General features: G+C 43.2%; 2 protein-coding genes, 1 long non-coding RNA gene and 1 pseudogene across 4 annotated transcripts; 1 reads left to right on the forward strand and 3 right to left on the reverse strand.

Moving 5' to 3' along the window:
• Positions 1-5714: 5714 nt before the first annotated feature.
• LOC118375848 (dual specificity protein kinase CLK4-like) lies at positions 5715-16995 on the reverse strand. Of its 2 annotated transcripts, XM_035762474.2 has the most exons (12): positions 16847-16995; positions 16060-16217; positions 11713-11971; positions 10940-11039; positions 10465-10531; positions 10127-10243; positions 8717-8883; positions 7499-7593; positions 7194-7323; positions 6729-6811; positions 6405-6575; positions 5715-6265 (listed from the first exon to the last, which is right to left on the reverse strand). In XM_035762474.2, the coding sequence occupies exons 2-12, from the start codon at positions 16215-16217 to the stop codon at positions 6116-6118; spliced, it is 1497 nt and encodes a 498-aa protein (XP_035618367.1). In that variant the 5' UTR covers positions 16847-16995; the 3' UTR covers positions 5715-6115. The 2 variants fall into 2 exon arrangements, with proteins under 2 accessions (XP_035618367.1, XP_035618375.1); XM_035762482.2 differs by lacking the exons at positions 10940-11039; positions 16060-16217; positions 16847-16995 and having other exon boundaries at positions 11713-11862.
• Positions 16996-25515: 8520 nt separating this feature from the next.
• LOC118384012 (putative nuclease HARBI1) lies at positions 25516-34861 on the reverse strand (annotated as a pseudogene).
• Positions 34862-35663: 802 nt separating this feature from the next.
• On the forward strand, positions 35664-62837 carry LOC118375861 (uncharacterized). The gene is made up of 3 exons (XR_004823910.2): positions 35664-35803; positions 36762-36846; positions 62363-62837. It is a non-coding gene; the product is annotated as an uncharacterized LOC118375861 (long non-coding RNA).
• Positions 62838-63642: 805 nt separating this feature from the next.
• LOC118375872 (ras-GEF domain-containing family member 1C-like) lies at positions 63643-116063 on the reverse strand. The gene is made up of 14 exons (XM_035762501.2): positions 115392-116063; positions 83518-83756; positions 83265-83387; positions 82925-83062; positions 81817-82041; positions 79743-79817; positions 77639-77737; positions 74632-74734; positions 74450-74529; positions 73297-73392; positions 73038-73133; positions 72811-72934; positions 70655-70727; positions 63643-66129 (listed from the first exon to the last, which is right to left on the reverse strand). Exons 2-14 carry the CDS (start codon positions 83743-83745, stop codon positions 66069-66071), a joined length of 1521 nt encoding a protein of 506 aa, XP_035618394.1. The 5' UTR covers positions 83746-83756; positions 115392-116063; the 3' UTR covers positions 63643-66068.
• Between the last annotated feature and the right edge of the window lie 28116 nt (positions 116064-144179).

Genomic DNA, 144179 nt, shown 5'->3' on the forward strand with positions numbered 1-144179 from the left:
CTGACCTGTCTCCCGGACCTGCTGTTTCGACCCTTTCTCCCCCTCCCCCTCCCTCTCTACAGCACCTGCTGTCTCAAACTCTAAATGCTCAGCTTTGAAAAGCCATCTGACATTTTACTGATGAGGTGCTCACCCGTTGCACCCTCTACAACCACTGTGATTGCTATTTGACTCTGCTGGTCATCTATAAACACTTGAAAATATTGAAGAATGAGCCTGGTTCGTCTCTAGGTTTCTTCCTTTCTCACACTGCCCTACCCTGTGCTCTGACCTCTTTCTCCCCTCTCTCTCCAGATGAAATCTCGCGTCTTGTGACGGCCGGCCGCCCAACAACCTGCCCGCTTGACCCTATCCCCTCCTCTCTTCTCCAGACCATTTCCGGAGACCTTCTCCCTTACCTCACCTCGCTCATCAACTCATCCCTGACCGCTGGCTACGTCCCTTCCGTCTTCAAGAGAGCGAGAGTTGCACCCCTTCTGAAAAAACCTACACTCGATCCCTCCGATGTCAACAACTACAGACCAGTATCCCTTCTTTCTTTTCTCTCCAAAACTCTTGAACGTGCCGTCCTTGGCCAGCTCTCCCGCTATCTCTCTCAGAATGACCTTCTTGATCCAAATCAGTCAGGTTTCAAGACTAGTCATTCAACTGAGACTGCTCTTCTCTGTATCACGGAGGCGCTCCGCACTGCTAAAGCTAACTCTCTCTCCTCTGCTCTCATCCTTCTAGACCTATCGGCTGCCTTCGATACTGTGAACCATCAGATCCTCCTCTCCACCCTCTCCGAGTTGGGCATCTCCGGCGCGGCCCACGCTTGGATTGCGTCCTACCTGACAGGTCACTCCTACCAGGTGGCGTGGCGAGAATCTGTCTCCTCACCACGCGCTCTCACCACTGGTGTCCCCCAGGGCTCTGTTCTAGGCCCTCTCCTATTCTCGCTATACACCAAGTCACTTGGCTCTGTCATAACCTCACATGGTCTCTCCTATCATTGCTATGCAGACGACACACAATTAATCTTCTCCTTTCCCCCTTCTGATGACCAGGTGGCGAATCGCATCTCTGCATGTCTGGCAGACATATCAGTGTGGATGACGGATCACCACCTCAAGCTGAACCTCGGCAAGACGGAGCTGCTCTTCCTCCCGGGAAGGACTGCCCGTTCCATGATCTCGCCATCACGGTTGACAACTCCATTGTGTCCTCCTCCCAGAGCGCTAAGAACCTTGGCGTGATCCTGGACAACACCCTGTCGTTCTCAACTAACATCAAGGCGGTGGCCCGTTCCTGTAGGTTCATGCTCTACAACATCCGCAGAGTACGACCCTGCCTCACACAGGAAGCGGCGCAGGTCCTAATCCAGGCACTTGTCATCTCCCGTCTGGATTACTGCAACTTGCTGTTGGCTGGGCTCCCTGCCTGTGCCATTAAACCCCTACAACTCATCCAGAACGCCGCAGCCCGTCTGGTGTTCAACCTTCCCAAGTTCTCTCACGTCACCCCGCTCCTCCTCTCTCTCCACTGGCTTCCAGTTGAAGCTCGCATCCGCTACAAGACCATGGTGCTTGCCTACGGAGCTGTGAGGGGAACAGCACCTCAGTACCTCCAGGCTCTGATCAGGCCCTACACCCAAACAAGGGCACTGCGTTCATCCACCTCTGGCCTGCTCGCCTCCCTACCACTGAGGAAGTACAGTTCCCGCTCAGCCCAGTCAAAACTGTTCGCTGCTCTGGCCCCCCAATGGTTGAACAAACTCCCTCACGACGCCAGGACAGCGGAGTCAATCACCACCTTCCGGAGACACCTGAAACCCCACCTCTTTAAGGAATACCTAGGATAGGATAAAGTAATCCTTCTCACCCCCCCCCTTAAAAGATTTAGATGCACTATTGTAAAGTGGCTGTTCCACTGGATGTCATAAGGTGAATGCACCAATTTGTAAGTCGCTCTGGATAAGAGCGTCTGCTAAATGACTTAAATGTAATGTAAATGTACTGTGACACAGCCCGGGATCAAACCTGGGTCTGTAAATGTTCCTAGGTTCCTGCCGTTCTAGGGAGTATTTCCTGGCTTACCGTGCTTCTACATCTGCATTGCTTGCTCATTGAGGTTTTCGGGCTCTGAGTTCTGTATACGCACGTTTCGACCATGGAGCAGGTCTTACAGGTAGATACTTTTGGTGTGTGTGCCTCTTGCTTCATGGTGTTTATCCCAAAGGTCTGGCCGACACCACTTTCAAGATCTCTACGTGGCGGGATGTCACAGTCTGTGGAGGGGGTGATTTCAAGAACATCATCAAACAGGTACAGGATGATGCCTGGATATTGGTCTTCGTCGTATCCGAACTTACACCACAGCCCAAGCTGTCCTGGACTTCCCCACTCGATTTCCTTCAATGGCTGTGGCCTTCCTTCACTGTCTGGCTGTGGCCTTCCTTCACTGTCTGGCTGTGGCCTTCCTTCACTGTCTGGCTGTGGCCTTCTTTCACTGTCTGGCTGTGGCCTTCCTTCACTGTTTGGCTGTGGCCTTCCTTCACTGTCTGGCTGTGGCCTTCCTTCCCTGTTTGGCTGTGGCCTTCCTTCACTGTTTGGCTGTGGCCTTCCTTCACTGTCTGGCTGTGGCCTTCCTTCACTGTTTGGCTGTGGCCTTCCTTCACTGTCTGGCTGTGGACTTCCTTCACTGTCTGGCTGTGGCCTTCCTTCACTGTCTGGCTGTGGCCTTCCTTCACTGTCTGGCTGTGGCCTTCCTTCACTGTCTGGCTGTGGACTTCCTTCACTGTCTGGCTGTGGCCTTCCTTCACTGTCTGGCTGTGGACTTCCTTCACTGTCTGGCTGTGGCCTTCCTTCACTGTTTGGCTGTGGCCTTCCTTCACTGTCTGGCTGTGGCCTTCCTTCACTGTCTGGCTGTGGCCTTCCTTCACTGTTTGGCTGTGGCCTTCCTTCACTGTTTGGCTTGGCTGTGGCCTTCCTTCACTGTCTGGCTGTGGCCTTCCTTCACTGTCTGGCTGTGGCCTTCCTTCACTGTCTGGCTGTGGCCTTCCTTCACTGTTTGGCTGTGGCCTTCCTTCACTGTCTGGCTGTGGCCTTCCTTCACTATCTGGCTGTGGCCTTCCTTCACTGTCTGGCTGTGGCCTTCCTTCACTGTCTGGCTGTGGCCTTCCTTCACTGTCTGGCTGTGGCCTTCCTTCACTGTCTGGCTGTGGCCTTCCTTCACTGTTTGGCTGTGGCCTTCCTTCACTGTTTGGCTGTGGCCTTCCTTCACTGTCTGGCTGTGGCCTTCCTTCACTGTCTGGCTGTGGCCTTCCTTCACTGTCTGGCTGTGGCCTTCCTTCACTGTCTGGCTGTGGCCTTCCTTCACTGTCTGGCTGTGGCCTTTCTTCACTGTTTGGCTGTGGTGCATTACGGGGTATCGTGTGTAGATTGATGAGGATATTTTGGGGGGTTTAATCTATTTTAGAAAAAAGCTCTAATTTAACAAAATGGGGAAAAAGTCAAGGGTCTGAATAATTTCCGAAGGCACTGTATATACAGATTTTCAGGTAATTTACTAGATGTGATGATCTAAGCAGAAATGTATATTGACAAGATCAGAATGCTTTTTCCAGTGACGTCACTCTAATAATCAGGGCTGGTCCTTGCCTTTCTGCCACCCCTGCAAGAATAGAATAGTCCCAGTAAGCAAAATTACATTCCAGACGTTGAAGTTAGGTTCAATTTAGGTTCTGAATAAAAGATGAAAAGGTATTTTCTATATGTTTAAAATACATATGGACGTTGAAAAGGCCTCTTTTTCGGACTTTGAAAATATGTGGTTTTTGGATGTTGAAATCAGACTCATTTTTAATTCTGAATTAAAGTTGAAAAGAAGGTAATTTATAGACATCTATGCTTGGGCCAAATCCAGGCTGTTCCAGAATGGACAAAATCTAAAAGAAACAGATTGCACCAAAAAAAGATCCAAAAGACGTTGGTCCGTGCTTACTGAGGTGGAGCCTACAGTGTTGCCTGAAATTGTCAAAAATGTACAGATACAAACTTGAAACCACTGATCATGACAATAGGGTTCAACTCCTGGACAGTGTGATTGTCCATTCCATATTGTCCATTTTACTTTGATCTGTCCTGTTTTTAGGACATGTTGCTTGTTAACATGACATTTTGATTTTATTTGATTGAGCGCCATTTAAGCTAGGCTATTTGATCGGAGAAACAGTTTAGCTCAGAAAGTACTGCCCTCGTCAATCTGCCTTCATCGACGGCCGCCTAATCCTGCTAATAAACCTATTCATGACGACTACTGTATATATTCTTAACATGGACAACATTGCAGTCAATATATGCATGTGGTTATGAGAATGAAGATAAACAATAATAATGAACTTGAATAATTAGATAACTTCACAAAGTTAGAAACTCAACCATGTCAGTCGCACAACCTGGTTTTGTCTCAAAATGCCCACTGATGTCACTTCCAGTTGATGACATCGCATAAAGATAAAGGTTAAATTCACAATTTTTATGGGGGGGAGATTGGTTGGCGTAACTGGGTTGAGGGTAGACTGAGTTATGCAACTAAATATTGTGTTTTTAATCAATAATCCCACATTTATTTGGAAACATTTATTTATTTTATTAGTAATATCCGAAATACAAATTCAGTGAAGACCATGGATGTCAAGACACAATGATTGGTGTCAGTGGAAAACAAGATAGTTTCTGATATTAAAGATGACATTCATGTAACGCTTCTTAAACTTCATTGTAGGGGACATTTTAAAACCAGAACCTGGAACTGGAGCAGCGGTTCCCAACCTAAGGATCCTGAGTTTCCTGGGGGGTCCCAATGCCTTATTGATTTGAGGGATTTAGGGGTCATTTTGGGGAAAGGTTGAGAACCCCTGAACTAAACACAATACTGTGCACGGGGTTATCTTTGTTGTTGCACATAATCAATGGTGTCTGGAATTATTGAATCCCTTGATAAAGATGAGCAAAAAATACTGTATAAAATAATATTGTATGCAATTTTTTTGGGGGGGATTATATTATTTTATACTAATACAATTGCTCAGAGAGATCATGTTTAAGATGTAATAAAACAAATCTTTAAAAAAAGTCAAAATGATTGGATCATGTTTTCAATACTCCTGCACACTCCCCTTGCGAGGATAAAAAATATGAGATTGGAGAACACAGGTTTTCCAGTCCAGAGGCTGAGATGGCCATTGCAAAATGTTGATTTTGTGGTCAATTAACCATTTCTTTGTGGATGTTGTCTTGTTGAGATTGTTGCCTTGCTGGAAGATTCACTTGTGGCCAAGGTTCAGCCTCCTCGCAGAGGCAACCAGATTTTTAGCAAAAATGTATTGGTTCTTCATAAAGCAAAACAGCCCAATAAAGATCCACCACCATATTTTACAACAGGGATGAGATTTTCTGAAAAGGCATTGTTCTTTCAGAGGCCGAACCCACCATTGGTGTGCCTGACCAAAGAGCTCCATTTTCATGTCATCTGACCATAGAGCTCTTTGGCTACGCACACCAATGGTGGGTTTGGCCTTCAAAATTACAAATATGCAGAAAATACCTCATATGCATAAGATTTGAGCAAAAAGCTGAGTTTGGTTTCCTCGCAAGGAGAGGGTACTCGAGTACTGAAAACATGAGATGCAATTATTTTGACAGCCATTTTTGAAAATTCTGGACCCCACTAGATACTTTCATATTTCAGTTTTTATTGAGAAATGTACACAGTGATATTCCAAAAGTTACAAATCCAGTCAAATTGAAAAAAGGGACTTGAACAAAAATTGTACAACTCAATAATGCATCAGATTAATAAGTACAAACAGTTGCTACTGCAATACTACAAAACAATAAATTAACACTAACTAGCATGACAGCGATGGACTTTGTGACATCGGCTGATGTAAAAAGGGCTTTATAAATACATTTGATTGACTACGGAGCCATGTGGGCAGACTGATACAGTCATTGCTAAACAATCTCTCTCGGAGAGTCAGAAAGTATTGCCACGGCGATCATCAATCATCATGGTTGTCATGGCGATGGCCATTGCCCCAACGGTTGTCACAGTGACAGGTAGGGTTGGAAGGTCAGTTTTTGGTGGCCTTGAGTAGGCAGGTGAAGAAGGGGTGTCTGAGAGCCTGGTCCAGGGAGAGGCGTTTAGTCGGGTCATACTCCAGCATCTTCTGGACCAAGTCAAACAGCTGTTCGTGGTCAGCACTCTGGGCCGTCATGTATTGCTGAGAGAAGAAGACAGAGGAGATGGTTAGATTCATTGATATCAGCCAACACAGGACACACCAACACTGTGATTCAGAAGGCTTTATATAATTCACAATACAAAATAGGTTCGCCCATATTGCAAGAGGCCCTCCTCACCTTGAGTGGTTTGCAGTGTTTCCTCACATATCTGCCAGAAGAGCTGTGTGCGTCCCAGTCCAGCTTGTAACGATGGACGTACCGACGCTTCCTGGTTTTCTGCAGGAGGTGTACAGGTATGGTGCCAAGGACCCTCTCCATCATAGCCAGGTGTTCTTTACTGTCGTGGGTCTGGAGGAGAAAAGAGAGATGGAGATGAGGCTACATCCAGGACACACTGATCTACCCTTGCATAGAAAGAAGCCTGAACACCTTAAGACGAATGCATGATTTAGAAGGCATTCTAGTATAACGCTGTTGATGTGACAGCAGATAGTCACCCACCTGGAAGAGAGTTGACCCCAGGTAGTACTCGATGAGGATACAGCCCAGACTCCACACGTCACAGGCATGGTCCCAGCCCAAACCTACACACCGAGAGAGAAAAGCATTACGTCACTAACAGAGAAACAAAGGATGCAAGAGCCCCATGTGCCCTGGTTAACAGAAGTGCTATAGGGAATAGGGTGTCATTTGGGACATCTCTCAAGTCTGTAAGCACCTGTATCACATAGCATCAGTAAGTGCCTGGACTATTAATTGGTTGATAAGAGTAAATATTTATTGTACTTTCACTGTAAATATGTAACCCATTGCACTTTTCATATTCCATTTTTTGTGTATTACTCTGTGTTTTAACAAACTATGTACTTTGTCCTTCTGAACAAATTACCAAATGACTTTCCCCCTGGTGAGATAATAAAGTTGATCTAATCATGACTTGGCGTTGTGGCAAAGTTGGTATCTTACCCAGAATGACCTCTGGAGCGCGGTAGTGGCGTGTGGACACTACGGAGGTGTGGTGGTCGTGTTCATACGTGGCATTGCCAAAATCAACCACCTTCACATCCGGGTTCTTCAACGTCCTCTTGTCACGTCTCTGTAGGGCAGAGATGAGTCATGACAAATATTCATTTGAGTTAGTCAGACAGTACACAAAGTCAAGTCATGTAAGGCTTGACAACCAAATCAGTGAACCAAATCAGCAAACTTCAGTTCATTTAAGGTGAGTCCGTGTATTGTCAAATCGGAGAGCAGGTAGATAAGACTCGTACCATTTTGGCATTGTACTCGATGTCGTACTTCGAGTCCACAAACAGAATGTTCTCCGGCTTCAGGTCAGTGTGTGTCAGCTTGTTCTTATGCAGGACTAAAACAAACACAAGCAAAACACAATCAACACAGGCAGGAAAGTAGACAACAACTCGTTTCTATTACACCATATGCTTGGATACACTCGTATTAGGGATGTGCATCTTTTCCTTTCAAGACAATTCGATAAGCATCTAGATAAATGCAGCCTTTGTTTTTTGTCCTCTCCTCCTGGTTCTGAAATCACTATCACCCATAATGAACTTGTCATTTTTGCAGATTAAGTATTTGTAAGTCGCTCTGGATAAGAGCGTCTGCTAAATGACTTAAATGTAAATGTAAATGTTTGAGCTAGTAATCTATCAATATTTATCATTTACAAATGAGCTATGACAAGCCAATGAATATACAGCACAACTTTGGATTTACACCCCCATCTCAAAATCAAATGTAAAAAAAAATATTGTTGAAAGCAAAACAAACAAAACTATTGCTGATGGTGAACCTGAACAATCAAAATAAAATATATTTCAAGTCCCATTCAGCAGGTATAGCCAGATCAGTTGTCTCCGGTAGTTCACTTCTATTCTGGTAAAATATTTTTCAACAGTTGTCACTTTATCATTTTAATGCTGAAGGTGCAAGACCAGGAAAATGAGCGAAGCTGGGCACAGTGCGCAGTTTGACTAGGCTACATATATTGCCTGGGGTTGTTTGGCATGCAAAATGATTTGTAGATCAATGACTGTCAACATAGTCACATGCAGTTCGACACTGAAGGAGAGAACTTATCAGTTGTCACAAAATATTAGGTATTTTCGGAAGGTAGAAAAAATGTAATGTGATTGGTTACGGGTGATGCATAACATTTGAATTGATTTTCTGACTGATGCCTGCTACATTTGGATCAGTTTAGGGTCTGCAGACTGACATCCCTAACTCAAATAACAATCTCTGTCGTCACCACTATTTACAATGTCTGCCTCTCAAATGACACCCATATTCCCCACAAAATGCACTGCATAGAGAAAAATAGGGTGCAATTCAGGACACACACAATAATTCAGCTGTGACATTTAGCAGTGGTCTTATCCAGAGTGGATGGTGGTTACTACCACAGAAATCCTATTCACTGACTATTCCAATACGTTCTAAAATGTAATTTTATGGTAACTACTCACATCGTACGGCTCTGATGATCTGATAGGCCATGATTCTGATGTGTTCTACGGGGAAAGGCTGGAAGTTGTTCTGCTTAAGGAAGTCATAGGTACTGAGCCCCAGCAGCTCAAACGATATACACACGTGGCCATGGTGGTCGAACCAGTCCAGCATCCTCACACACGCACTGAGACAGAAAGAGGGAGGAGAGAGTGGGGAAGGACAGAGACAAAAGAGGGACTTGCATTTACATTTTTGTCATTTAGCAGTTTGCAGTTCCCATGCCTTCCACTAGATGTCAAGTCTTTAGAAACGGTCTTATAAATGAGGGAGTAAGACCAGTCTGAATGAGTGGACCCTGACGTGTCACAGAGCTATTCATGCGAAACCCGAGAGAGTGCATTTCTTGTTTACCTTTTATATTGATGACGTTATTGTCCGGTTGAAATATTATAGATCATTTAGGCTAAAAACAACCTGAGGATTGCATATAAACATCGTTTGACATGTTTCTATGAACTTTACGGATACAATTTGGATTTTTTTGTCTGCCTGTTTTGACTGCGTTTGAGCCTGTGGATTACTGAAGAAAACGCGAACAAAACAGAGGTTTTTGGATATAAAGACTATCGAACAAAAGGAACATTTATTGAGTAAATTAATGTCTTCTGAGTGCCACCATTTGAAGATCATCAAAGGTAAGGGATGAATTTTATCTCTATTTCTGAGTTTTGTAACGCTTCTGCTTGGCTGGTTACGGTTTGTAATAATTTGTCAACTGGGCTATGTTCTCAAATAATCGTAAGGTATGCTTTCGCCGTAAAGCATTTTTAAAAATCTGACACCGTGGTTGGATTCACAAGAAGTTCATCTTTAAACCTATGTAAAATATGTATTGTTTTCTGAATTTTTATAATGAGGTTCTGTATTTGGCGCTCTGCAATCTCACTGGATGTTGGCCAGATGGGACGCTAGCATCTCACATACCCTAGGTTAAGGCAGCTAGCTAGGTAAGATAATGTCTGATATTATTTTATTTTACCTTTATTTTACTAGGCAAGTCAGTTAAGAACAAATTCTTATTTTCAATGACGGCCTAGGAACAGTGGGTTAACTACCTGTTCAGGGGCAGAAGGACAGATTTTGTACCTTGTCAGCTCGGGGATTTGAACTGGCAACCTTTCGGTTACTAGTCCAACGCTCTAACCACTAAGCTACCCTGCCGCCCCAGGGTGACAAACACCGATATTTGATAATTAAAGTGAGATATTTTAGCGATAGTCCATAAGTAAAGTGTAAGCCTGGCAGATAGCCTACTACTGCTGTGTAGCCAACTGCTGCATGTGTGACTGCTTCTCATCTTCGTAATGCAGGGCCAACCTGATTTCTGCTAATGTATGTGGCTTGTTCTAACTGTGTGTGAGACTTACTATCTCCGGTCACAGTCCAGAGAGTTCATCTGCTCCAGCACCTCTACCTCAGCCATGGCCGCCTCACGGTAGCGGTCAATGTTTTTAATGATCTTCAGTGCCATGCGAGCACCACTTCTGGAATCACAGACAACACAAACATCCAACAGTTAAGTCTAGAGAAGGGAGAGGCTTTCAAACGAGAAAGTGAATAACAGATTGAGTTTGTGAGAACATACTGTACACATTCGAGGGGGTCATTCATCTCGGCTCGAGGGAGGTGCTCAAAAGTTAACGGAGAGAGCAGAAAGAGTAGCACAGTCACCGTGACATCCAGAAGTTTCCAGTGAGCGACTTACTTAGAGTGATCGATGCATTCCACGACTTTTCCAAAGGCTCCTTCTCCTAGAGTGGACACAATCTCATCTACAGGGATTAAAGAGTACTAGTTAGAACCAGAGGAGTGACGACTGGCATCCACTACCATGACACCTGATCTGCCACAAAATGGCTGCCGCTAGCACTGATTTGACCTAAGCTGCTTTGTTTGATATGGATTTAGCATTATACTGTCTGCAACTAGAACAGAACAGGGCTCCAAGCCAACAGCACATAAGACACAGTACACACATCACACTAATAATGATGTTATGTAGCAAGGTGTAATACTAATCAACATTTAACAATACAGTGATAAACACTACCCGCCCAAATACAATACATGCCTACAATAGAATGGGTATTTTGCAACAGTACGCCATATCAAAACCAAACTGTAACAACAAAAGAGATATAGATAGTTGACAGAGAAAAAAAGGGGAATATATTCTATACATCTCGCTCTCAGCATGTCTCCCCTGTGATAGACCAGGTGACCCTCGTCATCATCCACAACACTCCTGGATCTTTTCCTGCTCCTGCGATGATGGCTCCTCTGTTGTCCCATCACGACCATCACCACCATCATCAACCATCAACCACCATCATCATCGACCCAGAGAACATCAGGCCAGGCCACCACAACCGGAGGGAACGTGCCATTCATTCATTCAGCGGGGGGGAATCGGACGTGGGGGAAGAGATTCGGATGGATCGGCCCATTCAGAGTGGGTGGGTAGTAGCGAACCAGGCAGCGCCAGCGGACCACAGCGGGAGCAGCACATTCAAATTCAGCCCCACCAGAGAAAGGCATAGGGGGCGTCACCACATAGTGGGTGTTACAGAAGAGAAACACGGCAACAAGAATGTTCATGTGAGAGACTTTCTCAAAGTAAACGGTACAAAAAAAATGATAAGCTATCACAGTGTTGAATATGCTAATATGAATTTGTCTCCTTCAAGTTACAGTTCCTGGTTATCTTCTGACTGTGAATGATAAATATAAAGCTTCCCTTGACTATTCTTATTGAAGCCTCGTAAAGGTGTTTGCTCCTAGTCTGTTAAAGTTATGCCTAGATGATCGTCAGTGAATTTTGGTACTAACATAGGATCCATAAGTCTTTTTTACTGTGGGTGTCGTACATACGGCGAGAAATACACACACAGAATGCTAACACCATTAATAACCATATTGGGAAGGAAAATAAGAAAGTAGGATGTTCTCATACCGAGTAAGAGGAGCGTAAGTGAGAAGGGCTGCGTCTCCGCCCTCGGCGGCTACTGCGTCTGCTGCGGCCGCTCTTGCCGCTCCGACCAGATGATTTGCTGTAGTGGTGCCACTCCTTGTCCCTTTCGCGGTCTCCGTCTCTATCCCTGGAGGCGCCCCTGCTGTCCTCGTCGTAGCCCATCTCCAGGCTGGCTACTCTGGCCCCCTTGTCCTTAGACTCTAGCCTCTGCTGATTCAGGCTGTGGGTCTCCAGGTAATGCCTGAAAGGGAGAAACACAGCTTAGCGACTGACTCCTCCTCCTGCCTACTTAGCCACTGCTTGGTTCCAATGGCTTCACCGACACCCTATCCCAAGGGGCTTTATATGTATTAGTAACAAGCTGATTTACGACTACAGGGTGCTACATCATTATTACAGTGTTCTTGGTGTGAAAGCCTAGAGTCTGGCGTTCAAGCACATGGTAGATTCATAGTTCTAGGGGTAAACTGACGCAACAAACTAGACAGACAGAACAGATCATGACATGTAGGGCGGGAGGTAGCCTAGCGTTATTTACCGAAAGGTAGTTAGTTCGAATCCCCGAGCCGACATGGTGAAAAATGTGTGGTTCTGCCCTTGAGCAAGGCAGTTAACCATCCACAACAACAGCTCTCCGATTTAGGATTGAGTTAAAAGCGGAAGTCAAGTTTTGGTTGGACCTTGTGTGCAATTGACAAAATAAATGTTATCCTTTCATATCAAACCTTTCACATTTATCTATCATAAATATGAGAAGCCGGCTGAATGTATATAATTATGCACAAGCACCCCCCACTCCAATGTGCACACCGGAAAGCATAATAGGTGTCCACTACGACAGTTATTGATGTGGCTTAGTGATGAACCCGTAAAGCCCTTTCAGGAGAGGCTTTGAGGAATGTGGTCTGAAGCAGACCTTCAGAGCCATGATGGCACCCTGGTGGGTGTCAGGTCTCTTCCAGGAAAAGGTCTGCGTCGCTGGGGGACTTAATATTAGAGCTGCCCTGCCCTTTCCTCCTGCCCTGGAAACTTCCACCATGAACTTTGCTCACATAGCATACAGCTCAGGGATGGACACAGAAACTGGAAAGGTTTAACCTTCCAGCAATAAAAAAAAAGACATTGAAAATGTCCAATGACTTCCCATAAGAGTTAAAACTTTGAAAATATAAAGAGCAGGGTTCATACACATTTTGACAAATGGAATTCCATGACTAAGGAATTTTTCAGGATATTGGCAATGAGGCCCATTATCTACATCCCCAGAGTCAGAAACCATTTTTTTTTTTATATATACAGCTGAAGTCGGAAGTTCACATACACCTTAGCCAAATACATTTAAACTCAAGTTTTTCACAATTTCTGACATTTAATCCCATTAAAAATTCCCTGTTTTAGGGCAGTTAGAATCACCACTTTATTTTAAGAATGTGAAATGTCAGAATTATAGTAGAGAGAATGATTTATTTCAGCTTATATTTCATTCATCACATTCCCAGTGGGTCAGAAGTTAACAGACACTCAATTAGTATTTGGTAGTATTGCCTTTAAATTGTTTCACTTGGGTCAAACGTTACAGGCAGCCTTCCACAAGCTTCCCACAATAAGTTGGGTGAATTTTGGCCCATTCCTCCTGACAGAGATGGTGTAACTGAGTCAGGTTTGTAGGCCCCCTTCCTCGCACACTTTTTCAGTTCCACACACAACTGTTCTACAGGCTTGAGGTCAGGGCTTTGTGATGGCCACTGCAATATCTTGACTTTGTTGTCCTTAAGCCATTTTGCCTCAACTTTGGAAGTATGCTTGGGGTCATTGTCCATTTGGAAGACCCATTTGCGACCAAGCTTAAACTTCCTGACTGATGTCTTGAGATGTTGCTTCAATAGATCCACATAATTTTCGTGAAGTGCACCAGTCCCTCCTGCAGCAAAGTAACCCCACAACATGATGCTGCCACCCCGTGCTTCACGGTTGGGATGGTGTTCTTCGGCTTGCAAGCTTCCCCCTTTTACCTACACACATAACAATGGTGATCATGGCCAAACAGTTATTGTTTCATCAGACCAGAGAACATTTCTCCAAAATGTACGATCTTTGTCCCCATGTGCAGTCGCAAACCATAGTCTGGCTTTTTTTGGCGGTTGTGGAGCAGTGGCTTCTTCCTTGCTGAGTGGCCTTTCAGGTTATGTCGATATAGGACTCGTTTTTACTGTGGATAGATACTTTTATACCGGTTTCCTCCAGCGGTATGAGCGGTATGATTGCTGCGTGGTCCCATGGTGTTCATACTTGCGTACTATTGTTTTTACAGATAAACGTGGTACCTTCAGGTGTTTGGAAATTGCTCCCAAGGACGAACCAGGACTTGTGGAGGCCCGCAATTTCTTCTGTGGTCTTGGCTGATTTCATTTTCCCATGATGTCAAGCAAAGAGGCACTGAGATGGAAGGTAGGCCTTGAAATACATCCACAGGCACACTTCCAATTGACTCAAATTATGTCAATCAGAAGCTTCTAAAGCCACAACATAATTTTCTGGAATTTTCCAAGCTGTTTAAAGGCACAGTCAACTTTGTGTATGTAAACTTCTATTACAATGGAATTGTAATACAGTGAATTATAAGTGAAATAATCTGTCTGTAAACAATTGTTTGAAAATGACTTGTGACATGCACAAAGTAGATGTCCTAACCGACTTGCCAAAACCATAGTTTCTTAACAAGAAATTAGTGGAGTGGTTGAAAAATGAGTTTGAATGATTTCAACCTAAGTGTAAATAAACTTTTGACTTCAACTGTAGATATACACATACACAGCCGTTCAAAAGTTTGGAGTCACTTGGAAATGTCCTTGTTTTCCATGAAAACATACATGAAATGAGTTGCAAAATGAATAGGAAACATAGTCAAGACATTGACAAGGTTACAAATACTGATTTTTAATTCAAATAATAATTGTCCTTCAAACTTTGCTTTCATCAAAGAATCCTCCATTTACAGCAATTAAAGTCATGCAGACCTTCGGCATTCTAGTTGTCAATTTGTTGAGGTAATCTGAAGAGATTTCACCCCATGCTTCCTGAAGCACCTCCCACAAGTTGGATTGGCTTGATGGGCACTTCTTACGTACCATATGATCAAGCTGCTCCCACAACAGCTCAATAGAGTTGAGATTGGGTGACTGTGCTGAACACTCCATGATAGACAATACCAGCTGACTGCTTCTTCCCTAAATAGTTATCGCATAGTTTGGTGCTGTGCTTTTGGTCATTGTCTTATTGTAGGAGGAAATTGGCTCCAATTAAGCGCCGTCCACAGGGTATGGCATGGTGTTGCAAAATGGAGTGATGATCTTAATGAAGGCTCTTTTACCCTGTACAAATCTCCCACACTACCACCACCACCAGTGTTCTTTTGTCTATCTTTTAGAATAGACTGACGCGTTTCAGAAGAAAGGACTTAAATTCTGGCCATTTAGAGCCTGTAATCGAACTCACAAATGCTGATGCTCCAGATACTAAACTAGTTTAAATACTCTAAAGAAGAACAGCTACTTTAAAGCAAGGCATGCCTCATAATATAAAATAAAACATAAAGGGTTCAAACAATTATGTATGTTTTCAAAATGCATACTCCCTCCAGCTCACATTGTAAAGTGGTGGGTGATGCGCTGATAGCCTGTTGCCTGCACTTGAATGAATGGGAGGTGCGTCAATCAATTTTTTGAGAGAATATATATATATTTTTTTAATCGTACACCAAAACAATTAATACACAATGGCATTTAGAATTGTTGTGCAATGAATGGGCTTATAAAATCATCTATTACTCCAGCATTAAACAGCTGAGGAGCTGCAGGAGAATCCTGCTCAAAATCGTCTCTGTATGCAGTGCGCATGTTATAGTTGTGTTGGATGAACCAAATGAACCTATAGACGATAAGTATGATAGTCAAATGTATCAAGGTTACACCGAGAACATTAAAACGACTGATGATGAACAAGCAGTTGTCAATTTTTTTAGGTGTAACAGTTGGGATAATGGGTCAATTCCATTAACAACATTTCTCATTCCTGGATTGAGGTACATTTCCTGAGCCATATCGCTTGTCTCAATGTAACCTTGATTGCCTTCTGACCCCTGTGCAGGTCAGTTTAAACAAGCGTGATGGGATTTTTACAATTATTTAACCAGGCAAGTCGGTATGGTTGGTATTTCTAGTAAGTAAAAAGGAGAGATCTAGTTATGGGTTGCTTGAGGATAGGTGGAGCATCTGATAGTTCTGTTGGCGACTACAGTGAAGTGATGACAGATGGGGTCACAATATTTACCCTTCATTTGATTCGAGGTTAAGTCTTCGAGATTTGTTCTCCCTTTCACTGCTGTGCGAATCATCTTGCCTCTGTCGCTTTCGGCTCTCCACTCTCTCCTCCCAGCTGAACTCATTTAGCCAAACACCAGTGGAACGCATTCGCTTTGACTGCCGCATCTGCCACACAAGTGATGCATTTTCACATTAGATACATAACTAGCTAACGTTAAAGCTAGCAACATGGCTAGCTGCCAACAAACGTCGAAAATATTTCAAATCTAAATATAACTAACGTGAAATTAGCTAGCAAGCTAGATATTCGTATACATGTAATATAGTGAATTCAACCATACAATAGGAGACCTATGAAATTATAATTTTGCAAGCATTATCTAGGTAAGTTAGCAAGATAAACATGGTCAATCTATTCTCTTTGTTGCCACTGACTGGCGACTTCTTTGTTCTATATTGCTAATTAGCTAACGTCGTTAGCTTTCTAGCTAACGGTAACTAAAGTTAACTAATAACAAAAATAAGTTAAACGTAAAGTTAGCTGGCTAGACGTAGATAGATAACGTTAGCAACATCTGAGAAACACGCTGTAGTGTCAACACACACAAAAAACGATTGTCAATATTTATTTTCGGGTAAAAAAAAAAAAGTATGGATAGCCAGTTATAGTAACGCTTTAGCTAGCTAGCTTCCTGGTTCGACGACGAAACGTGGAGGCTAGCAAACGGCTTAACATTGAACGGATTATATATGGTTTACGTTCTTCTATGACACATGCAATAACCTGTCCTCACCTTATCTAACGATTGATGTATCCCAAAATACGAATTAATAGGTAAAAAATGTATTTTTCAGTAGCTACTTCTGTACACTGCACAAACTAAACTGCCTACAAAATGGCGAACTCTGCTGCTGGAACTTTCCATACGTAAGTAAATAATTGACGTCAAATGCTGTACTACGCCCAATGCTGGGAATTTTGGAGATTGTAGTTTTTTAAGAACGTTTCCCGTGGGCATTGAGGAAGAGGATGTAGGTTTCCCCTTTTCTTTGTGCAGCAGGCCTGAAATCCACACCATTCCTCACCCTCAGTTGGCCCATTCTGATGAAGGTGTCCCCCGCAGAAACGTAAACTTGTTTGTTTGTCCCGTAAATAAACTCAGACACTGACATCCATGGAGACACCCAGTGTTCGTATTTCTTTATTTCCCTTCCTGGATAGTCACCTGTTGAACTGTCATGGACTAAGTAATGAATGTTTTTGGATTATCAAGTCAAACAGCATTTCCTGATTCTCTCCCCCCCCTAGTATGGTGGGGTACGCTGACAAACTTTTACAGATGTGCAATCCAGAGCATTCTGATGGGCTGTACAGAAACTGCACCGCCCTCAACAGAAACTGCACCGCCCTCAACTGCATGGCTCTCCAGAGGGTGGTGTGGTCTGTGTAACTGATGTGAAACGGCGAGCTTAGTTAGCGGTGCGCGCTAAGTAGCGTTTCAATCGGTTACGTCACTTGCTCTGAGACCTTGAAGTAGTAGTTCCCCTTGCTCTGCAAGGGCCACGGCTTTTGTGGAGCGATGGGTAACGATGCTTCGAGGGTGACTGTTGTCGTTGTGCGCAAAAGGTATGGAGGGACTGTTTAAAATTATACTGTTACAATGCTGTTGACCCGGATTACTGGTTGCTGCGGAAAAAGGAGGGAGGTCAAAAGGGGGGTGAGTCTAACTGATGTGAAACTGCGAGCTTAGTTAGCGGTGCGCGCTAAGTAGCTTTTCAATCGGTTACGTCACTTGCTCTGAGACCTTGAAGTAGTAGTTCCCCTTGCAAGGGCCGAGATGGGTAACGATGCTTCAAGGGTGACTGTTGTCGTTGTGAGCAGAAGGTCCCTGGTTCGCGCCCGAGTATGGGCGAGGGGACTGTTTAAAATTATACTGTTACATCTGCACAACGCATCACCGGGGGCAAACTACCTGCCCTCCATGACATCTACAGCACCCAATGTCACAGGAAGGCCAAAAAGATCAAGTACAACAACCACTGCCTGTTCACACCGCTATCATCCAGAAGGTGAGGTCAGTACAGGTGCATTAAAGCTGGGACCGAGAGATTGAGAAACAGATTCTATCTCAATGCCATCAGACTGCTAAACAGCTATAACTAACTTAGAGAGGCTGCTGCCTACATTGAGACCCAATCACTGGACACTTTAATAAATGGATCACTAGTCACTTTAAATAATGCCACTTTAATAATGTTTACATATCTTACATTACTCAGATCACATGTATATACTGTATTTCATACCATCTACTGCACCTTGCCTATGCCGCTCGGCCATCACTCGTCCATATACTTATATGTGCATATTCTCATTCACCCCTTTAGATTTGTGTGTATTTGGTAGTTGTTGGGGAATTTGCTAGATTACGTGTTAGATATTACTGCACTGTTGGAACTAGAAGCACAAGCATTTCACTACACTCGCATCAACATCTGCTAACCATGTGTATGTGACCATTACAATTTGATTTGATTTAATTATTTCCTGTATGCATATCAAAAAACATGTTTATCTAGTCTAGTAGCTACTAAAATGGTCCCATCAAAACATGCCTCCCCTAGCCCTTGATCATGACTCTCAGATCCGTTACATTACAAAATAATCATTGGGCGAGGGCCTGCTGAGGGGAACAGAGGTCTAAGGCTCTGCATCGCAGGGCTTGAGGCGTCACTACAGACCCAGGTTTGATCCCGGGCTGTGTCACAGTACATTTACATTACATTTACAATTAGCCAGCGTCGTCCAGGTTAGGGAGGGTTTGGCCGGTGGAGCTTTACTTGGCTAATCATACCCTAGCGACTCCTTGTGGTGGGCCAGGCGCCTGCAGACTAATTTTTAAGGTCATCAGTTGAATAGTGTTTCCTCCAACACATTGGTGCAGCTGGCTTCTGGGTTAGCGGGCAGGTGTTAAGGTGTGGTCATGTTTCGGAGGATATATGACTTGACCTTTGCCTCTCCCGAACCCGTTGCGGAGTTGTACCGGTGAGACAAGATCGGTAATAAGATGGTGCCGACAGAGACGCCTCATCTTAGGAAACTATGCAGTATTTTGATTTTTTAATGTATTATTTCTTACATTGTTAACACAGAAAATCTTAACTGTTATTACATACAGCCACAGAAGAACTATTGGATATCAGAGCAGCGAACATTTACATTACATTTACATTTACATTTAAGTCATTTGGAGACGATCTTATCCAGAGGGACTTACAAATGGTGCATTCACCTTATGACATCCAGTGGAACAGCCACTTTACAATAGTGCATCTAAATCTTTTAAGGGGGTGAGAAGGATTACTTTATCGGATAAAGAGAGAGAGAACTTGGGAAGGTTGAACACCAGACGGGCTGCGGCGTTCTGGATGAGTTGTAGGGGTTTAATGGCACAGGCAGGGAGCCCAGCCAGCAGCGAGTTGCAGTAATCCAGACGGGAGATGACAAGTGCCTGGATTAGGACCTGCGCCGCTTCCTGTGTGAGGCAGGGTCGTACTCTGCGGATGTTGTAGAGCATGAACCTACAGGAACGGGCCACCGCCTTGATGTTAGTTGAGAACGACAGGGTGTTGTCCAGGATCACGCCAAGGTTCTTAGCGCTCTGGGAGGAGGACACAATGGAGTTGTCAACCGTGATGGCGAGATCATGGAACGGGCAGTCCTTCCCGGGAGGAAGAGCAGCTCCGTCTTGCCGAGGTTCAGCTTGAGGTGGTGATCCAGACATGCAGAGATGCGATTCGCCACCTGGTCATCAGAAGGGGAAAGGAGAAGATTAATTGTGTGTCGTCTGCATAGCAATGATAGGAGAGACCTGTGAGGTTATGACAGAGCCAAGTGACTTGGTGTATAGCGAGAATAGGAGAGGGCCTAGAACAGAGCCCTGGGGGACAACAGTGGTGAGAGCGCGTGGTGAGGAGACAGATTCTCGCCACGCCACCTGGTAGGAGCGACCTGTCAGGTAGGACGCAATCCAAGCGTGGGCCGCGCCGGAGATGCCCAACTCGGAGAGGGTGGAGAGGAGGATCTGATGGTTCACAGTATCGAAGGCAGCCGATAGGTCTAGAAGGATGAGAGCATGGGAGAGAGAGTTAGCTTTAGCAGTGCGGAGCGCCTCCGTATACAGAGAAGAGCAGTCTCAGTTGAATGACTAGTCTTGAAACCTGACTGATTTGGATCAAGAAGGTCATTCTGAGAGAGATAGCGGGAGAGCTGGCCAAGGACGGCACGTTCAAGAGTTTTGGAGAGAAAAGAAAGAAGGGATACTGGTCTGTAGTTGTTGACATCGGAGGGATCGAGTGTAGGTTTTTTCAGAAGGGGTGCAACTCTCGCTCTCTTGAAGACGGAAGGGACGTAGCCAGCGGTCAGGGATGAGTTGATGAGCGCGGTGAGGTAAGGTAAGGGAGAAGGTCTCCGGAAATGGTCTGGAGAAGAGAGGAGGGGATAGGGTCAAGCGGGCAGGTTGTTGGGCGGCCGGCCGTCACAAGACGCGAGATTTCATCTGGAGAGAGAGGGGAGAAAGAGGTCAGAGCACAGGGTAGGGCAGTGTGAGCAGAACCAGCGGTGTCGTTTGATTTAGCAAACGAGGATCGGATGTCGTCGACCATCTTTTCAAAATGGTTGACGAAGTCATCTGCAGAGAGGGAGGGGGATTCAGGAGGGAGGAGAAGGTGGCAAAGAGCTTCCTAGGGTTAGAGGCAGATGCTTGGAATTTAGAGTGGTAGAAAGTGGCTTTAGCAGCAGAGACAGAGGAGGAACATGTAGAGAGGAGGGAGTGAAAGGATGCCAGGTCCGCAGGGAGGCGAGTTTTCCTCCATTTCCACTCGGCTGCCCGGAGCCCTGTTCTGTGAGCTCGCAATGAGTCGTCGAGCCACGGAGCGGGAGGGGAGGACCGAGCCGGCCTGGAGGATAGGGGACATAGAGAGTCAAAGGATGCAGAAAGGGAGGAGAGGAGGGTTGAGGAGGCAGAATCAGGAGATAGGTTGGAGAAGGTTTGAGCAGAGGGAAGAGATGATAGGATGGAAGAGGAGAGAGTAGCGGGGGAGAGAGAGCGAAGGTTGGGACGGCGCGATACCATCCGAGTAGGGGCAGTGTGGGAAGTGTTGGATGAGAGCGAGAGGGAAAAGGATACAAGGTAGTGGTCGGAGACTTGGAGGGGAGTTGCAATGAGGTTAGTGGAAGAACAGCATCTAGTAAAGATGAGGTCGAGCGTATTGCCTGCCTTGTGAGTAGGGGGAAGGTGAGAGGGTGAGGTCAAAAGAGGAGAGGAGTGGAAAGAAGGAGGCAGAGAGGAATGAGTCAAAGGTAGACGTGGGGAGGTTAAAGTCGCCCAGAACTGTGAGAGGTGAGCCGTCCTCAGGAAAGGAGCTTATCAAGGCATCAAGCTCATTGATGAACTCTCCAAGGGAACCTGGAGGGCGATAAATGATAAGGATGTTAAGCTTGAAAGGGCTGGTAACTGTGACAGCATGGAATTCAAAGGAGGCGATAGACAGATGGGTAAGGGGAGAAAGAGAGAATGACCACTTGGGAGAGATGAGGATCCCGGTGCCACCACCCCGCTGACCAGAAGCTCTCGGGGTGTGCGAGAACACGTGGGCGGACGAAGAGAGAGCAGTAGGAGTAGCAGTGTTATCTGTGGTGATCCATGTTTCCGTCAGTGCCAAGAAGTCGAGGGACTGGAGGGAGGCATAGGCTGAGATGAACTCTGCCTTGTTGGCCGCAGATCGGCAGTTCCAGAGGCTACCGGAGACCTGGAACTCCACGTGGGTCGTGCACGCTGGGACCACCAGTTTAGGGTGGCCGCGGCCACGCGGTGTGGAGCGTTTGTATGGTCTGTGCAGAGAGGAGAGAACAGGGATAGACAGACACATAGTTGACAGGCTACAGAAGAGGCTACGCTAATGCAAGGAGATTGGAATGACAAGTGGACTACACGTCTCGAATGTTCAGAAAGTTAAGCTTACGTAGCAAGAATCTTATTGACTAAAATGATTAAAATGATACAGTACTGCTGAAGCAGGCTAGCTGGCAGTGGCTGCGTTGTTGACTTTGTAGGCTAGCTGGCAGTGGCTGCGTTGTTGACACTACACTAATCAAGTCGTTCCGTTGAGTGTAATAGTTTCTACAGTGCTGCTATTCGGGGGCTAGCTGGCTAGCTAGCAGTGTTGATTACGTTACGTTGCGTTAAAAGAACGACAATAGCTGGCTAGCTAACCTAGAAAATCGCTCTAGACTACACAATTATCTTTGATACAAAGATGGCTATGTAGCTAGCTATGTAGCTAGCTACGATCAAACAAATCAAACCGTTGTGCTGTAATGAAATGAAATGAAAATGTGATACTACCTGTGGAGCGAAGCGGAATGCGACCGGGTTGTTGAGTGCGGAAGTTCTATTCGGTAGATGTTGGCTAGCTGTTGGCTAGCTAGCAGTGTCTCCTACGTTAAGGACGACAAATAGCTGGCTAGCTAACCTCGGTAAATTAAGATAATCACTCTAAGACTACACACTCTAAACTACACAATTATCTTGGATACGAAGACAGCAAAGACAACTATGTAGCTAGCTAACACTACACTAATCAAGTCGTTCAGTTGAGTGTAATAGTTTCTACAGTGCTGCTATTCGGTAGCGACGTCAACTTACCAACATTAATCCAGGAATGCAGGTGCTTCTACACCTGCATTGCTTGCTGTTTGGGGTTTTAGGCTGGGTTTCTGTACAGCACTTTGAGATATCAGCTGATGTACGAAGGGCTATAAAAATAAATTTCATTTGATTTTGATTTGATTTGGGCACCCAGGGCATTTGATCTGATCCCAGAGGCCGACCCAAAACAACGTAGCCGCAGAAGAGGTAGATGGAGCGGCCTGCTGGTCAGACTTCGAAGGCATGCGCACCACCCACCGCTTCCGAGTATATTACGAGGCAATGTCCAGTCTCGAGATAACAAGGTAGACAAAATTAGGGCACAGGTTGCTTTCCAGAGAGACATCAGGGATTGTAACATACTCTTTCATCGAGACATGGCTCTCTCAGGATATGTTGTCGGAGTCGGTACAGCCACCTGGATTCTTTATGATTCGGGCCGACAGAAATAAACATCTCTCTGGGAAGAAGGGCTGAGGTGTATGCTTCATAATTAACGACTCATGGTGTAATCGTAACAACACACAGGAACTCAAGTCCTTTTGTTCACCTGACCTAGAATTCTTCACAATCAAATGTCGACCATATTATCTCCCAAGAGAATTCTCGTCGGTTATTGTCACTGCTGTGTATATCCCCCCTCAAGCCAATACCACAACGGCCTCAAGGAACTTCACTGGACTCTATGCAAACTGGAAACCATATATCCTGAGGCTGCACTGATTGTAGCTGGGGATTTTAACAAAGCAAATTTGAGAACAAGGCTACCTAAATTCTATCAGCATATTGATTGTAGCACTCGTGCGGGCAATACACTGTGACTATCGGAACTAGAAGAACAAGCATTTTGCTACACTCGCAATAACATCTGCTAACCATGTGTATGTGACCAATACAATTTTATTTTATTGTATTGAAATTGGGAGGAAAAGGGGGTAAAAAGATAAATAATCAGACTTTCATATTAGCGAGAAATTATTTTCTAAAAACCTAAAGGTTAAATTGATACATACCATGTTAGGGTTTGTGTTCCCACACAGCCATGTTCCCATTTTACAGCGCTTGTTTACGGAAAACAAATGAAAGATGAGATAACCTGTGCTAATTAGCTATCTAGCATGCTCCGAACACCTGTGTGTAAGTGTAACTCGGGAACTGTAGCGCAAGTGTAGTTTCGTTGGATGCAGGAACCCATAGCTGTATGGATCTGGGCAAAAATGCAACAGTAAGTGTAGCTTTTTTATTTGAAGGATTAGTTCTCGCTGGTGAAAGCCATATAAAGATGATTATTGACATTTCTCAACGTTAAAACATAGTGGCGGGATTGTAGTTCACATGAGCCAGTCGTGGGCAAAGCTAATGGCTGAAAATGGCTGTTTGGGTGCTCATGCCTTCCCTAGACCTGGGTGAATAACAAGTTCAATTTTATTAAATAGTTTGGGGCATGACCTCATCTCCTCGGAGCCAGATGATAATGACAGGTAGCCCTATGCTGGGCAGCTGGCATCGAAAACCCTCCGCTGTGAGAAAGGAGTTCCAATGATGGGCTTAAAGGTTATTATGCTGGTGGTAGGGAGGTGGATTGTGGGAGAACATGGGTAAATTGACATAAATACCTCAAGATTTACGCCATTGCTTGAGAGAGAGGAAGGTGATAATTTCAAGAGTGAGCCCATAGGTTGAACAACAACCATGAGGAAGGTGCTTTATTGTGCTTTTAGGCTATGAGGTAAGCAGATGAATGACATTCCGTGCGTGGCTCATAGGAAAGGAGAGAAGAAGCAAGATGCTATGCTGATGGCACGTCTGTATTCATTCCCACTCTGCCTGTACAACTGGAAACAAAGTGAATTATGTTCTGCTTACTTGAAGAAGGTAGCCCTTTCCTGTAGTCAAATGACCTTTGTGGCTTCATGAGTGGAACGTTATTAATATATTTTAATAATTACGATTATTTTAAAAAAAACTGCAGAAAATCCGATGTTTCTATGTCAAACAGTTTTGTTATATTTCAGTCTTCTGTGATTTTTTAAAGTTTATTTTACCTTTATTTAATTAGGCAAGTCAGTTAAGTACAAATTCTTATTTTCAAGGACGGCCTAGGAACAGTGGGTTAACTGCAATGTTTAAGGGGCAGAACGACACATTTTTACCTTGTCAGCTGAGGGATTTGGGGTGGCAGTGTAGCCTAGTGGTTAGAGCGTTGGACTAGTAACGAAAGGTTCCAAGTTCAAATCCCTTGAACCTCCTACTTCTCTCCAGTGTAGTTAGAAATATTAATAAATGCGTATGCAGAATATGAGTATATATTTAAGAAAAAAAGCAGTACATTGGCAGCAGCAAAAGAACGTGAGCTGGCGTGGCAGAAAATTGCTGACCGAGTCAATGCGTGAGTATTATCTGTAAAGAAAAATCTTGTGTGTTCAACATTTATATAATATATATATACATATATGTACAGGGACGTTACAGAGAGGGAAGTTACCTTAACATCTAGCAGTTGATGATAGTGTTGTGCCATAATAAAACTTTCACCTTTGCTCTAACACAGCAATTCTGGAAATTACAACGAGGAAGAGGGTCCATCCACCTCCACAGCACAACTTACCTCAGTTAGATGTTGTTCAGCATTGGCCCATGAAACTAAGTAGACCTGGCACAATGAAATTCAATGTATTTTTTTTGTGTTCCTATAGCTCCCTGTGAAACAGCTGTACAAGGTATACTTAGAGAAACACATTGAAGAATGTAATTTAGACATTGACCACATAAGGCTGCAGATGCAAAAGATAAAAATAGAAATACAACTGCTGGAACATCACTTAAAGGTGGGTGAGGTGCCCACAGGTAGAACATCACTTAAAGGTGGGTGAGGTGCCCACAGGTAGAACATCACTTAAAGGTGGGTGAGGTGCCCACAGGTAGAACATCACTTAAAGGTGGGTGAGGTGCCCACAGGTGGATGATTTTACTTGTTTGAACAACATAAACAATATGAACGACTGTACTGCATTTGTACTTGCAGTTAATAAAGAAGACTTCATAAAAAGAAAGGCATATTGTCTTTATTTGACACTGGGGAGGTGATAGGTCAATCAGAAATGATGGTAGCATATTGTGTCTGACTGTTCTTCCATCTCGTGCGTCAGCGGGGTGGTCAGGATTGTTATCAGGGTCGTTCACTGGTTGAGTAGGACATTGTTCTCCTCTAATTGTGGCATTGTTGTAGAGAATCACACATGCCACAATAATGTCACATGCCCTTTCTGGGGTGACCCTGAGCCTTCGAATGCACTGGAACCGGGCCTTGAGCATCTCAATGGTAATCTCTACCCTGGCTCGTGTCCTGCAGTGAGCCAAGTTATAACGTTGCTGCGGGCTGGGCACAGGATCAGGGTAAGGGGTCAGCAAATAGGGTTGCCAGGGGTACCCTCTGTCACCGAGCAGGTAACCATCGAACTCTATGCTAATATGAGGATTCAGTTTACATTTTCAGTTACAATAGGAGGAAACAAAATATTGATTATATATATATATATATATATATATATATATATATATATATATATATATATATATATATATATATGCCATTATATGCCATATATGCCATTTAGATTATAATAGGACATGCTTTCATTTCAATATACTGTAGAAGGAAACTGTCTCTGCTCTTGCTGGGTATAATGGGTGTGGGTGAGGGCTATACTGTAGAATGAAACGCTCTGCTCTTGCTAGGTATAATGGGTGTGGGTGAGGGCTATACTGTAGAATGAAACGCTCTGCTCTTGCTAGGTATAATGAGTGTGGGTGAGGGCTATACTGTAGAATGAAACGCTCTGCTCTTGCTAGGTATAATGAGTGTGGGTGAGGGCTATACTGTAGCTGTGGGTTAGAAATAGGGTGAAATCAACCATTATAAACAGAGAAAGACATACGTTGTGGTTATTAACTTAAACTAAAGAGAAGAATTGAAGATGCGAAAAAGTATCTGGAAGATACTTCTGTGATGGAAAACCAGGATTCGGTTATATACATACATATATATATATATATATTGCTTCCACGTTGCTGATGATGTGGGCTGCATCACATATGATCTTCACAGTGCAGAACAGTAATTTGCTGGAGTAGATGTTTTGTGAAGTATTTTCTTTTGGAATGATAAAGGCTACTATTTAGGCCTACCTGCACATTAATGCTGTGGAAAGACTTCCTTTTCACATAATCTCCTTCATTTTCTTGAGGAGCTGTGATAGGAAAATGAGTGCCATCTATGCAGCCTATCACACCTGGAAACTCAAAAATACTTCAAATTATCTGATTAGTGTGTCAAGTCTCAAAGCTTCATACTAAATAAATTATTGCTTAGACTGATACCTGCCATTCTGTGGAAGTCTTCCTTGATGAGTCTTGTGGGTCTGTGACTTGGGAACACCACAAAAGTATGCAGTAAACGTTTCAGTACAAGAGTCACATTTCTGACAGCCTGACAGACGTTTTGCCTTGGAAATATGCTCATTGTCACCGATGTTATATAGAAAACTCCCCTTGGCAAAAAAACGAAGTGCAACACAAAGAATTTGTTCCGAACTGAGAGCATGTCCACGATGTGCCATATGAACGATATGAGGGCTGAGAATATTGTTCAGATGAACGATATGAGAGCTGAGAATATTGTTCAGATGAACGATTGTGCAGAAAAACAGAAACGCTCAAACACATAATCACTTGGGAATGATAAAACATCCAAGCGGGGTCTGATCAACCTCTTCCCGACGGAGATTTCTGCTGAGTATTTGTGCTTCAATTTCAACTGGCTCTTCAAGAAAAGGACACACCGTGTCTGACACCCTCCATCAGTCTGCAGGCTTCAGCTAAAGAGGAGAAACTCCGGGTTAGTTGAAGAAAACCTGCCACTGGCCCGTGAATGAAAAACAGAGACAGAATGTTATAGTGTAACAGATGACGGTTGAAGAAAGATGAAAAGATAATGAGTAGCAGAGTGGGGTTGGGCATGAATATACAGTATATTTGCATAAAGAATGAGAAAGTATTGAGTTTAAGTGCAAGCTATTATGATAGTACCCCTGGAACCCAATTTAGAATGCTTTAAGGGGAAGTTCACCCAAAAACACTTCTGGGCTCATTATAACACTTACCTGGTCTTCCATCAGTACACCAGACTGTTTTTTTTATGTCCATTGCCTGAGTATTCAGATGTATGTAGGTAATAAGCTGATTCTTTCCCTGCCTTCTCCATTGAAACCCCATGCAACGTCAAAGTCCATCATAAATACCTCCCAAACAGGTATCCCATCCATGATCGCAATAGTCCTTGTAATGACTTTCTCTGCACAATTTTTCAGCTAACTTATTTCAGTAGGCACGTTTTTACAAATGGTTTCATATTGAAATTCAGAAAGAATATTAATGCCCGCCGTGAGTCAGTATCTGGGACTTCCGAGGTGGGCATGGTTGAAGGATGTCATCAATTTTCTGTTCTCACTCCCTCACAGTATTTGCTGCCCTCGTCAAAAGTAGTTAAAGAACGTCAGATCGAGAAAGAAAAGGAAATTGGAGACCTGCCTTATTTTCAGAATGGTACTGTTGTGCCATGTCGTTTTGAGCCAGAGTATACTGAAGCTGAGATGTTCCATTTGCGGGCTGACGGAGAGAAAAGAAAAACACGAGCAAGCAGATGTCGAGGAAACGCATGCTCTTCCCAGAACGCACAGTGACTGATGTGGCAGTTGCGGAAGATGCCTACTGTACCTCTATCAATAGACAGTGAATGTCCTGGCTGTCGAGAATGGGACCAGGAGGTAGAACATCAGACTGACGATGCAGTAGAAGATGGCACGTGTGTAACTAAACACTCCAATTTCTTGTCTCTCATCAATCCTGGTGTGCTGGAGACATGTTGCTTGCTGCTGCAAGTCTAGCTTTTATACCAATAATATCCTAATTAGCCTGTATACCCACACAAGAGGAAGAAAAAGCTACATTGGATTCCAGGAAGTTGAGGAGGCTCATTACATCTTATATGAATAACTTGTCTCTCTTACCCCTTTTTCTCCCCAATTTTGTGGTATCCAATTGGTAGTTACAGTCTTGTCTCATTGCTGCAACTGCCGTACGGACTCAGGAGAGGCGAAGGTCGAGAGCCATGCGTCCTCCGAAACACAACCCAACCAAGCCGCACTGCTTCTTGACACAATGCCCAAGTAACCCGGAAGACAGCCGCACCAATGCGTCAGAGGAAACACTGTGCACCTGGTGACCATGCCAGCATGCACTGCGCCTGGCCCGCCACAGGGGTTGCTAGTGAGTAATGGGACAAGGACATCCCTGCCGGGCAAACCCTACCCTAACCCAGAAGATGCTGGGCCGATTGCACACTGCCCCATGGGCCTCCCGGGTGGCAGCCTGCTGTGACAGAGCCTGAACTCTAGTGGCACAGCTAGCACTACGACCACTGCGCCACTCGGGAGGCCCATTTACGTTCGGACACCCGGACATCACCTCCAACACTCCCAAAAAAAACTCACTAATGCTTCCCTTTGTTGAGTCGTCATTCTGTAACGATGTACGCTGAGAGTCGGGAAGCATGTTCAGGGTGGAATACATTTAATTAATAAATGAACAAAACAATAACAATGAATGGAATCATCTCACAGTCCCTTTGACTTCTTGGCACTTTAATTAATGCCCTTTCAAGCTTAACATCCTTATCATTTATCGCCCTCCAGGTTCCCTCGGAACAAAAGCTCACCTCTCACAGTAACAATGAACTAGCGGCAATACGCTTGACCTCATCTTTACTAGGGACCACTACCTTGTATCCTTTTCCCTCTCGCTCTCATCCAACACTTCCCCACACTGCCCCTACTCGGATGGTATCGCGCCGTCCCAACCTTCGCTCTCTCTCCCCCGCTACATTCTGCCTCCTCAACCCTCCTCTCCTCCCTTACTCCCTATGTCCCCTATCCTCCAGGCCGGCTCGGTCCTCCCCTCCCGCGCTCCGTGGCTCGACCTCCGGGCAGCCGAGCGGAAATGGAGGAAAACTTCGCCTCCCTGCGGACCTGGCATCCTTTCACTCCCTCCTCTCTACATTTTCCTCCTCTGTCTCTGCTGCTAAAGCCACTTTCTACCATTCTAAATTCCAAGCATCCGCCTTAACCCTAGGAAGCTCTTTGCCACCTTCTCCTCCCCCTCCTGAATCCTCCCCCCCCTCCTCCTCTGCAGATGACTCGTCATTTTGAAAAGAAGGTCACTGGACCATTTCCGGAGACCTTCTCCCTTACCTCACCTCTCACAACTCATCCCTGACCGCTGGCCACGCCCTCCCGTTGAGAGCGAGAGTTGCACCCCTTCTGAAAAAACCTACACTCGATCCCTCCGATGTCAACAACTGACCAGTATCCCTTCTCTCTTTTCTCTCCAAAACTCTTGAAGCTGCTATCTCTCTCAGAGTGACCTTCTTGATAGGTTTCAAGACTAGTCATTCAACTAGACTGCTCTTCTCTGTATCAAGGCGCTAAATGAACAAAAGATCCTCCTCTCCACCCTCTCCGAGTTGGGCATCTCCGGCGCGGCCCACGCTTGGATTAAGTCCTACCTGACAGGTTGCCAGGTGGCGTGGCGAGAATCTGTCTCCTCACCACGCGCTCTCACCACTGGTGTCCCCCAGGGCTCTGTTCTAGGCCCTCTCTTATTCTCGCTAGGGCTCTAACAATGATAAAGCAACTGCTGTTGGCTGGGCTCCCTGCCTGTGCCAAAGCCCGTCTGGTGTCTATTCCCAAGTTCTCTCATCAGGGTGGCTTCCAGTTGACAAGACCATGGTGCAACAAGGCTCTGATGGCCAAAGTCACTGGCGCATAACCTCACATGGTCCTCCTAATCCAGGCACACAATTAATCATCTCCCTTCTGTGACCAGGTGGCGAATCGCATCTATGTCTGCAGGATCACCACCTCAAGCTGAACCTCAGCAAGACGGGCTCCCTTCCTCCCGGGGAAACCCAAACAACAATGTGACCACCTCAGTACCTCCAGGCTCTGAAGGCCCCTACACCCAAACAAGGGCACTGCGTTCATCCACCTCTGGCCTGCTCGCCTCCCTACCACTGAGGAAGTACAGTTCCAGCCCAGTCAAAACTGTTCGCTGCTCTGGCCCCCAATGGTGGAACAAACTCCCTCACGACGCCAGGACAGCGGAGTCAATCACCACCTTCCGGAGACACCTGAAACCCCACCTCTTCAAGGAATACCTAGGATATAAGTAAGGGTAAGTAATCCTTCTCACCCCCCTTCTCCCCCAACAAGATTTAGATGCAAGTGGCTGTTCCACTGGTTGTCATAAGGTGTATGCACCAATTTGTAAGTCGCTCTGGATAAGAGCGTCTGCTAAATGACTTAAATGTAAATGTAATGTAAATGAATAGCGCACCGAGATGAAACAGCAACAATGATGATTGGTTGAAGAAACCAAAGGGAGTGACATATAAAGTGCAGGTAATCAAGGAGGTGATGGAGTCCAGGTGAGTGTCATTATGTGTGTAATGCTGGTGTGCGCCATAACGAGCAGCCTGGTGACCTAGAGGCCAGAGAGGGAGCACACGTGACAATGCCTAAAGTGACGAGTTAAAGGCAATAGGTTTACTGAGCTCAAAGCATGGATGAAATATAAAAATGTTGAATCGCTGACGTATCAATTGATAAAATGCCTGATGTTGCAAATCACCACTTGTGAAATAAGTTACGATTATGCATGTAAGAAAACTTAATGTAAAATATGAGTGGCTAGCTTATAGAGTTTAGGAAACATGTCTGATTATTATGATACCAATCCATGATTGCTGGCAATGGAGTGTCGGCGAGGCCGTTCGACAAACTGCTCATGTTCACCTTAGTTTGAGTCCACGCCTATGCAGCCATATAGCTGTGAACAGCACAACAGCAATCGGCCTGCGTAGACCAGTGGACGGGAGTTAAATACACGCTGGTGTTATTTAAGTGATAATGCCTGAAAAGCCGGTGTTTGGAGGATATTGACACGGGTGTTGTTAGCCCTGAAACAAAGTCAAGGGCTGGCAAACCTTGCCAATATCTCCTCCAAACACCGGCTTCGAGGATAATATCACTTTTATACAATAGGTTATTTTTTTGAAGCTTCATTAAATAGTACCCGCATAACACCAGTCTCAACATCAACAGTGAATTAGGCGACTCCGGGATGCTGGCCTTCTAGGCAGAGTTGCAAAGAAAAATACATATCTCAGACTGGCCAATAAAAAGAAAAGATTAATGTGGGCAAAAGAACACAGACACTGGACAGAGTAACTCTCTCGGCCAGCATCCCAGAGTCACCTCTCCACTGTTGGCGTTGAGACTGGTGTTTTGCGGGTACTATTTAATGAAGCTGCCAGTTGAGGACTTGTGAGGCGTCTGTTTCTCAAACTAGACACTCTAATGTACTTGAACTCTTGCTCAGTTGTGCAGTGGGGCCTCCCGCTCCTCTTTCTATTCTGGTTAGAGCCAGTTTGCGCTGTTCTGTGAAGGGACAGCGCAGAACAGCGCTGTCCTGTTGTACGAGATCTTCAGTTTCTTGGCAATTTCTCGCATGGAACAGCTTTCATTTCTCAGAACAAGAATAGACTGACGAGTTTCAGAAGAAAGGCCATTTTGAGCCTGTAAATGCTGATGCTCCAGATACTCAACTAGTCTAAAGAAGGCCAGTTTTATTGCTTCTTTAATCAGAACAACAGTTTTCAGCTGTGCTAACATAATTGCAAAATGGTTTTCGAATGATCAAGTAGCCTTTTAAAATTATAAACTTGAAACAGCTAACACAACGTGCCGTTGGAACACAGGAGTGATGGTTGCTGATAATGGGCCACTGTACGCCTATGTAGATATTCCATAAGAAAAATCTGCAGTTTCCAGCTACAATAGTAATTTATAACATTAACCATGTCTACACTATATTTCTGATCAATTTGATGTTATTTTAATGGACAAAACACTTTTGTATATTCTTTGGGGAGGGGGGCTTGCCTGTTTTGCATGTTATTTTGGCACATATCAGCTGGCAAACAATGTAAAAATATATGTATATAATTTAGTAAAATAAGCCGCATACACACATGATCTCTTTTTTGTTTTCTTGAGTAAGGCAGCTCCAAAATGCAGGTGTTTCAGCTTAGCTCAGTGCTTTCTGTGATGGTGGAGCGAGCCAGCAAAAAATAGGAGCATTGCGCCGTGATTGGCTCAGTGTTCTGTCACTCATGGGGGCACTACGTCATCTCCAAGTTTACGTCCTTAGTAAGGGTAGACATCCATAATTTCAGCCCTTTGGGTCCTGCCATAGAGTTATATTACAAGTGCCATTCCAAGAAGGCTCAAGGTCATTGGTCACAGATAAAATGAAATAAATTATTTGTGCAGTAGCTTGGATTGGACTGATCATGTCAACATCTTACTTTCAAAGTCTTAGCTAGCAGTCATCATCATGAATCAAGTCAACAATCTACTGGCAAATCCTTTTTAATCCATATGAAGAGAAATTATGAAGATAAATTATAGATAAAACGTATCGGTGGTCATCAGCCATTAGACAAAGATTACACAAGTTGGAAATCGCAAATTCAACAATGAGTCATTTGGAAGGAATCAGTGACTAACTGCAAGCATTGCAAAGCAACCAGTATCCTGCTATTCAATGGAGTGGCTGTGTTTTTTGTTGTTGTTGAGTTCCCACCATAAATCCAGAGAATACCAGACGTTGATGACAAAATTTGCCCACAAAGGACTGCCGTGTCACCTTCATGTTACATGCCAAGGTGAGTCCAAAAATGTCTTGTATGCTGCGGCATAAATTATGTATTATGCAAGAGAGATATGTATACTGTAGCTAAGAAAGTAATACTAAGTGTATGTTGTATAGTAAGCTGTTAGTAGCCCATGTGCATCACCCTAATTGGTATATTTTCACCTCTTAATTTCACCTAACATTACTGTTCTGATTCGGTGGTGCTGCACATGTAGCCTATAACCTGTTTTGGAGAAATGTCATCATCTAATATTGTAAGAGGTTTCATTGTCTGCTTATACGCCCCCTTTAGTCATCCTACAGTTCTGACTTGGTGTACAGGGAAAATACTGTAAGAGCAGCCCATGTTCTGCATTTTGTCTCTGTACATTTCAAAAGTGCGTAACACATAAACTCAGCAAAAGAAGAAACGTCGCTTTTTCAGGACCCTGTCTTTCAAAGATAATAATCGTACAAATCCAAATGACTTCACAGATCTTAATTGTAAAGGGTTTAAACACTCTTTCCCATGCTTGTTCAATGAACCATAAACAATTAATGAACATGCACCTCTGGGACGGTCATTAAGACACTAACAGCTTACAGACGGTAAGGTAAACAGTTATGAAAACTTAGGACACTAAAGAGGCCTTTCTACTGACTCTGGAAAACACCAAAATAAATATTCCTTGGGTCCCTGCTCATCTGCGTGAACGTGCCTTAGGCATGCTGCAAGGAGGCATGAGGACTGCAGATGTGGCTAGGGCAATAAATTGCAATGTCCGTTCTGTGAGACGCCTAAGACAGAGCTACAGGGAGACAGGATGGACAGCTGATTGTCCTCGCAGTGGCAGACCACGTGTAACAACACCTGCACAGGATCGGTACATCCGAACATCACACCTGCGGGACAGGAGAGAAGAAGCAAGACACTATGCTGATGATACGTCTGTATTCATTCCCACTATGTCTATATTGTCACTCCTGCTCCTGCTTTCCCACCCTGGCGCTCAAAGGTGCCAAGCTCCCCAGCATTATGCACTCCTGCCACTATCATTACGCACACCTGCCTTCCCCCATCACGTGCATCAGCGATTATTGGACTCACCTGGACTCAAATCACCTCTGTCATTACCTCCCCTATATATCTGTCTGGTTCCCTGCTCTGTTCCCTGCTTCAGCATTATTTGTCGTTGTTTAACCATGTGCTGACACTTGTCCTGTTTTGTTACCCGTCTGTTCCTGAATAAATGTTGTCTCCCCGTACCTGCGTCTCATCTCCGGCATCGGTCCTTACACATATAATAGAAAACAAAGTGAATTATGTTCTGCTTACTTGATTAAGTTAATCCAGCATTCAGACCAGCCTTCCCGTTTGAACTTTTTAGTAAACTACATTTGAACTTTTTCACAAGACTTCAATGTCAGCTAAGAGCCTATGGGCCTCTACCATGAAATCAACACACTGAACAAGGATCCATTTTATTAAAAGCCATTTACTTAAGTCAGTTTCTTTTCCATTTTCAATCGATGGGGGCCAGAATCCTGTAAACTGGCCAGTAAACAAATACGTACCATTGATCTGCCTGCTTTAGGGTGACACACATTTATACACACGACTGAAAACACTGCACTGAAAACAACTACCATGGATGCCTCGTGACCCTACAGGACAGGAGGCAGATGTAGTATTTGGCTGTTTTGCCCTTCAGAGACAATTTGCCTTTAAACGGAACATGTAAGTTCCTTGGATAAGGAGTAACGTTAGGCTCCTTTCATCTATTAATGGGGCTAGGGTGCAGGTAATTGGGTAGGGAAAGAATTCACAATTTTATATATTTTTTTATATATATTTTTAAAATAGGGAATTATTTAAGAAAAGTGAGGTGCATATACATTTGTCCTGATACTGTAGAACGCTAGTTTATGAGTCTGAGAAAAATTAAATTGTGGTGACAGAGAGCAACCTTTGGTTAAATCGAGTCCATATATAGTAAAGGTTGCTATCTGCCAATGAGGGGCCATGTACACACAACCAGAAGCAGGAAGAGAGTTTAAGACAGTGATGTGTGAATATTAGAGGTAGTCATTTTGTTTGGTTTCTTGTTCCTTGACACACACATATATGTGTGCATAGATACACAGTCACATACCCAGACTCAAACCCTCACATGGCTCCTCATCTCTCCGTTTTCATCCTCCTCATCATCATTTCTTCCAGACTATCAGGTAATGGAAACATGTTTCTATGAAGTCTCATGGTTCCTTTCAGTTTGCTTACTTGAAGTCAGAGACATGTAGTTCAGACAATATTTGCATAGGGCTTTAGCATGTATTTCACTGAGCAGCTCTATGTTTTAGAATGATGTATAGTCTGTAACATGTTCAGTTGTCCTTCATGGTAAATTGTCACTGTCGAAAAAAAGTTTCTGTACTGAGAAAAACATTTCTTTATTGAGATAAAATTGAAATAACTTTTGTTTCGTCTCTCACAGAAAAACATTCTTATTGAATAAATATATTATACATACATATTTATATATACATACATATATATTACATGTTATGGTGTTCTTTATGTGAGGGACATATATTTAGGCTGTTGTCTACAGATGCTGGTCATTTGTGGTCTGTGTCTGTGCAGACAGGAGGCTCCATCACCATCCCATGTCTCTATCATCAACATTTCTAAAGTTTTGGACTGTATGTAAGGTTCTATCTACAAAAAGATGATTCTGAGATAATTGCCTTTAAAGTTCTGAACACCCAATGGTTTGAATGGTGGCGGCAATTTTTTGCTTCTATTCTTTTGAACTTAACATGATTTGGGTTATTTGAAGTACTGCACATTAAACAGAACAAGGCTATGTCAATAACTCAATTTTGACAAAATTGCAGATAGAACCATATAGTCCCAAATTCTCAATTTCTTAAACTCTGAGAAATTCTGGTTTAAAGTACATTACTTTTATTATTTATTTTCTATAGTAACTGCCCATCCTAGATGTGAAAGAATATTGTTCCATCTTCCCACTCCTGAAAAACAGTTTGATATCTGAATTTTCACCAAATCTAACTGAAGTCGTTTTTCTAAGTGTCACCCTGGAAATAATAGACCAATATTTCATGCTTTACTTCCTCACATAGACACCAGTCTGTGAAAAACAATCATCTATTTCCTCTACAGTAATGTCAATGCCACTCCCCGAAGACACCGAAGACTCATACTTAACATCAGCGTACAGCGTGTATAGATCTGAAGACGTCATTAGGTGAGTGTGCATAAACAATCAGACATTGTGTCCATGTTTCAATATGGGATTAATAATAGGGTCGTTTCATTTCAACATGCCATGACACCCACCATCTCAGATTGTTCTGCCATTGTTTCTGTAGTCAGAAACAGATAACATTAGCATTCCTACAACATTATTTTGACTCAATATTATTTGATCTCTGAGAAATTAAGCTCATTTGATTGCACCCAAATCGACCATTTGAAATTTACAGGATGTATATAATATTCAATAAATATAGTACCTAACATCTGATTTGGACCAAAACAATGAGTAAAGGCATGAGGAATTGAAAGAAATGGTCAAAAACCACCCACATGCCGTGCAAATCCCAACCCAACACCGGGTATACAGTATCAGCTCTCTATGTTTGACACCACAGGTGGTTGGTGGCATCTTAATTGGGGAGGACAGGCTTGTGGTAATGGCTGAAGCGGAATAAGTAGAACGGTATCAAACACATGGTTTCTATGTGTTTGATGCCATTGCATTAGCGTCGTTCTGAACATTATTATGAGCTGTCCTCCCCTCAGCAGCCTCCTGTGTTTGGATCAGTATGGAATTGCGGTTTCTTCATCCTATGTAATGTATTTTCAGTGAATTTGGTTATGCTTTGTTTAACCATGTTCAGAGAAATTAGTAGTTGAAGTTGTTAGGTTTATGTCCCATCCTTCGTCCTGATATTACCCGGTTCTCACCAGTAGATGGTGCTGTCCCTGCTGTTATTGTAATATATTTTTTAAGAATACCCCCTCTCGATGTTAAAGGGATAGTTCACCCAAATTACAAAATTACATTTGGTTTTCTTACCCTGTAAGGAGTCTATGGACAAGGTATGACAGCAACCCATGCTTTGTTTCTGTTTATTTTTTTACCTGGCCACGGTTTGAAATGCTATCTATATGGTACCTATATTATTATTTGTACCTATATTAGAATTTCTGCGCTTCATATCCAAATCTTCTATAAGTAACATCATTGAATGAATTACTCTATCCATTTTTTTTTAAATAATTGAAGATGATTTGAAAGTGTGTCCCCTATCCGCTTCAAACATTTTGTTGAAGTGGTGTTTGCTGAAGTGTCCTCAAAAAGCAATGTTATTCTTCTACAGATTGCTCTACAGTTTGGAGCGAACAGTCTTCTACCTGGTGAAAATTGTTAATGCAATGTTCTTCCTCCTGTGCACCATCATTGCTGTGTTGAATTTCAAGGTGAACAAAATTTGAGGTAAAATTCAGGATGGTTAGAAACCAGACAGGTCTCTTTGGTGAGAACAGACGTGTGACCATACAATTGTGTTTTAAGTTCCATTATTCACCAGCGAGATGTTGTTGTTTTTTTTTGTTACAGCCAAACATTTATTTCAATCAGAATGTTTTATTCATTTGTTTTACGGGTGATTGAAGCTAAAACTACACTGTGTGCACAATTTTTAGACAAGTGAGTATTCTGATCTTATCATTATTGCTATTCACATTTTCCAACTCCAAACCATATAAACGTGAATGCTTATTGGATTTAATCATTTTCAGGTGATTTTGTGTGATGAGGGAGGGTGTGGTGAAAGTGAATAACATGTGTATAATTATTAGGCAGCTTCATTTCCTCAGGTAAAATGGGCCACAAAATGTATTTAATTAACTGACACTGAAAAGACAAATTGTAAAATGCCTTTCAGACGGATGAACACTCTTGAAATAGCTAAACTATTGAGGCGTGACCACCGGACTATCAAACGTTTTTGTTGCGAATAGTCAACTGGAGCGCAAAAAACCCACGGAGAAGAAAAGGCGCAAATTAAGACTTGAAGATAATTAAACGTCAAGCTACCAGGAACCCATTATCCTCCAGTGCCACCATATTCCAGAACTGCAACCTACCTGGAAAGTCCAGAAGTACAAGGTGTCAAGTGCTCAGAGACATGGCCAAGGTCAAGAAGGCTGAAACACGACCACCACTGAATAAGATTCACAAGTTGAAGCGTCAAGATTGGGCAAAGAAACACCTGAAGACAGATTTTTCAAAGGTTTTATGGACAGATGAAATGAGAGTGACTCTTGATGGACCAGATGGATGGGCCCGTGGCTGGATCAATAATGGACACAGGGCACCACTTCGAGTCAGGAGCCAGCAAGGTGGAGGAGGGGTACTGGTATGGGCTGCGATCATTAAGGATGAGGTAGTTGGACCTTTTTGGGTTGAAGATGGTCTGAAACTCAACTCCCAAACCTACTTCCAGTTTCTGGAAGATACTTTCTTCAAGTAGTGGTACAGGAAGAAGTCCTCAGCATTCAAGAAGGCCATTATCTTCATGCAGGACAATGCTCCATCACATGCATCCAAGTACTCCACTGCTTGGCTAGCCAGCAAGGGCATCAAAGACGCCCGAATAATGACCTGGCCCTCTTCCTCACCTGACTTAAATCCTATTGAGAACTTGTGGGCCCTTCTCAAACGTGAGATTTACAGCGAGGGAAGACAATCCACCTCTTTGAACAGCATTTAAGAGGCTGTGGTTGATAAGAAGGGTTGCTATATTGATAACTGAATATTTACTGAATAAAGTCCAAAATGTTTATTTAATTGTCATTTTGCGTTACTTATTTGTTACACTTACTCTAAAAATTGAGAATAAACAAGTGAGTTGGGAGAAATTATTTTTGTAATTTAGTTGCCTAATAATTGTGCACACATATATTCCCCTGAGAAGGACAAAACTCACTTTTCCTTTGTTAAACATTCAGATTTGAGGTTCAGTAACATTTTGGATTGACGGAGAGCATTGTGTTTGTTCAACAATCCTAAGGAATACAATTTGCCTAATAATTGTGCACGCAGTGTATTTACCACAACCCCACAAACATCTCCTTCCTCTCCCCAATCTCCATAGGCTACCAAATATCTCTAGGTTCTCTAGATTAGCCTTTCAAATATTTTATGAATTGTATTGATGCAGTATACAAAAATATAAAAAATGTAAGTCTCTTTTTTCCCCTCCAAAGTATAAAGTTGCCACATGGTTTTATTTCTTGGTCTCCCATAATATTACTGGTCCGCAGAAATATATGAACAAACTGATTTTCTGTTTTGTTTTGCTCTTTTGTCACTGATTTAACTCAATAACCAGTGTTGAATTGTTTTGAATGACTAATTACCACTGTTAACCTACATAAATGGAACACATGCATATTTAGCTAATAAACCGTTTTAAAGACACTTTAAAGGCTACTTATTGTTGGCTATGAACATTTTGCAAACGTCTTGTTCTTGCTGATGGTTGAATACTGCTACTCTACCACCAGCATGATGTCATTGTGCAGTCCTATATATGACATGTGGAATTCACAAATAGATCATGTTACTTATATAGTACATTGTATTCAAATTGTGCTTTAGTACTGCATATTCCTCATACATATCTTATGGTACATTGTGATTTTCAGACTTGCATTTACCTTTACAATAGTTGCTGTATTGTTGTGAACGAGTACATATTTGCCTGTTTTCCCTATGGAATGTTTGCACAGTTGATGACACTGTGGCCCTGTTTACATTAGGCTGTACTCTTTGACCAGCCACTGGTTTTATGACACGGTCCACAATTGTGGCTCTGATTTCATCAGGGACTCTTGTTCTTTGCCTTCTACCTTTTCCTCTATTATGTCTTCACCTGACACCACCAACACACATTCTTACACATCTTCTTATTTCTCTTCCACGAGCATGTAGCTGCTCTTCAGGGTTGTGATGTTCCTCCATGTTCACAAATGGTAGTGATTGTGCTGTGGGCAAGCTCCGTATATACTGTATAGGCTTCCAAACTTGACTGGTAAGATTGTGATTCCTATTTCATTACGTCGTCACCTGGCAGGTGATTTGCCAGTTTTAGCAGACATCACTAACATTCCATGTCATAGATGTTTATAGAATATACACGTGCGCATGCCTGACAGATTTTGATAATTGAATGGGTCATTTTGCATGCGATGGCTCACACGAATGTTTCGAAGTTGTGAAGAGTACGACAGTGTCACTGAGAATCAACTCAGCAGTTTTGATCAGCAAGCCATGTGCGTGTAGTTATTGTAGAAATTGTAGACAATTGTACTTACTCTTTTGCACATGTGCCAAAACACAATTTGCTTAAATGAATAAGAAATTCAAATCTGGTATGAACAAGAAACTAAATTGCTCAGAGATTTGAACTTATTGTTTTGAAAAAAATATATATTATCTTTCGAAAATTGAGCCGAAGCGATTGAGAAAAACTGTAATATGGCTGCTACAGCAACAACATCTGTGAGTATGCACGTGTGTCCATTTTAAAGTGAGAAATGAGAGGCTGAAACTGTGTGTGGTGTTACATTCGCCTGCAAGGCTGTCCAGTGCTGCCTTCTGTGGTTGTCAGTCTCACTGTCGTTTACAGGCCCTGTCTAACTGGGGAGGACAGGAGAGAGATGAGAGGGGCAGAGTTCACAGGATGTTACAGTAAAAACTCTTGTATGTGTGTGTGTTCGTGTGTTTGCGCGGCTCCGTTTTAACTAGTTAGGAAAGGGGAGAAATGATGGGGACAGAGGACGCAGTATATAACAGCTGAAACTGTGTTGTGTTACCTTCGCCTGCATGGCTGTCCAGTGTTGCTGCCTGTGTCAGTCAGTCTCACTATTGTTCATCGGCTCGGTCTTATCTGGGGAGGAGAGGAAAGAGATGAGAGACCAGAGTTCACAGGATGTAACAGAAGAAACTGTGTGTGTGTGTGTGTGTGTGTGTGTGTGTGTGTGTGTGTGTGTGTGTGTGTGTGTGTGTGTGTGTGTGTGTGTGTGTGTGTGTGTGTGTGTGTGTGTGTGTGTGTGTGTGTGTGTGTGTGTGTGTGTATGAGGAACAGTGACAAAGAACATAACAAGAAACAGTTAGGTCATACTTAACAGAATAGTACTTCCTATCATAAATACAACTCAATGAAAGGGGTCGTACTTGGAACAGAAACCAACTTGATCGTTGTTAAACATCGTTATTAAGCCCATATATGTGGTATTACTAATAGGCTGTCAACTCAGTCACATGGGTAATGAATAGCCTACTATTAAACATTTTATAAAAAACCACTGAAGACATAACTTCCTTTTATTAAATATCTTTACTCTCTATGCTGAATTTTTTTTAAAAAGTGGATCTCATTGGTCTGAACCATGCAAATGACCTCATTGAAGTGACAAAAATGGAGGATAATAATGGCGCCAGAGGGGATGGCTGCCGTTTTACAGGCTCTTAACAAACTGTGCTATTTTTTGTGATTTTTCTCATTGTTTGTAACTTATTTTGTACATAATGTTGCTGCACCGTCTCTTATGACCAAAAAGAGCTTCTGGATATCAGAACAGCAATTACTCACCTCGAACCGGACAAAGATTTTTTCTTTAAGGATATAGGATATACTGCTTCTCTGAGACCAGGCCCAAATCGCTGTCATTCACGCAAAGGAAAGATGGAAAAACACGGGCGGAGATCGGGGAGCCTTGTGAGAATTTGTCGGCGAGTGGTTAACCTGCCCCTACCATCCAACGTGCAATCACTGTAGAATAAACTGGGTGATCTCCGGTTGAGACTATCCTACCAATGGGACATTAAAAACTGTGATATCATATGTTTCACCGAGTCGTGGCTGAACAACGACACAGATAATATACAGTATTGCTCGCCTGAGGCAGAGTATCTCATGATAAGCTGTAGACCACACTATCTACCAAGAGAGTTTTCATCTATAGCCATCTATTTATCACCACAAACGGATGCCTGCACTAAGACCGCACTCAACAAGCTGTATTATGCCATAAGCAAACAAGAAAAGGCTCATCCAGTAGCGGTTCTCCTAGTGCCCAGGGACTTTAATGCAGGCAAACTCAAATCCGTTTGACCTCATTTCTACCAACATGTCACATGTGCAACCAGAGGAAAAAAATAGAGACCACTTTTACTCCACACACAGAGACGCATACAAAGCTCTCCCTCGCCCTCCATTTGGCAAATTTGGCCATAATTCTATCGTCCTGATTCCTGCTTACAAGCAGTAACTAAAGCAGAAAGTACCAGTTACTCGCCCAATAGGGAAACAATCAGATGACGCAGATAATCAGATGACGCAGATGCTACGCTACAGGACTGTTTTAATGGGACTCAACCAATGGCATTGAGGAGTATATATATATATATATATATATATATATATATATATATATATATATATATATATATATATATATATATACCACTTCAGTCACCAGCTTCATCAATAAGTGCATCAACGACGTCGTCCCCACAGTGTCCATACATACATATCCCAAACAGAAACCATGGATTACATCTGTACTGAACTAAAGGCTAGAGATGCTGCTTTCAAAGACGCTTATCCAGATGCTTATAAGAAATCCTGCTACGCCCTCAGATAAACCATAAAACAGGCAAAGCGTCAATACAGGATTAGGATTGAATCCTACTACACCGGCTCTGATGCTCGTCAGATGTGGCAGGGCTTGCAAACTATTACGGACTACAAAGGGAAACACAGCCGTGAGCTGCTCAGTGACTCGAGCCTACCAGACAAGTTAAATGCCTTTTATGCTTTCTTTGAGGCAGGCAACACTGAAGCCTGCATGAGAGCACCAGCTGTTCAGGAAGATTGTGTGATCACGCTTGATTAGTGTAGTGTTAGCTAGCTACATAGTTGTCTTTGCTGTCTTCGTATCCAAGATAATTGTGTAGTTTAGAGTGTGTAGTCTTAGAGTGATTATCTTAATTTACAGAGGTTAGCTAGCCAGCTATTTGTCGTCCTTAACGTAGGAGACACTGCTAGCTAGCTAACAGCTAACAGCTAACAGCTAGCCAACAACAACCCGGTCGCATTCCGCTTCGCTCCACAGGTAGTATCACATTTTCATTTCATTTCATTACAGCACAACGGTTTGATTTGCTTGATCGTAGCTAGCTACATAGCTAGCTACATAGCCGTCCTTGTATCAAAGATAATTGTGTAGTCTAGAGCGATTTTCTAGGTTAGCTAGCCAGCTATTGTCGTTCTTTTAACGCAACGTAACGTAATCAACACTGCTAGCTAGCCAGCTAGCCCCGAATAGTAGCACTGTAGAAACTATTACACTCAACGGAACGACTTGATTAGTGTAGTGTCAACAACGCAGCCACTGCCAGCTAGCCTACTTCAGCAGTACTGTATCATTTTAATCATTTTAGTCAATAAGATTCTTGCTACGTAAGCTTAACTTTCTGAACATTCGAGATGTGTAGTCCACTTGTCATTCCAATCTCCTTGCATTAGCGTAGCCTCTTCTGTAGCCTGTCAACTATGTGTCTGTCTATCCCTGTTCTCTCCTCTCTGCACAGACCATACAAACGCTCCACACCGCGTGGCCGCGCCACCCTAAACTGGTGGTCCCAGCGTGCACGACCCACGTGGAGTTCCAGGTCTCCGGTAGCCTCTGGAACTGCCGATCTGCGGCCAACAAGGCAGAGTTCATCTCAGCCTATGCCTCCCTCCAGTCCCTCGACTTCTTGGCACTGACGGAAACATGGATCACCACAGATAACACTGCTACTCCTACTGCTCTCTCTTCGTCCGCCCACGTGTTCTCGCACACCCCGAGAGCTTCTGGTCAGCGGGGTGGTGGCACCGGGATCCTCATCTCTCCCAAGTGGTCATTCTCTCTTTCTCCCCTTACCCATCTGTCTATCGCCTCCTTTGAATTCCATGCTGTCACAGTTACCAGCCCTTTCAAGCTTAACATCCTTATCATTTATCGCCCTCCAGGTTCCCTCGGAGAGTTCATCAATGAGCTTGATGCCTTGATAAGCTCCTTTCCTGAGGACGGCTCACCTCTCACAGTTCTGGGCGACTTTAACCTCCCCACGTCTACCTTTGACTCATTCCTCTCTGCCTCCTTCTGTCCACTCCTCTCCTCTTTTGACCTCACCCTCTCACCTTCCCCCCCTACTCACAAGGCAGGCAATACGCTCGACCTCATCTTTACTAGATGCTGTTCTTCCACTAACCTCATTGCAACTCCCCTCCAAGTCTCCGACCACTACCTTGTATCCTTTTCCCTCTCTCTCTCATCCAACACTTCCCACACTGCCCCTACTCGGATGGTATCGCGCCGTCCCAACCTTCGCTCTCTCTCCCCCGCTACTCTCTCCTCTTCCATCCTATCATCTCTTCCCTCTGCTCAAACCTTCTCCAACCTATCTCCTGATTCTGCCTCCTCAACCCTCCTCTCCTCCCTTTCTGCATCCTTTGACTCTCTATGTCCCCTATCCTCCAGGCCGGCTCGGTCCTCCCCTCCCGCTCCGTGGCTCGACGACTCATTGCGAGCTCACAGAACAGGGCTCCGGGCAGCCGAGCGGAAATGGAGGAAAACTCGCCTCCCTGCGGACCTGGCATCCTTTCACTCCCTCCTCTCTACATGTTCCTCCTCTGTCTCTGCTGCTAAAGCCACTTTCTACCACTCTAAATTCCAAGCATCTGCCTCTAACCCTAGGAAGCTCTTTGCCACCTTCTCCTCCCTCCTGAATTCCCCACCCCCCCCTCCCTCTCTGCAGATGACTTCGTCAACCATTTTGAAAAGATGGTCGACGACATCCGATCCTCGTTTGCTAAATCAAACGACACCGCTGGTTCTGCTCACACTGCCCTACCCTGTGCTCTGACCTCTTTCTCCCCTCTCTCTCCAGATGAAATCTCGCGTCTTGTGACGGCCGGCCGCCCAACAACCTGCCCGCTTGACCCTATCCCCTCCTCTCTTCTCCAGACCATTTCCGGAGACCTTCTCCCTTACCTCACCTCGCTCATCAACTCATCCCTGACCGCTGGCTACGTCCCTTCCATCCTCAAGAGAGCGAGAGTTGCACCCCTTCTGAAAAAACCTACACTCGATCCCTCCGATGTCAACAACTACAGACCAGTATCCCTTCTTTCTTTTCTCTCCAAAACTCTTGAACGTGCCGTCCTTGGCCAGCTCTACCGCTATCTCTCTCAGAATGACCTTCTTGATCCAAATCAGTCAGGTTTCAAGACTAGTCATTCAACTGAGACTGCTCTTCTCTGCATCACGGAGGCGCTCCGCACTGCTAAAGCTAACTCTCTCTCCTCTGCTCTCATCCTTCTAGACCTATCGGCTGCTTTCGATACTGTGAACCATCAGATCCTCCTCTCCACCCTCTCCGAGTTGGGCATCTCCGGCGCGGCCCACGCTTGGATTGCGTCCTACCTGACAGGTCGCTCCTACCAGGTGGCGTGGCGAGAATCTGTCTCCTCACCACGCGCTCTCACCACTGGTGTCCCCCAGGGCTCTGTTCTAGGCCCTCTCCTATTCTCGCTATACACCAAGTCACTTGGTTCTGTCATAACCTCACATGGTCTCTCCTATCATTGCTATGCAGACGACACACAATTAATCTTCTCCTTTCCCCCTTCTGATGACCAGGTGGCGAATCGCATCTTTGCATGTCTGGCAGACATATCAGTGTGGATGATGGATCACCACCTCAAGCTGAACCACGGCAAGACGGAGCTGCTCTTCCTCCCGGGGAAGGACTGCCCGTTCCATGATCTCGCCATCACGGTTGACAACTCCATTGTGTCCTCCTCCCAGAGCGCTAAGAACCTTGGCGTGATCCTGGACAACACCCTGTCGTTCTCAACTAACATCAAGGCGGTGGCCCGTTCCTGTAGGTTCATGCTCTACAACATCCGCAGAGTACGACCCTGCCTCACACAGGAAGCGGCGCAGGTCCTAATCCAGGCACTTGTCATCTCCCGTCTGGATTACTGCAACTCGCTGTTGGCTGGGCTCCCTGCCTGTGCCATTAAACCCCTACAACTCATCCAGAACGCCGCAGCCCATCTGGTGTTCAACCTTCCCAAGTTCTCTCACGTCACCCCGCTCCTCCGCTCTCTCCACTGGCTTCCAGTTGAAGCTCGCATCCGCTACAAGACCATGGTGCTTGCCTACGGAGATGTGAGGGGAACGGCACCTCAGTACCTCCAGGCTCTGATCAGGCCCTACACCCAAACAAGGGCACTGCGTTCATCCACCTCTGGCCTGCTCGCCTCCCTACCACTGAGGAAGTACAGTTCCCGCTCAGCCCAGTCAAAACTGTTCGCTGCTCTGGCCCCCCAATGGTGGAACAAACTCCCTCACGACGCCAGGACAGCGGAGTCAATCACCACCTTCCGGAGACACCTGAAACCCCACCTCTTTAAGGAATACCTAGGATAGGATAAGTAATCCTTCTCCCCCCCCCCCCTAAAAGATTTAGATGCACTATTGTAAAGTGGCTGTTCCACTGGATGTCATAAGGTGAATGCACCAATTTGTAAGTCGCTCTGGATAAGAGCGTCTGCTAAATGACTTAAATGTTATGTAAATGTAAATAGCCGATGTGAGCAAATCAAATCAAACTTTATTTGTCACATGCGCCGAATACAACACCTTAACGTGAAATGCTTACTTACAAGCCCTTAACTCTTTCTTGAACTGCATTGTTGGTTAAGAAAATATTTACCAAATAAACTAAAGTAAAAAATTAAATGAGTCAATGTGTGAGTGTACAGGTTAGTCAAGGTAATTTGTGCATGTCTACCTACATGTAAAGTGTAAAGTGTAAAGTGACTATGCATAGATAATAAACAGTGAGTAGCAACAGTGTTAAAACAAATGGGGGGAGGGGGTCAATGTAAATAGTCCGGGTGGCCATTTTATTATTTGTTCAGCAGTCATATGGCTTGTGGGTAGAAGCTCTTATAAGGAGCCTTTTGGTCTTAGACTTGGTGCTCCGGTACCACTTGCCGTGCGGTAGAAAAGAGAACAGTCTATGACTGGGGTTTCTGGAGTATTTGACAATTTTCTGGGCTTTCCTCACCGCCTAGTATATAGGTCCAGGATGGCAGGAAGCTTGCCCCAAGTGATGTACTGGGCCGTGTGCTTTACAGCCAGATGCCGAGCAGTTGCCATACCAGGTGGTGATGCAACCAGTCTAGATGCTCTCAATGGTACAGCTGTAGAACTTTGAGGATCTGGGGACCAATGCCAAATATTTTCAGTCTCCTGAGGGGGAAACGGTGTTCTCGTGCCCTCTTCACGGCAATCTCAATGTGTTTGGACCATGATAGTTTGTTAGTGATGTGGACACCAAGGAACTTAGAAACTCTCGACCCGCTCCACTACAGCCCTGTCGATGTTAATGAGGGCCTGTTCGGCCCACCTTTTCCTGTAGTCCACGATCAGCTCCTTTGTCTTGCTGATAATGAAGGAGAGGTTGTTATCCTGGCACCACACTGCCAGGTCTCTGACCTCCTCTCTATAGGCTGTCTCACTGTTGTCGGTAATCAGACCTACCACTGTTGTGTCGTCAGAAAACTTAATGATGGTATTGGAGTCGTGTTTGGCCACGCAGTCATGGGTGAACAGGGAGTAAAGGAGCGGACAAAGCACGCACTCCTGAGGGGCCCCAGTGTTGAGGATCAGCGTGGCAGACGTGTTATTGCCTACCCTTATCACCTAGGGGCGGCCCGTCAGGAAGTCCAGGATCCAGTTGCAGAGGGAGGTGTTTAGTCCCAGGGTCCGTAGATTAGTGATGAGCTTTGTGAGCACTATGGTGTGGAACTTTGAGCTGTAGTCAATGAACAGCATTCTCACATAGGTGTTCCTTTTGCAAAAAGGAAAGGGCATTGTGGAGTGCGATTGAGTCATCTGTGGATGTTTTGGGGCGGTCTGCGAATTGGAGTGGGTCTAGGGTTTCCGAGATGATGGTGTTGATATGAGCCATGATCAATCTTTCAAAGCCCCTCATGGCTACAGACGTGAGTGGTACGGGGCGGCAGTCATTTAGGCAGGTTACCTTCGCTTCCTTGGGCACAGGGACTATGGTGGTCTGCTTGAAACATGTAGGTATTACAAACTCGGTCAGGGAGAGGTTGAAAATGTCAGTGAAGACACTTGCCAGTTGGTCCACGCATGCTTTGAGTACACATTCTGGTAATCCGTCTGGCACTGCGACTTTGTGAATGTTGACCTGTTCAAAGTTATTGCTTACATCGGCTAACGAGAGCGTTATCAGTCGTCCGGAACAGCTGGTCCTCTCATGCATGCTTCAAAGTTGCTTGCCTCGAAGCGAGCATAAAATGCATTAACCTGCCTTGGACACACGTTCCGCTAGCGGAACCCCCCCCACAACATTCCACTGAAAAGGCAGTTCAATCGCATGCAGTATCACACCAGCTCAGAAAATTATTTCCTGAATCAGCGATAATTTCCCCATGTAACTAAACAGCTATACATCAAATGCATATCGAACAACTATTGTTCGATACTAACTATTGGAGAAACTCGGTTAATGACAATATCAATTTTTGTTTGATTCATCTTGTTAAAGATACTATTTTCTGTTAGAAGCATTCGATTTTGCAATCCATACATTATTTTGGATATGTGTGCCAATTAAAACTGTTTTGACAGCTTAACATAGGGGGATTAGTGTCTATTTTTAATAAACTATGTTTGATTAATATATATCAAGTCTATTAAGACTTTTACCATTCTGTTGCTTATGAGTTTTAGTATTATTTTATTGTCGTAATTCATTAAGTATATGGGTCTGTAATCTGCAGGGGACTCTTCAGATTTTCCTGGTTTAATATAACTGAAGTAACTGTTTGATACATGGAACTCAGAAGCACTGAACTGAGTGATACGTTTTGTCATTTGAGTAAATATGGGCGCTACTTTATCCCATAATGTCAAGTATAATTGTATGGGAAATCTGTCCATAGCTGGTGCTTTTCTTCAAGTTAATGTTTTAACAATGTCTAATATTTATTTTGGTGTGCTTTCTATATTTAGTGATTATTTTTTGCCTGTTGATAGTTGCTTCAGGGTTATTAAGTCTAAGGATCAGTCCATTGTAGTTTAATTTGGATTTATATCGATTCTCATAAAAGCTTTTACAATTGTTATTAATAGAGCTGTTTCTAATTAAATATCTTAAATTATAGCTGGTTTGGCATGTGTTCGTTTTGTGAGGCCTGAGAGGTGTTTCTGGTTTATTTGCCATTAAATAGTATACTTTATTTGAGTTTAACCTGTAGTTGTTGGATCTCTTCAAAAGTAAAATATCATATTCCTGTTTAAATTCATAAATGTTATATTTCTTCTTTACCCTTGTAAAGATTTGTATGGGCTGTTTCGAAAGAAGAAAAAAAATGTATCACTAAGTCAGATTTAACTTTAGTCAAATATGAGATTACCATTCCCCTAAAGTATACCATAAAAGCATCCCAAATTATGTCAGGGGTTGGATTCTCTCTATGCTTTCTGTCTACCTTTGTAATGGTAAACGTCTTTATTTTTTGTTCACTTATTTAATACATTTCGGGTGTTGAAGATGCACTCTCCATTTCCGTCGCTAAGTGTATTTTCTGTCAGTGTAATCAAGCATGATACATGAGAAAGTTTGGATTTCAATATGTCATGGACTGTTCAATCCAGTATATTGTTGAGTGCATTTTTTAATATTTTTTTTTGTCCATTTTTGAATAGCTTTTCTTACTTTGAGAAAAGAAGTAGTATTTTGTAGTTGGGAATACTAACCTTGTAACTGAGAGTCGAGGACTAGGTCCAGGTGAACCGTTTAATAAAACAACAAACATGAAACGAGACAACATAGCAGTAGTGTCTACACAGGAAACAATACTGACTGAGAAAAGAACCAAAGGGAGGGACAGATATAGGGGAGGTAATCAGGAAGGTGATGGCGTCCAGGTGAGTATCATGATGACATGCAGGTGCGTGTAATGATTGATGCCAGGTGTGCATAATGATGAATCACAGGACCGGATGTTAGTATACCTGCGACGTCGAACGCCGGAGGGGAGGAGCGGGAGTAGACATGACAAACCTACAAGTGTCCTGTAAATTATTTGTAGAAAATAATATTTTCATAGTTATTGTATACATTACATATATAGATCGTGTGAACGTGTAGGCTGAGCAAACATTTAACACACTGAAAGGGTTAAAATTGATTTGGGGGTCTTCTAAAGACCCCACCATTGATTATGTCATTATTAATTTGCTTACGTGCCATTGTACTTATGCTGACTGTATAGCTGAATATCGAGGCCTCTCTGTGTCTAGCTCTCTGCCAAAACCCGCAGCCCTGCGTCTGTGAGAAAATGTGAGAAAAGGGACTGAGGGTGATAGCGAGACACTTGTGTCTCCGGAACAAGGGCAGATTTGCATACCGTTGAGACAGGTCCTCAGAAACGTTGTGTTATGAATAACTTGTTCTTTTAGCTGCACAAGCAGGTTTTGACGTAGGAGATGGAGGTGTGGGGGGGGGTGGGGTATATAAGATCCTGTCTTTCTTTTGTTCGGGGCAGAACTCAGGAGAGACATCAGTTGTATGTCTGATGTTTGATCTTTGACTTCTGTCTACAACTGTATTTTGATTAAAATTCTTATGATTTATAAGTGCACATTTTGAGTGTTCCTTATTTGTTAAGTAAATAACGGAGCCCAGAAAAGTGGAACCAACAACACAATAAACATAAAACAAGCATTTCTTTGTATTTTGAGGTGCTTTGCCTTTTTAGAGCTTTTAAGCTCCAAAGAAGTCTATGGGTTATGTCATTGTAAATACATTGGAGAAACAATGACTCGATATCCTCAACTAATTTGGGCAGCCCTCTTATTTATTTAACAGCAGGCTTGCAAGTCACAAAAAAATACATTGTAGTATAGATAAACCCTTCCTTCCCTCTCTCCCAAGCCAAGCGTGTCCATCTCCCGCTGCCAGTTTCCCTCCCCTTCACCCCCCTCCCAAGCTAAGCTTGTCCCAACCACCCGTTCTTGCCCACAGTTTTCCACCCAAGCCAAGCTTGTCTCAACCTCCCATATTTTCCTACCCTCCCTTCCTCTCCACTCTCATTCATTCACATATGCAATCTGGTTTCAGAGCTGGTCGTGGATGCACCTCAGCCACACTCAAGGTCCTAAACGATATCATAACCGCCATCGATAAGAGACATTACTGTGCAGCCGTATTCATAGACCTGGCCAAGGCTTTCGACTCTGTCAATCACCACATTCTTATCGGCACACTCAACAGCCTTGGTTTCTCAAATGACTGCCTCGTCTGGTTCACCAACTACTTCTCTGATAGAGTTCAGTGTCAAATCGGAGGGACTGTTGTCCGGACCTCTGGCAGTCTCTATGGGGGTGCCACAGGGTTAAATTCTTGGGCCGACTCTTCTCTGTATAAATTATGTTGCTCTTCTGATTCTCTGATCCACCTCTACGCAGACGATACCATTCGGTATACTTCTGGTACTTCTTTAGACAATGTGTTAACTAACCTCCAGACGACCTTCAATGCCATACAACTCTCCTTTCGTGGCCTCCAACTGCTCTTAAATGCAAGTAAAACTTCCTTCACTTATCCTTCACTTATGCTGCCAAACATACCCTCGTAAAACTGACCATCCTACCGATCCTAGACTTCAGCGATGTCATTTACAAAAGTCTCCAACACTCTACTCAAGGAATTGGATGCATTCTATCACAGTGCCATCCGTTAAGTCACCAAAACCCCATATACTACCCACCACTGCAACGTGTATGCTCTCGTTGGCTGGCCCTCTTTTCATACTCGTCCCCAAACCCACTGGCTCCAGATCATCTACAAGTCTTTGCTAGGTAAAGCCCCGCCTTATCCCGGCTCACTGGTCACCATAGCAGCACCCACCCGTAGCATGCGCTCCAGCAAGTATATCTCACTGGTCACCCCCAAAGCCAATTCCTCATTTGGTCACCTTTCCTTCCAGTTCTCTGCTGCCATTGACTGGAACGAACTGCAAAAATCACTGAAGCTGGAGACTCATATCTCCCTCACTAGCTTTAAGCATCAGCTGTCACAGCAGCTCACATATCACTGCACCTGTACATAGCCCATCTGTAAATAGCCCAAACAACTACCTCATTCCCTTACTGTATTTATTTATCTTGCTCCTTTGCACCCCAGTATCTCTACTTGCACATTCATCTTCTGCACATCAATCACTCCAGTGTTTAATTGCTACATTGTAATTACTTCGCCACCATGGCCTATATATTGCTTTACCTCCCTTATCTTACCTCATTTGCACACACTGTATATAGACTTTTTCTACTGTATTATTGACTGTATGTTTGTTTATTCCATGTGTAACTCTGTGTTGTTGTATGTGTCGAACTGCTTTGCTTTATCTTGACCAGGTCGCAGTTGTAAATGAGAACTAGCCTACCTGGTTAAATAAAGGTGAAATACAAAAATACAACATATACTCCAAACATCCACATCCCCATTCCCATTCCCTCCCTCCCACACACACACACACACACACACACACACACACACACACACACACACACACACACACACACACACACACACACACACACACACACACACACACACACACACACACACACACACACACACACACACACACACACACACACACACACACACACACACACATAACGATGGTCATTATGGCCGAACAGATATATTTTTATTTCATCAGACCAGAGGACATTTCTGGTCTGGAGCAGTGGCTTCTTCCTTGCTGAGTGACCTTTCAGGTTATGTTGATATAGGGCTCGTTTTACTGTGGATATAGATACTTTTGTACCTGTTTCCTCCAGCATCTTCACAAGCTCATTTGCTGTTGTTCTGGGATTGATTTGCACTTTTCGCACCAAAGTATGTTCATCTCTAGGAGACAGAACGCGCCTCCTTCCTGAGTGGTATGACGGCTGTGTGGTCCCATGGTGTTTGTACTATTGTTTGTACAGATGAACGTGGTACCTTCAGCCGTTTGGAAATTGCTCCCAAGGATGGTCTTGGCTGATTTCTTTTGATGTTCCCATGATGTCAAGCAAAGAGGCACTGAGTTTGAAGGTAGGCCTTGAAATACATTCACAGGTACAAATCCAATTGACTCAAATTATGTCAATTAGCCTATCAGAAGTTTCTAAAGCGATGACATAATTTTCTGGAATTTTCGAAGCTGTTTCAAGGCACAGTCAACTTAGTGTATGTAAACTTCTGACCCACTGGAATAGTGATACAATGAATTATAAGTGAAATAATCTGTCTCTAAACAATTGTTGGAAAAAAATACTTGTGTCATGCACAAAGTAGATGTCCTAACTGACTTGCCAAAAATGATAGTTTGTTAACAAGAAATTTGTGGAGTGGTTGAAAAATGATTTTTTTAAATGACTCCAACCTAATTGTATGTAAACTTCCGACTTCAACTGTATATATATGTATAAACATGCATACATATACACACAAATACACATACATATATACACATATATATAGATTTTTTAAATAGATTTTATTTTATTATACCCTGTGTAACTCTGTGTTGTTGTATGTGTCGAACTGCTTTGCTTTATCTTGACCAGGTCGCAGTTGTAAATGAGAACTAGCCTACCTGGTTAAATAAAGGTGAAATACAAAAATACAACATATACTCCAAACATCCACCAGCCCTCCCCTAATTGGACTAAACTAATAAACAATAACACTTAGGCTTCTACTTCCAGCTTATACATACTATTACTATATACATTTTATTGACAAAATCAATTTTACAATAGTTATATTTTGTTGGTTTTTGGTCCTGACCTTCCTCTATTTCTGATGTCCATCCATTTGATTTCTATTTGCCATATATGTGTAACTGCTATTTCACAAAAGTTCTGAACCTATATCTATATACATTGTACAGACCCCATATGTTTTACATGGTTTATCTTGCTATTAGTCCCACCCTTCAGCTCCATTCAACCCCTTCCATCTATCTCTTAACACCGTCCATTTTGGATTTCTATTTGCCATATATTTGTCAACTGTGCTGTGATGCTCCACAAAGGTTCTGAACCCTTCTACTCTCAGAGTTTCTACAGATTGTTCATTAAAAATTAAACGTTTTGCTAACAGAATAATTTTCCAGTATTGCTATCTGCAGCATTAGCTCTAGGTAAATGTTGCAATTCTTCAGCCGTTCCTGGACCTGTGACCAAAAACGAGCTACATATGGACAGTATCAAAATAAATGATCTAATGATTCTGCCTCCTCGCAGCAAAATCTGCAGAGCTGGGAAGGTTGTATCCCCCATGTAACATTCTATTGGTTGCAAGAACTTTGTATAATCATTTAAATAGAAAAATTCTACGTCTTGAATCTGGCATAATTTTGCGTGTTAATTCATTAACCATGTGCCACGGACTCGGTACATCGAAAATCTCTTCCCAACTATTTTGCTATTTATATGGCTTGGGGAGGTTGATTTGTCAAGTTTAGAGACTTGATTATAATGTTGTCTGGTTTCTACATATAACCACAATTTTATTGGTATAAAACGTAGCTACTACCACCACTACACCATGTGTCCTATAGGTACACACATCCGCCTCGAAATACAGTTAACTTCATTGCTGATGACACTTTGTGTAATGATATGCGTTGAGAGTCGGGAAGTAAATTCAGGGAGTGAGTGTTTTAATCAAATAAAAACAAAACAAGAAACACTAACAGCACAGATATGAAACAGAAACAAAGACACTTGGGGAAGGAACCAAAGGGAGTGACATACTGTATATAGGGAAGGTAATCAGGGAAGTGATGGAGTTATGGTGAGTCTGAACACGCGCAGGTGTGCGTAACGATGGTGACAGGTGTGTGCCATAACGAGCAGCCTGATGACCTAGAGGCCAAAGAGGGAGCACACGTGACATTATGACTTATAACAAATTCCCTCTATGTTGAATCATAGCCTTCCAGTACAATTCTGTCTATATTTACTCCTGCTACATTAATGGAACACATGCATGTTTTGCTAATGTATGTTGTAAATACACTTAGGATACTTTTGCCCCTTTACATTACAGTATATTTGAGTTAATTATGAAAAAGATAAGCGAGAAGAGCATAGATTACCACCATTCAATATGATTTGTTAGCCAAAAAGAGCCAACTATATGCCAACTATATTTTCATTTTCAAACATGCAAGAATACACAAAAACACTGAACATTATATTCACTAACTGTTACAGTTTAAGACTTTTATCACTTCTCTCTAAGTACAACATGTGTGTGGCTCTCCTGTGACTATTGTCAGCACTTTTGTACTGTATTCTTCATACTCATCGTCTCTTGGTATAGTCAAGTTTCTTATTCTGCACATGGGTCTTTCTATAAACTAGCGTACCAGTGAGCATTTCATGTGGTGGACAACTGTTTGGAGCTGTTACAAAGTCACTTATAATAATGTCCCTTTTTTTTCACGTGAATACATTAATAACATATAAAGAAAGGGTGAGCATAGATACATTCAATATAGTTCATGAGCCGAATCAAAACCTACACTGCCGTTCAGAGGTTTGGGGTCACTTAGAAATGTCCTTGTTTTTGAAAGAAAAGCAAACATTTTTGTCCATTAAAATAACATAAAATTGATCAGAAATACAGTGTAGACATTGTTAATGTTGTAAATGACTATTGTAGCTGGAAATGGCAGATTTTTATCTACATACTAGTCTACTCAACTAGAAGGCCCATTTTATTGCTTCTTTAATCAGGAACAACAGTTTTCAGCTGTGCTAACTTAATTGGAAAAGGGTTTTCTAATGAGCAATTAGCCTTTTAAAATGATAAACTTGGATTAGCTAACACAATGTGTCATAGAAAAACAGGAGTGATGGTTGCTAATAACGGGCCTCTGTACGCCTATTTAGATATTCCATTAAAAATCTGCTGTTTCCAGCTACAATAGTAATTTACAACATCAACAATGACTACACTGTATTTCTGATCAATTTTATGATATTTTAATGGACAAAAAATATTATTTTCTTTCAAAAACAAGGACATTTCAAAGTGACCCCAAACGTTTGAACGGTAGTGTTTTTTTTTTAAGTCTACAGATTTGTCAAAATTCATGTGACATAAAACATTACTTTTCTTTCCTTACATTTATGATACTGCTCTTTGTCTTTATATCAAATACTAAGCGTTTAACCATTGAAGTACACATTGAACTTGATCCTGTAAAATTCCTGGATATTTGCAGTCAGACTCTCTTCTTTTTGTATCTAAGTGTACTGTAACCTTGTAACATTTATCCCCCTAAGTTATGCTGTCAAAACAGTTTTAATTGGCACACATATCCAAAATAATGTATGGATTGCGAAATCGAATGCTTCTAACAGAAAACAGTATCGTTAACAAGATGAATCAAACAAAAATCGATATCGTCATTAACCGAGTTTCTCCAATAATTATGCATAATAGTTATTCGACACGCATTTGATGTATAGCTGTTTAGTTACATGGGGAAATTATCGCTGATTCAGGAAATACTTTTCTGAGTGATAAAGAGCTGGTGTAATACTGCATACGGTTGAACAACAGACAAAGTGCAGAAATAAATGGAGAATATACAGAACCTTTTGGTGTCTATGTTGTTACCGCCGGTCAAGACAATTAGCCTATGTCATGAGCAACATTATGTCAAGATTCCTAAGGAAAGATTACTGTCCATGTACGTTTTGATCGTTTGTTTTCTGAGTTAAAATGGAGCAATCGGGACGTGAAAATGGCCGATATTTCATTTTTGCATATAAAACCAAAAAACAACAACTTGATATTTATATTTTTACATGTGGCTGGGGTTAAATGTGGAATGGCACTGTAAAATATTATCTGCTGTAGCTTGGAAAATGTGACTGAATGACAACATTGTTTCCAACATTAGGGCTGTTTTCCTAAAGAAGTTAAATCAGCTAAGTGTTTTGTTTCCTTACCATAATACTAATGAGTATAGCAATACTGGTAATCATCCCGGCCCTACTATGAGGTCAAAAGAACACTCTAAAATTGTGAAAATTATTATAAAGCCGTTTTTGTGTAAGAGCTGTTTGAATAAAATGCCTGGAATTTCAGCATGTTCAGTTGGAATGGAACTTTTGGCACACATCATGACTTCACAATGTGATCTGATTGTAATAGACCGTTGACTGTCATTTTCATTAAATAAGCACACACAGTGATTTATTAGACATACAGTGATGATTTAAAAATACAATTACAAAGACTGCTTGGGGGCTATAATAGCTGTCAAAGACTTGGTTCCTCTGTCCTTGGGAGAATCTTTATTGCATTTCCTTGATTCATTGCATCCTCTCTCCTCGTCTCCTTCTCAAAACCCATTGGATGAGAAGGTCAGAGGTCCTTCCCCTTTCAGGAACCTTCACTCCTCTCCCCCAATGTGCTTTGAGAAGGAGGCGAGGAGAGAGGACGTGAGGAATCAAGGAAATGCAATTGGGATTCTCCCCTTAATTCTCCCATTCCTCACCTCCCTCTCAAAGCACATTGGGGGAGAGGAGTGAAGGTTCCTCCCCTCAGGCTACAATGCACTTTTGCACTTTCAAGGAGAGGCAAAGAGTCGAGGAAACAAGGACAGAGGGAGCAAGAATTAGAAGGCTAGTTTTCAGATACAGACTCGCACACCCACATACAATAATTGAAGAATTTACTGATTATAATGATTTTATTGTTGGTTATTACACACACACACACACACACACACACACACACACACACACACACACACACACACACACACACACACACACACACACACACACACACACACACACACACACACACACACACACACACACACACACACACACACACACACACACACGCACACACACACCAATTGATTAATGGACTGCTGAATGTATCTTTTTTTCTCTTGCTTTATTTGCTCTTTACAGTATTATGTCCGTCTCTGATGAGTTACCCCGGAATGGCCTGAAAATAGCCCATATTAATATATGTAGCCTGAGAAATAAGGTTCTTAAAATCAATAATTTGCTAACATCAGATAACATTCTTATATTAGCCATTTCTGAGACTCACTTAGACAATTCCTTTGACGATACGTCAGTAGCAAGACAAGGATATAACATCTATAGAAGAGACAGAAATACTTACGGGGGAGGTGTTGCTGTATATATTCAGAGCCATATCCCTGTAATGCTTTGAGAAGATCTTATGTCAAATGTTATTGAAGTGTTGTGGTTGCAGGTTCACTTGGCACGTCTAAAGTATTTTATTTTGGGCCACCAAGTGCTAACAGTCAGTATCTAAATAATATGTGTGAAATGATAGTGTACAGTATGTGATGTAAACACAGAGGTCTACTTCCTTGCGGACCTGAATATCGACTGGTTTTCATCAAGCTCAAGAGGAAGCTTCTCACTGTAACCAGTGCCTGTAATCTGGTTCAGGTTATTAATCAACCTACCAGGGTGTTTACAAATACTACAGGAACAAGATCATCCACATGTATCGATCACATTTTCTACTAATACTGTAGAACTTTGTTCTAAAGCTGTATCCGTACCCATTGGATGCAGTGATCACAATATAGTGGCTATATCCAGGAAAGCCAAAGTTCTAACAGCTGGGCCTGAAATAGTGTTTCAGAGACCATTCAAAAGATTTTGCTGTGACTCTTATGTGGATGATGTTAAAATTAGTTGTTGGTCTGATGTGATTCATGAGGAGCATCCAGACACTGCACTTGATTAATTTATGAAATTGCTTCTTCCAATTATTGATAAAAATGCACCTGTTAAGAAACTGACTGTTATAACTGTTTAAGACTCCATGGATTGACGAGGAATTGAAAAACTGTATGGTTGAAAGAGATGGGGCAATAATAAGTGACTAATAAATCTGGCTTCACATCTGACTGACTTACTTATTGCAAATTGAGAAATTATGTGACTAAACTCAACTTTTGAGTACTTTAAATGAAATTATGGGCAGAAAGACAAATTCAACTCCATCTTTCATCGAATCAGGTGGCTTTTTCATCACAAAACCATTTGATGTTGGCAATTATTTTAATTTATTTTATTTGATTTCACCTTTATTTAGCCAGGTAGGCAAGTTGAGAACAAGTTCTCATTTACAATTGCGACCTGGCCAAGATAAAGCAAAGCAGTTCGACACATACAGTGACACAGAGGTAAAGGCAAAAAAAAGGCCATGGTGGCAAAGTAAATACAATATAGCAAATGATTATCATTATTATTATTAATGATTATTTCACTGGCAAAGTGGGCAAACTTAGGCAGGAAATGCCAAATAACGAACAGTGAGCAATTGGTATTCATGCACGAAAAAAAAATAATGAAAGGAAACCATTGCAAGTTTGAATTTTATAAAGTTATTGTGGGAGAGGTGGAAAATGTATTGTTATCAATGAATTATGACAAACCTCCTGGCATTGACAACTTAGATGGAAAGCTACTGAGGATGGTAGCTAACTTTATAGCCACTCCTATCTGTCATATTTTTAATCTGAGCCTAGAGGAAAGTCTTTGTCCTCAGGCCTGGAGGGACGCCAAAGTAATTCCGTTACCCAAGAGGGATAAAGAGACCTTTAATGGTCCTAACAGCAGACCTATAAGCTTTCTGTCAGCTCTTAGCAAACCCAAATGACTGATGAATTGTTGAAAGAAATCAATAATAAGAAGATTGTGGGAGCTGTACTGTTAGATTTTAGTGCAGCCTTTGATATTATTGGCCATAACCTGTGCTATGGCTTTTCAACCTCTGCCATAATGTGGATTCAGAACTATCTATCTAATAGGGGCGGCAGGGTAGCCTAGTGGTTAGAGCGTTGGACTAGTAACCGGAAGGTTGCAAGTTCAAACCCCCGAGCTGACAAGGTACAAATCTGTCGTTCTGCCCCTGAACAGGCAGTTAACCCACTGTTCCTAGGCCGTCATTGAAAATAAGAATTTGTTCTTAACTGATCTTGCCTAGTTAAATAAAGGTAAATTTAAAAAAATCTATATATATAACTTTAATGGAAGCTTCTCTAATGTCAAACATGTGTTGTACCGCAGGGCAGCTCTCTAGGCCCTCTACTCTTTTCTATTTTTACCAATGACCTGCCATTGGCATTAAACAAAGCATGTGTGTCCATGTATGCTGATGATTCAACCACGCATCAGCAACCACAACAAATAGTTGCAGTCTGTTTTGGAATGGGTGGCCAGTAATAAACTGGTCATGAACATCTCTAAAACTAAGAGCATTGTATTTGGTACAAATCATTCCTTAAGTGCTAGACCTCAGCTGAATCTGGTAATGAATGGTGTGGCTGTTGAACAAGTTGAGGAGACTAAATTACTTAGCGTTACCTTAGATTGTAAACTGTCATGGTAAAAACATATAGATTCAATGGTTGTAAAAATGGGGAGAGGTCTAGCCATAATAAAGAGATGCTCTGTTTTTTTGACACCACACGACAAAAAGCCAGTTCTGCAGGCTCTAGTTTTGTCTAATCTTGATTACTGTCCAGTCGCGTGGTCCAGTGCTTGAAGGAAAGACCTAGTTAAGCTGCAGCTGGCCCAGAACAGAGCGGCACGGTTTGCTCTTAATTGTAATCAGAGGGCTGATATAAATACTATGTATGCCAGTCTCTCTTGGCTAAGAGTTGAGGAGAGACTAACTGCAGCACTTCTTCTTTTTATAAGAAACATTAATGTGTTGAAAATCCCAAATGGTTTGCATAGTCAACCTACACACAGCTCTGACATAAACATTTATCCCATCAAACATGCCACCAGAGGTCTTTTCACAGTCCCCAAATCCATAACAAATTCAAGAAAGCGTACAGTATTATAGAAAGCCCTTATTGCATGGAACTTCCTTCCATCTCATATTGCTCAACTAATCAGCAAACCTGGTTTAAAAAACAGATGAAGCAACACCTCACGGCACAACGCCTCTCCCCTATTTGACCTAGATAGTTTGTGTGTATGCATTGATATGTAAACTGCGTGTGCCTTTAAAAATAATGTATGCAGTTTTGTCCTTGAGCTGTTCTTGTCTATTGATGTTCTGTATTATGTTTCATGTTTTGTGTGGACCCCAGGAAGAGAAGCTGCTGCTTTTGCAAAAGCTACTGGGGATCCTAATAAAATACCAAATACCAAATGACATGTCCATGTTTCTAGTGATATTTTGAATTGCATTGAGAGGGTTTTGTTATTGCTAGATGGAGTTAGTGGTGTGGGGGCTGTGCTTTGGCAAAGTGGGTGGGGTTATATCCTTCCTGTTTGGCCCTGTCTGGGGGTGTCCTCGGATGGGACCACAGTGTCTCTTGACCCCTCCTGTCTCAGCCTCCAGTATTTATGCTGCAGTAGTTTATGTGTCGGGGGGCTAGGGTCAGTTTGTTATATCTGGAGTACTTCTCCTGTCCTATTCGGTGTCCTGTGTGAATCTAAGTGTGCGTTCTCTAATTCTCTCCTTCTCTCTTTCTTTCTCTCTCTCGGAGGACCTGAGCCCTAGGACCGTGCCCCAGGACTACATGACATGATGACTCCTTGCTGTCCCCAGTCCACCTGACTGTGCTGCTGCTCCAGTTTAAACTGTTCTGCCTTATTATTATTCGACCATGCTGGTCATTTATGAACATTTGAACATCTCGGCCATGTTCTGTTATAATCTCCACCCGGCACAGCCAGAAGAGGACTGGCCACCCCACATAGCCTGGTTCCTCTCTAGGTTTCTTCCTAGGTTTTGGCCTTTCTAGGGAGTTTTTCCTAGCCACCGTGCTTCTACACCTGCATTGCTTGCTGTTTGGGGTTTTAGGCTGGGTTTCTGTACAGCACTTTGAGATATCAGCTGATGTACGAAGGGCTATATAAATAAATTTGATTTGATTTGAGTTATGGTCTCATTGTGCCGACCTTTGTAACTACAGATGTGAAGCTGCAAGAACATTATATTTAAATGTATATTAAACCATTTTAAAATGTTCACCCTGAAGTTACACATTGGCCCCTTTCTTTATAGAAAGAGCCACATGCAGTACAGTAGAAGGTGTAAAGAGCTGAAAACTGTTACCACTCCATAACAACAGTGCAAACAACCAATGGTGGTGGAGAGGAAGACGTGAGAAGAGCAAAGGTAAACACTACGAGATGCTATTTGTCATTCAGCCAAAAGGTGATAATATACATCCCTTTTTCACACAGCCAAGAGTACATGCACATAAATAGTCCCTAAAATGAACACAAGAGCTTTACTACTTCCTCCTTTCTATGGTTTACCGTATTCTTACCCTCATCGTCTCTGGCATGGTCAACTCAAGTTCCTTATTTTGAACATATGTGTGAAGTGATGAACATTATTTCACTCCGTGGGCAATAGTAGCTACTAAAATGGTGTTATCACAACGTGCCCTCCTGTAGATCTGGGTGCATAACATGTTGAACATTTAGATTTTTATTAGACTTCAATGTAGGCGAGGCCTATGGACCGACAGTACTATGAAATCAACACATTGAGCAGGGTTACATTTTATTAAAAGCCATTTATTTAAGTCAGAATCTTGTAATCTGACCAGTAAATAAAATGGTATCAGTGATCTGCCTGCTTCAGGGTGTCACACGCACACACACTTCACTGAAAACACTGCACTGAAAACAACTACCTTGGATAACTCCTGATCCTACAGGACAGCACACAGTGTGGCATGACATGGGTGTAGGCAACTGGGTAGGGGAAGAGTTAAATGACTATTTCAAAACAATTTCAAAACTGTTTTGAGAGAGAGAGAGAGAGAGAGAGAGAGAGAGAGAGAGAGAGAGAGAGAGAGAGAGAGAGAGAGAGAGAGAGAGAGAGAGATTGTTGTTTAAAGAAGGAAAGGGCTATAAATGCATCACTTGAACATCAATCATATGAAAATGAATCCGAACTGTCTCTTAACAACATGGAATCACACAGCTCATATTCCAAAGTGGTCAATAATCCCTCCAGTATTTCATTGGTGAAACCTTACATATAATGCCCCTTTAAAACACTGTCTTTAGCATGCCATTTAGAAGACTTTGTTTTCAATAGAGGAATACAATAAAATAAAAACAAAACAAAACCAAATACATCTGTCATTACAGAAATCTCCATAAATATCAGACAACTGAACATCAGTCAGAGAGAGACTACTTCCTGGAGAGCAGAAAGATGTCAGGGGCGACATGGGAAAAGTAGTCATATATACACAATCTATACACAGGCCTGGCTCTGGACATGATTGATTGTTTTGCTTTCGTTTTCATGGCACAATTCATTTTCACATAGGAGTAAACAACACTGATATCCCCAAGCGCCCCCAATCCTAAAATGTACAGGTACAGTAGATTAATACATGGCGATGAGAATACCCTGCCCACTGTGCAAAAACGGGTTGAATCAACGTTGTTTCCACAGCATTTCAATCAACAACAAAAAAATATATGTGATGATGTTGAATCAATGTGGAAAACTCATTGGATTTCTCCTGACCTTTAACCTAAATCCAATGACATGGTGACATTTTTTGTTGATTTCACAATAGTTGACAACTCATCCAAATGTAATGAGATGAGGGAATTATACACACGCACACACACACACACACACACACACACACACACACACACACACACACACACACACACACACACACACACACACACACACACACACACACACACACACACACACACACACACACACACACACACACACACGACTGAATCTAGCCTTTTGGGGGCCCTAAGAGAGAGGCAAAACATTTTAGTTGCTCCCCTCTTGATGGCAGAGAGAAAATGTCTGCTTTGAATTTCATTTCTTGCAATTATACACATTTTACCATGGGGCGGAGAGAAAATTGTGCAATTTTACAACACATTTAATGCAATTATACTCATTTTGAGTATGGCGCAGTGAAAACATTTACAGTTTTACACCCAATTTCATGCAATTCTACCCATTTTCCAATGGGGCGGAGAGAAAGGCTAGCAGTTTTAAAGCACATTTCCTGCAATTCTACATATTTTTCCATGAATAATGACATGTTAATATGATATCTGAGTGATAATGACTAACAAAATCAGTGGAGGTCCCCTGGAGATCAGGGCCTCTGGGCACATGCCCGGTCATTATTCAGCCATGATTATTACAAGTTTAGATAGCTGGCTAGACTTACTACCAATCAAAACATTGGGATGGCTAATTGTCAGGTAATTGAGTGACTGACATAACAAGAGAAACACTGTTGATGCACAACCACATTTCTAAATTGCACCTGGTGTATTATACTAGTTTAACTATCAATAGAAAGTTAAGACCCCGATGGAGTTCACCAAACATTTTCAGAATGTTTTGGCCAGGGGCCCCCTAGCGACCGCGTGCCCTAAGCGTCCGCTAATGCCTGGAGCCAGCCCTGCAGACACACACTATATAGTCTATGTATTTATGTACTGTATGTGGAATGATATAATGCTGTAGGCTTCTCCAGTCAATGCAAGTACTCAATAGTAGTCATCATTAGTAGTCTTTCGAGGACCAAACACAAGTGGGCAAGCCAGTAAGTGGGCAAGCCAGTAAGTGGGCAAGCCAGTAAGTGGGCAAGCCAGTAAGTGGGCAAGCCAGTGCCCTTCACATCATAGTAACTCTTACTTTTACCAGATTCGTACAGTACAATAGAAAACTTTCACAACAAAAATAAGGTGTGGGTGTGAGAGAGAGAAGGGGAGTGAGGAAGTGGGGGAGTGAAAGAAAGGATAGAGAAATACGATAATATAACAACAATTTCAGTAGGAATTTCATTTAAAAAAGCAGTAGATTTCCCTGTCACTGTAACTGAACACTCTGGTAGCAAACATGAGCCCAAAGAGTAAATATGCAACAAGATGGAGGGATAGATCTATCCCTCACTAATATACAGTACCCAATGTAGCCAATGTACAATAGTCCAACCATGGCCTTATACTCCAGTCAGTGTCCATGATAGCTTCACTTTTCACCACTTGTTGACGTTTGTTCTTCTTTTCTTGTTTTTACTGGTCATGTTGGTGATGAATCCTGTTCATCATGATTGTTTCCTCATTTCTATTCTTCATGTGTAGAAAAACACCTAAGTACCAGCTAGGCTCCTTCACAGTTTGTTGTAGTGCAGTACACCGACTCCCTCCCTCGCTGGGCTGGCCTGAGGGTTAGCTGCCATGGTGCTCTCTTAGCTCTTTTAACTCTTTTGTCTTCCCCAGAATATTAGATCTGGAGAAAGACAGGAGGAAAGACACAGGTGGTTTAAATAAGGTACGACAAAATACGATTTGACAACTGCGGCTTTTCATTTCACATTTGATTGAGCTGACTATGTCACTCATTAGGCTATATAATAATAATAATAATAACACATGTATTTTATATACAGTGCCTGGCAAAAGTATTCATCCCCCTTGGCGTTTTTCCTATTTGGTTGCATTACAACCTGTAATTGAAATAGATTTGTATTTGTATTTCATGTAATGGACCTAGACAAAATAGTCCAAATTGGTGAAGTGAAATTTAAAAAATGACTTGCTTTAAAAACGAAATTATAATAAAAAGATAAAAGTGGTGCGTGCATATGTATTCACCCCATTTGCTATGAAGCCCCTAAATAAGATCTGGTGCAACCAATTACCTTCAGAAGTCACATAATTAGTTAAATAAAGTCCACCTGTGTGTAATCTATGTGCCACATGATCTTTCACATGATCTCAGTATATATACACCTGTTCTGAAAGGCCCCAGAATCTGCAACACCACTAAGCAAGGGGCAATACCAAGCAAGCGGCACCATGAAGACCAAGGAACTCTCCAAACAGGTCAGAGACAAAGTTGTGGAGAAGTACAGATCAGGGCTGGGTTATAAAAAAATATCAGGTACTTTGGACATCCCACGGAGCACCATTAAATCCATTATAAAAAAATTGAAAGAATATGGCACCACAACAAACCTGCCAAGAGAGGGCCGCCCACCAAAACTCATGGACCAGGCAAGGAGGGAATTAACCAGAGAGGCAACAAAGAGACCAAAGACCAGAGATCGGAGTATCTGTCCATAGGACCGTTTTAAGCCGTACACTCCACAGAGCTGGGCTTTACTGAACAGTGGTCTGAAAAAAGCCATTGCTTAAAGAAAAAAATAAGCAAACTCGTTTGGTGTTCACCAAAAGGCATGTGGGAGACTCCCTAAACATATGGAAGAAGGTACTTTGGTCAGATGAGACTAAAATTGAGCTTTTTGGCCATCAAGGAAAACGTTGCCTGGTGCAAACCCAACACCTCCCATCACCCCGAGAACACCATCCAGCATTGTGGTGGAAGCATCACGCTGTGGGGATGTTTTCTATCGGCAGGGACTGGGAAACTGGTCAGAATTGAAGGAATGGCGCTAAATACAGGGAAATTGTTGAGGGAAACCTGTTTCAGTCTTCCAGAGATTTGAGACTGGGATGGAGGTTCACATTCCAGCAGGACAATGACCCTAAGAATACTGCTAAAGCAACACTTGAGTGGTTTAGGGGAAACATTTCAATGTCTTGAAATGGCCTAGTCAAAGGTCAGACCTCAATCCAATTGAGAATCGGTGGTATGACTTAAAGATTGCTGTACACCAGCGGAACCCATCCAACTTGAAGGAGCTGGAGCAGTTTTGCCAAGAAGAATGGGCAAAAATCCCAGTGGCTAGATGTGCCAAGCTTATAGAGGCATACCCCAAGAGACATGCAGCTATAATTGCTGCAAAAGGTGTCTCTACAAAGTATTGTCTTTGGGGGGGGAGGGAAGGGTGCCACTTTTGCCCTCAGAACAGCCTCAATTCGTTGGGGCATGGACTACACGGTGTTGAAAGCATTCCACAGGAACGCTGGCCCGTGTAGTGCTGTGGCGGTCATGAAATTTCGTCAGTCGATGATTGTCAAGCAAATAACGGTCGGTCTCATGGTAATTGACCGGTAATTAACATATCATATTTAGCATCTCCTGACTTCAGGAGATAGCTTGAAGTCTAATAAACCCATGTAATATAGCCTACACATTCACAATAAATCCATGATGTATTTTAGACAGGTCTAAAGAAGCATGACATGAAGAAAATGTAGTCTGTTTCAGAAGAACAGAATAGCATACTCTGAGTTGTCCTTATGTTAGGTCCTGATCTGGCTATGCCAAATGGCTGTGGGCTACACTAGTTAATTTAGCAGACACGTTTGCTTATCAATCCGTGGCATTATTTTATATTATTTTATAGTATGAAGAATACAATTGAACAAAGCTGAATAAACTATAAATATTGTCTCCAAACGATTTGAGGGAGTGCACACATGCAGCTATTCTGTGTTGAGCGGTTAACAAAGAAATAGGTTCTCCTATATGCTTAATTTAGAGTTGCTAATGTAACTTTACAAACGTTGGGCTATATGTTTAGATTTTTTAAATACATTGTATGGCTGCATGATGAGATTGTAATGATGATTTGAAAAAAGGTCTCTTGAAAGGCATGAGTTCTGCTTTGTGTTTTGCGCAGGCTGTACACACTTCATCAGTCTCTCATTCACAATTTGACAAGCACTTGATAATGCCTCCAATTTCACGGCGGCGGCATCCCCTTTGTGGCCGTAATGCACCCTTAAAAAAAATCCATTCCTTTTGTTTCCCGGAGTGCGCTGCGCAATCGGAAACCCTCTCGCTCGCATGGCTCTCAGTCACTCTCAGACTATATGAGTCAGAAACGATCCTCCGGTCTTTCTCACAGGCTTCAGATGAAGCCAGACACATCGGGGACACGACTACGTGCGTCCTTATCCAATTCCGAGGTGCAAATTGGAAGAACAGTCCACATTTATATTTCGTCAGCCGTCAAGATGAGTAGGCCTAACGAACAGCAAAAGCACTAGCCTATGTCAATCTACTATCCCCCATGATACAAAAGTCGACCTATTCTATACTGTGCGAGGAATAAATATTCCAAACATAGTCTGCGAGAGTTGTGAGATGCGATAGATCCCAAATTAATACAACCACTCGCATCAAAACACTTTTTTTATGGGCTAGGCTACATGAGGTGTGTAACTGTGATTAGAAAAAGTTGGGGAAAAAAAGGCATTGTTCCTTATGCATCATTCACAAGTGATAATATATCATTCACAAGTGATAGGCTAATATTGTCACACATCAGACTTTTCTTGATTAATATTGTCTTTACATTATACTAAATAATATGTGTGACATTTGTTTTGATTTAGAATGGACGATTTTTATGCACCTGTATCGAAATGCACTTAAATAGCGAATGGAGGAAGCTTTCCCCATGGTTAATTTTAATGCCAGGTAGGTTAAACTCCTGTTGAATATTATTATTTTTATTTCACCTTTATTTAGCCAGGTAGGCTAGTTGAGAACTAGTTTTCATTTGCAACTGCAACCTGGCCAAGATAAAGCAAAGCAGTTCGACACAAACAACAACACAGAGTTACACATGGAATAAACAAACACAGTAAATAATAGAGTAGAAAAAGTCTATATACAGTATGTGCAAATGAGGTAGGATAAGGTAAATATAAGCAATGTGCTTAACCGTGACTAAACGGTCATGTGGAATTTGACTGCCGGTATGGCGGTAATACAGTCACAGCAACAGACCTAGGCCCATATTAACTCCAATGCTTCCTACAGTTGTGTCAAGTTGGCTGGATGTCCTTTGGGTGGTGGACCATTCTTGATACACACGGAAAATTGCAATTCTTGACACACTCAAACCGGTGCGCCTGGGACCTACATCCATACCCCGTTTTGTCTTGTTTGTTCACCCTCTGAATGGCACACATACACGGCCCATGTCTCAATTGTCTCAAGGCTTAAAAATATGTCTTTAACCTGTCTCCTCCCCTTTATCTACAATGACTGAAGTGGATGTAACAGGTGACATCAATAAGGGTTCATACCTTTCACCTCGATTCACCTGGTCAGTCTATGCCATGGAAAGAGCAGGTATTCCTAATGTTTTATACACTCAGTGTATGTATGTATGTATGTATGTATGTATGTATGTATGTATGTATGTATGTATGTATGTATGTATGTATGTATGTATGTATGTATGTATGTATGTAGAAATACATGCATGTATGTATGTATGTATGAAATACTTATTTTCCACCATAATTTGTAAATGTATTAAAAATGTATGTGATGTATGTATGTTCTGTCTCTCATTTTGTATGTCATGTATGAAGTGTACCTATGATGAAAATTACATGTATGTATCATGCTTTTGAAGTGGGAGAACTTTCACAATTGCTGGCTGACTAAATATTTTGTATGTATGTATGTATGTATGTATGTATGTATGTGTGTATGTGTGTAGAAATACTTATTTTCCACCATAATTTGCAAATAAATTCATTAAAATCCTACAATGTGATTTTCTGGATTTTCTTCTCTCTCATTTTGTCTGTCATAGTTGATTTATATGATGAAGATTACAGGCACTATCATCTTTTGAAGTAGACTTTCACATACTGGCTGACTAAATACTTTGTACTGTATGTATATATATATATATATATACACACATACATACAGTATATATTTATATATATATATACACACATACATACATATATATATATATATACATACATACATACATACATACATACATACATACATACATACATATATATTTATATATACATACATACATATATATTTATATATACATATAGTATATAAATAGAGATATCTGTCTTACCTGAGTGCTTTCCATCTGTCCTTCTCCACCTGGTTCTCTGGACTCTCACTCTCATAGGATGCCAGATAGAGTCCTAGGGATGACAGAAAAAGAAAGCATCAATTACATATTCAAATCTGATACTCTGTATCAGTTTCAGCCGTGTATTCACTGTGATGTGTGACTATAATTTTGAACTGTAAAAATGATGATACTAGAATTTCTGGGGGGGGAATATTGCAGAGCAGTTTTGTAGACATTGGAGCATTGATGAGCTATGTGTAACATAGACATGAAAAATATATTTCATATAAAGCGTACAGTGCCTTCGGAATGTATTCAGACGCCTTGACTTTTCCCACATTTTGTTACATTACAGCCTTATTCTAAAATGGATTAAATAAATAAAAATTATCAGCAATCTGCACACAATACCCCATAATGACAAAATGAAAACATTTTTGCAAATACCTTATTTACATAAGTATTCAGACCCTTTGCTATGAGACTCAAAAATTGAGCTCAGGTGCCTCCTGTTTCCATTGATCATCCTTAAGATGTTTCTACAACTTGATTGGACTCCACCTGTGGTAAATTCAATTGATTGGACATGATTTGAAAAGGCACACACCTGTCTATATAAGGTCCCACAGTTGACAGTTAATGTCAGAGCAAAAACCAAGCCATGAGGTCGAAGGAATTGTCCGTAGAGCTCCGAGACAGGATTGTGTTGAGGCACAGATCTCGGGAAGGGTACCAAAGCCACTGTAGATCAATTCCAATCTTTATCTCCCCATTTATTTGCTTATCTCCTATAGTTTGTTATTGCCTGTTGACTGCCACAGCTGTACTAAAAATAATCAGCTAACAATCAAGCAACAAAGAGATGTCGTCTCTGCCCTGTTCATCCACCCAACCTGCTGCCAGTCAAGTAAATGGCAATGCAGACATAAAGATAAAGACTAGATTTAGCAGTCTTAACTTCATAATCATAAGCTAGAAAGATGTGAATGGTATTAAGCTAGTGTAACAGTTGTTAAAGTACTATGTGAATTTCACCAGGTTCATATATTAATATGTTGTGTTGATTTGTTATGCATGCCCGCATCCTCGGAGAAGGGGAGTGTGTACTTACGTTTTGCCCTGCGTGCTCGTGCTTAAATCATTTTGATGCACTATGAGAGGTAGGCACGCTTTTTCTGTCTTCAGAAAAGTTTGATTCTTTTAAGTACAAAGTCATACACACAGTGTTTTGTTCATGAATAATGTTGTATATTTAGAGGTTACTCATAAGTGGATGGTATTGTTAAGATGCACTTGTAATTGTACTGTTTAGGATGATATCAACCTTCTGAATTCAGCATGTGGTTAATAGCTAGCTAAGGTATTAGGAGGCTATTGTATGTGTGAACGATGGCTCGCTCCTCGAATGATCCCAGTCCCTCCTATTGTGCATCTGTTGTAGAAAGAGGCGATTCTCAGAACATATGTGCTCTACAAATGTTTTATTTCCTTTTGGATGCAGATGCAGGATGCAGAGAGTGAGTTCTGCTTGATTAAAACTACCTGATCTCCAAAGTCCACGTCTATAGTCTCAATCAACCACACATAACGCAGAGTTACAGCGGTGCAGTACAGCACCGGTTAAACTAGCTCGCCAGCTAGTTAAACATACAAAAAAAAAATGAAAAAAAAAAAAAAACGTAAATGGGTATAGCTAGGTAACAATGTAATTTAGACAGTTTGTCACATTGACTATACATGGGCGATTAGCATGCACCCCAGCGTGGATATTCTTGTCAGATAAACATGAAACTGAACACTGTATGTATGTAATAATGTATCATGATCAAATATTATAGTGAAGAAACATTTTAGACGTGCATGGCTAACATTTAATTTCATAACGGGAGATGATTTTCTCTCACTACATCTCAAAACAGCCACCATGTTTTCCCCCCCAAAAATTTGAACGGCAGACTGATCACCTTACCAATATCTGTGCTCTGATTGGAGTAATACAAAACAATTCCCACTAGGTGGTGCTGCCAATCAAAATCCCCCAGATTATAAAAAGTTGCTCATTTTCAATAGAGAAATGTTGAAGCAATGATTGCTCGTGCTGCAAAAACATATTTTTTTTATATCATCATGTTAGGTGCGACTGTGTGTCTTACCATCCTCACTGAAGATGGGAGCGGTGTGGAGGTAGTGTAGGATGCTCCTGTCTGTCTCAAATGGACACTCCATCTGTTTCCACGTCATAAACTCGCCCACCTGACGAGCCAACTCCACAAATTTCTGAAAACAAAATTAACAAAGGACACGCCCAATTAGAGAGAGCGAGAGAGAATAAAAGAAAATCCTACATTTTTAAGTATCAGTATAATATTTGTAGCCTTACCGCAAAATGAACATGGCCATTGGGCAAGCGGTTGGCACATCCCTCATTCAGGAAGTAGATATCTTTGATCAGTAGGCTGAAGAAGGGAATCACAATCTAAAAAAAAGAGAGATAGAAAGAGAGATATAGAAAAATATTCATTTAAAGTTTAGTGCACTGGGTTTTGATACAAGAAACTGGGTCAGGTGAGTCAGATGAGTCCAAAAGTTTAGGTCAGAGTTAGATGAAATAGAGAATACTGGGTTGAACTGTAGGCTACCTTCTCCCTGTTGCTATTAGCAGTCTGGGACCTGTGGGCAGCTCCCCTCAGTGCTGTTCTGTAGTTGTAGAAGTTTCCAGTAGGGTCCATCTGATGCTGTATGGGAGAACAACATAGCATTACAATGTTGTCCATGATAAGCATTGGCCCCACTTTATTGTGGCACTAAAACCATGTTTTTAAAGACTGACTTGCCCTTAAAAAGAAACTTCTCATTTTGAAAACGGCCTATGTGGCATCTATATGAGTCAGAAACGTTTATTCTAGTGCCCAAATTGACTACACAGTGTAAATCGGATGATTTTGGTAGTAAAGACAGTCTCGTCCAAAACAGAGATTTGTAAGATTATTAAAAAATGTCACGGAATGAAGGGTACCGTAACAGTTTTCCTTGGCATGGGTTTATTTCAATCCTGCCCACATGCTTACGACTGGCAGCATCCAAGTAATCATCCATTTGTAACGCAGTGTGTGACCTGAACGTAATGCCCATGGTCAATTTGGTATGACATTCGATATCCCTATGGGGTTAGTTAGGGACTAGCATTACATTTCACAATGCACATGGGACAATATGTTAAAAGGTCAATAGGTCCACATTTCAATGACTTAAAAACCTCAAACCAACTATGAATTGTAAAAATTCATGTACAAATATTGAAAGCATTTAATATGACAACTGAAACATGAGAAACATGAAAATATTGTCCCATTTAAATTGTGTAATTTATATAGGCTTTCCAATGTCAAACCCACTTTGCCCTGGTCGCACACCAGCTGGCTGAAGCTAATTGGCGAAAGAGGTTGGCTGGTACTAACTAGCCTAGGCAACTTCAAGACAAGACCTGGTTAGACTATTTCAAGTTATTTAGAGGGGTGAGTGACCTTAATTGTGTACTGTTTTGTTAGAGTGAATGTACAAACGCTTACCACGTGCGAACAAACACACAAGAGACAAGCATATTAAACCACCCACCCCCAAGACAACTCTCGTTTAGCTCCAGTCATAGCTGCTGCATTTCTTAATGACCAAGCCTAAAAACGAGGCCAAATCAGGAAGTTCAACCCGCATTAAATTCAAAATTAATAGACAGGTAAAGTGTTTTCTCCATATTCTACCAAGGACATACTGTTCTATATTAGTGAGTTGTACCTCCAGAATGAAGAACTTGGCAGTCTTGGCTTTCCCCCAGGTCTTCTTCAGCCGAGACACAGGACTCATATTCATACCAGCTAGAGTAGCAGACACATGTCAAATGTATATAGTATATACAGTATATTGCCAAATATCAGTGTATGATCTTGTATCGTGTGGGATACAGCCGAGACACTCACAGATGATGGCCATGAGGGAGTTGAAGTTGCCGATGTTGAAGCACTCTCTGGCCACATCGATGAAGAATTCAATCACCTGGGCCCTCTGCTTCTTCTTAGCAGGCTGAGAGGATACATAAACAAGCTGGTCGTGAGATATACTGGATGTAAATTAGATGCAAAACTAAATATATTTGGCCCAGTTCTGGGAAGAAAGTATACTGCCTCACAGTCAAAATGGGGATCGGAGGTTAGTAATGCTACTCACAATGGGGATCTGAGTGTAGTAATGTTACTCACAATGGGGATCTGAGGGTAGTAATGCTACTCACAATGGGGATCTGAAGGTAGTAATTTTACTCACAATGGGGATCTGAGGGTAGTAATGTTACTCACAATGGGGATCTGAGGGTAGTAATGTTACTCACAATGGGGATCTGAGGGTAGTAATGCTACTCACAATGGGGATCTGAGGGTAGTAATGTTACTCCCAATGGGGATCTGAGGGTAGTAATGCTACTCACAATGGGGATCTGAGGGTAGTAATGCTACTCACAATGGGGATCTGAGGGTAGTAATGTTACTCACAATGGGGATCGGAGGGTAGTAATGTTACTCACAATGGGGATCTGAGGGTAGTAATGCTACTCACAATGGGGATCGGAGGGTAGTAATGTTACTCACAATGGGGATCTGAGGGTAGTAATGCTACTCACAATGGGGATCTGAGGGTAGTAATGTTACTCACAATGGGGATCTGAGGGTAGTAATGCTACTCACAATGGGGATCTGAGGGTAGTAATGTTACTCACAATGGGGATCTGAGGGTAGTAATGCTACTCACAATGGGGATCTGAGGGTAGTAATGTTACTCACAATGGGGATCTGAGGGTAGTAATGTTACTCACAATGGGGATCTGAGGGTAGTAATGTTACTCACAATGGGGATCTGAGGGTAGTAATGCTACTCACAATGGGGATCGGAGGGTAGTAATGTTACTCACAATGGGGATCTGAGGGTAGTAATGCTACTCACAATGGGGATCGGAGGGTAGTAATGTTACTCACAATGGGGATCTGAGGGTAGTAATGTTACTCACAATGGGGATCTGAGGGTAGTAATGTTACTCACAATGGGGATCTGAGGGTAGTAATGTTACTCACAATGGGGATCTGAGGGTAGTAATGTTACTCACAATGGGGATCTGAGGGTAGTAATGTTACTCACAATGGGGATCTGAGGGTAGTAATGTTACTCACAATGGGGATCTGAGGGTAGTAATGTTACTCACAATGGGGATCTGAGGGTAGTAATGCTACTCACAATGGGGATCTGAGGGTAGTAATGTTACTCCCAATGGGGATCTGAGGGTAGTAATGTTACTCACTATGGGGATCTGAGGGTAATGTAAATGGGGATCTGAGGGTAGTAATGTTACTCCAATGGGGATCTGAGGGTAGTAATGTTACTCCCAATGGGGATCTGAGGGTAGTAATGTTACTCCTGAATGGGGATCTGAGGGTAGTAATGCTACTCACAATGGGGATCTGAGGGTAGTAATGTTACTCCCAATGGGGATCTGAGGGTAGTAATGTTACTCACAATGGGGATCTGAGGGTAGTAATGTTACTCACAATGGGGATCTGAGGGTAGTAATGTTACTCCCAATGGGGATCTGAGGGTAGTAATGTTACTCCCAATGGGGATCTGAGGGTAGTAATGTTACTCACAATGGGGATCTGAGGGTAGTAATGTTACTCCCAATGGGGATCTGAGGGTAGTAATGTTACTCCCAATGGGGATCTGAGGGTAGTAATGCTACTCACAATGGGGATCTGAGGGTAGTAATGTTACTCCCAATGGGGATCTGAGGGGGGATCTGAGGGTAAATGTTACTCCCAATGGGGATCTGAGGGTAGTAATGTTACTCACAATGGGGATCTGAGGGTAGTAATGTTACTCACAATGGGGATCTGAGGGTAGTAATGTTACTCCCAATGGGGATCTGAGGGTAGTAATGTTACTCACAATGGGGATCTGAGGGTAGTAATGTTACTCACAATGGGGATCTGAGGGTAGTAATGTTACTCCCAATGGGGATCTGAGGGTAGTAATGTTACTCACAATGGGGATCTGAGGGTAATGTAATGGGGATTAGTAATGTTACTCCCAATGGGGATCTGAGGGTAGTAATGTTACTCCCAATGGGGATCTGAGGGTAGTAATGTTACTCCCAATGGGGATCTGAGGGTAGTAATGTTACTCCCAATGGGGATCTGAGGGTAGTAATGTTACTCACAATGGGGATCTGAGGGTAGTAATGTTACTCCCAATGGGGATCTGAGGGTAGTAATGTTACTCCCAATGGGGATCTGAGGGTAGTAATGTTACTCACAATGGGGATCTGAGGGTAGTAATGTTACTCACAATGGGGATCTGAGGGTAGTAATGTTACTCCCAATGGGGATCTGAGGGTAGTAATGTTACTCCAATGGGGATCTGAATGGGGATCTGAGGGGTAGTAATGTTACTCCCAATGGGGATCTGAGGGTAGTAATGGGGATCTACTCTCCCAATGGGGATCTGAGGGTAGTAATGTTACTCACAATGGGGATCTGAGGGTAGTAATGTTACTCCCAATGGGGATCTGAGGGTAGTAATGTTACTCCCAATGGGGATCTGAGGGTAGTAATGTTACTCCCAATGGGGATCTGAGGGTAGTAATGTTACTCCCAATGGGGATCTGAGGGTAGTAATGTTACTCCCAATGGGGATCTGAGGGTAGTAATGTTACTCCCAATGGGGATCTGAGGGTAGTAATGTTACTCACAATGGGGATCTGAGGGTAGTAATGTTACTCCCAATGGGGATCTGAGGGTAGTAATGTTACTCCCAATGGGGATCTGAGGGTAGTAATGTTACTCCCAATGGGGATCTGAGGGTAGTAATGTTACTCCCAATGGGGATCTGAGGGTAGTAATGCTACATTGCACAACGAAGATGAGAATAACATGTGAAATCATTTACCATGCAGATCTCAGTGGCCACCAGGTAGCACAGCCTGTTGAACCACCTGACATAAGCCTCCAAGTTAGTGGTCTTCTTCTTCTGCTCACTGAAACACGGCTGCAAGAGACACAAGCACACAATCAGGACCACAGAGGGTCACCTTACTAGGCCACCTATCCAGACTTGTGATAAGTAGACTTAACATGGACTTAAGTCCGTGTTTTATTGACTTACACTAAGTCCATGTTAAGTCTACTTCATGACCTTTACCAGAGCTCCCTCTCAGCCAGAGAAGGTTAGCATTTTGATGTCTGGGGCACACCCATTGAAAAGGTGTCATCATACAAATACCTTGGTCTTTGGTTGGACGATAAGCTGTCTTACAAAGTTCGTGTAGATAATCTTGTGAGGAAGCTTAAACTGGAATTGTTTTTTAAAATTTTCGTAACAAGGTTTGCCGGCCGTTTTGAGGCTAGGAGGAAGCTTGTTCAAGCCAGTTTCTTTCTGTAATTGATTATAGTGACTAATTGTATACGCATGCAGCCTCTTCTGTGTTAAAGAGACTGAACTGAGCTTATCATGCATCTTTGTGTTTTGTTTCAAATGCCACGTTGCAAACCCACCATCGCATCTTGTATCAAATGGTGGGCTGGACCTCGCTTTACATGCGCAGCTACATTTGTATGTGTTTATCTACAAGACCCTTCTGAGTAAACTCCCTCTCTACCTTGGTAGCCTGCTCTCCATCACCACTAGCAGTTACCAGACTTGGTCTACTAGGTGGTAGCTACTTAAAGTCCCCAGGGTCCTTTCCGAGTTAGGCAAGACTGCCTTTTCCCAATGTGCACCGGAGACATGGAACAGTCTGTAAGAAATCCCTCACCTCGCTGTACTAGTGCCCCTTAGTGAGTTTAAAACTCTGTCGCAAAACTGTTGACGAGAGGTGTAAATGTTTTCTGTGGGCCGATCATCTCTTAATGATGTGTTTTTTGTTGTTGTTTGTTGCCGTTTTCATTGTATGTTTAAAGGTAGACTCGGCGAAATGGTGTTGCCACGAGCGGCGCCGCAGATATTGAGATGAGCGTCATGCTCGACTTCGCTCTCACACAGTCACACACAGTATCTGCCCAAGTGCACAGGCTCGGTTAACGCTGCGTCTCAATGGGTTCCTTCCTTTTTCTCTTCCACCATTGAGTCTGATTCAGACCCTCAATGATCATTAAAGGAGTACATTGTTGTCATTTTATGTGGATCGAAAGTGGAAACGATTTCACCATGATAATATAAGTTATAGCTGGACACAGATCTCAATTCAACATCTATTCCATGTTGGTCCAACGTCATTTCATTGAAATGGCGTGGAAAAGTTGATTCAACCAGTGTGTTTGCCCAGTGGGCTGACTGGGTTGAAGCTATAGGTGCTATAGGGGTTTTGTCTGATGTTATGGAGGCATCTATCTAACGACAGACAGACAGACAGACAGACAGACAGACAGACAGACAGACAGACAGACAGACAGACAGACAGACAGACAGACAGACCCACCAACCCACCCCCTCCCTGTGTTAATGTCATCAGCAGCTGGCAGAGACAATGGAAATAGGGCAATTACTGCAGCGAGGGAGAGAAAAAGAGAGAAGCACACAGAGAGCAAGAAAGCATCAAAAGACAGGCAAATAAAGAGAGAGAAGTTGAAAGAATGAAAGAGAGCAAAGGAGCGTGTGCAAGAGAGATGGAGAGATAAAAATAACTTTGTGTGTGTGTGTGTGTGTGTGTGTGTGTGTGTGTGTGTGTGTGTGTGTGTGTGTGTGTGTGTGTGTATGCGCGTGCGTGCGTGCGTGCGTGCAACTGTGTGTATGTGACTGTGTGTTGTGTCCAGTCATCATCATTAAAGTGAGCCCCAGGCAGAGCGGGGCCTTAGTGACCTGCTGGCCCCTGAGTGGCCCTATAGAACTGCCTTCTAATTAGTGATGCTGAAACGCACTCTCTCTCTCTCTCTCTCTCTCTCTCTCTCTCTCTCTCTCTCTCTCTCTCTCACACTCTTTTCAAAAGGCCAAAAAATGATTCACACAGCAGTATATTGTAATGTTATTTCCACTGACAAAGTGCCGTATACTATACCTGAGTGCTATCCAGTTTGTCTTTCTGAACAAAGGCTTGTACAAACTCTTCAGGGCCGATGTGACTCAGGTGTTCCTGAAACACACAGAGCAGAGCATAGCGACATGGCCATGGATATTAAAATGAATATCAGTAATGGTAGCCAATCAATACAGGAAGTCATGAATCATCGACAAGATATCACATGTCCTTGAATTAACGGATGACCCCTGGTATGCAGCTACATTAGCTCACCCGTTTACTTTGGCTGCATTTTCACAGGCAGCCCATTTCTGACATTTCCCCCAATTTTTGACAAAATATCTGATTTGATTGGTCAAAAGACCAGTTAGTGGCAAACAGATCCGAATTGTGCTTCCTGTGTAAATGCAGCCATAGGGGCATAGACATAGGGCAACATTAATAAAGAATCCAAGCATGGCGTGGTAGTCCACAGCACAGATAGCTGTGCAAATGTGCGTGTAGAGTAGTCCTTATTATCCCCAGGGGGGATGGAATGGATTGTGCCTTACATACGACTTATGACTGATACAGGTAAACAAAAAAAAAAGGTAGGTTCAGTTCATACCAACGATCCTACTACTTTGTTTCACAATGTTACCCAGCCTGTTCTTACTCTTTAAGTTTAGATTACCGAAACAGCAGATCATATTGAATGTAAAAATGGATGCAATGAACGATCTGTAAAAGAGTTCCCCTGGGAAGATAGCATACACATTGGGCTCAAAACTCAAGTTTGCTGTCAAGGAAAGGGCCAAGATATATTTGTATCGGCCATCGGTCTCCACTAGCTCACCAGCTATAAGAGTCTGCATTTGGTGGCAGTGAGAGCTTCTGGATCTCATTTAACCATACCCTTGTGCTTCGCGGTCCTGGAGCACAGTGAGAGCTTCTGGATCTCATTTAACCATACCCTTCGCATCACGGTCCTGGAGCACAGGAACCCCAAAGTCGTCGATTTCTAATTCAGCGTCTCGATCCTGTTCTGTCAGCCAGGACTCAGTGAATGCCAGAATGCAGGCATTTCGGTACTGTGATAAGCACTTTACAGTTTGTCAGTTTTACAGTACGTCTGAGAGATTGCACATTAGCCAGGATGTGTGTGTGTGTGTGTGTGTGTGTGTGTGTGTGTGTGTGTGTGTGTGTGTGTGTGTGTGTGTGTGTGTGTGTGTGTGTGTGTGTGTGTGTGTGTGTGTGTGTGCTGTGGATTGTAACGCTGTCAGGTCGCATATATCCACTGCGGTTTTATTCCCTTTGTTAAATGCCTCGGGCAAACCACTGACTTCTGAGATGATGTCATACTTATCAGATGAGAGCACATGCTTACTCAGGCCTGCAGAAGACGGCCCTTACAATCACACACACCCCGCCCACATACACACACACACACACACACACACCGACCCACATGGATGGACAGACAAACAGACACACAACCCCCGCCCCCCTTCCCCCCACACAGACACAGAATCACATAAACGCATAAAAACACCCCCACACACCAATACACATAAACACACACATCACTCAATCAGTGAGAGTGGGTCGTCCTCCTCCAATCATTTGTTGCTCAGCCCTGTCTGTTCATGTGTCTTTAGAGCACCTTTTCCTATGCCTGTTAGTCAGCTGTAGACTAGAGCTAACAGGGGAGCATTTAAAACTAATACTGGAATAGTTAGCTGCTAATCAAGCCAATGGGAGAACTAGCTGTCCTCTGGGCTGTTTGGAAGATTTCAGTGCTCTCTCTCTCTCTTTCTCCTCTCCCTCTTTCTCTCTTTTGATTCTACAGCTATCTTAATCTAGGCTTTATTGCTGTGTCTGTTCTTTTCTCCCCTCTGCTCTCTCTCTCTCTCTTAGTGTCATCTCTCTCTACCCTTCTCATCATCTCTCTCCCTTACATCACACCCTTCTCTCATTCTCTTTCATCTCTGCTTCTCTCTCTCCTTCTTTTCCCCTTCCACTTCCCTTCATCTCTTTCTCTCTTTCTCTCTCTCTCTCTCACGCTCTCTCTCTCCCTCCATGACCTCTATTTAACCCCCACCTCCCGTCCTATCCTTCCTCCCCCTCTCCTTACCAGTTCTATATAGGTGAGTTGCTGTGCAAGTGTGTAAGGGTCGTTGCAGATAGACAGCATTTCCTTCTGGATGGGTGGAGACTTGGTCTTGAAGGCCACCAGCTTGTCAGAGATTGAGGATACCGAGGAGGCATTCACTTTGACGATGCACTCCTCTCCCTGGGCGATGGCTGCAAGCTTCTGGTTCAGGGTCTGCAGGACCTGACTCAGTGTCTTCCAGTACGCCTGGGGAGGACATTGTAATGACTAGACAACTAATAATGATCATAAACATATGAAGGATGTTCAATATTAGTATCATCATCAGGAGATAACAAAAATCATCATCATCATCATCATCTTCCCAGACTCCATCATCATCATCATCATCATCATCATCTTCCCAGACTCCATCATCATCATCATCATCATCATCTTCCCAGACCTTTCACACCATTGTTTCTTCTGTGTGCATGAACATGTGTGTGTTCCCCCCAGTGTGTGTATGTGTGTCCAGCCCCCACTGAGCTGTGTGGCTGTAGGCTGTTGGTTGGTGCCAACAGGTCGGGTCTCAGTAAATCACCCACAGCGTGCCATAAATGACCCAGAGTGAGAACACTGCCTGGGCCCAGCTCTGCTCTGCAGCCACAAATAACTGCACATTCATCACCATTAGCCTCCTCACGCTCTCTCTCTCTACATCCCTGTTCCTCCCTCGCATCCAACCTCCTTTCACTTCCCCCCCTTCCTGCTCTCCATCGTCCATCCCTTTCTCTACCTCCATCATCATCATCCATCTCTTCTCTCTCTTTCCCTGAGGCTGCAGAGCCAATGGCAAAACCCCTCCCCTTGTTCTCTCTTCTCCTCTCTCTTTCTCTCTGTCCCTCCTCTCTTTCACTTCACTCTCTCCCTATCCCACTCTCTCACCTGTAATGCAGTGGAACAGGATTGTATAACATTGCACTGTTTTGTACATTCAGAGCACCACACCCCTTCACCCTGCTCTCAGTCTCGTCTTTGAGACTATAGAGGGTAGCCTCCCTCCCTCCCTCCCTCCCTCCCCCCTCCCTCCCCCTCCCTCCCTCCCTCCCTCCCTCCCTCCCTCCCTCCTCCCTCCTCTCCTCCTCACCTCATCACAGGGTGCTATCCTGTGGATAATGTCTTTGAACAGGCCCACCATCTTCTCCTCTCTGAAGTCTGTGGGGAACGTCTCTGTCCACTCTGTTAGCAGCTGCAGGATCTTGGGACCAAACTTCCTCACTTTAGCCTGGGGGGGGGGACGCAGGAGAAGAAGACACAGTCAGAGACACTGGGAAGGACAGCTTTCAGTAGGCATGTAGAAGTGATCAGCAGTGGCTGTGTGTGTTGAGGGACTGTGTATGTGTGTGTGAGCAGTACTGAATGTGTTGAGAGGACTCTGTGTATAAGTGGTCAGTAGGTGTGTGTGTTGTCAGTGTGTGTGTACTGACCATGTCCAGTGGACTCTGGTCCAGCTGCTGTTGTTTAATGCAGGTCTCACAGAGTCTGGCCAGTAGCTCAGGAGGAGAGATGAACAGACGAGCACTCAGCAGGAACGTAAACACATAGGCTTTCTGTGGAGGGAAACACAAAGTATTTTCATTATCGTTAACATTACTATTGCTGTTACTATTCCTATTTCTACTACTGATGCTGTGGCCAGTACAACCAGGATAGAACACTGGCCCTCTAATAGTTGTTTACCTCTGGGTAGTAGTCTGTGGTGGGCACAAGGTGCTGGATGAGGGTGTCCAGGGAGGCGGAGGTGATGGGGGGTCCTTCGGCCAGGCAAGCCCCAGGCCCCCGGGCCTCCTGAGGGCCCCCTTCATCCTCGATCACCGGGTCAGCCTCAGAGCAGGTGGAGGCCAGGTGGGGGCTGAAGCCACTGGGGGTGAACATGGTGCCTGCTGCTGGGCACACAGTCTGGGGCATTCCTCTCCTGGCTTGAGAGTGAAAGTGTAATGGATGAGGGCTATTTAAGACACACATGCATGGCAGATATATACATATAGACAGATACCGCACAAACCCACTCAACTACACACAACCACAAACACAGGCATTCTCTCTCCTTTTGCCATATCACATTGAGCAGGCAAGATGTTTACCCTCTCGGTCAGAGCATTATCTCTAGTTCAGTCTACACTACACACTCCTTCCATTACAATCCGCCCCGCCCCAAAACAGCTGCCCCGTCTCCGAGGACAACGAGAGAGAAGGGATATGTGGGTCACACCATCGCCGTGGAGACCGTTGCCGTGAGAAAGCTTTCCGTGTCCTCTTTCTACCCCTCATCTCTCTCTCTCAACCCTCATCTCTCTCTCTCTCTCTCTCTCTCTCTGTCTGCTCTTAGACCGTGCTCTGTTACACTTTTTTAAAAATTCAACACATCCCTCTCAATGGGCCAACAAGGTAGTTGTAGTGAGAATAAGCACTTACACTGGAGCAGATATATTAAAGTGAGGTGTTATAGAGATCAGGAAGGGTAGGCCCACATCAAGACTGCATTATGGCACCATGGGACTTCTTAGCCCACAATAGACACTAATGAATAATATTATATTGAGATAATAGATGGTGGTATGACACTGATTTAGTCAGTGTTAGCTATAAACTAAGCAGCCTCCAAAGAAGGAAGAACAATAGCATGCCAATTCCAGGTATTTATTGTGAATCACATTTTTTACATTTAAGTCATTTAGCAGACGCTCTTATCCAGAGCGACTTACAAATTGGTGCATTCACCTTATGACATCCAGTGGAACAGCCACTTTACAATAGTGCATCTAAATATTTTAGGGGGGTGAGAAGGATTACTTATCCTATCCTAGGTATTCCTTAAAGAGGTGGGGTTTCAGGTGTCTCCGGAAGGTGGTGATTGACTCCGCTGTCCTGGCGTCGTGAGGGAGTTTGTTCCACCATTGGGGGGCCAGAGCAGCAAACAGTTTTGACTGGGCTGAGCGGGAACTGTACTTCCTCAGTGGTAGGGAGGCGAGCAGGCCAGAGGTGGATGAACGCAGTGCCCTTGTTTGGGTGTAGGGCCTGATCAGAGCCTGGAGGTACTGAGGTGCCGTTCCCCTCACAGCTCCGTAGGCAAGCACCATGGTCTTGTAGCGGATGTGAGCTTCAACTGGAAGCCAGTGGAGAGAGTGGAGGAGCGGGGTCACTGGCATCAGGAGCGGGGTCACTGGCATCAGGTAACAAAAAGGTGCGGCCGAGCAAGTCTATCTGCAGTCTCTCCCTGACCCCGTGACCATGGGCTTTCTTATGAAAAATAATGTCTTTAGACTGTTTGAAAAACAAACCCACAGCCAGTGTCTTATTCCCCAGCAGTGGTGAGAGAGAAAGTCAGTAAACACGCAGTGCCAACGGTGAAACCTTTGGCAGAGCAAAGAAGAGGACTTTCAGATGTAAACATTGCTTGGTCTTCCTGCTTTGCCTACCCAATCTCAAAATGTATACAAGCAGCCTAAACAAACAGAGTGCCAGTACCACACAGTGCCACAACAGCAGCAATCTCCATGTGAGTGAGTGAGTGAGTGAGTGAGTGAGTGAGTGAGTGAGTGAGTGAGTGAGTGAGTGAGTGAGTGAGTGAGTGAGTGAGTGAGTGAGTGAGTGAGTGAGTGAGTGAGTGAGAGAGAGAGAGAGAGAGAGAGAGAGAGAGAGAGAGAGAGAGAGAGAGAGTGTGAGTGAGGCTGGACTGGGTGTGACAAGGATTTTCACTGTGTTCAGGAGAAGACAAAGCAGATCTCTTGTCCTATTGACTTTCATAGGAGAAGGGAGAGATCAATATTTACAGTATAAATGAAGCATAGCTAGCCTATACACTCAAAATGGCCCTTCAGGGCAGGGACTGTTCAAAAGCATTCAAATCCATTCACTTTCCCATGTAGATCATTGAAAAGTACACATCTGAGCATATTCTGAGCGTTGAATGGCAATATGAACGACTGTGCAAAATTATTTGGGAGCAATGGAGTGGTAGGATTCCTATCACAATATACTGAAAACTAAGGTCATGTTTAGCTGGCTGCCCTCTCTCCCACCGGATCTTCTTGACTGACTGGTGTCACTACTGCCTCGGAGGTGAGAGGTCAAGCAGACACCGCCGTGCGAGATCGTGACGGGTGTCTCAAGTTTCCACTCCAAGCCTTCAGCTTCCCTTTGTTCCTCTACCGATACATACACACACAGACACACACACACACACACACACACACACACACGCACACACACACACACACACACACACACACACACACACACACACACACACACACACACACACACACACACACACACACACAGTGGCGTAGCGCAGTTTCACATGGCCACCACGCAAGGGGCCCCCGCAACTCCCTACGGGTAAAGCATGGTGAGGGCAGCTGTGGGGATCATTTTAATGGCAGGGACTGGGAGAAAGGGACAGATGAACGGAGCAAAGTACAGAAAGATCCTTGATAAAAACCTGCTCCAGAGCACTCAGGACCTGACTCACCTTCCAACAGGACAACGACCCTAAGCACACAGCCAAGAAAACGCAGGAGTGTGCCTCTGAATGTCCTTGAGGGGCCCAGCCAGAGCCCGGACTTGAACCCGAACAAACATCTCTGGAGAGACCTGAAAATAGCTGTGCAGCGATGTTCCCCATCCAACATGACAGCGCATGAGAGGATCTGCAGAGAAGAATGAGAGAAACTCCCCAAATACAGGTGTGCCAAGAGTGTAGCGTCATACACAAGAAGACTGTAATTGCTGCCAAAGGTGCTTCAACAAAGTACTGAGTAAAGGGTCTGAGTACATACGTAAATGTGATTAAATTAGATTTTTAAACAGGTTTTCTTTGTCATTATGGGGTATTGTGTGTAGATTGAAGAGCGGGAAAAAATGTATCCATAAGGCTGTAACGTAACAAAATGTGGAAAAAGTCAAGGAATCTGAATACTTTCCAAATGTGCTGTATATATTGTACCAGTCAAAAGTTTGGACACACGTACTCATTCAAGGGTTTTTCTGTATTTTTACTATTTTCTACATGGTTGAATACGAGTGAAGACATCACAACTATGAAATATCACATATGGAATAATGTAGTAAAAAAAATATTTAAAAATATGTTTAACATTTAAAACATATATTTTATATTTGAGATTCTTCAAAGTAGCCACCCTTTGCATTGATGCCAGCATGGCACACTCTTGGCATTCTCTCAACCAGTTTCACCTGCGATGCTTTTCCAACAGTCTTGAAGGAGTTCCCACATATGCTGAGCACTTGTTGGATGCTTTTTCTTCACTCAGCGTAGCCTAGTGGTTAGAGCGTTGGACTAGTATCCGAAAGGTTGCAAGAATGAATCCCCGAGCTGACAAGGTACAAATCTGTCATTCTGCGCCTGAACAAGGCAGTTAACCCACTGTTCCTAGGCCGTCATTGAAAGTAAGAATTCGTTTTTAACTGATTTGCCTAGTTAAATAACGGTAAAATAAAACAATTAAAAACTCTGCGGTCCAACTCATCCCAAACCATATCAATTGGGTTGAGGTCGGGTGATTGTGGAGGACTGGTCATCTGATGCAATACTCCATCACTCTCCTGCTTGGCAATGTTGCCCTTACACAGCCTGGAGGTGTGTTGGGTCATTGTCCTGTTGAAGAACAAATGATAATCCCACTAAGCCCAAATCAGATATGATGGCGTATCACTGCAGAATGCTGTGGTAGCCATGCTGGTTAAGTGTGCCTTGAATTCTAAATAAATCACTGACAGTGTCACCAGCAAAGTACCCCCACACCATCACACCTCCTCCATGCTTCACAGTGGGAACCACACATACGGAGATCAAACGTTCACCATTATTATTATTATTATTATTCATAAAATTCATCATCCGTCTCTACGAGTAAAATAAAGACAAACCATGGAATGAGTAGGTGTGTCCAAACTTGTGTATTAAAGTAGACAAAAATGTAGTATTTGGTACCATATTTATAGCACGCAATGATTACATCAAGCTTGGTGACTATACAGATTATTTTGTGCCCAATAGAAATGAATGGTAAACAATGTATTGTGTCATTTTGGAGTCAAAATGATCTATATCCACAGTACAACAAGTCCTATATCGACATAACCTGAAAGGCCGCTCAGTAAGGAAGAAGCCACTGCTCCAAAACCGCCATAAAAAAGCCAGACAAAGGATTGCAACTGCACATAGGGGCAAAGATCGTACTTTTTGGAGAAATGTCCTCTGGTCTGATGGCCATAGTGACCATTGTTATGTTTGGAGGAAAAAGGGGCAGGCTTGCAAGACGAAGAACACCATCCCAACCATGAAGCAGCGGGGGTGCTTTGCTGCAGGAGGAACTGGTGCACTTCACAAAATAGATGGCATCAAGAGGTAGGAAAATTATGTGGATATATTGAAGCAACATCTCAAGACATCAGTCAGGAAGTTAAAGCTTGGTCGCAAATCGCTCTTCCAAATGGACAATGACCCCAAGCATACTTCCAAAGTTGTGGCAATATGGCTTAAGGACAACAAAGTCAAGGTATTGGAGTGGCCATCACAAAGCCCTGATCTCAATCCCATAGAAAAATTGTGGGCAGAACTGAAAAAGTGTGTCCGAGCAAGGAGGCCTACAAACCGTACTCAGTTACACCAGTTCTGTCAGGAGGAATGGGCCAAAATTCACCCAACTTATTGTGTGAAGCTTGTGGAAGGCTACCCGAAACATTTGACCCAAGTTAAACAATTTAAAGGCAATGCTATCAAATACTAATTGAGTGTATGTAAACTTCTGACCCACTGGGAATGTGATGAAAGACATAAAAGCTGAAATAAATCATTCTCTACTTTTATTCTGCATTTCACATTCTAAAAATAAAGTGGTGATCCTAACTGACCTAAGACATGGGATTTTTACTAGGATTAAATGTCAGGAATTGTGAAAAACTGACTTTAAATGTACTTGGCTGAGGTGTATGTAAACTTCCGACTTCAACTGTATCTGCCTCTAAAAATAAAAGTTCAATACAAACAAAATTAAAATATAGAAAATTGTTCATTTTAAAATCCCCAATAAAATGATTACAACTTTATCCGATCTTTTACCCCTCTGACGGAGTTGACGTTAGACAAAAATTGTGTTTTTCTTCATTTAAGCGGTGTACAGAATAGCAATTGAGTTTTTCCTCAGTTGCTTCATGACTCAAAAACCTAAATATATGTAACATATTTGAAACACAATTCATATTCTATTTGAATCTATCAGGCAGATGGAGTTGACTTCCTGGTTGTGATGGTGATGACAACATAGCTTTAAACAAACAATCAAAAGTAGATAACTTTACAGACCATGAGTGGTCTTGTTACACTACATGTAATGAGGACATGAACAAGGAGTCCTTGTGGTACAGCTAACCCTGCTGATTCCAAACTTATTTAAGATTTTAGACAAATCTGATGAAGTAAACCAAATCTCTAGACATATCCTTTAGGAATCAATTTTTTTATACTCCCTTTCTCCACAATTTCGTGGTATCCAATTGGTAGTTTCAGTCTTGTCCCATTGCTGCAACTCCAGTACGGACCCGGGAGAGGCGAAGGTCGAGAGCAGTGTGTCCTCCATAACACAACCCTGCCAAGCCGCACTGCTTCTTGACACAATGCCCGCTTAAACTGGAAGCCAGCCGCACCAATGTGTCGGACGAAACACTGTACACCTGGTGACCGTGTCAGCGTGCATGCGCACAGCCCACCACAGGAGTCGCCAGAGCGCAATTGGACAAGGGCATCCCGGCCGAACCCTACCCTAACCCGGACGACGCTGGGCCAATTGTGTGCCGCCTCATGCGTCTCCCGGTTGCAGGAATCAACATTTTGGAAGAAATATTCTTTAAAGTTACAAAGGGATATTGAAGGGATATTAATATCCATTTTTGCCAGTTTTCTTTATTTTAAACACCTTTTTGGGGAATTTGAAATTGAGTTCCTTTGCTGCGGACAATGGCATTTCCAGACATAGAGCTGACATGGAAATTAATAATATTGAAAGTATTTTGGAAATTCCCACCCAAAAACATTTCCCTTATAAAATACCCCTAAATGTACATTTCCTGATATAAATGTCCTGCTTTTCTTTACATTTTTCAGTTTTAAAGCTAATTTTTTACATTCTAAATATTTTTTTTGCATGGCTTAAGATGTGTTCATATGTGACTCGTTTCAGGCGTATGTCACGCGTCACTTCATCACAGGAGAGCTAAAAAAATGTGTTTTTGGTATGAATGCCTTTTGGAACATGTGAACTTTCATGTGCCTCAATAACAAACTTGTATTCCATCTGTAAATACTGATACGATTGCCAAATTACGAGCCTAGTTGGTTTATCCACGGGAAGAAAAAAACCTCCCCGTTAGCCATGATTGGGTGAGATATTGGTTGGGCTAGACATCCCATGAGATGAGTTTGGATTGGTCTGCCATGTAGCACACTTCTGTCTATAACATGAGCTGGTCAGTATTTGTAGGTAATCCTTTCTAACACATATTTTTTTAAGATACCACATAGTAGAACTGCAAAAAATATTGCTCACCGCTTTCTGGAGGATCGAGTTCTGAAATCAGTGGAATGCCCTGTGGAATTAGAGTATGATAGCTAAGGAGTTGGAGAAAATTCTGACATTTCATTGCCAATATGCAGAGGGAGTCAAAAAGAGAACTCACAGAAGGCTATTGTGTAAAGCGCCACCATGGCATCCATGACAGAGAGGGAGAAGCGTCTATCCATGTATATGTGTAAAATAGTCTAGCTAGCAAAATAGATATTACACGTTTGTAATTTGATCAAATAGTTGTTTTAATTTCAAGTTAAAGCGTACTGTTAGCTAGCTAGCTAATGTTATGTTGCTTGCTCGCTAGCTAACGTTATGTGTATGATCTGTGTAGTTATATCCTAATGTTAGCTAGCTAGCTAACAGTGAACCTGGTTGGTTAGCTACCTGCAGATTCATGCAGGGCAATAACGTTATGAATTGGGAATATGGTTCTAGCTAGCTACATGTCAAAACAAAAGACTCCACTATGAAATTAAACATTTCAATGGAATGTTCATGATGCAACTGTGACAACTGTCGATAGACATAGCTGGTAAATTCGCTCTGGCTATCTACTCCAATTTCAGAGCACTCTCGTCATCAGTGTGCCAGAGCACAGAATAACTGACGAATTCACGAACGCTCAACACCCGTTGAATATGGCCGGTGTCAGTACACATGGTCAAAAAAGCTAAATTAAATTGTAGCCAGCAGCACAGTTACAGTCACCAATGCTCTGGATAACATGAAAACAGCCTAACCAGCTCTGCTAGGGTGAGTAAAATGGTCAGAGTGAGCTGTTTTCTAATTTTTTTTCTGGCAGTAGCTAGCAAGTTAGCCAGTTAGCTTGGGTGCTTGATTGCTGTTGTTAGGGTCAGAACACTCAGATTGACCCTACTTCTCGGCCAGAGCATCCAGTGTGCGCTCTGAATGCTCAGAGAGTGAAACGCTCTGAATTTACGAATTGACAATCTGACAATACTCTCTGAGTTTAAAAAAGCCCAGAGCGCACTCTGGCACTCCAGATTGAATTGACAAATACACCCTTGGTACAAACAAGCCTTTCGTCTTGAAATATTTGGTTGTTGAGCACATGGCCTCACATTTGAATCCTTAAAGAGAATGGAGGGGCTAAGGCTTAAGAGGGTGTGCACTAGAGGTCAACCAATTAATCGGAATGGCTGATTAATTAGGGCTGATTTCAAGTTTTCATGTTAAAAGGACTCATATGTTGTCATGTTCTGAACAAGGAACTGAAACGGTAGCTTTCTTAAATAGCACATATTGCACTTTTACTTTCTTCTCCAGCACTTTGTTTTTGCATTATTTAAACCAAATTGAACATGTTTCATTATTTACTTGAGGCTAAATTGATTTTATTGATGTATTATATCAGGTTAAAATAAGTGTTCATTCAGTATTGTTGTAATTGTCATTATTACAAATAAATAAATAAAAATCGTCCGATTAATCGGTATCGGCTTTTTTGGTCCTCCAATAATCGGTATCGGTGTTGAAAAATCAGGATCGGCCGACCTCTAGTGTGAACAATGCTGAATGAGTGTAGACAAAGAAGATGTCTCCAGTAGTTTTAACAAAACATTCAAGGGCCATCAACTTTCAAGCAGAATTGCTTTGCAATTGTTCCTCAACTCTAGTGTATGATATACCATTTTCCAGCTCTGTCTCTACTTTTATCCAATGTAAAAAAAAACACAAAAAAAACATTTCAAATGATGTTCCATAATACAGAATAGAGCCAGTCGCTCACATGCTATTTGGGGTGCCCTGTATGACTTCAAAACCACTAGTGGCAACAGTGAGCACTATTACCATCAAGTAGTCTTGATGGTAATCCCATGACTCTTGATCCGAAGGTTGCCTGTTCAATCTCAGTGGTAGACACTAGTTTTTTTAGTTTTAACCATATCCTAAACCTTAGCCATTAACTTAACCATTCAGTAACTTGTAAATGTGATGTTTGGAGAAACAGTACAATGCGGAGCAGGAGGAGTGTCAAAAACACTTGAAAATTTCACGCTTGGAGAAACGTGGATAACCATCAGAATCTGAAGTCAAATTTGTTAAACTGTGAGATCTTGTTGGGGAATAGTGGAGGCGGAAGAGGGTGGCTGTCACTCTACCCTGTATCCCTCAGCAGCTGTCGAGCTACATCTGTGATAAAAAAAACTGCTGGAAAGCAGATGACATTTCCTCGTCTTTGGTTGTCATAGCAGGCCAGTGTGATCCAACTGTGACACAGTCACATAAATAACAGTATCCATTGAGAGGAGATATTAAGCATTTAGCACAGTAGTTAACACCCCGGTCCTTTCATTAAGCTGTCACAGTCCACTTATACTGTCTAAGACCTGACCAGACAGAAAACATTCTAGTCTTCTAATGCCATAACTCACCTCCTCTGACAGGGATGCGTCTATTTCACAGCATGTACACTCACACACACACTCACACACACACATGCGGGCACGCACGCAGAAATGAGCACACACATGAATGCACACACACACACACACACACACACACACACACACACACACACACACACACACACACACACACACACACACACACACACACACACACACACACACACACACACACACACACACACACACTGTGACCGCCACTGTCACCACTTCAGTCTCAGACCTTTTTGATTGTTTGGCGACTAATTTGATGAAAAAGCAGCTGGACTGAGCAAGCAAAGTGAATCAACTTGAATTAAACAAAACATGTATTGTAAGGTTTGATTCTATTATAATGAGAATGTACATAATAAGAAGCTATTTCTTTCACTCAGTTTCTTATGTATATAATGGTCTAGATGTGACAATGCTAGGGAAAGCCCAGTGTGTCCTTGTAATACCCCTGCTGTGGTGTAGATTACCCTGGCACTGCCACATCTATGATTCTGTCCTAGAGATACAGTACACAGGGATTCCTAAAGGAAGCATTTCCTCTGTAAGGCAGGGCTGACTGGCTGACTGATTGGTTGGTTGACTGGCTGGCTGACTGGTTGGTTGACTGGCTGACTGGCTGACTTACTGGCTGACTGATTAGTTGGTTGACTGGATGACTGGCTGACTTACTGGCTGACTGTCTTGCTGACTTACTGGCTGACTGGCTGTGTAGTTAAGGCTGTACAGCTCTAGGGCCATGGTGAGTCTGGGAGAACATCTGAGTTCAACCATGAGTCACCACTCTGTGTGTACACACACTCTAAGCCCCTGCACTACTCCAGAGACGGATGAGCGTGTGTGTACCCAGTGGGTACCTCGCTCATTCACACACACACACACACACACACACACACACACACACACACACACACACACACACACACACACACACACACACACACACACACACACACACACACACACACACACACACACACACACACACATCATCGTCGTCGTCAGTTAATGCATCATGGTCAAGAAGAATAGAGCGGTCAGGAAACAATAATATAGACATCCTGTCTCAGCCTGTGTATTACGGTAGTGCTTACGTCAACCAACAGTATCAGACACGTTTAGCTGAGGTTGCACAAAAATGATGGTGAATTATGCTGCAATGCAGGATTGTGGGCAGGATTTCGTGCGACATAGGTGTGAGATCTAGTTGCAATGCAAGACACACCCATAAGCCGTAACCTTCTGTACGATCAGGTTTTCTTCACTCACATTCCCTTTCCTAGTATAGAGCCTTGATCATCACATCAACTAAAACATAGTAGATGATGTTTATCAAACGACTTGCCCGAGACCAACAATAGCAGCTGAAACCCCTAGCTGTGTGTCTTGACAGATGTGTCACTCGTGTCATTGTGTAAGAGAGCACGCAGACAGCCACCTACAGTTTGACAAGTGTGTGTGCTTAATTTACAAATGTGTGTGTGCTTAATTTACAAATCTTGATTTACAAATTAAGCACACACACACTGTCAAACTGTAGGTGGCTGTCTGCATGCTCTCTTACACAATGACACTAGTCACACATTTGTCAAGACACACAGCTAGGGGTTTCAGCTGCTATTGTTGGTAAATCAGGAGGTGCTGGAACAAAAAATTAGCGTGAGAGGGGGGTAACCTGGGGAACTCCAAGGTACCAAAGAAATAATCACCTTTATAATAAAGCATTGCATGCATATCATCGCATTTGGTAGTTTCATAGAGCAGTAGAGTAGAGGCACTTACAGAAGTTGCACACATGGAGAACATTTTTAGTAGCCTAGTGTCCGGGTAAAATGTGGCCTTTTAGAAATGCATTTCATGCAATTCTATGTAATTTTACAAGACTGGAGACTTCGGCAGAACCTTTTTTAATGCCGCACAAATGATCGAAAAGGGGCCTCCCGAGTGGCGCAGCGGTCTAAGGCACTGCATTGAAGTTCTAGCTGCGTTACTACAGATCCTGGTTCGATACCTGGCTGTGTCGCAGCTGGCGAGGAGAGGCGACGCACAATTGGCCCAGCGTCGTCCGGGATAGGAAGGGTTTAGCCAGCTGTGTCCCATCTCGCTCTAGTGACTCCTGTGGCGGGCAGGGCGCATGCACGCTGACAAGGTGTACGGTGTTCCTCCGACACGTTAGTGCAGCTGGCTTCTGGGTTAAGCAAGCATTGTGTCAAGAAGAAGTGCGGATTGGCGGGGTTGTGTTTCGGAGGCTCTCGACCTTCTAGATGGTAGTTGCAGCAATGGGACAAGACTGTAACTACCAATTGGATTGGACGGAATTGGGGATAAATGGGGGTAAAATAAATAAATAAACACATGATTGAAATGGCACTGAGAATCTGAGGTCAATAAAAACAACATTGTCTTGAATCCATCAATAGCCTAGGCCTAGGTGTGTTGTAGGCTACAATTTGAGGAAATTATAGTCTTAAAAGGCTTTCCAGTTCCACTTACTCACCCAATGACTTCCTCGCCGGCGATGTTCGATGCATTAGTGCCGAAAGCCCATCAATCAAATGGATTTATAAAAGCCTTTACTTACATCACCAGATGTCACAAAGTGCTACTTCTTTGCAAAACAATATTTGGAAGTGGATCAAATATTTTGGTAGCCTACAGAAGACAGATTAGGCTTCTCTTTTCAGCAGGAGCTATTTGCTTTCCAACCTGTGTCTTCAAATACAATCGTTGGAGGGAAAAAAACGGATTTGTCTGCATAGTGTTCACAGACAGATTTGCCACGCGCTCCCGACCGTAGGCTAGGCCTTGTTATTGGGCTACACACAATCAATCCACACCTAGTTAAAAAAAAATATATATAGATCCTCTGTGGCTAATTTATAGGCCTACTCATAGTGTAGTAGCCTATTCTGAATGAACAGAAAGCAGAACTTTAATGATAGCATATTCCCACCCAAAAAACCAGGGCGGCTATGATTCTATAAGGAAATAAATGATGAAGTGCAACGCTGGAGAGATGATTTACAGGTTCATGTCTATCAGAACAGAGTGGGAGAGAGATTATAAAAAAATGAATCTCATTCTAGTTCTGTGAAAGATACAGATGCGCTTCTCACACAGCCACGGCCACGCGCTGGTCTCAAACATAGGTCACAATGTTAAGCAAAACCATAAGCCTGGGCCAGCCCAGCTTGTATCAACTCTTCGAATATCAGCGGGAGAACTCGAATGAACGTTGATGGCTTTCATTATTATGATAATGATTTTTCATTCCATGAGAGGTACTGGATCCAGCCAAATAGGTTCCAACGAAACAGTCCAAAATGGAGAGGTGCAGGATCCTGTTCAGGCAGGATCCAGCTGAAATTAAACACTGGTTGTGCACACTGCCTTTTGTTCCTGTGGGGCTGCTATGGTATCGTTACCATCAAGCGGATCTGCTTGCTTTGTTCTGCCAGGATTAACACAGTGTGTGTGCGTGTGTGTGTGTGTGTGTGTGTGTGTGTGTGTGTGTGTGTGTGTGTGTGTGTGTGTGTGTGTGTGTGTGTGTGTGTGTGTGTGTGTGTGTGTGTGTGTGTGTGTGTGTGTGTGTGTGTGTGTGTGTGTGTGTGTGTGAAGGGAGAGCTTGGAGAGCATTGTCACCGTGGCGATGAAACAAAGGCATTGTTAGCATGACTGGGGTGCTGAAGCTGTCAGACTACACCTCCATCTCGTTCTCTCCTTTACCTGTTCTCTATCCGTCTTCCTTGCTTTGTCTCGTTTACACAGGGATCAACCTGGATTACTCACACTTGCTTGGCTGTCAGTGAGGCAGAAAGGAAGGGATGGAGAGACACAGCTACTAGTCTGCTCTCTCAGAGACAGGGGTTAGAGGTCAGGGGCATTGGAGACAACACTAAAATCTGTAGTGTAGTGGGGAGAGGAGTGGGAGCAGCTGGCTGAATCAGTGAAGTAGCAAATCTCTGTCTGACTTCCCAGACATACAGGATTAATGAGTCTATTAGGGTTAAAGGGTTAAGGGGGCAGGATTCAGGGCCATTGAGGATCCACAATGAGGCTGAAGAGGAGAGGGGGAGAGTCAGATGGATCGGTGAGGTAGAAAATCTCTGTCTGACCTCTCAGACACAGGGGTCAGGGGTTAGAGTTCAGGGGGTTAGATCCAGTGCTATCCTGAGTACAGCCAGGGCTTTGTTTACACCAGGGTCAATCTAAGTATCAGAGCCCCTCTTCCACCTCTTTTATTCAGCCTGGGCCAGGATGTTTTAGTGGGTCTTATTCAGAGACCGTGGAGGCTTTAGAAAAGCCTAGAGTGGCTGAACATAACAATAGACTGAGGCAGTACAAAAACACCTGGACTGTTTTACAGTGATTAATTCACTAGCCTATGTTCTCCTTGTCAATTTATCCCTCCCAAAGTCAGTAACACGAGGACAAGACCAGTTGTGTGTCTGTACAGCAGGCAGAGATCCTAGCTGTTATCCTCTGGCTGGAACACAGTATCTACCAGGGAGGGGACAGAGAATTTTTTATATAGCCTGCCATATCAGCATCCTAAGAACAGCCGAGTTCTATTGAGGGAAGTTATAGAGACTGTATGTATTACTGACAGCCAATTGGATGGACAAGATCCTTATATGCAAGTGGGTTGTGAGAGTCTCCTCTCAGATGCCAACGGTGACACTAAAAATCCCGCTGACACTTAACGCCTGGTTTTTAAACATAGTTCATGGGTATGTCAGTAGGCTTTGTTTTTGGTGTTGTTTTCATTTCCTGGTTCAAAGGTCATTCAGGGTCACTCTCCCAGGACAAGGAGAGGTCAAATGTGACCCTTACCATCCCTTTGGTGGGTGAAAGGAAGGGTGAGAAAGGGTGAGGAGGAGATATTCCAACCAAGGGCAGAGAGCAGACAAACTCTTCTCTGGCTCGGACTGAACTAGAAACTCCTCCTCTCTCCTCCACTCCCCTCCTCTCCTCCAGCTCTTCTTTTGAACTCTATTAGGAAGCTCTTTATTTTAGTGCCTTTTCCATTTTTAGGAACTGCTCTAAAAAAAACATTGATGTATTTTTAGTGCTGACACTGTTTTGGGTGTAATGAGACTGAGACTGAGACTTCACAGAGTTGTAAGCACTGCTGGTCTATATTGGAGATATACTTTGAAAGCTGTTTGCTTTGTAATGATTCTGTGGGCTTTATCTCAATTTGAGCCCAGGATAAAAGTGTCTTTGAAATCAGATGTCACCTGAGCACAGTAGTTATTGATCCTCACAATAAAACAAAAATGTATCCATTACCTCTCCTCTTTCCCCTCCACTAGTCCATCCATTCCTCTCCACGAGCCCACGCCCTACTTCCCAACCCACTATGTCAGGATGCCTATACAGATGGCCCTGCAACAGCCTGTCATCCCAGTGGGGACTGCTGGCATAGGAGCCCTTTTGGCTTTCCATCCTCCCCAGTCACAACAGGACCCCAAAAGTCTACTGGCGTCCAGCACTATGCCTGAGGAAAAAGAGCAAGGCTAGGGTCGCTTCTGCCAAGCTGAGTGGAGTCAATTCCAACAGAGAATATGTGAAAAATAGCAATCATATGTCTCAGCATGCTTTCTAACAAACCGTAAACCGCCTTTCTTTGTTTGTGGTGTGTGTGTGTGTGTGTGTGTGTGGGGGGGAGGTTCAGTCGCAAACAAATGAGTGCATTGTGTTACACACATTCACACGTGCAGGCACACACACACACAAGCTCATGCACGCGAGCACACACATATGCACACACCGACTATCGAGTTACCATTGCGGTTTTCCATTTCTCCATCCCTACTCCACCCTCTTTCTGTGGTATGGCATGACAGTGAGAGAGGAGAGGCAGAGACTTTCAAGCTAAACATGAACATGTACCCTAAATCCCTCTGTTGAACAGCCACCACCATGGCATATGGACAGTGTTTGAATCGTATCCCAGCACCTGTTCCCATGCCGGATCAGCTTCATCAATCCCCAACGTAAACCTCTTTGGGAATTATCTGCCGATAAACACACCCTATCCTGGGAGTGTGTGTGTGTGAGCGGCAGCCAGCCGGCCTCATTCCTGAGCGAGTTTGGACATTGTGTGTGTGTGTGTGTGTGTGTGTGTGTGTGTGTGTGTGTGTGTGTGTGTGTGTGTGTGTGTGTGTGTGTGTGTGTGTGTGTGTGTGTGTGTGTGTGTGTGTGTGTGTGTGTGTGTGTGTGTGTGAGTGAGGGGACTGAGGCTGTTGACTGCCTCGACACAGCGGAGCCCAATGAAGTCATCCCAGAGAGGAGAAAACAAAATAGTTCTCTCATCAGCAAGAGGTGTGGTTGTATTCCCATAGGCCCTGTCTATCAGCCAGAGAGAGAGAGAGAGACGGAGGAGAGAGAGAGAGAGTGAGAGACAGAGAGGGGCAAAGGGGAGAGAGGAACGAAGGACAGAGAGACGGATGAAGGAGAGAGGGATGAAGGAGAGAGAGGGACGAAGGGGAGGGAGAGGGATGGAGAGAGAGGGGGATGAAGGAGAGGGAAAGACTGAGAGAGAGGAACGAGGGAGAGAGGGAGACAAAGGAGAGAGAGGGATGAAGGAGAGAGAGGTGGAGGGAGAGGGACGAAGGAGAGGGAAAGGCTCTTGGAGGACAAAAGCAGCACACTCTCACAATCTGTAAAGAAACGCTCCACGGCCCACACTACCACTTTATTATAATTTACATTTAGATTAATTCAAGATCAATGTTTCAAGAAATGATCAACTTGCAAAGCATAAGGTCACACAGTGAAACCTTAGAGTCTATCACACACACTCTGTGTAGAGTATTAATTTTCCAGTTTATTCTCTCGTTCACTCCCATTATGTAACGGCTGTTGGAAGGAGAGGACCAAGGTGCAGCGTGGTATGTGTCCATATTTATTTAATAAACACTGAAATCACAAAAATAACAACGCGAACGTCCAAAACAGTTCTGGCTGGTGCAGACACACAAAACTGAAAACAACTACCCACCCCCATAGTGGGAAAACAGGCTGCCTAAGTATGGTTCTCAATCAGAGACAACAATTGCCAGCTGCCTCTGATTGGGAACCATACCAGGCCAAACACATAGAAATAGAAAACCTAGACTACAAAACATAGAATGCCCACCCCAACTCACGCCCTGACCAAACTAAAACAGAGACATAAAAAAGGAACTACAGTCAGGACGTGACACATTACACCTACAGCTTCTTATCAGATGTCAGTATAGCTTTAGTTAAAAAGGATTACTTAAAAAGGATTACGTTGAAAATCGTATACTCTCAACACCACCTCTGATCGTAGGGTGGTTAACATTGTCTCCTGCAACACACCACATTTCACACCAATTCTACAACGTTTACATTATAAATATATACCAAAATACAAGTCTAGGTTGAAAGAGGAGGAAGAAACATTAGCTTGCACTTGAGTTCCACCACGACACAAATCAAGTCAAATGTTATTTGTCACATGCGCCGAAAACAACAGGTGTAGGTAGACCTTACAGTGAAATGCTTACTTACGAGCCCTTAACATACAATGTTTTAAGTAAAAAATAGATATGTAGAAAATAAAAGTAACAAATAATTAAACAGCAGCAGTAAAATAACAATAGCAAGGCTATACACAGGGGGTACCGGTACAGAGTCAATGTGCGGGGTCACCGGTTAGTCGATGTAATTGAGGTAACATGTACATGTAGGTTGAGTTAAAGTGACTATGCATAGATTATAAACAGAGAGTAGCAGCAGTGTAAAAGGGGGCTCTGGGTAGCCATTTGATTAGCTGATGAGGAGTCTTATGGCTTGGGAGTAGAAGCTGTTAAGCCTTTTGGACCTAGACTTGGAGCTCCGGTACCGCTTGCTGTGTGGTAGCAGAGAGAACAGCCTATGACTAGGGTGGTTGGAGTCTCTGACAAGTTGTAGGGCCTTCCTCTGACACCACCTGATATAGAGGTCATGGATGGCAGGAAGCTTGGCCCCAGTGATGTACTGGGTTGTACGCACTACCCTCTGTTGTGCCTTGCGGTTGGATGCCGAGCAGTTGCCATACCAGGCAGTGATGCAACCGGTCAGGATGCTCTCGATGGTGCAGCTGTAGAACCTTTTGAGGATCTGAGGACCCATGCAAAATCTTTTCAGTCTCCTGAGGGGGAATAGGCTTTGTCGTACCCTCTTCACGACTGTCTTAAATGTGTTTGGACCATGAGAGTTTGTTGGTGATGTGGACACCAAGGAACTTGAAGCTCTCAACCTGTCCCACAACAGCCCAGTCGATAAGAATGGGGGCGTGCTCGGTCCTCCTTTTCCTATAGTCCATAATCTTCTCCTTTGCCTTGATCACGTTGAGGGATAGGTTGTTGTCCTGGCACAACACGGCCAGGTCTCTGACCTCCTCCCTATAGGCTGTCTCATCGTTGACGGTGATCAGGCCTACCACTGTTGTGTCAAAAGCAAACTTGCTGATGGTGTTGGAGTCGTGCCTGGCCATGCAATCATGAAATAATAGGGAGAACAGGAGGTGACTGAGCACGCACCCCTGATGGGCCCCCGTGTTGAGTATCAGCGTGGCGGATGTGTTGTTCCCTAACTTTACCACCTGAGGCGGCCCGTCAGGAAATCCAGGATCCATTTGCAGAGGGAGGTGTTTAGTCCCAGGGTCCTTAGCTTACTGATGAGCTTTGGGGGCACAATGGTGTTGAACGCTGAGCTGTAGTCAATGAATAGCATTCTCACATACAGTTGAAGTCAGAAGTTTACATACACCTTAGCCAAATACATTTAAACTTAGTTTTTCACAAATCCTGACAATTAATCCTAGTAAAGATTCCCTGTTTTAGGTCAGTTAGGATCACCACTTTATTTTAACAAAGTGAAATGTCAGAATAATGGTAGAGAGAATGATTTATTTCATATTTTATTTCTTTCATCACATTCCCAGTGGGTCAGAAGTTTACATACTCTCAATTAGTATTTGGTAGCATTGCCTTTAAATTGTTTAACTTGGATCAAATGTTTCAGGTAGCCTTCCACAAGCTTCCCACAATAACTTGGGTGAATTTTGGCCCATTCCTCCTGGTATGATAGGGCTGGTTTGTAGGTCTCCTTGCTCGCACACATTTTTTTCAGTTCTGCCCACAATTTTTTCTATGGGGTTGAGGCCAGGGCTTTGTGATGGCCACTCAAAAACCTTGACCTTGTTGTCCTTAAGCCATTTTGCCACAACTTTGGAAGTATGCTTGGGGTCATTGTCCATTTGGAAGACCCATTTGCGACCAAGCTTTAACTTTCGGACTAATGTCTTGAGATGTTGCTTCAATACATCCACATAATGTTCCATCCTCATGATGCCATCTATTTTGTGAAGTGCACCAGTCCCTCCTGCAGAAAAGCACCCCCACAACTTGATGCTGCCACCCTCGTGCTTCACGGTTGGGATGGTGTTCTTCGGCTTGCAAGCATCCCCCTTTTCCTCCAAACATAACGATAGTCATTATGGCCAAACAGTTCTATTTTTGTTTCATCAGACCAGAGGACATTTCTCCAAAAAGTACGATCATTGTCCTCATGTGCAGTTGCAAATCGTAGTCTGGCTTTTTTTATGGCCGTTTTGGAGCAGTGACTTCTTCCTTGCTAATGTCGATATAGGACTCATTTTACTGTGGATATAGATACTTTTGTACCTGTTTCCTCCAGCATCTTCACAGGGTTCTTTGCTGTTGTTCTGGGATTGATTTGCACTTTTCGCACCAAAGTAAGTTCATCTCTAGGAGACAGAACGCGTCTCCTTCCTGAGTGGAATGATGGCTGCATGGTCCCATGGTGTTTGTACTTGCATACTATTGTTTGTACAAATGAACACGGTACCTTCAGGCATTTGGAAATTGCTCCCAAGGATGAACCAGACTTGTGGAGGTCTTCAATTTTTTTTCCACAGTCTTGGCTGATTTCTTTTGATTTTCCCATGCTGTCAAGCTAAGATGAACTGAGTTTGAAGGAAGGCCTTGAAATACATCCACAGGTACACCTCCAATTGACTCAAATTATATCAATTAGCCTATCAGAAGCTTCTAAAGTCATGACATAATTATCAGGAATTTTCCAAGCTGTTTAAAGGCACAGTCAACTTAATGTATGTAAACTCCTGACCCACTGGAAGTGGGATACAGTGAATTATAAGTGAAATAATCTGTCTGTAAACAACTGTTGGAAAAATTACTTGTGTCACGCACAAAGTAGATGTCCTAACCGAATTGCCAAAACTATAGTTTGTTAACAAGAAATCTGTGGAGTGGTTGAAAAACTAGTTTGAATGACTCCAACCTAAGTGTATGTAAACTTCCGACTTCAACTATAGTCGTTCCTTTTGTCCAGGTGGGAAAGGGCAGTGTTGAGTGAGACTCAGTCAGGGACAGGTTGAAAATGTCAGTGAAGACACCTGCCAGTTCAGCGCATGCTTGGAGTACACGTCCTGGTAATCCATCATTGAGATGAATAGGTAATCTCTGGTGTTACTTAGAGGTAATTGGAGGGGAGTATACAAATTGGCTCTCCGAATGAACGGCACCGGCACATGCCTGAGCTACACATGCCCTCAATCTGTCATTCAGAAGGGTCATGTTTACTTTAAAAAGTGTTGAATTATTCATACATTCAGATTCATCACGGCCACATGATGCAGTGGTGCACTGAAGAGAAGGGAGGGGAGAGGTTTTCTCCCTGAACAGACATCGTTCTAAGGAGGCACTTCCAGGGGAATTATCCTTTTAAAAAGGTGGTTGAAAGACGATACTCAGAAATGTATAAAATGGAGGGATGGAAGGGATAATAGAAAGGATGAATCAAATGTCACTGAAATGATTTGAATAAACCTACTGGGCACAGATGTCAGTTCAACTAGTCTAGTTTTGATTTACATTTGGTTGAGTTGTGAAATCAACTAAACAAATCACCATGTCATTGATTTAGGTTAAAAGTTATGTGAAAAATAAACTAAATTCCCTTACGTTGACGATTTCTTTTCAAATTCAATCAGTTTTACATGTAGATTTTTTTTTTTTGAAATGACATGGGAACAACGTTGATTCAACCAGATTCTGCCCAATGGCAATAGGTGACCTTTCTAGTTAATACGAGCTCTTTAGGCGCGATTCAAACAGGCTTGTCAAATGTCCTTTATTGATTTTGCTTGACCATGCGACATAATTGACATACAACCCAATCAGTTACGAGTGACTGGTAACCGATGCAAATCTAATATCACTGCATTACTAATTTCATAATATAGATTACAGCATCCCTTATTACCCCTACTGTACGGAGAGACAGATACAGGATCTGTCATTGTTACTGTAGAAGGAAGGGTGAGATAATAACTTTTCTTAGGCCTTCCCTACCACTGGCTCTGTCTACACCTGAAACCCCACCTCTTTAAGGAATACGTGATATCATGCACCGTGTTGTGACAGGATCAGAGACAGGCAGACAGATAGCTGCTCTGCATATACAACTATGGCCTTTCGGAAGGCTTGCTTTTTGTTTTAATGGTAGTAACCATAGGGGAAGTATGTATGTGATTAGGTATGAATTGAATTGAGCCAATTCATAGAACTTTATGAAAATGTAGGATGTAGAATACCTACATCAAACCAGGCGTAGCCTTGTGTAGTACTTCTTGAATGTAACCTACAGGCAACTATCACATTTTACAAGCTCTGTTTGAATGACACCACGACACCGGTGTGGAATCCGAGAGAGCTAAATTGAAGAGTGTGGAGTGCCGAGCGTTGCCATGGTGTCCTGTCTAACTTGTTGTGAGGTAATTCGAAGTCTGTTGATTCCCGACAGTGACACACTCTCCCTCCGTCATTACCTTACTATCATTACTCCATCCCTCTTTTCTTTCTTTCTTTTTCTTTCTTCCTTTCCTCTCTTCACTCTTTCTCTGGACGCAGAACATTCACGGCCATTACGTTCGTATTCCACTGCAGGACCATGTCCGTATCGCCAAATCACAAATACTCCCCATGTAGTGCACGAATGTAGAATAGGGTGTCCTTTATGATTCACCCATGGCATATATTTGGACAGTCGCTACCAAAACGACAATCATCAGAGGATTCTGGTGGACTTGTCCCGAGGCCCCCCCGAGGTAAGAGGGCCCCTGAGGGGATGGCTAGATCTGTCATGTGCGAAGACCTTCAACACCATCACGTTGTCTTTTTCAATTTCAATCCACGATTGTTTATCTGAAAACATGTTTGTCAGATAAAATAAAAAAAACCTGTCTAAAAGTTGTTCTCTGAAGGCTGAACCATCCAAATCGCCATTACATTTACATTACATTTAAGTCATTGAGCAGACGCTCTTATCCAGAGCGACTTACAAATTGGTGCATTCACCTTATGACATCCAGTAGAACAGTCACTTTACAATAGTGCATCTAAATCTTAAAGGGGGGGGGGTGAGAAGGATTACTTGACATCAACACGGGGCAACACAGACCCATAAACATTCAGAGGGGCTAAACCTGTCATAGCAGCCAGACTAACAACCCCTCTCTGTGTTACCCCTCAGACACACACTCAGACCCTGAGTGTACACTACTACCCACCGTGACCTCATGTTCTAGGCTGTGAGATGCCCCTTTCCATTTCACTCCATGTCAACATAAATGATGCCCTTGTTAAAACGCACACCTGTTTCTCTCTCTAGGCTGGGCCTGGATTGGGGCACATGTGCAGGAGTCCACCTTGGAGAGGTTGAATGACTGCCCTTGCATTGGTGACTCACAGCAACTCTTATCTAAGAGGAACTTGAGCCCTCAGAGCCCTTATCCACACTACAAGCTCCCAGTCTTACTGGAGAATTAGACGCTATTCCAAACGTCAAGTGTTTTGACACTAGAATGACTCTTCCTGCTCAGTATTGTTCCGTTTCTTCAAACATAAAATGTAGAAGTTTCTCCAAACATCAACATTTGAAATTTAAGGGTTAAGGTTTGGGATAGGGTTAAAACATTTTTTTTTTTTAAACTAGTGTCCACCACACAACCTTCTGATCCAGAGTCATGGGATTAGCGCCATCCACAATGCCCTAGTGAAACCCAAGCCTACTTGACGGTAATAACCCTCATTGTTGCTCCTAGTGGCCGGTTTGGAAGGCATCTTCCGATGTCCTCAGGACATTTTTATTTTTATTTAACTAGGCAAGTCTGATCCAGAGTCATGGGATTCGAACAAATGATTTTCAATGGCAGCCGAGGAACAGTGGGTTAACTGCATTGTTCAGGGGCAGAACAACAGATTTTTACCTTCTCAGCTCGGGGATTCGATCTTGCAACCTTTCGGTTACTAGCCCAACGCTCTAACCACTAGGCTACCTGCCGCCCCAAAATGGATAGACGTCCAATTTCGAAGTCACTCTTGAGCGAGCGTGCTGATCCACAAAGCTTCTCAGAGTAGGAAGGCAGATCTAGAATCTGTCCATATAATCTTATTCATTATATTTTTACTCTGAGACGCTTTGTGGATATGCCCAGGTTTAACTTGACAACTGTATCCATGTGCCCATGGGAACTAGGCTTGTTGCACCAGTAGATCTGTAGAGAGTGCATTCCCACTGGGCACACACTGGTTGAATCAATGTTGTTTCCACGTCATTTCAATGAAATTAAGCTCAAGTTCTAGGGAATGAAAGGAGACGAGCCTCAGAAGACATACAGTATTTTCCCATTCCCCATGATGTCACCCTTAACCGTGGAGTGGAAGAAAGTTTGTTTTTCACCCCGCTAGGTACACAGCAGCACGTTCTTCAGTAAACGTGAACCTGTGTGAAAGAGGACACAGATGTTGGGCTTCAGTCCTTTTCCCAATGTGTCATTAGAGAGAAAGAGAGACATTGAGTGAGTGAGCACAGAAAAAGCTTAGGGCTGCATGCAGGTGTCTGGTGGTTAGTGAAGGCTGCATCTCTGTGAAAGGAGTAGCTAGGATTAGGCCCACTGGGAAGGATCTCTGAGGCTGGAGCAGTGGGTAGGTGGGGTGGGAAATCTGAGCCCCTCCTCAGATCATGGGGAGTGTGAAGGATCAGTGAGTGAGGAGGGGACTGGAGCTGAGGGGAGAGTGGGAAAGTTGCAGCAGCCACAATGTCTTGAGTGTCTCTCTGCACATCTAAGAGGTTTCCCAAGAGTCTACTATCATCAGACTAACTCATGGCGGAACCATCATGCACTGCAAACTCTTGTAACAAGGAATCCATCATTTATAGATTGTGACAGATAATGTGCTGGGGTACTGTTTGTTTACAGAGTCAAAGGTTGGGATACTGTTTGCATTCACACTGAAATCAAATTGTTAAGGAACACATTCGCTGCAAAATGGTGCCACACCACCTCCATGTTTCTAACTTTACGACCTCAGTTTTTGTGTGAATATTAAATAAGGTTGATTTATGACCATCAAGATAATGAGATACAAGAATAGAATAGCCTAGCTGGGATACACACGTCCCTAGGAAGCTCGCTACGGAATCTTCGGTCAGGTTAGGATGATCCACAGACTACTGATGCGCAGGTCAGCTGTTTGTTAACCCGCTTGGTAAAGTGGAAATCTGAGAACCCGGACCTGATCCTAATCCGCAAATATAGAAAATGTGATGTGCGGTTTAAAAAAATGTATCGAACATGTTAATTTTTTTGTCAACATTTATTAATTAAATATTTAAGCCAATTGAATAATAGCCTGATTGTCACGCCTTGGTCTTAGTATTTTGTGTTTTCTTTATTTATTTGGTCAGGCCAGGGTGTGACATGGGTTTATTTTGTGGTCTGTTTTTGTATTGGGGTTTAGTAGGTATTGGGATTATGGTTGAGTAGGGTTGTCTAGCATAGTCTATGGCTGCCTGAGGCGGTTCTCAATCAGAGTCAGGTGATTCTCGTTGTCTCTGATCGGGAACCATATTTAGGTAGCCTGGGTTTCACTGTGTGTTTGTGGGTGATTGTTCCTGTCTTTGTGTTTGCACCAGATAGGGCTGTTTCGGTTTTCATTATTTTTGTAGTTTCTGCATGTATAGTTTTTCCTTCATTAAAATAATATCATGAATCATCATCACGCTGCATTTTGGTCCGACTCTCCTTCACCACAAGAAAGCCGTTACAGAATCACCCACCCCAACTGGACCAAGCGGCGTGTCAACAGGCAGCGACAGCAGAAGCAGCGAAAGGAGGAACGGACATGGGAGGATGAATTGTTCGGAGAGGGACCCTAGGATCAGCCTGGAGAATATCGCCGCCCCAAAGAAGAACTGTAGGCGGTGAGAGCTGAGAGGCGCTGGTATGAGGAGAAGCAACAGCGGCAGCAGGAGCAACAATATCGGGACTACACTACTTGGGAGGAAATAGACAGGTGGGCGGTCGACCCAGGGAGAGTGCCGGAGCCCGCCTGGGATTCGCTGGAGCAGTGCGAAGCAGGTTATAGGAGAATGGAGTTGGAGAGACAAGCACGGCGGCGTGGAAGGAAGCCTGAGAGTCAGCCCCAAAAATGTATTGGGGGGGGGCTCATGGAGAGTGTGGCAGAGTCAGGAGTCAGACCTGAGCCAACTCTCCCTGTTTATCGTGAGGAGCCAAGGATGAGACCAGAACCAGAGCCGGTGTTAGAGGTGAGCGAAGCAGAGACTGTGAAGGAGTTAATGGGGAAATTGGAGGAGAGAGTAATGAGGGAGTTGCTAGTTTGGTGCTTTAGGTACGATATTCGTCCGACGGAGCGTGTCGGGGATTTGATGGCACCTGGGTCAGCGCTCCACACTCGTCCTGAGGTGCGTGTTAGTCGGCTGGTGAAAATTGTGCCAGCCTCACGCACTAGGCCTCCTGTGTACCTACCTAGCCTTGCACGTCCTGTGCCAGCCCTGCTCTCAGGCTCTCCAGTACACCTTCACGGTCCGGTCCATCCTGTGCCACCTTCACACACCAGTCCTCCGGTGGCAGCTCCCCGCACCAGGCTTCCTGTGCGTGTCCTCGGTCCAGTACCACCAGTTCCAGCACCACGCACCAGGCCTTCAGTGCGCCTCGCCTGTTCAGCGCAGCCCGAGCCTTTCTCCTCTCCAGTGCTGCCGGAGTCTCCCGCCTGTTTAGCGCTGCCGGAGCCTCCCGCCTGTTCAGCGCAGCCAGCACTTTCCTCCTCTCCTGCGCTGCCGGAGTCTCCCGCCTGTTTAGCGCAGCCAGAGCTTTCCTCCTCTCCTGCGCTGCCGGAGTCTCCCGCATGTTCAGCGCTGCCAGAGCTTTCCTCCTCTCCTGCGCTGCCGGAGTCTCCCGCATGTTCAGCGCTGCCAGAGCCTTCCTCCTCTACAGCGCTGCTGGAGTCTCCTGCCTGTTCAGCGCAGCCAGAGCTGCCAGCCTGCATGGAGCAGCTAGAGCTGCCAGCCTGCATGGAGCAGCCAGAGCTGCCAGCCTGCATGGAGCAGCCAGAGCTGCCAGCCTGCATGGAGCAGCCAGAGCTGCCAGCCTGCATGGAGCAGCCTGAGCTGCCAGCCTGCATGGAGCAGCCTGAGCTGCCAGCCTGCATGGAGCAGCCTGAGCTGCCAGCCTGCATGGAGCAGCCTGAGCTGCAAGCCTGCATGGAGCAGCCAGAGCTGTCAGTCTGCATGGAGCAGCCAGAGCTGCCAGTCTGCATTGAGCAGCCAGAGCTGTCAGTCTGCATGGAACAGCCAGATCTGCCAGTCAGCCAGACTCTTCCAGATCTGCCAGTCAGCCAGACTCTTCCAGACCTGACAGTCAGCCAGACTCTTCCAGATCTGCCAGTCAGCCAGACTCTTCCAGACCTGCCAGTCAACCAGACTCTTCCAGATCTGCCAGTCAGCCAGACTCTTCTCGATCCGCCAGTCAGCCAGGATCTGCCGGATCCAACTACCTGCCTGAGCTTCCTCTCAGTACTGGGCTTCCTCTCTGTGCCGAGCTTCCTCTCTGTGCCGAGCTTCCCCTCAGTGCCGAGCTTCCCCTCAGTGCCGAGCTTCCCCTCAGTGCCGAGCTTCCACCTCAGTCCCGAGCTGCCCCTCAGTCCAGTGGGGTCCTTGATGAGGGTTATTAGGCCAAGGTCGGCGGCGAGGGTCGCCAATCAAAGGACGCGTTACAGGGGGACTAAGACTTGGTTGGAGTGGGGTCCACATCCCGAGCCGGAGCCGCCACCGTAGACAGACGCCCACCCGGACCTTCCCCTATGGGTTTAGGTGTGTGGCCGGGAGTCCGCACCTTGGGGGGTCTGTCACGCCTTGGTCTTAGTATTTTGTGTTTTCGTTATTTATTTGGTCAGGCCAGGGTGTGACATGGGTTTATTTTGTGGTGTGTTTTTGTATTGGGGTTTAGTAGGTATTGGGATTATGGTTGAGTAGGGTTGTCTAGCATAGTCTATGGCTGCCTAAGGCGGTTCTCAATCAGAGTCAGGTGATTCTCGTTGTCTCTGATCGGGAACCATATGGGTGATTGTTCCTGTCTTTGTGTTTGCACCAGATAGGGCTGTTTCGGTTTTCATTATTTCATTATTTTTGTAGTTTCTGCATGTATAGTTTTTCCTTCATTGAAATATATAATGAATCATCATCACGCTGAATTTTGGTCCGATCCTTGTTCCACCTCTTCGTCAGAGGAGGAGATGGAAGAGAGCCGTTACACTGATGTTTTGCTTAAACAGAAATTGTAAAACAATAGCCTAAATTGACCCCATGTGTCACGTTCTGACCTTAGTTCTTTTATTATGTCTTTGTTTTAGTATGGTCAGGGTGTGAGTTGGGTGGGTTGTCTATGTTAGTTTTTCTTTGCTTTTCTATTTCTGTGTTTGGCCTGGTATGGTTCTCAATCAGAGGCAGCTGTCAATCTTTGTGTCTGCACCAGACAGAACTGTTTCAGTTGTTTCTTTCTTGTTTTGTTATTCAGTGTTCAGTTTACTTTATTAAAAAGATGAACACTTACCACGCTGCGCATTGGTCCTCACCTTCTTCCCACGACAACCGTTACACCATGCGCGTGCTTTTGTAAAATTCTACAATTAGGCTAGTTTGCCCTTGAACAATTTATTGAACAACTATGTTTTTCTTGAGCATTTAGGCCTATTCATTTGAAAAGGCGTATTGAACAGTAGCCTATTACTTTGCTGAAATTAAACAAAATGACAAAAAATAAATGGACATCTTGTAGGACAACGGCCTGTGTGGGCTAATAGCCTATGCTTTCAGATGAATAACATAAAGAATCGAATGAAATAAAAAATAGACATAGAAAACTAATAATAAATAAACAATAAGACAACAACATTTGTAAAATCAAAGTACCCACTGTCCAGTTATGAAGCTAAAATTGCCTACTTTGTCTTCCTTTCTTTTGCAGCACTGTGTTAAGAAACAGAATAGCATCTGATGTGCCAGGTTTCAGTCAGCGTGTGCAGGGCGCATGATAATGCAGGGCCCAGGCCCTGGGGGGTCCAAGAGGCAGCAAAAAATATATATCGAAAAAATTATAATTACAATAATAATAATAATTAATAATAATTAAGATATACTGTATACTGTATATACAGTGCATTTGGAAAGTATTCAAACCCCTTGAATTTTCCAAATTTTGTTACATTACAGCCTTATTCTAAAATTGATTCAATTGTTTTTTTTCTTCATCAATCTATATGCAATGCCCTATACTGACAAAGTAAAAACAAGTTTTTGGAAATTTACTCAGTACTTTGTTGAAGCACCTTTGGCAGCGATTACAGCCTCACGTCTTCTTGGGTATGACGCTACAAGCTTGGCACAACTGTATTTGGGAAGTTTCTCCTATTCTTTTCTGCAGATCCTCTGTCAGGTTGGATGCCGAGTATCTCTGCACAGCTATTTTCAGGTCTCTCCAGAGACGTTAGATTGGGTTCAAGTCTGGGCTCTGGCTGGGCCACGCAAGGACATTCAGAGACTTTTCCCGAAACCTACGGCCGTAGGTTTGCTTATTGCGGATTTCAAAATACAATTGCGGGAAAAACGTACAGTTTGGAAAGCAAATACCTACTATTACTGAAAGGAGAAGAGTAATCAGTCTGTAGAACCAATACATAAAAAAGTCTCAACAACTCCCAATTTGTAGCTAACAGCATCACTGTTTTTCTATGTAGCTCATCTTGATATAGCTGCCACGACGAGTGCAACGGCCATCACCGTGAGTGAAAAAACAAACATTTTTTAATCCGGCCCTGGGCGCATGTACAGTAAGGCCCTAAAGTTTAGGCTTATGCACAAATGCCAAATAAAGACAAGGCAACAGTAAACATGTCGTCCTGCACAAATTATGCAGCCCCCCATTTTTCAGAAGAACAGAATAGCATACTCTTGAGTTGTCCTTATGTTAGGACCTGATCTGGCTATGCCATGTGGCTGTGGGGTCTGCAGCAGGTGATTGTCTCAAATAACTGCCGGTCTCACGGTAATTGACTGCTAAACACATTTTCTCCTAGTTCATTGGCAAATATTATTTTATAGTATGAGAGAATAGGCATTATTTTATATTATTTTATAGTATGAAGAATAGAATTGAACATAGCTGAATAAAATAGAAAGGGTATTTTCTCCAAACAATTTGAGAGAGTGCGCACATGCAGCTATTCTGTGTTGAGCGGTTAACAAAGAAATAGGTTCTCCTATATGCTTAATTTTAAGTTATTTATGTAACTTTAGTTGTGATACAAATGTTAGGCTCTATATTTTTGGTTTGTAATACTTTCTAAGGTTACATGATATGACTCTAATGATGATTTGAAAAAAGTTGCATGAAAGGCATAAACTCTGCTTTGTTTTTTTGTGCAATGCTGTACACACTTCATCAGTCTCTCTCTGTCTGAAGGTAATGCCCCCTAAAATAATCCATGACTTTTGTGGCCGTTGTGCCCTTGGACTGAATATAATAATTAGGAATTCCCTTCTCCCAGCTGCATGCCGAACCACCTCTCAGTCACCTGATCTGGTCTTTATTTTCCCCAAACTTGAAACTCCCACGCTGCGTATGTACTGTATACCAGTTAGGCTCTACACCCGTCGTAAAGAGGATTAATGTGCTTCATTTTAAGAAGTTATTTGTCCACTTTAGTTGTAATACAAACCTTATCAAAACATGTAGGCTTATGGGCTATGCTACATGAGGTGTGAAAAAAAAGCATGCGCTGTTTGCCCTTAAGCCGGGCATCATTCGGTTTTAATATACAATTCACAAATGATAGGCTAATACTATCACACTATTCTTAATTTAATATTGTCTTTACATATACTAAATAATACATGTGTGAAATTTGTTTTGATTTAGAATGGAAATGTTTCGAAACAGGGGCAGCGGGAAAAAAATACATGTCATCTTTGCACTTATATCGCGAATGGAGGACGCTTTTCCGTGGTTCATTTTCATGGCAACCAGGTAGGCTATACTCCTGTTTTAATGAGAAGCAATGTGCTTAATATTAGGAAAGTTGAGAAGTAAATATAGTAGGCCTAGCCTATAGAAAGCTGATGGGATCCTCCTCTTTTTAATAGAAGCCATCACTCTGTTTTCTCACGCAATTGCATTGCCTATAGAAATGTTGCGCAACATCAGCTCATCGGCTCTCATTAACTGTTTGATTAGATTTTTCGATTATGTTTTCATCGATGTCAGTTTGATTAGAGGGACAATATAGGGTGAGGTACCAGGCAGTTAGCAAGTTTGATAGTCTACTGATGACCATGAGCGGCCTCAGAGCTTGGAGAAACCTAGGTACCGTGACTAAACGGTCACGCGGAATTTGACTGCCGTCATGGCTCGTGACCACCAGTGTGGCAGTAATACAGACACTATAACAGCTCTAGGTGGGACCAGTCTAGCCAATGAGGGCAGATACGTATGGGAACAACAGGCCCAACTCCGATATACATTTTTTGTTTTGTTTTGTTGCCGGGATGTCACGTGTCCAACAGTACACTTGTAATAACCTAAGTATTACAAAACTTCTATTCAAACAAATAAGCCACACGTAGAAAATAAGCCATTTGTTGTTAACCAAATTCGACATTCTGATTGACCTCCAAACAAAAACAACAACAAATAACAGCACCTGCTGGAGAAGATCCCTCTCGCTTCGCCTTTTCCTCTCTAGTGTGACTCACAAATGTTTGTTAATTACTCAAGCTCCTGTCTTGGGCCAGTCAGGGTAATAAATGCCGAATCTCTATGGCAAGATGCATCATTCACCCACATTTCCTCAAAATCGGCCAGTGCTTTCTGAGATATCACATGTGACTGTATGAACTAATGGACATCCACAGTCCCCCCCACACACACACACATTTTCATTGTGGGGGCCAATAATTAAAGAAAAACCTCAATGTAGCCTATAGATATGAATTGCACAAAAATTATAGATTTTTTTATGCACTGTTTTCTTTTTATTCAACCCACCATATCATCCACACAATATTTCATGACTCTCAACCCGCACATCACTAGAACAGACCTCAAACCCATTGCACTACACTGAAAGACTATAATTCTAACTAAATAATCATGTCAGTCCAGGAACTGGCACTTAGCATTTAGCCTACTACTAGTGCATATCCAGGCTGTGAAACAAGAGAGAGAAAAACAGCAACACCCTGTTTGGGGAAGTAGTCCTGTCCTGAGTCTACATTCCCCATGTAGGTTAACGATTACACAAAGGCTAGATAAGAAAGTTAAATTTAGCCTACAAGCCATGTAATTTAAATTGAATGAATTTCAATTATTTAGGATAGCTGTGTATTCCTGACTGCGACACAGAATCCTGGTTGGTTTCATGCCTGTGTCGCCTGCCTAACTCGCTCTCTCTCTGAATTAGTATGGTGCGCACGTTGGAGTTGGGTTAGATTAGCATATGACAGCTGACTAAATTTGGCGCAATAAAGCCCCTAAAATCCCCCTAGTAGGCTGGTTTTGTAAGCATATAAACTTGTACCAAGGTTTTTCCTGAGTTCTGGCCTTATAGCCCCACTGGTTCTGGCTAAAACACACCGCTGACTCATGCTGTCAGGTTTTTTAAAGCCCATATCGTAGTAGAGGCAACGTGACCAGTGTCGCCTACCTCCAATGGGATGCTGCTTAGAACGATATCCCCTTTGGTAAACTTTTTTACAGCACTCTACAGAAAATATAGTTCTGTAGGTTATAGAATAACTACTTTACATAATACTACAAATACAATTATATGACCATGGGTTTGTGTGTGGAGATGAACAATATAGATTAGCCTACAACCAACAATGACAAGTGGATTTAAGCTTCAGTCAATTTTTTTTTTTTAAATCGGACAGCATGGTGACGTTTTTAATGCTCATTCGATGATTGGATAAACATAAAGATTGATACATGTCAAAAGCTATTTTTACTCAGATGAAGTCATTATCAAACACACGCACGCGCGCACTGAGGCACAGACGCACGTGGGCGTGAGTGAAATTTCAATCGATTATTCTGCTTATGGTGAAGTAACCTCGTTTCACTTACCGATACTAGGCACTCTTCCCCATCTTTCTTCTTGGTGAGTATTACGTGTATTAGCCTGTATCAATTCAACAGTTCTGCTAATCCAAAGATCCGTGGGAGAAAAACAATATATTACCCCACAATCTACTCACAAAAAGTAAGGTCCAAGAAAGCCACAATCGAATGATGTTTAGGGTCTCCTCTGGGCTATGACTTGGTTTACAGTACCACTGATATTGGTATAGCCATTCACTTGTCTTGATCTTCTAAAACAGACTTATTCTGGAGCAAAATGCCGAACATAAAAATACGAACGAAAATACTCGTAAAAAACAGTCCCAACTGAACCATTCAGGAATTATTCGGTTCGCGGGTAGTCCCTTCGCTATTCAGACAGTGGCTTCAACGCACAATAAAGGTGTGGTAATGTACCGGCCCCGTTTCGAACATATCACGGCTGTCCAGTCGGTGTCCACGGCTAGACAAAACGAGAGTGAGAGGCTACAACGGGGATTGACAGCACATCAGACGTCCTCTGTGAGCTGGAAGAGAGGAGAAAGAACTAGCGACGATGAATAGAGAAATCTAATATCCTCAGCAAACAAGTCGCCTGCAAGTCTCTCTCTCTCTCGCTCTGTCTTTCTCTTTCAATACACACACCCACATGCTCCAGTCCTCATATCCGCCTCTCTTTACAGTACAGTAGCCTATGCAGCCTAAAGCAAATTCGTTCATCCTCTTGATATATTGCATTATGCTATTGGATAGGTCAAATTCAATATATTTTTGGAATTAAAATGTATCATAACACATTCATAAAAAATACATTCACTTTAATATTAGTTTGCCATTGTATTTGTGAACAATCATTTTATTAAATTACTGACAATTCATTTTCACGTGAATAATTTACAGATTCGACAATTATTAACTGTTGTCAAATTGAGTTCATGAGTGTGTTGATATTGCCACTGAGTCAGTAGAAAAAAACACCCAATAATAAAGAGGAAAAGATTCAATAGAGGGCATTGTTTCTCTCCAATAAGTCACGTAAAATAAGCCTCCACATCTAGCCTATTGAAGAGAGAGAGCAAGTGCGAGAAAAGCAGTACTACTATTTCAATATCTTCTGTTTTAGGCTTATCTTTGAGTTCAGACTACAAGTCAACAAGGTTATCCCAGACTAATGTTCTAATATATAATAAGATGGCCTCTCCTAATCATCATCGACTCCCATGTGAATGGCAGAGCAGAGCAGGGCTCAGTGCAATTAATTAATACATAGCTCTGTACCCATGACCCCTCAGAGAAGCCCACTATGCTAGCTCCTTAATATGTTAATATGCCTTTGACATTTAAAGATGCTGCTGAGAAAGGAAAAAAAGTTAATTAATAACATTAACCCAATTATGGATGACAACGGTATGTATGATGGTTAAAACCCCTCTCCTGTGCCAGGGCTTGGGGTTGGTTGTAATGGTATTGTTGGATGTTGTCATAGAGAGCAATAGTAATGGTATCTCTTTGTAGGCACTACAGTGCCATCACAACGTGTTCAGACCCCTTGAATTTTTCTACATGTTATGTTACAGCCTTATTCTAAAATAAAAAATAAAATAATCCCCCCTCATTAATCGACACTCAATACCACTCTGGAAGGAGACGCGAAATGAACATACTTTGGTGCGGAAAGTGCAAATCAATCCCAGAACAACAGCAAAGGACCTTGTGAAGATGCTGGAGGAAACCGGTACAAAAATGTCTACATCCATAGTAAAACGAGTCCTATATCGACATAACCTGAAAAGCCAATCAGCAAGGTAGATGCCACTGCTCCAAAACCAGACTACGGTTTGCAACTGCGCATGAGGACAATGATCATACTTTTTGGAGAAATGTCCTCTGGTCTGATGAAACAAAAATAGAACTGTTTGGCCATAATGACCAATGTTATGTTTGGAGGAAAAAGGGAAGGCTTGCAAGCCGAAGAACACCATCCCATCCGTGAAGCATGGGGTTGGCAGCATCATGTTGTGGGGGTGTTTTGCTGCAGGAGGGACTGGTGCACTTAAACAAAATAGATGGCATCATGAGGTAGGACAATTTTGGGGATGTATTGAAGCAACATCTCAAGACATCAGACAGGAAGTTAAAGCTTGGTCGCTAATGGGTCTTCCAAATGGACAATGACCCCAAGCATACTTCCAGAGTTGTGGCAAAATGGCTTAAGGACAACAAAGTCAAGGTATTGGAGTGGCCACAACAAAGCCCTGACGTCAATCCTATAGAACATTTGTGGGCAGAACTGAAAAAGCGTGTGCGAGCAAGGGGGCCTACAAACCAGACTCAGTCACACCAGCCCTGTCAGGAGGAGTGGGCCAAATTTCACCCAACTTATTGTGGGAAGCTTGTGGAAGGCTACGCGTAACGTTTGACCCAAGTTAAACAATTTAAAGGCAATGCTACCAAATACTAATCGAGTGTATGTAAACTTCTGACCCACTGGGAATGTGATGAAAGAAATAAAAGCTGAATTAAATCATTCTCTCTACTATTATTCTGACATTTCACATTCTTCAAATAAAGTGGTGTTCCTAAGTGACCTAAGACAGAGAATATTTACGAGGGTTAAATGTGAGGAATTGTGAAAAACTGAGTTTAAATGTATTTGTCTAAAGTGCTTGTAAACTTCCGACTTCAACTGTATTTTCAGGTCTCTCCAGAGATGTTAGATAATGTTCTTGGTCACCTCCCTGACCAAGGCCCTTCTCCCCTGATTGCTCCGTTTTGCCAGGCGGTTTGGTGGTTCCAAACGTCTTTCATTTAAGAATGATGGGGGATTCTGTGTTCTTGGAGACCTTCAGTGCTGCAGACATGTTTTTGGTACCCTTCTCCAGATCTGTGCCTCGACACAATCCTGTCTCGGAGCTCTACGCACAATTCCTTCAACCTCATGGCTTGGTTTTTGCTCTGACATGCACTGTCAACTGTGGGACCTTGTATAGACAGGTGTGTACCTTTCCAAATCATGTCCAATCAATTGTATTTACCACAGGTGGACTCCAATCAAGTTGTAGAAACATCTCAAGGATGAGCAATGGAAACAGGATGCACCTGAGCTCAAGTCTCATAGCAAAGGCTCTGAATAGTTGTGTAAATAAGGTATTTCTGTTTTTGCTTTGTCAGCATGGGGCATTGTGAGTAGATTGCTGAGGAAAATATTGAATTGAATCCATTTTAGAACAAGTTGGTAACGTAAAATAATTAGAAAAAAGGGAAGAGGTCTGAATACTTTCCAAATGCACTGTAACAGATCAAAACCAAGATGGCGTAGCAGTCAGACATCTTTGTTCTTCGTCTTGTATATATCTTGTTTTATATTTTTCTTTTTCTTTGCATATCTTTTATATTTTTCTAAACCTCAACTTCAAAATACTCTCATGCAACCCACCTCCTCCAATGTAGTGTGGATCTGTCTCTTCTAAAGTATTCTTATCCACCTCCGAACCGGTATTCCCCATCAGAAGCTAACCATCTAACTAGCTACTAGCTAATTAGTCATCTAACCACTGCTAGCGGTCATCAGCTAACCTTTAGCTTGGAAAGCTCTCGCCAGTTTGTACAATGCTATTCAAAACAGAGCATACCGGACCTATCTTCTCTCCATATCCCTGGATTCCTACTGCAAGCTCGGAACCTTTTCACCTGGATTACCACAGCTAGCTAGCTGCAACCTGAGTGACTATTCCTGGTTTAACATCATGTCCCTGTCCCAAAGCTTGCATCAATTAGCCTGGACCTAGGCCCATATCCCGGCTAGCAGAAGAAGCCCAACAGCCACTCCTAGGCTATGACACCCTTTTTGCCAACTGGCCTTGACCCCCTTCTACTGCCGGTACGGGGCACGGAACCCCGTTGATCCTTCACAACTGGACTACTGACGAAATCTGCTCGAGGGGGTACTCAAACTGGCTCCGCGGCACCGCTAGCTGCGGCCCGCTAACGTTAGCTGTCTAGAGCACACCGGACTGTTAGCTTAAGAGGCCCTTCGGACAAATACTTCGGCCACTATACCTATTTGCCAATTGGCCTGGTTTACCACCCGGAGCCCTGCTGATCCGTCTGCCGACATACTCAGCACGAGGGGGCAACAACGAACTTTCTTCCGTTGCGATGTCGTTCTAAGGCCCTGCTGCTAGCCCCGGCCCTTTAGCTGCCCGAAGCCACTCACTGGACTTCGATGATTACTCGGCTATGCATGCCTCTCCCTAACGTCAATATTCCTTGTCCATTGCTGTTTTGGTTAGTATTTATTGCCTTATTTCACTTTAGAGCCTCTAGTGAACAATTTAATTCCACCTCCAACACATTCGGTGACATCACCTGGTTTAAATGATATTCCTAGAGACAATAACTATTTCATCATCACTCTATGCACAGGTTTACCCCCAATGTATTCACATCCTACCATACCTTTGTCTGTACATTATGCCTTGAATCTTTTCTACTGTACCCAGAAATCTGTTCCTTTTACTCTCTGTTCTGAACGTACTAGGCGTCCAGTTCTTTTAGCCTTTAGCCGTACCCTTATTCTACTCCTCTGTTCCTCTGGTGATGTGGAGGTTAACCCAGGCCCTGCAGTGCCTAGCTCTACTCCCATTCCCCAGGCGCTATCATTTGTTGACTTCTGTAACCGTAAAAGCCTTGATTTCATGCATGTTAACATTAGAAGCCTCCTCCCTAAGTTTGTTTTATTCACTGCCCTAGCACACTCTGCCAACCCGGATGTCCTAGCAGTGTCTGAATCCTGGCTCAGGAAGACTACCAAAACTCCTGACGTTTCTATTCCTAACTATAACGTTTTCCGACAAGATAGAACCGCCAAAGGGGGTGGAGTTGCAATCTACTGCAGATATAGCCTGCAGAGTTCTGTCTTACTATCCAGGTCTGTTCCCAAACAATTCAAGTGTCTACTTTTAAAAATCCACCTTTCCAGAAACAAGTCTCTCACCGTTGCCACTTGCTATAGGCCACCCTCTACCCCCAGCTGTGCCCTGGACACCATATGTGAACTGATTGCCCCTCATCTATCTTCAGAGCTCGTGCTGCTAGGTGACCTAAACTGGGACATGCTTAACACCCCGGCCATCCTACAATCTAAGCTTGATGCCCTCAATCTCACACAAATGATCAATGAACCTACCAGGTACAACCCCAAATCTATTAAGATGGGCACCCTCATAGATATCATCCTAACCAACTTGCCCCCCAAATACACCTCTGCTGTTTTCAACCGATCACTGCCTCATTGCCTGCATCCACCCCTCATGACTGTCAAACACTCCTTAAAACACTTCAGCGAGCAGGCCTTTCTAATCGACCTGGCCCGGGTATCCTGGAAGGATATTGACCTCATCCGGTCAGTAGAGGATGCCTGATCATTCTTTAAAAGTGCCTTCCTCACCATCTTAAATAAGCATGCCCCTTTCAAAACATTTAGAACAAGGAACAGATATAGCCCTTGGTTCTCTCCAGACCTGACTGCCCTTGACCAGCACAAAAACATCCTGTGGCATTCTGCATTAGCATTGAATAGCCTCCGTGATATGCAACTTTTCAGGGAAGTTAGAAACCAATATACACAGGCAGTTAGGAAAACTAAGGCTAGCTTTTTCAAGCAGAAATTTGAATCCTATAGCACAAAAAAAATAAAAATTGGGACACTGTAAAGTCCATGGAGAATATGAGCACCTCCTCCCAGCTGCCCACTGCACTGAGGATAGGAAACACTGTCACCACTGATAAATCCACTATAATTGAGAATTTCAAAAAGCATTTTTCTACGGCTGGCCATGCGTTCCACCTGGCTACCCCTACCCCGGTCAACAGCCCTGCACTCCCCACAGCAACTCACCCTCACCCAAGCCTCCCCGATTTCTCCTTCACCCAAATCCAGATATGTCCTGAAAGAGCTGCAAAATCTGGACAACCCTACAAATCAGCCGGGCTAGACAATCTGGACCCTCTCTTTCTAAGACCCAAACTGCTACAGACCTATATCTATCCTAGCCTAGGCTTTCGACTCTGTCAATCACCACGTTCTTATTGGCAGACTCAACAGTCTTGGTTTCTCAAATGATTGCCTCGCCTGGTCTACCAACTACTTCTCTGATAGAATTCAGTGTGTCAAATTGGAGGGCCTGTTGTCCGGACATCTGGCAGTCTCTATGGGGGTGCCAAAGGGTTCAATTCTCGGGCCGACTCTCTTCTCTGTATACATCAATGATGTCGCTCCTGCTGCTGGTGATTCTCTGATCCACCTCTACGCAGACGATACCATTCTGTATACTTCTGGCCCTTTGTTGGACACTGTGTTAACTAACCTCCAGATGAGCTTCAATGCCATACAACTCTTCTTCCCTGGCCTCCAACTGCTCTTAAATGCAAGTAAAACTAAATGCATGCTCTTCAACCGATCACTGCCCGCACCTGCCCGCCCGTCCAGCATCACTACTCAGGACGGCTCTGACTTAGAATATGTGGATAACTACAAATACCTAGGTGTCTGGTTAGACTGAAACCCTCCTTCCAGACTCACATTAAGCATCTCCAATCCAAAATTAAATCTAGAACTGGCTTCCTATTTCGCAACAAAGTATCCTTCACTCATGCTGCCAAACATACCCTCGTAAAACTGACCATCCTACCGATCTCCGACTTCGGCGATGTCATTTACAAAATAGCCTCCAATACTCTACTCAACAAATTGGATGCAGTCTATCACAGTGCCATCCGTTTTGTCACCAAAGCCCCATATACTACCCACCACTGTGACCTGTACGCTCTCGTTGGCTGGCCCTCGCTTCACTCTTGTCGCCAACCCCATTGGCTCCAGGTCATCTACAAGTTCCTGCTAGGTAAAGCCCCGCCTTACCTCAGCTCACTGGTCACCATAGCAGCACCCATTCGTAGCACGCGCTCCAGCAGGTATATCTCACTGGTCACCTCCAAAGCCAATTCATACTTTGGCTGCCTTTCCTTCCAGTTCTCTGATGCCAATGACTGGAACGAACTGCAAAAATCACTGAAGCTGGAGACCCATATCTCCCTCACTAGCTTTAAGCACCAGCTGTCAGAGCAGATCACTGCACCTGTAATTGGCCAGTCTGTAAACAGCCCATCCAACTACCTCATCCCCATACTGTATTTATTTATTTATCTTGCTCCTTTGCACCCCAGTTTCTCTACTTGCACATTCATCTTCTGCACAACAACCATTCCAGTGTTTAATTGCAATATTGTAATTGCTTCGCCACCATGGCCTATTTATTGCCGTAACTCCTTTCTTACCTCATTTGCACACACTGTATATCGATTTTTCTTCTTCTACTGTATTACTGACTGTATGTTTTATTTATTCCACTGTAACTCTGTGTTGTTGTGTATGTCAAACTGCTATGCCTTATCTTGGCCAGGTTGCAGCTGCAAATGAGAACTTGTTCTCAACTAGCCTACCTGGTTAAATAAAGGTGAAATAAAAAAAACTATGCCGTGGTTTGTTATACAAAGCCTATGGGGACATGAATGTAATCTTTGTCGGGTTTTTGAATAAACACCAAAAATAAGGCTGTGGTAAACTGCCTTATTGTAACAGCCTTGTTAACTGACTGATACTATCTCATAGAGCTTAACGTAAAATATCTCCTAAGCCTGTGTTAACCTTAGACCTTTTTGTTGAATTATTTACCCCCTTTTAACGTGATTACGATCTTGTCTCGTCGCTGCAACTTCCAAACGGGCTTGGGAAAGGCTAAGGTTAAGTCAAGCTGCACCAATGTGTCGGAAGAAACACCTTTCGACTGACGACTGAGTCACTAGAGCTTGATGAGCCAAGTAAAGCCCCCCCCGGTCAAACCCTCTCCTAACCCGGACGACGATGGGCCAATTGTGCGTCTATTTATGGGATCGCACCCCAGGCTGTAGTGATACCACAACACTGCAATGCAGTGCCTTCGACCGCTGCGCCACTCGGAAGGCCCTTCAGACCTTATTTTTGGCATTCCTCCCAAAACCCTATCCTTTTCCCATTAATTTTCGCCATAGAAATGGCTGAACGAACCAGAGGTAATTCCTCTCCTGTATTTAGGACTACAAGTTGGTGAGCTCTATTGATGCCATTGGAACTGATTTCAGCAAGTTTGAGACACACAAGTTGGGGCATGTTTCCAGAATATTAAGGAGCAGAGGGAGAGAGGGAGGCACTTTTACTTCTGATTGTTTTCATTTAACCCTAGAGCGATCTAGAGAGAGAGAGGATGGGAGGAGGGAGGGAAGGAGAGGACAAGGGAAGGAGGCATAGATGGAAAAGAAAGAAATCAAATCAAATTAGATTTGTCACATGCGCCGAATACAACAGGTGTAGGTAGACCTTACCTTGAAATGCTTGCTTACAAGCCCTTAACCAACAATGAAGTTTTAAGAAAATTAAGTTAAGAAAAATATTTACTAAACAAAAAAATGAAAGAGCATCAATAAAATAACAATAACGAGGCTTAAGGGTACCGGTAGCGAGTCAATGTGCGGGGCTACAGGTTAGTCAAGGTAATATGTACATGTAGGTAGGGGTAAAGGGACTATGCATAGATAATAGATCATAATCAGCAAGTAGCAGCAGTGTAAAAAAAGGGGGGGGGGGGTCAATGCAAATAGTCCAGGTAGCCATTTGATTAGCTGTTCAGCAGTCTTATGGCTTGGGGGAGAAGAGGACAGAGACTGTAATTAAAACAATAGCTATCCATGAAAAGGTCCTTGCTGTTGTAACGGAGGACACAGGCAGGGTGAGAACACAGTCATTGGGTTGAGATGCTCTCTCAGGAGTTTTAAAGCTCTGGACTTCTGGGGCTATTGGTTGGGCCAGAGGAGTGCATGTCTGACATTGAAAGATTTGAGCACAAAAACAGAGCCACACTCCCTTGATTGCTTGTGCACATGCAATGTGTCTGTCTATCTGTCTAATGTATCTCTCTGTCAGCATTTAAGTAATGGTTGGTGGGGGTTGTTGAAATATATTGTTTTGACGGCTAGCATGTCTATCACAGTCACAACCCTGTTATCCCTCCCTGCATCAGCATTCTGAACCCAGCTCACTGCCACTTCCCTATCTAAGTGTGTGTGTGTGTGTGTGTGTGTGTGTGTGTGTGTGTGTGTGTGTGTGTGTGTGTGTGTGTGTGTGTGTGTGTGTGTGTGTGTGTGTGTGTGTGTGTGTGTGTGTGTGTGTGTGTGTGTGTGTGTGTGTAAAAAAAGTGGCAAAAATGCTGATTACACAACACGACTCTCTCTCCTCTGGGGCTAAAAGCAAGTGGCAAAATATACAAAAGTGAAATAAACAATACAAAATCAACAGTAAACATCACACTCACAGAAGTTACAAAATAATAAAGACATTACATATGCCATATAATGTATATAAAGTGTTTGTAATGATGTACAAATGGTTAAAGTACAACATTTCTCTCTCTCTTTCACGTTCTTTCTTTTCTTTCTTTCTTTCTTTCTCTATCCTTCCCTCTCTCTCTTTCACTTTCTCTCACTCTTTCTTTCACTCTCGTTCTTTCTTTCTTTACTCTCCTCTCTCACTCTCCCCATCTCAACATGACAGGGCTCTCCTCGCTCTTTCCATATAGCGTGTTGAAAATAGCAGAAGAAGGCAGATTCACTGTTGTGTCATTGCTGCCGACAGCTCTATTTGGCCACATCATCACCTGACAGTGTCACTAGGTTTTATGAACAGTGTTGATATGAATGTCATAAAGAAATGAATGGAACTGGGTGGCGCATATTGTACGCTATGATCATTATCTGATCCATATTCATAGATTTCCGTTTTCAGTCATTTCAAGCTTGACATTCAAAATGTTGTACTACAATGTCACATTGGCATGTAGCACATTCATCTAGATCTATACTTGTAAATACTGTGCCATGTACAGTCTTACAGATTGCTCTATGTGTTGTGAATAAGCTTGACATTGTCATAGGAAGTAACAAATTCAATCAGCATGACTGCTACTTTCACAAATACAACCACCACCACAATCATTTCATTTTACGACCATACAAATATCACTGGTTTTCTGACAGACAGAACTGCACAACCATTTTACAACCATACAAATACACATGGATTCCTATGCGGGGTGCCATTTTGGGACACAGTCCTAGAGGTGACCTCAGAGAGAGATTTTCCCCATCACTAAGTCTTCTCCAGGCAGCACAATTCCCGGCCTAGTGCTTTCTAAATGGACTTTGACTTTCTCACTTGAATTCCCCTCTTCCAAGGGCAGCCATTTTCTCCTCCATATTGATGCCCTTGGCCTTGGTTTGACTGCAGTAGACTCACTCCTTCCTTTTGTGTATCTGCGACGGAGTCTATGACATCATTCCAAGCGTGTTGATAATGGGTTGAACTTACAGTCTCAAAGCACTTCTAGGTATTTTACTCCATCCTTTACTAATGTGTAGCACCCACTTGTGAGATGCACAGCAACTACTACAGAAAGCTATACAACACCACACAATGCCTACCCTGTCAGACAAGAGAATGGGCAGAGTCCAAGACAGCTTAAGATAACAGATTCTGGGGGTCCTCATTTGTGAAGACTAGCTGTCACACAGCATTGGTCAACGTAATGGCCGGGAGGTGTTGATGGCAGGGGTACAGGGGTAGAGGCATGGGGCTCAGCTATGAGGGGTTTGTGCCCCTGCCAGGCTCTCGTCATCCTCCTGACCCGACCAGTGTTCCAATGTTTCCCCCAGGCGCCTCTCTGTCTTCTCCCCTCTGCAGAATCGATGAGTCTGCACCCATCAGCCCTCATAGAGAAGAGGAGGAACAACCAGAGAGAGCAGAGGAAAACAAGAGTTCTCTTTGTGGAGAGGAGTGACTGCAGAGTACAGGCAGTACAGACAGACCTCTCTGGCAGAGCGCTGTAGGCGTCAGGCCTTGACCAATGTTCTGTTCACTGGACAGAGAGTAAAGAGTATTGGCTTGTCTGGGAGAGACTCCAAGCTGATCAGAGCACAGAGATAAAAGTCTTGATGGATTTGAGGATTGTCAGAGAGTAGTGTTTTCAGCACTGGGATTTGGGGGAAGATGAGAGAGAGAGATGAACCTGGAGAAGAGTCACTTAAGCTTGCTGGTCCTGGGGCTTTGTTCCCAAACACCAACAGACCCCACAGAGCTCCAGGACAGCAACACAATTAGACCCAACCAAATCATGATAAAACAAAAAGATAATTACTTGACACATGATTCTGGGGGGAAGTCCACATTTGTGAGGACTAGCTGTCACACCGTATTGGTCAATGTAATGGCTGGGAGGTGGTGATGGCAGGGGTACAGGGGAAGAGGCATGGGGCTCAGCTATGAGGGGTTTGTGCCCCTGCCAGGCTCTCGTCACCCTCTTGGCCCGACCAGTGTTCCAATGTTTCCCCCAGGCGCCTCTCTGTCGTCTCCCCTCTTTCGGAATCGATGAGTCTGCACCCCTCAGCCCTCATAGAGAAGAGGGGGAACAACTAGAGAGAGCATAGGAAAACAAGAGTTCTCTTTGTGGAGAAGAGTGTCTGAAGAGTACAGACAGACCTCTGGCAGAGCGTTGTAGGCATCAGGCCTTGACCAATGTTCTGTTCACTGGACAGAGAGTAAAGAGTATTGGCTTGTCTGGGAGAGACTCCAAGCTGATCAGAGCACAGAGACAAAAGTCTTGGATTTGAGGATTGCCAGAGAGTAGTGTTTTCAGCACTGAGAGAGAGAGAGAGAGAGTCCCCTAAGCAAGCTGGTCCTGGGGTTTTGTTCACAGACCCCACAGAGCTCCACGACAGCAAAACAATTAGACCCAACCAAATCATTAGAAAACAAAAAGATAGAATTAACAAAAAAACGGCGCAAATTAGAATGCTATTTGGCCCTAAACAGAGAGTACACAGTGGCAGAATACCTGACCACTGTGACTGACCCAAAATGAAGGAAAGCTTTGATTATGTACAGGCTCAGTGGGCATAGTCTTGCTATTGAGAAAGGTCGCTAACTGCCTCATACTCAGCACTCAATTGTCCTTCTAATCACTCTGACATCAATGCAAATGTCATTGAAAATCTAATCAAACACTTCATGAGAGCCCATCTATAGGCTATGCAATTGCCTATATATAGTAGGCCTAGCCTATAGAAAACAGAGTGATGGCCTCTACTAAAAAGAGGAAGTTCCCATCCGTTTTCTTTTGGATAGGCCTACTATATTTATTTCTCAACTTTCATAATATTAAGCACATTGCTTATATTTACAACAGTATAGCCATCCTGTCTGGCATGAAAATGAACCACACAAAAAGTGTCGTCCGTTCCCTATTTAAGTGCATACGTAGATAACACGTATTTTTTTCCCCGTTAGCCCTGTTTTGATAATGGTCCATTCCAAATCAAAACAAATTTAACACATATATTCTTTAGTACATGTAAAGACAAGATTAAATCAAGAACAGTCTGATGGGTGACAATATTAGCTCGTGAATGATATATTAACACTTGTGAATGATGCCCAACATAAGAAACAATGCCTTTTTTTGGCGACTTTTTCTGATCATAGTTGCACACCTCATGTAACCTAGCCCGTAGGCCTATATGTTTTGATAAGGTTTGTATCACAACTAAAGTCGTGAAATAACTTAATGAAGCACATTAATCTGCTTTACACGGGGTGTAGAGCCTAACTGGTATACAAAAGCATACAGTTTCAAGTTTGAGGAAGATCATTTTTACCATAAAAATGCAACTCTATAATAAAAACATTACATGCATAATTGCGTTTGCGGTCACTTTTGATAATGGTGTTTCCTGCTAATGGAACATATGTGCTAATCGCCTACTACCATGTTCGCATTGCTACGCTTATAATGTGAAGAAATAGCCTAATAGTTTATCAACGTTTTAAGCTAAACGTTTTGATCTGTTGCATCAGCCACATTGCGTCAAAAAGTGTTTTGGATGCTAGTGGTTATATTAATTTGGGATGTATCGCATCCCACAACAGACCCAGACTATGTTTGGAATATTTATTTCCCGCATAGAATAAAATAGGTTGATTTTTGTACTATGGGCTGGGTAGGTTACTTTCTAAATGTAATCGATTACAGTTACTAGTTACCTGTCCAGAATTGTCATCAGTAACGTAACTTTCTCCTCCTCTTTCGCTGAAGCCTGCAGACTCATGGAGGGTATCAGACATGGCGTGTCGATATTGAAGCACAAATACTCAGCAGAAATCTCCGTCGGGAAGAGGTTGATCAGACCCCGCTTGGATGTTTTATCATTCCCAAGTGATTATGTGTTTGAGCGTTTCTGTTCTTCTGCACAATCGATCGTTCATCTGAACAATATTCTCAGCCCTCATATCGTTCATATGACTCATCATGGACATGCTCTCAGCTCGGAACAAATTCTTTGTGTTGCACTTCGTTTTTTCTGCCAAAGTGAGTTTTCCATATAACATCGGTGACGCTGAGCATATTTCCAAGGCAACCGTCTGTCAGGTTGTCAGAAATGTAACTCTTGTACTGAAACGTTTACTGTATACTTTTGTGGTGTTCCCAAGTCACAGACCCACAAGACTCATCAAGGAAGACTTACACAGAATTGCAGGTATCAGTCTAAGCAATAATTAATTGATTTTGAGACTTGAAGCATGAATCAGTTAATTTGATACATTTTAGGGTTTCCAGGTGTGATTGGCTGCATAGGAATATAAGTACCATCTATCACAGCAAATGACTTCAGTAAATGCAGAGTTTATGTGAAAAGGAGGTCTTTCCACAGCATTAATGTGCAGATAGGCCTAAATAGTAGCCTTTAGCATTCCAAATTAAAGATACTTCACAATACAGCTACTGCAGGTAATTACTGTTCTGCACTGTAAAGATCATATGTGATGCAGCCCACATCATCTGCGACTGAGAAGCAAAGCGGCCTGGGTCTGTGCATGAACCAGGCTACAGTGTAGACATTGTTAATACTGTAAATGACTATTGTAGCTGGAAACGGAACATTTTTAATGGATTATCTACATAGGCGTACAGAGGCCCATTGTCAGCAACCATCACACCTGTTTTCCAATGGCACGTTGTGTTAGCTAATCCAAGTTGATCATTTTAAAAGGCTAATTGATCATTTGTAAACCCTTTTGCAATCATGTTAGCACAGCTGAAAACGGTTGTTCTGATCAAAGAAGCAATAAAACTGTCCTTCAATAGACTAGTTGAGTATCTGGAGCAACATTTGTGGGAAACAAAAATCTTTCTTCTGAAACTCACTATTCTTCTGAGAAAGGAAGGCTCTTCTTTGCGAGGTATTGCCAAGAAACTGAAGATCTCGTACAACGCTGTGTATTACTCCCTTCACAAAACAGAAAGAGGAATAGAAAGAGGAGTGGGAGGCCCCGGTGCACAACTGAGCAAGAGAACAGGTACATTAGAGTGTCTAGTTTGAGAAACAGACGCCTTACAAGTCCTCAACTGGCAGCTTCATTAAATATTACCCACAAAACACCAGTCTCAATGTCAACAGTGAAGAGGCGACTCTGGGATGCTGGCCTTCTGGGAATAGTTCCTAAGAAAAAGCCATATCTCAGACTGGCCAATAAAAAGAAAATATTAAGATGGGCAAAAGAACACAGACTGCACAGAGGAACTCTGCCTAGAAGGCCAGCATTCCAGACTCGCCTCTTCACTGTTGTCGTTGAACTGGTGTTTTGCGGGTACTATTTAATAAAGCTGCCAGTTGAGGATTTTTGAGGCGTCTGTTTCTCAAACTACCTTTGATTATCAATGTCTACACTGTATTTCTGATCAATTTGCTGTTATTTTAATGGACAAAAAATGAGCTTTTCTTTAAAAAACAAGGACATTTCTAAGTGACCACAATCATTTGAACAGTAGTGTGTGTGTGTATATATACAATTTATGCCTGTAGCAACTACAGATTGTCCCTTTTAAGTCTATAAAAAGTATGCAAGTTTGAGCATGTGTCCATTAGACCTGTGCATTTTTTTTTATCAGCGTGAATTAGATTGAGCAATTAAAGCCCCACTTTTGTTCCATTAGGCTTGGATCCACACTACGCAGCTGTTGCAAGAGTGCATTTTTAACTGGCTGTCCACTAGTTCCAAAAACAATTATTGATAGGCAGCTTAAACTTCTTGAATTCAACCATTATTGGGATCAAATACACATTTAGAATTCTGAACAGCCATCCACAGCAACCACAATCCGTAAGGCGCAAATGGCTAAATGAGAGAGCAGCAGCGTGTTTCACATCAATGCGCTCTATACAGTTGAAGTCAGAAGTTTACATGCACCTTAGCCAAATACATTTAAACTCAGTTTTTCACAATTCCTGACCATTAATCCAAGTAAAAATGCACTGTCTTAGGTCAGTTAGGATCACCACTTTATTTTAAAAATGTGAAATGGTAGAGAGAATGATTTTTCAGCTTTTATTTATTTCATCACATTCCCAGTGAATCAGAAGTTTACATACACTCAATTAGTATTTGGTAGCATTGCCTTTAAATTGTTTAACTTGGGCCAAACGTTTCGGGTAGCCTTCCACAAGCTTCCCACAATAAGTTGGGTGAATTTGGGCCTATTCCTCCTGACAGAGCTGGTGTAACTGAGTCAGGTTTGTAGGCCTCTTTGCTCACACACGCTTTTTCAGTTCTGCCCATAAATGTTCTATTGGATTGAGGCCAGGGCTTTGTGATGGCCACTCCAATACCTTGACCTTGTTGTCCTTAAGCCATTTTGCCACAACTTTGGAAGTATGCTTGGGGTCATTGTCCATTTGGAAGACCCATTCGCGACCAAGCTTTAACTTCCTGTCACGACTTCTACCGAAGTCGTTGCCTCTCCTTTTTCGGGCGGTGCTCGGCGTTCGACGTCACCGGTCTTCTAGCCATCATTGATCCTTTTTTAATTTTCCATTGGTTTTGTCTTGTCTTCCCACACACCTGTTTTCAATCCCATTCATTACCTGTTGTGTATTTAACCCTCTGTTTCCCCTCATGTCTTTGTCAGAGATTGATTTGTTGTCAGTGTAGTGTGATTGTTTGCATAGGTGCGCGTCGGGTCCTCGTACCCATGTTTTGTTTGTTTGTACATTTATTGTTATGGAGCATACTCGTGGAACTTTATTAAAAGACTCCATATTTACACTCCATTTGACTCTCCTGCGCCTGACTTCCCTGCCACCTATTACACCTATGCATGACACTTCCTGACTGATGTCTTGAGATGTTGCTTCAATATATCCACGTAATTTTCCTACCTCATGAGCCCATCTATTTTGTAAAGTGCACCAGTCCCTCCTGCAGAAAAGCACCCCCACAACATGATGCTGCCACCCCCGTGCTTCACGGTTGGGATGGTGTTCTTCGGCTGGCAAGCCTCCCCCTTTTTCCTCCAAACATAAGGATAGTCATTATGGCCAAACTGTTCTATTTTTGTTTCATCAGACCAGAGAACATTTCTCCAAAAAGTATGATCATTGTCCCCATGTGCAGTTGCAAACCGTAGTCTGGCTTTTTTATGGTGGTTTTGGAGCAGTGGCTTCTTCCTTGCTGAGCGGTCTTTCAGGTTATGTCGATATAGGACTTGTTTTACTGTGGATATAGATACTTTTGTAACTGTTTCCTCCAGCATCTTCACATGGTCCTGTTCTGGGATAGATTTGCACTTTTCACACCAAAGTACGTTCATCTCTAGGAGACAGAACACGTCTCCTTCCTCAGCAGTATGATGGCTGCGTTGTCCCATGGTGTTTATACTTGCATACTAGTGTTTGCACAGATGAACATGGTACCTTCAGGCATTTGGAAATTGCTCCCAAGGATGATCCAGACTTGTGAAGGTCTTCAATTTTTTTAATGAGGTCTTGGCTGATTTCTTTTGATTTTCCCATGATGTCAAGCAAAGAGGTACTGAGTTTGAAGGTAGGCCTTGAAATACATCCACAGGTACACCTCCAATTGACTCAAAAGATGTCAATTAGCCTATTAGAAGTTTCTAAAGCCACGACATTGATTTTCTGGAATTCCCCAAGCTGTTTAAAGGCACAGTCAACATAGTGTATGTAAACTTCTGACCCACTGGAATTGTGATACAGTGAATTATAAGTGAAATAATCTGTCTGTAAATATTTGTTGGAAAAATGACTTGTGTCATGCACAAAGTAGATGTCCTAACTGACTTGCTAAAACTATAGTTTCTTAACAAGAAATTTGTGGAGTGGTTGAAAAACGAGTTTTAATGACTCCATCCTAAGTGTATGTAAACTTCCGACTTCAACTGTAGAAATCAATAATAAGAAATATCCGTATCGCCATAGACTGCACCACTGCTGTCATCCTTACCTCCAAGCGTTTATTCAAATTGGATCATCTTTAGATGACAACAGCAGTCGCACCATTGGAAGACATAGCTTGGACTGTAGTCCACGAAAGCCTATGCCTTCTTTTTTCGCCGCGATCCATCAAACACATTTGGTGTGTCCTCATAGTGGTCTCTGACTTGTGGTCAGACCCGCTCAGGTGGAACAAACTTAAACGTGCAACTTTTTTGAATGCTGATTTGAATGTCATTGAGAAAACAGTGAAGTATCAAATATGTTTTTTTTGAAAACATCCTTTCTAGTCTTTCAAAAGTATCTGTAATCTGATTACAATATTTTTGCTGGTAACGTAAAAGATTACAGTTACCGTTTTTTGTAATCCCTTACATGTATAAGATTACATTTAATCTGTTACTGTTTGTTCCACAACCCTGACTATGGGGGATAGTAGATTGACATAGGCTAGTGCGTTTGCTGTTCTTTTCATCTTGTTGGCTGACGAAAAGTAAATGTGGACAGTTCTTCCAATATCTTCAATATGCGCCTCGGAATTGGATAAGGAAGCTCGCAGTTGCATCCCCGATATGTCTTCACTTGTAGCCTGTGAGAAAGACCCTATCAAGTGATGGAGAGCCATGTGAGTGAGAGGTAATTGGGAGCACTCTATGGCCACTGGCCTCAAAACGCATGGATTTTTCTGAGGTGCATTACGGCCACACAAAGGGAATGCCGACGTGAAATTCCAGACATTTATAAGTGCTTGTCAAATTGTGATTGAGTGACTGATGTAGTGTGTACAGGCTGAGCAAAAACAAAGCCTTTCCAGCAACTTTTTTCAAATCATCATTAGAGTTGCATCATGCAGCCTTACAATTTATTAAAAATCAAAACATATAGCCCAACGTTTGTAGAACAACTAAAGTTACATTAATAACTCTAAATTAAGCTTATAGGAATACCTATTTCATTGTTAACCTCTCATCACCGAAAAGCCGTATGTGTGCACTCCCTCAAATTGTTTGGAGGAAATTTCCTTTCTATTTTATTCAGCTTTGTTCAATTGTATTCTTCATACTATAAAATAATGCCACGGAATGCTAAGCAAATCTTGTCTGCTAAATTAACTAGTGTAGCCCACAGCCATTTGGCGTAGCCCGATCAGGACCTAACATAAGGACAACTGTTCTTCTGAAACAGACTACATTTTCTTCATGTCATGCTTCTTTAGACCTGTCTAAAATACATCATGGATTTATTGTGAATGTGTAGGCTATATTACATGGATTTCTTAGACTTTTTCAAATTTAGATGTTCCAAAGGTCTTTATCAGTGGATTGTACGTGTGGAAGCCAGGAGATGCTTAATGTGTTTATGCTAACTTGCGGTCAATTACTGTGAGACCGACAGTTATTTGCTTGACAATCACCGGCTGACTAAATTTCATGACCAGCCACAGACCTAATCATGCCCAGCAGATTCAATCTTGTCACACGTAAAAAAAAGAGCCTACTGTTCCTCATCTTTAAACACTGTTGTGTACAATACCCTGCCTCTTTCTCTCTTTTCTCATATCAATTTGGATTTTACACCAAGATCAGAAGCCTGATAGAATTTGCACTCTGCCCACTGGCTCCACCCTCTTCTTGTCTGCCAAGGGACACCCAGGGAGGTGGGGTCTGTCTGCAATTAGTCTGCCCAGGATTAGGCTCTTGTGCTGGGCAACAGGCCTCCGCTGCTCCCCCTGTTGAGCTCCACACAGCAGGATAGGGGATTACACAGGCACACAGACTGTTGCTGTGCTCCCCACTCAAGGACGCAGTCAGGATTGGGTTTTAGGATTTGTTCCCAAGGCCTTCGAAGAGGCTTGGAGAGGGCCGGAATTATGGAATTATAGAATTATAGAATTAGGAAATTAAATGGCCATTAGATTGGAATGCAGATTGCAATCTCAGATGGACTCGTCTGCAGACGGTATCCCTGTCCCATAAGATATGACCTCTGTTAATGTCTACATGTGCTACATCTCTGTGTCTCAGAGTGCACACATACGCGCAAGCATGCACGCACTCAGGCACGCAAGTATGCATATTCATGATGTAATATTTATTGTGTCTGATTTCTAATCCAACAACATAAATATATTTCATTGGACAGAGATGGAAACGATGAGAGAGAGCAGAATTCCATGATCATCAGATGACATTGTTGGGTTTGACATCTCATGACATCCGTCAATGTCATGTCTTCAGTCATGACACTGATAAGTAGAGATGGGCTACGTGATGGCAGGTTCATGCACGGTTTCTGTGACCTTCTAGGAATAAGCATTGACAGCTTTGGTTTTTTTTTCAATGTCGATCCCCTGTCAATCCACATGGGGCTCTGGTCAAAAGAAGTACACCAGACTATAGGCCAGGGTATGGGCTCTAGTCAAAAGAAGTGCACTAGACCGTAGTCCAGGGTATGGGCTTTGGTCAAGTATTGCACTGGGCCCTAGGGGCTCAGGTCAAAAGCCATTCTATAGGGAATAGGGTATCATTTGAGAGACAGCGTAGTTATCTTTTGTTCATTTTTCATTTGTATGATCCAGAGAGGTCTACCCAGGCTAAGTGCTGTCTCTATAGGCTGTCAGAGGAAGAGGTCTTCAGAAAGAGAGTTGCTTATTAAATGTGAGAGACTAGTGTTGATCTAAAAGCTATCGTGTCTCTCATTTAATGTCTGCCTCTCAGTAGGGGTGTTATTCATTATTCACCCCTTCATGCCATGCTCCATCAATGTCTCACTCGTTCACTTGTTCACTCCTGCTCTTCATCATCCCTCCATATATCTAGTTTTCTCCATCCTCCTCTTCTGTCATACTGCATGATGGCGATTTCTTCTAGCTCTTCCAATCATTGGGCTGGACGGCGATTCCTTTGCTCAGACTCTCCTCTCTATCCCTCTTCTCTATTTGTTTATTCATACTGTATCTCTCCTCTCTGTCTCCCTCTACCCTCTTTGTTTCCTCTCTTTACCTCCTCTCAGTCCTCTGCCTCTCTAATTTCCATACTTCCCCTCTTCATTAATCCTCTCACCTCAATCTCTATTTGATCCATCTTTCCTCTTTCTCTCTCCTCTCTTTCTGGCTCCTTTGCCTCTCCTCCATTGATTCCTCCCACCTCAATCTCTCGGTTCTCCATCCCTCCCAGCTACCTCCTCTCTTCCGCTGTCCTCTCTGTCCTCTCTGTCCTCTCTGTCCTCTGTTCTCTCTGCCCTGTGTGTACTCTTGCTCTCTCGCTCTCTCTCTCACCTCTCCATGAGAGACTGCAGGAGAGAGAGTTTGAGTGACAGTCTTGTTCTCTGTTCTTGCTGGATATGGTCCCCCCACCTACCGGTTGCCAGGGTGACGGATGGGTTCTCTCTGCTGATATGTTCAGTCTCCGTCACCTCTCAGTGGCAGAGAGCGAGCGAAAGCGAGAGAGAGAGATTGTATGCCAGGTTAGGGCCTGTAAGGACTCGTCACTGACAACACAAACATCCACCTCCAATACCACCTCCTCCCTCCGGCTCTGACAATGTTTGTGTGTGGAGACACCTACCTCTAGTAACATCCAGGAAGCTTTCATAGAACTATATCAGAACTATAGCGACTGTATCAAAAGAGACCCATCCCACTGGGCAAAAACTGGTTGAATCAATTACCACCCCCCCAAAATCTACTGTGTGGTGATGTTGAATCGATGTGGAAAACTGATTGGATCTTGCAAAAAGTCATCAACATAAGTGTATTTCGTATTTTTTTTCCACCTAACGTTTTACCTAAATCCAAATTCACATCAGTTGACAACTCAAATGTAAATCAAAACTAGACGTTGAACTGACGTCTGTGCCCAGTGGGATATCTTTCTTCTACTAAGTAGCAGAGAAGGAGTGGAGCGGAGGTGGGGGATAATTAGGCACAATGGCCAAGGGCCATGTGCTTCAAGGGCCAAAAGATGGTTCTGGGAATGAGGTCATGGGTGTTAAAAAAACAACAACAATTGTCTGTGTCTCTTCTCTGTCTTTTTCTTTGCCATGCTTTCCTTCCCTCTCTCTACTCCCCCTCTACTCTTTCTCTCACTCATCACATTTAGTGTGATGCTATTAGCAAAACTCATCACTCAGTACTTATGAAACATTAGGCTCATTAGCTCCCAATGACATGACATCACAGGAGATGACATCACACATGGTTGAAGGTCCTTCAATCAGGATGATAACCATAGACAGACTATGATATCCCCAGCATTGACCGAATTACATTCTAAGCTTCCAGTTGATGACATAATATGCTGTGCATCAACAACATCAGCTTTTGAGTCAACCTAACCAGAGGCACTGAAACGATGACATCATTGCCATCATTAGTATGGATTCAATTACATCATGTCTGAGTCTGTAAGAGTAAGTATAGCAATCTTCATTGTCCTTACACATCTGTACATATCTAACACATGAACTCAGAACCAGGTGTGTAGAGAATGACTCAAACCTGAACACGTTTCATTCGCACACACACTCGCGAGCACACATGCACACATTATTATTATTATTTTTTTACATTTGTGTACTTTAGCAGATGCTCTTAACCAGAGCGACTTACAATTAGTGCATTCATCTTAAGATAGCTGGGTGAGAAAACAACATATCACAATCTTAGCAAGTACTAGTAGGGAAATACACACACACACACACACACACACACACACACACACACACACACACACACACACACACACACACACACACACACACACACACACACACACACACACACACACACACACACACACACACAGCTAGGTTAATTAAGAGTAACCCACAGAGCGCTGTCTTCTAGCCAGTGTCTGTAGTCAGGTTTTGGGTCTGGCTGCGAGATTGCATGGAGGGTCGCGTGTTCAATTCTAGTGATAGGCAGTGCGGTGTCAACAAACATGTCGAAATTTAATGGTTAGAGCAACTTCAAAATTTGACATTTGGAGAAACGTGGACCAAACGTCTAACTGAGACTGAGAGCTTGTTGCAGCGCACACACACAAACTCACACACGCACGCACACACACACAGTAGTACAGTATTTATCATTCTCCTTCATGCTGAGATCACTGGCAAGTGAGAGGTTGCAGCCTGGTCTCATAGACTAGACGTACTAAAATCATAGACAATCACATTAGTATGATATTAAATAAAATGTTATTTGTCACATGTACGAATACAACAAGGCTACAAACTCTTTGTGGACAACTTTTACACAAGCCCTACCCTGTTTCACCTTACAGTGAAATGCTTACTTATGAGCCCTTATCCAACAATGCAGTTAAATATATAGTTAAGAAAATATTTACTTAATAAACAAAATTTTAAAAACAATAAAAGTAACACAATAAAATAACAATACAGAGGCTGTATACAGTTAAATACAGGCTAAATACATAAATACAAATAAATACAGGGTCAATGTGTGGGAGTACAGGTTCGTTGTACATGTCGGTGGGGGTAAAGTAACTATGCATATATAATAAACATAACAAACACCAAGTGGCAACAGTGTAAAATAAAATCAAGGGGGGTTCACTGTAAATAGTCCTGGTGGCCATTTGATTCATTGTTCAGCAGTCTTATGGCTTAGGAGTAGAAGCTGTTATTAAAAACCTTGTAGAGGACATGACAGTGGGGTGGAAAGGCAGGTGATAGAGTGGGGATGTTTTCCAGTAATCCTTTAGGGTTTTTAACTTCACCAGCCCCATGTAAATGACCAGTTAAAAATAGCAGAAAAGGTCTGACATGGAAATAGGCTTCAATGCCTCTTTCTTTCCTGCTTGCTTCCTAGCCCCATTCTTATTGGTATTACACACCAGGGAATAAACAACTGCCGGGGTGAAGAACAATTGAAAAAGTTGCATGGGGCTGTATTTTGATGTTATGTCGAGCTGAGGTCTTGGTGGCCTTTTTGGTCTGAATATTGGAGGACGTGGCTCCACATTCTCCTCCAGCACAGAGTGCCATTGCCCCTCTACCTCTCTGCCAGCAGGTTCCATACTTCCCTTCCTCCGCTTCACTCCTCTAGATGGCCGGGCGGGGGTAGGTGTGGAGCCGGAGACAGCAGGAGTCCGGCTGGATGAACCCGCTTCAGTGGGGGATGGGCACCTTGGCACCAGGGGCTCCCAGTCGGAGTCGCTATCACTGTGAATGAAAACATTTAAAGAAATATTTGTATTGTATTAGCCTTTTATCATCACATAAAATAAACAGATATGTATTGTATAGAGCAGAGGGAACAGTCACTAAGTGCTGTTCCATTCAACTCCGGGCATTGTTGTGGGCCTGCCCTCCCCTCAACAGCACCCAATGGCTATTTCATATGGAAATGGAGAGGAGTAGCAGGCGCAGTGGCCATGTGTGTGTTTGCTGTTCTACTCCATTCCATTTGAATAAAAAATGGAAAATATATATATCTGACATGGAATATATATTTATATATATGTCCTGTCCTTGCAGAAACAGCTCCTCAATGTTTGAATCATAACTGTGTTCACTCGAAGATTCCTCAAACAAAAAATCTGTCTCACCTTCCCGATCAATCTCTTCTATAATCTGGTGCAAATCTGTATACTTAGACTTGAACTTCGCTTTTCCTGATTTATTCGCCATGATGTCTTCAATGAAATCGTTGAAAAAACACTTTCCAAAATACTGCTTCCAAAATACTACTTTCCAAAACACTGCTGTGTGTAACAAGCGTGACTGCAACTAGTCTGATAGTCAATGGCGAGAATTAAGTTTGTTACGCGTGCGTAACAAGGGATGGTGGTCCAACCCATAACCATCACATACTGGCGTTTACCTCAACCCATTGGCTATCTACCCAGCTAGATTTCAAGAAGATCAGTGGTCATTGGGCAGAAATACAGCCGATCAACGAAGCTTCGCTAATATAATTGGTGCGCAATGAGGTCTTTGCTCGTTGTCTTCAAATCAGTTCACTTCGGTCAATACTCCCCGCAAAAAAAAACAATCAAGTTTGGCTGTGTTGCAAACATCCAGAGGATTGCAATGAAACCAACTATGACTAGATAAACGATTGTTTAGTGTGTGTAATTACGTCGAATGCTCCGTCAAAAGTTGATAGGGATGGAATTCACGACACAAACGGTTTACAAAATGTTTCGATTTTATCAAAGAAAACGGCACTTCATTTGATCACTGGTACCCTCAGGAAGAGAAATAAGAGCAAGATATCAGAATGTAAGTAATAATTTTACCTTCAGAAGGTGAATGTGTCAAAACTGTCATGGCGGAAAATGTTTGTTGTTGTTGATCGCTCTTCTCAAACAAAAGCATGACATTTGTTCTCTGTAATATAGGCTCTGCAAAGTCAAACCTCTCTACACCAGCATGGTTGAAGCCTGCAAGATCCATTTTCAGCCCGCCCAGAACTTGTCCATAGATGAGAGGATGGTAGCCTCAAAGGCCAGAATTAGCCTACAACAATACATGCGTAACAAACCAACTAAGTGGGGTTACAAGCTGTTTGTTTTGGCTGATTCTGTGTGTGCCTACACATGCAATTATTTTGTCTATGAGGGGAAGAACACCTTTGCGACTGGTAAAAGACTTAGCTATGACTCTGTAATGGAGTTATTGGATTTTCAACTGCTGGGGAAGGGCTACAAACTCTTTGTGGACAACTTTTACACAAGCCCTACCCTGTTTGCAGACCTGAGGAAGCTGGAGGTGTGGGCTTGTGGCACCATTCGGACCAACAGAGTGGGCTTTCCGAAGACCAAGGTAAATGAGATGCCTAAGCGGGCTGAGCGGCGTACCATGCGATGGATCCGTGAAGATGGCCTGCTGTTTGTGAAGTGGATGGACACCAGAGAGGTGGTGATGTGCTCCAGTATCCACAAGTCCTTCAGTGGCGATCACGTCGCCAAGCGTGTGAAGGATGCTACTGGGGCATGGACCACCCAAAAATGTCCCCATTCCTGCAGCCATCAAGGACTACAACAAGAGCATGGGAGGTGTAGACCTATCTGACGCACTGATAGGGTACTACAATGTTCTACATAAGACAAAGAAATGGTACAAGACTTTGTTTTACTATTTCATTGACATTGCTGTGGTGAATTCCTTCATCCTGCAGAAGGAAATGGCGAAGAGCTGTGGACAGCCCCCCAACTTACAGCTAGCCTTCAGGGAGCTGCTCATCCAGGAGCTTGCTGGCTATTGCAAAAAGCCCACTGCATCACATTCTGCCCACTCTACCTCTGCCAGCTCTACTCCTACCTCCAGTGGTGTTCTTTCATATGCCACAGTTCATTACTGCAGGCATGACTGTGCCTCAGGGCCAAAAGGGCACCGCATGCAGGCGTCATTGTGTTCTGTGTCGATCATCTCCTTTGTCTTGCTTACGTTGTCTTGCTCACGTTGAAGGAGAGGTTGTTGTCCTGGCACCACATTGCCATGTCTCTGACCTCCCCCCTATAGGCTGTCTCGTTGTTGTCGGTGATCAGTGTTGTGTCGTCAGCAAACTTAATGATGGTGTTGGAGTCGTGCTTGGCCACGCAGTCTTGGGTGAACAGGGAGTACACGAAGGGACTAAGCACGCATCCCTGAGGGGCCCCAGTGTTGAGGATCAGCGTGGCAGAAGTGTTGTTGCCTACCCTTACCACCCGGGGGTGTCCCATCAGAAAGTCCAGGATCCAGTTGCAGAGGGAGGTGTTTAGTCCTAGGGTCCTTAGCTTAGTGATGAGCTTTGAGGGCACTATGGTGTTGAACGCTGAGCTGTGAATAGCATTCTCACATAGGTGTTCCTTTTGTCCATATGGGAAAGGGCAGTGTGGAGTGCGATTGAGATGCGTCATCTGTGGATGTTTTGTGGCGGTATGCGAATTGGAGTGGGTCTAGGGTTTCCGAGATGATGGTGATGATGTTAGCCACCAAGCTAATATTAGCCACAACAAATTATAATTGTAACAAATCATACGTATTGCAAATTTTTACATATCATACATATTGTAAATTCCTAGCATATTGTACAAATTGCAATTCTTAAACATACCATCCAAATTGTAGTTCGTAACATATCATATGAATTGCATTTGGTAACATCTCATGAGAAATGGATGATGGCCATCCAAAAATGAATACATACCATACCAAACGTAACATAAGGTGAATGCACCAATTTGTAAGTCGCTCTGGATAAGAGCGTCTGCTAAATGACTTAAATGTAATGTAATACTAATTTGAGCATCACGTATTTTCGTTTACTATGTTACGTTTACCCTTGAGGCCGGGCTGGAGGCCAGGTTGGAGACCTCCTGAGACCTCCTGTGAGACTCAATCCTAACTGCAGCTGTTGATGACTGGCCCACAGGGGACAGGATAGAACGAGTCACACGTGTGTGTTTGTGTGTGTATCCTGGGATAGGATGCCAGGGCGAGGCAGTCACCAGTGCTCAACAGAGCGGGACCGTGCATGGAGAGGAGATCTTACTTTGTTGATATTACACAGATAGAGGGGACGTGTGGACGCGTGTGTGTGCGTGGGTTTTACGCTAATAGCTCAGTGTGGATTAGTGTTTCCGATCTTATGTAGCCAATTACCAAATTTCCCCCTCAGCACGACATGTTTAGTACAGTAAAGGCAACATTGATTCTGCCTGCCTTTGAAAGGGGGAGTTGTTCCACTAAAAGAAAGATGTAGAAAACGTTTAAAAGATTCATGGAAAGTGGAGAGAGTTCCCATGGAGTGTGTTGGAAATCTCCAAATAATGAAACAGACAAAACAAAGTAGAGTTATGCAAGGCACACACACACACACAAACAAAATAATTCACGCATGCACACGAATGTACACGCATATGTGCACACACACACACACACACACACACACACACACACACACACACACACACACACACACACACACACACACACACACACACACACACACACACACACACACACACACACACACACACACACACAGTACAGTATTTATCATTCCCCCTCCCTGCCGAGTTCACTGGCAAGTGAGAGGTTGTGACCTCCTGTGTGACAAACATAACTACAGCTATTGATGATTGGACCACAGGGGACAGAATAGAACTAGTTGTGTGTGTGCGACAGCCCCCATTACCCCTGGACTCTGGCTGCAGGTGACGACCAGCACTGTGACATGCAACATGCACACAACACTAGCCCAAAGCTGTTTCTCTCTTCTTTGCTTTCTACCCTCCCCCTCTCTTTCCACCTCCATTTCCCTCAGTCACTCTTTCTCGTTCTCCCTTTCATTGTTCTCTCTGCCCTCGCTCTCTTTTATTCTGTCAGTCCCTCTTTCTCTCCCTCCTTATCTCTATCTCTTTCTTCCTCAATATCACTTCCATCTTTTTCTCTTTTTTTCCATTCTCTCTCTCCTCCTCTCCCCCTTCTCCTCTGATAGGTGGAGTGAAAGTGTATTAGTAACTCTGAGGTAAGTATTACCTTCCTTCCCTGTGGGAAGAGACAGGTGTGAGACAGACAGAACAGAGATTAGTCACAGGAGGTCAGCCAGACACACTCTCATGTATATACTCACTCCCTTTCTTTTGTCCTTTCTTTCTTTCTTTTCTTTTTTTCATCTTTCTTTTTCTTTTTTTTCTTTCTTTCTTTCTTTTTCGCTCTCTCCGCACACACACACACACACACACACACACACACACACACACACACACACACACACACACACACACACACACACACACACACACACACACACACACACACACACACACACACACACACACACACACAAGTGTGAATCATGGTTTATGTAAGGAATTTATCATTGTTAATGTGGGAGTGTGGAAGATTATGCTCTCTGCATCGGTGTCTTCTTCATCCTCATAGACATTTGGCTGCAAGGCCTGGAAAAGGATCAGACATGGACCAACCCCCGGCCATGTGAGGAGGAACACTGCATTATGGAGGAAGGAAGTTGTGGGAAGCATGGAGGTTGTTATAATACATCCAGAAGAACTACCAACCCACTCACCCACCGGATGAGCTTTCATGTTGCCCCTTGTCAAGATAACATATCACACCAGTAACACTGTGAACATCCTCTCATTCCGTAGGCTTGGCAGAAATGTGTGCTTTGCACAGAAAATGTGGATCGGTATTGTCACGATCCAATAGAAATGTTTGCAACCCACACACACGTACACTCAAAAGGATACATGCACTTACACACAAAAACAAGGCAACAGTAAAAAAGCGCCCCTCCCTTGGACCAATTGAGATAACACGTGTGACTAACAGAATTCAGTTATCGTGTGTGACCACAGATTGTCCATTATATTGACCAGGTACTCA

This window comes from Oncorhynchus keta, chromosome 4 (assembly GCF_023373465.1).
Source record: "Oncorhynchus keta strain PuntledgeMale-10-30-2019 chromosome 4, Oket_V2, whole genome shotgun sequence".
NCBI lineage: Eukaryota > Metazoa > Chordata > Actinopteri > Salmoniformes > Salmonidae > Oncorhynchus > Oncorhynchus keta.

Excerpts from the sequence above, each read along its gene's own strand:
- LOC118375848 (XM_035762474.2), bottom strand. The coding sequence starts at position 16,217 with ATGCGGCAGTCAAAGCGAATGCGTTCCACTGGTGTTTGGCTAAATGAG. Across the intron at positions 7,594-8,716 it reads GATCATCAGAGCCGTACGAT|TCCTGCATAAGAACAAGCTG; the intron begins GTGAGTAGTTAC and ends TGTTTGTTTTAG. Across the intron at positions 6,812-7,193 it reads CGCTCCAGAGGTCATTCTGG|GTTTGGGCTGGGACCATGCC; the intron begins GTAAGATACCAA and ends CTCGGTGTGTAG.
- LOC118375872 (XM_035762501.2), bottom strand. The coding sequence starts at position 83,745 with ATGCCCCAGACTGTGTGCCCAGCAGCAGGCACCATGTTCACCCCCAGT. Across the intron at positions 74,735-77,638 it reads TGGCCACTGAGATCTGCATG|CCTGCTAAGAAGAAGCAGAG; the intron begins GTAAATGATTTC and ends GTATCCTCTCAG. Across the intron at positions 66,130-70,654 it reads GACAGATGGAAAGCACTCAG|ATCTAATATTCTGGGGAAGA; the intron begins GTAAGACAGATA and ends GTCTTTCTCCAG.